This window comes from Lynx rufus, unplaced genomic scaffold, assembly GCF_022079265.1.
Source record: "Lynx rufus isolate CCGP_SWC_20201006 ecotype Redwood Valley unplaced genomic scaffold, mLynRuf1.p SCAF_4, whole genome shotgun sequence".
NCBI classification, from domain to species: Eukaryota; Metazoa; Chordata; class Mammalia; order Carnivora; family Felidae; genus Lynx; species Lynx rufus.
Window position 1 is genome coordinate 3,588,364 of NW_025814856.1, and position 124,391 is coordinate 3,712,754.

General features: G+C 56.3%; 11 protein-coding genes and 1 long non-coding RNA gene across 19 annotated transcripts; 5 read left to right on the forward strand and 7 right to left on the reverse strand.

Moving 5' to 3' along the window:
* The first annotated feature begins 3,282 nt into the window (after positions 1-3,282).
* Positions 3,283-8,693, forward strand: CLPP (caseinolytic mitochondrial matrix peptidase proteolytic subunit). The gene is made up of 6 exons (XM_047097261.1): positions 3,283-3,482; positions 3,564-3,635; positions 4,177-4,273; positions 5,259-5,446; positions 6,228-6,333; positions 8,327-8,693. The coding sequence occupies exons 1-6, from the start codon at positions 3,297-3,299 to the stop codon at positions 8,497-8,499; spliced, it is 822 nt and encodes a 273-aa protein (XP_046953217.1). The 5' UTR covers positions 3,283-3,296; the 3' UTR covers positions 8,500-8,693.
* Positions 8,694-10,962: 2,269 nt separating this feature from the next.
* Positions 10,963-12,662, forward strand: ALKBH7 (alkB homolog 7). Its single transcript, XM_047096238.1, has 4 exons — positions 10,963-11,185; positions 11,827-12,000; positions 12,089-12,213; positions 12,426-12,662. Exons 1-4 carry the CDS (start codon positions 10,982-10,984, stop codon positions 12,586-12,588), a joined length of 666 nt encoding a protein of 221 aa, XP_046952194.1. The 5' UTR covers positions 10,963-10,981; the 3' UTR covers positions 12,589-12,662.
* A 12-nt stretch (positions 12,663-12,674) lies between these two features.
* On the reverse strand, positions 12,675-15,946 carry PSPN (persephin). 2 transcript variants are annotated; one of them, XM_047096240.1, is made up of 3 exons: positions 14,719-15,946; positions 13,326-14,233; positions 12,675-13,238 (listed from the first exon to the last, which is right to left on the reverse strand). In XM_047096240.1, exons 2-3 carry the CDS (start codon positions 13,456-13,458, stop codon positions 12,931-12,933), a joined length of 441 nt encoding a protein of 146 aa, XP_046952196.1. In that variant the 5' UTR covers positions 13,459-14,233; positions 14,719-15,946; the 3' UTR covers positions 12,675-12,930. The 2 variants fall into 2 exon arrangements, with proteins under 2 accessions (XP_046952196.1, XP_046952195.1); XM_047096239.1 differs by having other exon boundaries at positions 12,675-14,233.
* Positions 15,947-16,022: 76 nt separating this feature from the next.
* Positions 16,023-26,843, reverse strand: GTF2F1 (general transcription factor IIF subunit 1). 2 transcript variants are annotated; one of them, XM_047096237.1, is made up of 12 exons: positions 26,515-26,843; positions 26,385-26,431; positions 25,747-25,819; positions 21,015-21,208; positions 20,038-20,208; positions 18,095-18,279; positions 17,382-17,535; positions 17,104-17,282; positions 16,924-16,997; positions 16,704-16,842; positions 16,376-16,493; positions 16,023-16,270 (listed from the first exon to the last, which is right to left on the reverse strand). In XM_047096237.1, the coding sequence occupies exons 1-12, from the start codon at positions 26,524-26,526 to the stop codon at positions 16,066-16,068; spliced, it is 1,551 nt and encodes a 516-aa protein (XP_046952193.1). In that variant the 5' UTR covers positions 26,527-26,843; the 3' UTR covers positions 16,023-16,065. The 2 variants fall into 2 exon arrangements, with proteins under 2 accessions (XP_046952193.1, XP_046952192.1); XM_047096236.1 differs by having other exon boundaries at positions 17,104-17,285; positions 26,515-26,842.
* A 17,404-nt stretch (positions 26,844-44,247) lies between these two features.
* On the reverse strand, positions 44,248-55,660 carry KHSRP (KH-type splicing regulatory protein). 2 transcript variants are annotated; one of them, XM_047095624.1, is made up of 20 exons: positions 55,296-55,660; positions 53,597-53,693; positions 52,939-52,977; positions 52,537-52,576; positions 51,573-51,622; positions 51,255-51,326; positions 50,319-50,376; positions 49,847-50,021; positions 49,562-49,660; positions 49,134-49,232; positions 48,918-49,020; positions 48,131-48,231; positions 47,859-48,003; positions 47,611-47,771; positions 47,405-47,514; positions 46,937-47,025; positions 46,632-46,829; positions 46,450-46,527; positions 46,198-46,358; positions 44,248-45,084 (listed from the first exon to the last, which is right to left on the reverse strand). In XM_047095624.1, exons 1-20 carry the CDS (start codon positions 55,551-55,553, stop codon positions 45,076-45,078), a joined length of 2,142 nt encoding a protein of 713 aa, XP_046951580.1. In that variant the 5' UTR covers positions 55,554-55,660; the 3' UTR covers positions 44,248-45,075. The 2 variants fall into 2 exon arrangements, with proteins under 2 accessions (XP_046951580.1, XP_046951579.1); XM_047095623.1 differs by having other exon boundaries at positions 44,248-46,358.
* A 1,652-nt stretch (positions 55,661-57,312) lies between these two features.
* SLC25A41 (solute carrier family 25 member 41) lies at positions 57,313-62,975 on the reverse strand. The gene is made up of 7 exons (XM_047095625.1): positions 62,775-62,975; positions 62,379-62,534; positions 61,749-61,901; positions 61,463-61,570; positions 58,539-58,706; positions 58,300-58,447; positions 57,313-57,485 (listed from the first exon to the last, which is right to left on the reverse strand). Exons 1-7 carry the CDS (start codon positions 62,973-62,975, stop codon positions 57,313-57,315), a joined length of 1,107 nt encoding a protein of 368 aa, XP_046951581.1.
* Positions 62,976-67,738: 4,763 nt separating this feature from the next.
* Positions 67,739-80,380, reverse strand: SLC25A23 (solute carrier family 25 member 23). Of its 3 annotated transcripts, none has more exons than XM_047096895.1 (11): positions 79,380-80,380; positions 78,135-78,261; positions 77,466-77,553; positions 77,060-77,171; positions 75,853-76,011; positions 75,610-75,762; positions 75,334-75,441; positions 74,169-74,336; positions 70,609-70,759; positions 69,438-69,618; positions 67,739-69,222 (listed from the first exon to the last, which is right to left on the reverse strand). In XM_047096895.1, the coding sequence occupies exons 1-11, from the start codon at positions 79,533-79,535 to the stop codon at positions 68,814-68,816; spliced, it is 1,812 nt and encodes a 603-aa protein (XP_046952851.1). In that variant the 5' UTR covers positions 79,536-80,380; the 3' UTR covers positions 67,739-68,813. The 3 variants fall into 3 exon arrangements, with proteins under 3 accessions (XP_046952851.1, XP_046952852.1, XP_046952853.1); XM_047096896.1 differs by having other exon boundaries at positions 68,832-69,076; XM_047096897.1 differs by having other exon boundaries at positions 69,069-69,175.
* A 1,128-nt stretch (positions 80,381-81,508) lies between these two features.
* On the forward strand, positions 81,509-82,256 carry LOC124524978 (uncharacterized). Its single transcript, XR_006965359.1, has 3 exons — positions 81,509-81,607; positions 81,761-81,986; positions 82,222-82,256. It is a non-coding gene; the product is annotated as an uncharacterized LOC124524978 (long non-coding RNA).
* Positions 82,257-82,296: 40 nt separating this feature from the next.
* CRB3 (crumbs cell polarity complex component 3) lies at positions 82,297-84,238 on the forward strand. The gene is made up of 4 exons (XM_047097432.1): positions 82,297-82,397; positions 83,138-83,211; positions 83,510-83,653; positions 84,003-84,238. The coding sequence occupies exons 1-4, from the start codon at positions 82,316-82,318 to the stop codon at positions 84,072-84,074; spliced, it is 372 nt and encodes a 123-aa protein (XP_046953388.1). The 5' UTR covers positions 82,297-82,315; the 3' UTR covers positions 84,075-84,238.
* A 357-nt stretch (positions 84,239-84,595) lies between these two features.
* On the reverse strand, positions 84,596-93,354 carry DENND1C (DENN domain containing 1C). Of its 3 annotated transcripts, XM_047095343.1 has the most exons (23): positions 93,246-93,354; positions 92,079-92,143; positions 91,954-91,997; positions 91,780-91,829; positions 91,432-91,551; positions 91,270-91,339; positions 91,016-91,090; positions 90,856-90,921; positions 90,708-90,761; positions 90,486-90,596; positions 89,631-89,731; positions 89,491-89,536; positions 89,262-89,363; positions 89,045-89,170; positions 88,110-88,214; positions 87,216-87,306; positions 87,084-87,124; positions 86,796-86,867; positions 86,132-86,176; positions 85,952-86,059; positions 85,699-85,766; positions 85,367-85,574; positions 84,596-85,256 (listed from the first exon to the last, which is right to left on the reverse strand). In XM_047095343.1, exons 1-23 carry the CDS (start codon positions 93,260-93,262, stop codon positions 84,651-84,653), a joined length of 2,391 nt encoding a protein of 796 aa, XP_046951299.1. In that variant the 5' UTR covers positions 93,263-93,354; the 3' UTR covers positions 84,596-84,650. The 3 variants fall into 3 exon arrangements, with proteins under 3 accessions (XP_046951299.1, XP_046951300.1, XP_046951301.1); XM_047095344.1 differs by lacking the exon at positions 93,246-93,354 and having other exon boundaries at positions 91,780-91,851; positions 92,079-92,098; XM_047095345.1 differs by lacking the exon at positions 84,596-85,256 and having other exon boundaries at positions 85,453-85,602.
* A 5,229-nt stretch (positions 93,355-98,583) lies between these two features.
* Positions 98,584-103,585, reverse strand: TUBB4A (tubulin beta 4A class IVa). Its single transcript, XM_047096899.1, has 4 exons — positions 103,494-103,585; positions 102,831-102,939; positions 102,596-102,706; positions 98,584-100,133 (listed from the first exon to the last, which is right to left on the reverse strand). The coding sequence occupies exons 1-4, from the start codon at positions 103,548-103,550 to the stop codon at positions 99,076-99,078; spliced, it is 1,335 nt and encodes a 444-aa protein (XP_046952855.1). The 5' UTR covers positions 103,551-103,585; the 3' UTR covers positions 98,584-99,075.
* Positions 103,586-119,592: 16,007 nt separating this feature from the next.
* TNFSF9 (TNF superfamily member 9) lies at positions 119,593-121,905 on the forward strand. The gene is made up of 3 exons (XM_047096029.1): positions 119,593-119,838; positions 120,318-120,348; positions 121,064-121,905. Exons 1-3 carry the CDS (start codon positions 119,593-119,595, stop codon positions 121,561-121,563), a joined length of 777 nt encoding a protein of 258 aa, XP_046951985.1. The 3' UTR covers positions 121,564-121,905.
* Positions 121,906-124,391: the final 2,486 nt, after the last annotated feature.

Below are 124,391 nucleotides of genomic sequence, written 5' to 3' on the forward strand. Positions count from 1 at the left end.
TGATGGGGCTCAACATCCCACAATACACAGGATGGCCTTCCCCAAACAAAGAATTATCCAATCTAGAATGTCACTAGTCCCAAGGCTGAGAAACTCCAATGTAAATGAAACAGACTAGAACAGGAAAAATTAGAAAATACCAGAAGGTGATTGCTCAAAATAAGGATAAATACCATTTCGTGAAACTTTTGTATTTTTGTGGGCTCAGACACTATATAAGATGCATCTCTCCTTGTGAGTCCTGATAAAAAGGTGTCATAGGGGCGCCTGGGTGGCTTGGTCGGTTAAGCGTCCGACTTCAGCTCAGGTCATGATCTCACGGTCCGTGAGTTCGAGCCCCACGTCGGGCTCTGTGCTGACTGCTCAGAGCCTGGAGCCTGTTTCCGATTCTGTGTCTCCCTCTCTCTCTGCCCCTCCCTGTTCATGCCCTGTCTCTCTCTGTCTCAAAAATAAATAAACGTTAAAAAAAATTAAAAAAAAAAAAGGTGTCATAAATACTGTCCCAAGGACCATAGAGCTGAAAAAGACCTTTGGCTTCAGAGGAGCTCAACTCCCACAGATGATAAACAGGAAAACAAAAGAACTGATGTAATTGTTTTTGGATAGCCATTTAAAGAAGCAAAGGTCGCAGAGTGTCTCTGGGATTAGCAAGGGGAATCAGGGAAGGCTTCCCTAAGGAGGTGACATCTGGGGGGAGATCCGTGGGTTGGAAAGGAGCTGGATTCAGGAAGAGGATGCCAGCAAAGCCCAGGTGCCTGGATGGGGCTTGGTGTGTTTGAGGAACAGAAAGCTGGCCAGTGTCACTGCTAGAGCGAAGTGGGTAAGGAGGCTGGAGGCAAGTGAGGGAAGAGGTCAGCGAGGGTGACGAGAGCCAAGGGAGGAATACGGTTCGGTGAGCTTTCTCAGGGTGCTGGATGAAGAAATAACCGCAGGACACAGGTTAAGCTGGAACACACATTACAGAGGGTGGAAACAAGGACAGAGGAGGTGAAAAGTGGTTGATCTGTGGACAGGTAGAGCCGGTGAAGCAAAGGGAGGCAGTGGGGGGGGGGAGTTTTGGGGGAGGGACTGCGGGGGCGGCAGCACCTGATGGCTCACCCTTCTCCCCAGGGTAGGGCAGGCGCTTGGGCCCTAGGGGAACTGGCTGGGCAGGGCCACCCACCTGACTCATAGCAGAAACTGGGACATTCCATGCTGCCCACTACCTCCACAGTCCCCACTGGGGAATGTCACTCCCAGTGCCTGGACACTGACCCCCGACCCCCAAGCCCTGTCAGTGAGGCCTAGATCTAAGCCTTCTTCCAGGGGTGCCTCCAAGGCCTCCTCTAAGCTTTTCCACTTTCCCATGTCCTGTTCTCTGTCCCCATGAGACCAGGATTTGTGTGAACACAGAGTGTACCCTTGTCTATGGCACCCAGCATCAATTTGAGGGTCCAGCATTTAGGCACTGTCTGCCTGGTGAACTCCTATCTATCTGTCAAAACCCACCTCAAAAGGCCCCTCCTAAGGGAGGACTTCTTGCACCCCTGTGGTTCCTGGCTAACACATCAATAATTAATACACATCAATAGTGAATACAGGGGCGCCTGGGTGGCTCAGTCGGTTAAGAGTCCGACTTTGGTACAGGTCATGATCACGTGGTTCATGAGTTCAAGCCCCGCATCGGGCTCTGTGCTGACAGCTCAGAGCCTGGAGCCTGCTTCGGATTCTGTGTCTCCCTCTCTCTCTCTCCCCTGCTCCCGCTCTGTCTCTCAAAAATGAATAAGTGTTAAAAAATATTTTTAAAAGATAGTGAATGCCCATTCTGAGGACCTTACAACAGCCTTAGGATGTTCGTTATTATCATTATCCCTATTTACAGATGGAAAACTGAGGCTCAGGGACACAGCTAGTAAGTAATGGAGCCAAGATCTGAAGTCAGGTGCCTTCAATATGCTGCATCGGCAGAAGGTATCCCTTTTTTTAATGTTTATTTATTTGTGATACAGAGGGGCAGAGACAGGGGGACAGAGGATCTAAAGCAGGCTCCGCACCAGCAGCAGAGAGCCGGACAGCAGCAGGTATCTTTAAATTCTTCCCTGAGAGGGGCGCCTGGGTGGCGCAGTCGGTTAAGCGTCCGACTTCAGCCAGGTCACGATCTCGCGGTCCGTGAGTTCGAGCCCCGCGTCAGGCTCTGGGCTGATGGCTCGGAGCCTGGAGCCTGTTTCCGATTCTGTGTCTCCCTCTCTCTCTGCCCCTCCCCCGTTCATGCTCTGCCTCTCTCTGTCCCAAAAATAAATAAAAACGTTGAAAAAAGAAAAAAAAAATTTAAATCCTTCCCTGAGATTGGTTCGATCACTGCCATTTTCCAGATGAGAAACTTCAGGCTCAAAGGTGTTAAGCAATGACCTAAGATCACACAGCACGTCAGGGGTTGAGCCAGCTTGGCGGGTGGGGCAGCTGCCTCTACAGCCCTCAGCTCTTAACCTTCCTCCCTTGTCACCTCTTGCTGCAAAGTGTAGTTAATAAGCACCTACTGTGTACCAGGCACAGTTCTAGACTCTGGGGACAATTCTAAGAAGGTGGCATTTGAGCCGAAAGATGAAAAACAATTCGCCTTGAGACGACTGACAGGTAAAGAGAGGTCCCAAACGTTACCGGGAACCTTCCTACTTCCATCTCTCTGCCCGTTCTCCTCCCTCTACCAGAAATGTCTTTTCCCACCTAACAAACTCCTATCCACCCTTCAAAACCCAGCTCCAGTACTCACTTCTCCTAGGAAACCTTTCCACAGGCATCTCCCAGGCAGAGTCTGCAACACCCTTCCTTGGGCTCCCAACAGCCTGAGTCCATAGATGAAAGAAAAGGTCTCAGTAAGGAGTCAGCTCCACCGAACTGGAAACTCGGCTAGGCCAGGGCTCAGTGGGCACAATGGCGCTGATTTTTATTTATAATATTATTTTTTTTTTAAGTAAGCTTTACGCCCAATGTGGGGTCTTAACTCACGACCCCGATATCAAGTGGGACGCTCCACCGATTGAGCAGCCAGGCACCCCAGGAGCTGATTTTTAAATTAAAAGAACGACAGGAAAAAACATAACTTGAATATGGAAAAAAAAAATTAAATAAGGAACGACAAATTCATCACGTAAGGTGACTAGACCTGCTCGCTTCAAACGTTCTCCGGCTCCGCCCCCTTCGTGCTCCGCCCCACCTCCCAGGATGTGGGCGACCTGGTGAGCATGCGCTCTAGGCGCAAAGCACGCCGGGAGTTGTAGTTCCGCCATCGGACGGAAGCCGAGAGGGACTGCAGCGGGATGTGGCCGGGAATATTGGTTGGGGGGGCCCGGGTGGCGGCAGGTGGTGGCCCCGCGCTGGGGCCTCGCCTCGCCGCCCGCTTCCCCCCGCATCGGACGCCCAAGACCGGCCTGGCCCTGCAGCGGAGCCTGCACGCGACGGCGGCCCGGGCTCTCCCGCTCATTCCCATCGTGGTGGAGCAGACGGTACAGCAGCCGCGGGAACTTGGCCTGGGGAGGGCGTCGGGGGTCACGGGGCTGGAGGTTCTTTCTGTCTCTCTCCCCCAGGGTCGCGGCGAGCGCGCCTATGACATCTACTCACGGCTGCTGCGGGAGCGCATCGTGTGTGTCATGGGTCCGGTGAGTTCCCCGCCGGGACCCTCCTCTGCGCTTGCCCAGACCCCACGCTCCCCTCCTCTTCGAACCCCCTTGACCTCCTGACCCCTCCTTTTACTTTCCTACCTGGGTTCTGCACTGGTACCAGTCCGACGCCCCACTTCCTGGGCCCATGGGCCTCCAGCCCCTTGTTCTGGCCCCTAATCCCCCATCTCACCCCTTCCTCAAACCCTCTGCTTTGCCCTTCTTGAACTCTGACTCCCTCCCTCACTAGTGATCCTCCTCCCTCATTCCTGGCTCTAATCCTTCTCCCCAACCCATGTGACCCCTTCCCTTCCTTGCCCTAAGCCCATGACTCCCGGCTTCCTGGGCCCCAACCCCCGTGGGTCCCTACCACCCTTCACCACCTCCCCTCCTTGGTCCTGAATTCTCCCCCACCGTCTCTCTTGGGCTCTGACATCCATCCCGGTTCCCCTGACTCGTCCCCAGCCACCCCATAATTGCTTCCATTAGCCCTCTCCTTACCCCCGATGTGGGCCACCCCACCCTGCCTGCTTCCTTGCAGATCGACGACAGCGTGGCCAGCCTGGTCATCGCACAGCTGCTGTTCCTGCAGTCCGAGAGCAACAAGAAGCCCATCCACATGTACATCAACAGCCCTGGTGAGCGGAGCCTTCCCTGGGTGGCAGGGGTGCTTCTGGGGACACTTGAGGTGACTCAGGGGATAGAGACCCCCTGATCAGGAACGCTGTCCCTGCGGAGGAAGAAAGGGTGCTGAGCCTCCTTCAGAATCCCAACACTGTCTCCAAACCTCCAAAAGCTGCCTGTTCCTTGCTTTTATGTCTGGGTTCACAAGCCGGCAGCTGAACCTGCCTCTTTGATCCCACACCTGACACTTTACTAACCTGACCCGGTGGTCAGCGTTTTCAAATCGGTAGCTGCCGCCACCAGCACCACTCCCTCCCCAAAGACAATAGCGCATCTTGATTGGACGCTTACTGGGCCCCACACCCAAGTACTTTATAGGCATTTAGTTCATCTTGTCCTCGTGGCGGCCTCACGAGGTAGGGACTGTTTAGTTATCCCCAATCTGCCAGGAGACCCTGTGGCTCTGAGAGGCTGGGTAACTCGCCAAGGTCACACAGATGAAACTGCGAGGGCAGGCCAGCTCCAGAGCTTCCCTCTCGGCCACGGCACGCTCCCCGATCTCCAGCTTCTCGTGAAAGCTTGACAGGTCTGGTCCCCCTGGGCCCATGTGCACAGGTGGTAACTGGACCAGTCGCTTAATTCGCATCACCTGTTTCCTCACCTCTCTACCCTTGGAAGTATTTGCGTTTGCCACGCCTGCTTTAAATTTTTTTTTTTCAACGTTTATTTATTTTTGGGACAGAGAGAGATGGAGCATGAGTGGGGGAGGGGCAGAGAGAGAGGGAGACACAGAATCGGAAACAGGCTCCAGGCTCTGAGCCATCAGCCCAGAGCCTGACACGGGGCTCGAACTCCCGGACGGCAAGATCGTGCCACGCCTGCTTTAAAGGGCTGCCTCTGCACAAGCTCTCCCCGAGACCAGGGGCGCAGCTGAGAAAGCACGCAGGCCAGGAGCCGGCACAGCCCCTCATTACCACACCCCTCCCCCACCCCCACCAGGTGGCATGGTGACCTCGGGCCTGGCCATCTACGACACGATGCAGTACATCCTGAACCCCATCTGCACATGGTGCGTGGGCCAGGCCGCCAGCATGGGCTCCCTGCTTCTGGCCGCTGGCACCCCGGGCATGCGCCACTCGCTTCCCAACTCCCGCATCATGATCCACCAGCCGTCTGGGGGCGCCCGGGTGAGTGCCAGGCCCTGCAGGCTGCTGCGGGATGGGGGGTGGTGTCTGGACAGAAGGAGCTACTGGGTGGACGCCGTGTGGGAGTGTCCGTGTTTTGAACCGTAGGTTTTATTTTGATTCACGTTTGGCGAGGCCAGCAGATCAGGAGAGGACCACCATTGGAAAGACAGTTTGTAATGCACAGTTCCCAGGGGGCAGGAGGGGGTGGGGGCATGCCAGGCCATGCAGGGCCACACGGGAAGCACCGGGGTCTGTCAGGAGGCCGGGCAGGAGTGGGGAGGGGCAGCGGACAAGGACTTTACTGTGGTTTCTGCAGGAAGGAACTGTGAGGCAGGGCAAGCAGGCTCAGGACTGGCTATAGTTGGAATATAGTTGGAATAATGTCAGGGGACTCTGAGGTGTGGGGGCCGGCCTAGTTCTCTGGCACTGGGCCCCGGGGTGATGGGGCACGGGATAGTGGCCCCAAACGTGACAGCCCCACGGAGGAGGTGGTGAGGGTGTGCCCTCTGGATCAGCCGGTTTGCACGTGAAACTCGTGGGCCAGCTGGCCGCTGTCTCCAGGAATCCCCTTGCCCTGGGAAGGGCGAGGCTCCACGCGCAGAACGGACGACAGTGTAATTCACACCGGAAGCCTTCCCGATGGTGGTTGGAGACGCAGCAGGATGTGGAAGGACTCAAGAAGCCCTGTCCCACCTGTCTGAACACCCTCTCCAGCCTCCCTGTGCGGGGCTGATGCTCATTCTAACCTTCTCCCTCTTAACCCCCTTGGGACGCCCCCCAGGGCCAAGCCACAGACATCGCCATCCAGGCGGAGGAGATCATGAAACTCAAGAAGCAGCTCTACAGTATCTATGCCAAGCACACCAAACAGAGCCTGCAGGTGATTGGTGAGTGTCCCCGCCCCAGGCAGACTGCCAGCAGCTCCTTACTTTAGCCAACACGAACATATGCGGCAGGCCTTGTGCTAGGCCAGGGCCTCTCGACCCTGGCCCTGCTGACACTCAGGGCTGGGTCATCTTCTGTTGTGGGGGCCGTCCTGGCCATTGAGGACATAGAGCAGCGTCCCTGGCCACTGCCCACTGGATGCCAGTAGCACCTTCCATGGGTGACGACCAAAACTGCCTCCACACATCACCCGGTGTCCCCCAGGGGTCAAAATCACCGTCACCTGAGAACCCCTGTTCGAAGCACTTTAAAAAGACCTCCTTGCAGAACCCTGGCAAAAACTTCACTGAAGTGGGTCAAAGGTTTGAACAGGGTCCTCAATAAAGAATATTCCAAATGGCCAAGAAATACAAGAAAAGATGCCCGTCATCTTTAGTGATGATATTTAAAAAGAACATCATTAGGGGTGCCTGCGTGGCCCAGTCGGTAGAGCATGCCACTCTTGATCTCAGGGTTGGGAGTTCAAGCCCCACGTTGGGCATGGAGCCTCCTTCAGAAATAAATAAATAAGATAAATAAATTAGCCAGTGTGTGTATGTGTGTATATATACGTATATATTTTTACACGTTATATATATATATATATATATATATATATATATATATATATATGTATGTATTATGTGTGTGTGTGTATATATATATATATATTTTTTTAATGTTTATTATTTTTGAGAGAGAGAGCAACCATAAGCAAGGGAGAGGCAGAGAGGGGGACAGGGAATCCAAAGCAGGCTCCGACACAAAGCCCAATGCAGGGCTCGAACTCACGAACCGTGAGATCACGACCTGAGCTGAAGTCGGATGCTCAACCGACTGAGCCACCCAGGCGCCCCAGCCCATATATATTTTTTTTTTAACTTTTTTTTTAATGTTTATTTATTTTTGAGAGAGACAGAGACAGAATGCGAGTGGGGTGGGGCAGAGAGAGAGGGAGACACAGAATCCCAAGCAGGCTCCAGGCTCCTAGCTGTCAGCACAGAGCCCGTCGCGGGGCTCGAGCTCACAGCGTCTGAGTCGGACGCTCAACCGACTGAGCCACCCAGGCGCCCCAATATTTTTTTTTTTAAAAACTGACATGACCAGCTTTTAGAGAAAGGCAAATTAAGGCCACAGCGAGACAGCATTTCAATCCACTAGAACCGCTAAAATACAAAACAGCACCAGATGCCCGTGGAGCAACCAGGACGCTTACCCGCTGCGGGTGGCAGTGAAAACGACACAGATGCGGTAGAAAGCCACCTGGCACTGCCAGCTCGGGCTAAAAATGCCCAAAATGCCATGGTTCCCCCCTGCTCAGCATGTAACCAGGAGAAGGGAGTGCTTCGGCGGTCCTGTGTATGCAAGCCCGCCCTGGAAAACACCCACGTGGCCAGCAGGACAAGTGCGTCAGGGCTTTGTTTACGCTGTGGAATCGCCATATGGCAGCGAGAGAGACCCGTCCACAGCGACACACGGCAGCCTGGCTGAACCTCGAAATCCTGTTGCTGAGTGGCGAAAGGGAGTAGATACTCTCTGATTCCATGCATTTACAAACAAAAAAGAAGCAGACTTATCTATGCTGTGAGCCCAGCGTGAGGCTGGTGGTTCCTCTTGGGCCAGAGGAGTCAGTGGCTCCAGCAGGGCTGCGGTGGTCAGGGGGGGTCTGGTGACATCCCATTTCTCGATCTGGGTGCTGGCCTTGTGGGCAAGGTCAGGCTGAAATTCACACTGTCCACTTACCATCTGTGCCCTTTGCTGGGTGTACATTATACATCAGTAACAAGTGAAAAAAAACGGCAAAATGGAGACGGGTATTTTACCGATGGGGAAACCGAGGCACCGGGAGGGGGAGGCCAAGGCCACGCAGCAAAGCAGCCGCAGGACGGGGACCCAAACCTGGCCCCAGGTGTCTGCCCTTAACCGCACACATCCTGCTTCTTGCTTTCCCTGCAGAGTCGGCCATGGAGCGGGACCGTTACATGAGCCCCATGGAGGCCCAGGAGTTTGGAATCTTAGACAAGGTTCTGGTCCACCCTCCCCAGGACGGTGAGGATGAGCCCGAGCTGGTGCAAAAGGAGCCTGTGGCGGCCGCGGCCACAGCAGAACCTGCCCCAGCAAGCGTCTGAGACCTGGCCCTCACCCTCCAGAGGAAAGCTGCGGGGGGGCCAGGCGCCGGTCAGACGCTGCAGCTGAAGCCCTGCCCACCCCTCGCTGCTGAGCTGGAAGGGCCCCAGGAGGAACTCGGATTTGGGGGTGCCGCTAAGGGCAGATATCTCGAATGAGACACTGTGATTTTCAATTAAATCTTTGTAGTCTTTGATCCCCATCTGTGTCGCCTTCCCTCCCCGCTCCACCGTGGCACGCACCCGTGTGCCCTTCACGAGGCCTCTTCTGCTTTCGCCCTGACCCTGAGACTCTGACCTTCAGTTCCCTAACTTCAGCAAACTCTACTGAGCAAACTCGACATTTCAGGCACCGTTCTAGAGACCACGGCGTATTGTGAAGAAAACAACAATCCCTGTCCTCAAAGAACTTATTCTTGTGGGAGTAGACAGTTTTTTTAAAAAGCAGGGAAAGAGACATGCAGTGTGAGTGCGTGACAGTTTTAGATGGGGTGGCCAGTGAAGGCCTTGCTGAGGTGAGGCTTGAACAAAGACATCTGAGGCGAGGGAGGAACACAGCAGTCTAGGCAGCGGGCATAGCAAGTGCAAAGGCCCTGTGGCAGGACTGTGGCTACCATTGTGGGAGGGGCCAGAAGGAGGCTCAGGTGGCCGAAGTGGAGTGGCAGGGGGACAGTGGAGATTTGAGAGCAGAAAGGAAGGAGGACAGATCTTCATGCCTGGTAGATGTGAGCAAGGAGGGAGATGAGCCCGGGAGGGTTCTGAGAAGAACAAAAAGCAGGACTACTAGGACTCCCACGGAGTGGTGGGCAAAGTGCAGCCGGCATGGAAGCCTGGAGACCCATTAGGAGAAGTGGACTAATCAGAATAATCAGAAGAAGGCTGGCAGCCCCAGCTAGGTGGTCAGAGGGGGTCAGATTCCAGCCAGGGCTTTGAGTTTTTTTGGGCCACTCAGGCGCCCCTAGCGTGTGTTTATTTTTGAGAGAGAGGCAGAGCGCGAACAGGGGAGGGGCGAGGGAGGGGCAGAGAGACAGTGAGACACAGAATCTGAAGCAGGTTCTGGGCTCCAAGCTCCGAGCTGTCAGTGCAGAGTCGGACGCCTGGCTTGAACCCATGAACTGGTTGGGGGACCGGGAATCAGAAGTTGAGTTTGGCCGTTACTGGTGTTGATGTGCCTTAGACATCCCAGGAGATGATGAATCTGCGGTCAGAGCTGGGGATAAAAATGTAAAATGAAATAAGAACGTATCTCTATAAATAAGCAGTCAGGCTAAGAACTGGCTGCTGGATTTGGCACAGTGGAAGTCACTGTGCCTCAAGTAGGAGCATTTCCCGTGCTGTGGGGGCCAAAGCCAGACTGGAGTGCATCCAGACAGCAGGGGCAGGAAGACAGGGGAGCTGGACGAGTTCTTCAAGGAACTTTGTTGTATAAGGAGAGCAGAGAACATGGGGCTGTCACTGGAGGGGTCAGGGAGTCAGTATTTCCACAGGTATTTCTAAAAGGATAAATCTTTTAAAAGACAACCACAATGCCATTTGAAACCTAAAAAAATAACAGTAACTTACTACGGTCAAATAGTCAACCAGTGTCCAAATTTCCCCAGTTGTCTCTATTTTTATTAATTTGTTCAAATCAACTTCCGAATAAGGCGCATACCTTGCAACTGGTGGAGATATCTCAAAGTCTCTTTAACTGTGGGTTTTGCCCTTAATCTCTGTCTCAATCTCTCCCTCTTTTTCTTGTCTTCCTTTGAAATTCCCTTGTTGGAGAAACAAGGTCCTTTGTCCTGTGGACTTTCCTCTGAATTTTGATGATTGGATTAGGACGGGTTGTGACATCTGTCCTTGATATTTCCCGTGACTTGAGGTATAAAGAGACACCATCCCACCACTCTAGGATCATGACCTGAGCTGACATCGAGAGTCAGATGATCAACAAATAGGGAGACACCCAGGCGGGTGGGAGCCAGTCTGTTTGTACAGGAGTGGGAATAACCCAGTCCCGAGGGGAAAAGGGTGATGCTTGGTTTTAACCTTTAACCTTTGACCCCAACCTCTAAGTTGGCCCCACCCCCTGTGCCTTTGACCTCTGGCCCTGACCTCTGTGCCTTTGACCCCTTCATCTCAACCTGACTGTGCTGTCCCCTTAATCTCTAGTCCTGGCCAACTCCACAACCTGGGCGTTGGCCTAAATCCTCCTGCAATTCCTGACCTCGAGTTCGAGGCCATAACTCGCCGCCGAGCCCCGACCCCCGGCCGCCACCGTGGACGACGCCCAATAGCGCGCGAAAGGAGGCGGGTGCTATGGGGAGCCAATAGCTTGAGACGCGAGCTGAGCAGCAACCAGTACTCTTGACGGGGCGGAGAGCAAGGCGGGACTCCGAGGAAGGCCAATCACTGAAGGGGCTCGGTGAAGCCACAGCCAATGGCTCCGGAGCGGGGGCGTTGCCCTGACTCCGACAGCTTCCAAGGCCCGGCTCTGGGGGCTATGGCCGCGAGTGGCCGCCTGGCGCTGGGGACCCTTCCCCGGTCCAGCTGGGTGCGGGGCTCGGGCCCAGCCGTACTAAGCCGCCTTCGGGACGCGGCCCTGGTGCGGCCCGGCTTCTTGAGCACGGCCGAGGAGGAGACGCTGAGCCGCGAGCTGGAGCCCGAGCTGCGCCGCCGCCGCTACGAATACGATCACTGGGACGCGGTGAGGCCGGCGGCCCTGGGGGGCGGGCCTCGGGGCGGGGCTACGGCGGAGGCGGGCCAGTGACGTTAGAGGTGAAGACTGGGGTGGAGCGCTGGGTCGCCGGGGGCTACGGCTGGGAACGGGGCTGGCGGCATGGGGCGGAGTTTGATGCCGAGGTGTTTTGCTGGCCGGAAAAGCACTTTGGAGATGAGGGCAGGGCCGTAACTGGAGGGCAGACTTGGAACTGTGGGGTGTTTGGGGGACAGGACCAAGGTTAGGGGCGGAAACAGGTGTGGAGCGAGATGAGGGAGGGTCACCAGTTGGGTGCGGAGACAGAGGACTGGAGTGGGATCAAGTTGTGGGCGGAGACAAAATTGAGTATTGCGGGGGGGCCACCGTTGGGGACTGGATCTGGGACTGAATTGGAGCTCAAGGGCGGATACAAAGGAGTAGGACTAGACCTAGATGGGGTAAGGGTTGGGGTTGGGGTTTGAGACCCAGGATTATAGGGTAGATAGGACCAAGGTGGTGAGTTGAAGGCGGGGTCAAGGGTCATGTTGGGAAAACCAGTCCTTTGCTCTGCACTCTGCCCCCCACCACCGTGCCTCAGTTTCCCTGTTCCCTCTGAGAGCTTCCTGGCCTGACCCAAATTCTCCGTGCAGGCCATCCACGGCTTCCGAGAGACAGAAAAGTCACGTTGGTCAGAGGCAAGCCGGGCCATCCTGCAGCGTGTGCAAGCGGCCGCCTTTAGCCCTGGCCAGACCCTGCTGTCCTCGGTGCATGTGCTGGACCTGGAACCTCGGGGCTACATCAAGCCACATGTGGACAGCATCAAGGTGGGCGGCGGCCAGAGCCTTGGAGCCCCCAGCTGGGGGTGGGCCGGCCAGGCCACAGACTGACTGGCCACCATGCCCTCTCTTCCAGTTCTGTGGAGCCACCATCGCTGGCCTATCCCTACTATCTCCCAGCGTCATGCGGCTGGTGCACACCCAGGAGCCGGGGGAGTGGCTGGAACTCTTGCTGGAGCCAGGCTCCCTCTACATCCTTAGGTACTGCTCAGCCGAGGAGCCCCCACCCCACCCGTAACTCATCAGATGCTCACCCACCTCACACGTTGCGCACCTTCTCTTATTCAGCCCTCCGGGCAGACGCGATCATCTCCTCCCCCCACCCCCCTCCCGCGCGCCCCACCCACCAGGCAGCCTGCCCCGCGCAGGGGCTGCCCTCACCCCACCCAGCCCGAGCCTGTTTTCTCTTGCAGGGGCTCGGCCCGTTATGACTTCTCCCATGAGATTCTTCGGGATGAAGAGTCCTTTTTTGGGGGGCGTCGGGTTCCCCGGGGCCGACGCATCTCTGTGATCTGCCGCTCCCTCCCTGAGGGGATGGGACCAGGTGAGCCTGGGCAGCCCCCCCCAGCCTGCTGAACGCCAGGCCCTTCCCTCAGGTTCTCCCCCCCACCAGACACACACCACGTTTGTGAATAAAGTTGGAAAATGGACAGACTGGCCTTCCTTGAGCTGGCTGCTTGCAGGCGCCGAGAGGTGCAGGGGAAGCCCAGGACCCGCCCTGTCCACGCACAGGGAGCTCGGTGGCAGGGTCAGGGCACACCCTGGCTGAACACAGTCATGCAGCAGCAGTTTCCTTTATTATGCTCCTTGCAGGCGGCCCCCAGCCCACCGCCCCTCTGATCTCATCGGCATCCAAGTCTCCGATAAATAGGTCAGCAGGGCTCCTCAAGCGGCTGCAGGGCCCCAGGCCTGGCGTCCTTAGCCGCCGCAGCTGCAGGCAGCCGCCGAGAGCTGGGGCAGCCGCTGCCAGCGGTGGCGGTCATCGAGAAAGGCCACGTCGGTATAGCGGGTGGGCTGGCAGCAGGGCCCGCCGTGGGCTCTGCCCTGGCCCCGCAGCCGGGCCAGCGTCAGGCCGTGCTGGGTGCGGGCACCGCGGGGGCAGCTGCCTGCACAGTAGCGGAAGATGACCGTCTCCTCGGAAGCGTAGCCCAGACCCAGCTCGGCCACAGGTAGGGGCAGGCTCCACAGCTGACACGGGCTGGCCAGGGCTCTGCGCAGGCGGGCACCTGCAGGGGACAAGGGGCAGCTGACAGCGAGCAGGGTCTGAGCAGGAAGGAGTGGGGGAGTCGTGCGGGGTCCGGGGGGGTTCTTACCCAGCTGCGGCCTCAGGGTCCCTCGTGGCTCTTTCTCCACCACCGGAGCCCCCCGAGCACCAGGGCCCCTGCCGAGGCCCGGCTGCAGCGACAGGAGCAGCAGAGAGCAGAGTAGGACTCTTCCTGTGGCCATCGTGACGGGCAGATCCCGAGGGTGGGGACGCCTCGCACCCTCAATTTATTCCCCAGCCTGGGCTGGGGAAATAACCTCTTCGTTGCCGCTGCTGTAGTAGCAGGAAGACCCCGCGTCCCGTACCGGCTGCTCTTCCGCATCCTCAGGGCCAGGCAAGCCAGTCCCTTGGCCCCACACCCTGTGCTTCTAAGAGTTAAGCACTCACCCCCTCCCTGCCCCATCCAGACATTCCGCAGACCCGTTTCCGACACCCCCTCTTCCCCTGATTTACAACTGTTGTGGCAGCCAGAGCCGAGCCCAGGGCGGGCAGCCCGGTCCCCCACCCCACCTGCTTTCTGGAAAGAGTTGGGGGGCATCGTGGGCCCGCCGGGGTGGCCCCTCCGCACTCAGGCAGGGCGCCAGGGCTCAGGGGTCCCCACGTCGGGCGCCGGGTGGGGCAGATAGGTGTGTGGGAAGAGAGGGGTCAGCAGGTGGCCAAGCCAGTGGAGAATCCATCATGGCTGCCACCTGGAGGATTAAGACATCATGCCCCTGTCTCCGGGCCTGGCTTAGCCAGCACCAAAACAGGAAAAGGGAGAGGCCTGGAGACAGCCAAGAACTGGGACTCAAGGGTCGGAAGCTCACCCTGCAGGAACTCCTGTCTCTAGAAGGCCCACCTGAGGCCCCTGGGACCTGGAACCTCAGCCCTGTCCTGGCATCAGGGCAGGAGGGGAGCTTAAGCCCGCTGGGTCTGAGAGGCACAGCAGCAGTTTCCAGTGGCTTCCATGCCTGGCCCCTGTAATATCAAGGAAATGAGACCATCCCTTACCTATGAGAGGGAGCTAATCAGGCTTTCCCACATGAGGTTCTGAGGACAGAGAGATGGCGCATTTAAGCGTGTGATCCGCCGCCTGACAGAAGCTCGCGAGAGTTTTCCAGGCGAAGAAGCACCAAATAACTTAGGGAGGTTTAAAGAGGTGCTGGATCACACACAGGTAAGACCAGGTAAAAACTCGGATAAGACCCTGCAGCCCAGACCGGCAAAACCCAGGAACTGTGGGCACACGTGGCTGCGGGGGAGGGGGGGGGGTGGCGTGCGATGCAGGGGTGCCCAGGCTGTGGGGAGGGGTGTAAGCCAGAGGCTGTTGAGCATTTGCTGCTGAAACCGCAAGTCACATCCCCGAGCCCCAGGAAGCCTGTGTCAGGCGGGCACAGACACAAACTCAGGAGCGGCCGCTGGCTCTTCGTACTAGCGAGGGCTGGACCGACCCAAACTCCCACCTGCTTTGCACTGCTTCCCTCGCTCGGCAGTGGTGGGTACTGGCTACCGCAGTGTCGTTGAGACCACCTTCGGACAAAAAAGAGTCACTGCTCCAAAGTCGCCCAGAATCCGACACGGCCAGGATTTGGAGCCAGACCCTGCTGAACACCAGGCCCTGGCTCCTAACCACTAGGGCGTGTGGGCTGGCCTGGTGGGGAGAGGCCTTAGGCCGCAGTCCTGTGGCAGGGAGGGCAGGGGTAAGAGCGTGGAGGGCCAGGGGTCAACGCTGCTTTCTTTCTGCCCCAGAAGGCCTGGCGGAAGGATGGGGAGGGGCGTTAGACAGACCCGAGACATTCCTGGGAATTAGCCTGCCATCTCCGGCATCCCTGCTCACGGAAGCCCCACACCCTGCCCCCAGCCAATCACTCGGGACGGGTTCTAGCCAGCGGCCAAATTCCATTTCTAGCGATGAAACTGGCCACGAACTCAAAAAGCCCTCCCACGGCACAACCCTAGCAATGCTGGATAAAATAAATGCGGAGCTAACTCGTCGGAATATAAGGGAAGCCCTGGAAACATCACTGGAAAGCTGAAAAATAGGGCCCAGGTGCCAACATGAGCAACAGAAGAGTGTGGGATTTTGTGGCCACGTTGGAACAGAGCCCGCCAGCCGAGAACCACTTCACGTGGGCTCAGTGCAGGGCTCCTGGGACACCTGGTGGGGAACAGAGGCTAAAAGCACCTGTAGGGTTTGCCTGCAAAGCCAGCTGCCCAGGAGGCCCACGCAGAGCCCCTCAGCCGGCCGTGAGTCCCCACCCAAAGTTAGGAAACACAAGAGTCAGTCGTGAAGAGAAGTCAGAAGAGAACACGGGATGGCCGTCAGCTTCGGGTATCAGATCTCTGGCAGAGATAGGATGCTCACAACAAAAACGTGGAGGAAAGGATCAAAGCCACTGGGGGCAGAACACTTAAAACAGACCAGCTGATGTGAAAAGGAAGCAAAGATCATTTGAGATTTGGAAAACTGAGTCAGGGAAGCCAAGCACTTCCTGGGTTCACGGGGGATAAACTACAGCCGAAGACAGAACCAGACGCCGGAGCTGGAGAGACCGCCAGCCTGCGACGGTGGATGCTCAGCGAGCACAGCTGGCCGAGGGCTAAGAGGAGCAAGCTCTAAGGGGCAGGGAAAGTTCCGGAAGGAAGGGCCCGAGGGACAGAGGGAGAGACAGGAGCTAAGAAAACGGCCAGCGTTGTTCTGGAATTGGCAACACGGGGCGCCGGGATTCAGGCAGCAGGTGACAGACAACGCGAGCACCAGAGAAGCTGGGAGGCAGCCGTTTATTGGGCAGGTGGGTGGGCGCCGGCCATCACTCCTTGAGGGAGAAGTGCATCTTGTCGCTGATCATCTTGCGCTCGGGGTTGAGCCGCTTGAGGATCTGGGCGAGCACGTTCACCGTCTGCTCGCTGCTCAGCCCCGTCTTCTTGGTCTGGAACTTCTTCAGCAGGTCCTTGGTGGTCATGGGCTTCCGAGTCAGATAGCGGCGCACCGCGTCCTCTGTCACCTGCACATCGCTGAGGAGCCGAGCGGAGGGCGGGGCGGGTGGGCGTCAGCGGGAGGCCTCCCCGCGCCCCTGCCCTGCTCCCCTGCCCCACCCCCCACCACCCTCGCCAACCTACCCGCTGCTGGGGGTCGACTTCCCGGACTGGGGCTGAGGGGTCGACTTCCCGGACAGGCTCTGGGGCCCGGCGTCCAGCCGCAACCGCTTGGCCACCGGCGTCTCATTCGTTCGCTTGCCTGGGGGAGCAGGGGAGGGGTTGAGCCCCGGGCCTGGGGGGCTGGACCCCCAGGGGCCCAGGAGGAGCGGGGCTGAGACCCCGTGTCCAGGGGGCCCCGGGGTGGACAGGCCTCTGCCCCAACTCTGGCCTCTGTTCCTGAGACAGGAGGGGAGACTGAGGGCAAAGGTCAAGAGGTCGCGGCGAGGGGTGGGGCGACGGCCCTGCTCACCCTGCTCCAGCTTGGTGGCAGCGGCCCGCAGGGTGGAAGAGGTGCTGCCGCTCTCCGCGCTGGGCGTGCCCGGCCGGCTGTTGCCCCGAGAGCTGCCTCCCGACGGCCTCCGCTCCCTCTTGGGGGGCGTCTTCTTCTTCTGCGGAAATGGGGTTGGGATGTGAGTCTGGAGACAGACGCCCCCCTCCCGCCTGCCCACCCGCCCCTGCCCGGGCCTCACCGCCATGAAGAGGGCCGAGGACGCCTCGCTGTCGATGTCGCTCTCCTCTGAGCTGTCCGACTCGTCGCTGCTGTCTGCGTGGGGCGGGAGGAGTGTCAGCGCCAGGGCGCCCCGCCCCGGCTCCACCCCAGATGAGGGGCTCTGGGAGCGGCCTCCCGGGGAAGCGGGGAGGGGACCCACCTTTCCTGCGCTTCTTCTCCTGAGGCGTGGGCGCCTTCTTCTCCTCCTCCTCCTCCTTGTCCTCCTCGGGCGGCTTCTCCTCCTCACTCTCCTCGCTGCTCTCACTCTGCTCATCTACGCCCTTGGGGCCCTCCTCCTGCTGGGTGACCTTGGGCTTGCCCTCCAGCTCATCCTGGGAGCTGCTGGAAGGCGGAGAACCAGCCGACCGTGAGGGAGCGCGTGGGCAGGGCTGGCGCAGGCCTCACGCCCACCTCACACCCGCCTCCCGCCTGCCTCACCTTGAGCCGTCGGACATGTAGTCCACTTCCTGGCCCTCAAAGTCCCCGTCATCACTGTCTTCGAAGGCCTCGTCGTCGGACCCCTTCTTCTTCTTCTTCTTCCTGCCTCCCTTGGCCGGCGGTGCCTTCTTCTTGGCCTTGGGAGCTCTGCCACCTAGGGAAGCAGAGCGGGACTCAGGCCGGGCACTCGTCCCGTTTGGGAAACCTGAGGATGTCTGGACATCTTGGGGGCCTCACTGAGCATGGAGAGACGCCCAGGACTGGCCTCTTACACGTAAACTGACCGGTCCAAGTCTATACCCCCAACTCGCTTTCTCTGACTCACACTCAGGGCCACCATCTCCGTCCCTGCATCCCCCAGAACCGTGTATCGGACAACTAGAACCCACCCCTGTAGCCCAAGGCCCACCAGCATCATTCAAACGGGCCGATCCAAAGCTGCTCACCCTGCCCTGCGCTGCCCATCCATGGACACCCCAATAGAGACTGCAGCTGAGACCTTCCCGTCGCTCTTCTCTGCCTCCTACCAACTCCCCGTGCTTCCCCAACGGCCGGTGCAGCAGACTGTGCCCTGTCCTCATTCCCAGGGGACTGTGAGTGACTCAGCTTTCCCTCAGTGGCATCAACCTTCCTGAGTCGTCACTCAGACACCTTGAGGGAGTACGACCCAGGCTGGTCCACACGGCCACCCAGGGGGGCTCCACCAGCCTCACCCTCCTCGCCGCTGGCCTCGCTGTCGTCAGACGACATCTCCAGGTCATCCTCCAGGTCGTGGATGCGCAGCTCACTGGCCTTCTTGCGGCTGCGTTTCTCCTTCTCCTCGTCTTCCTCATCCTGGTCCTGATCCTTGAGCCGCCGTTGCTGCATGATGCTGAAGTGGTTCAGGACTTTGTTTCTCCTGTGGGCAGGGGAAGGGTACAGTGGGGGCTGACAAGGGGCCTGGCTCCAAAACTGGGCCTCCTCCCTGCGTCTCCACCAGGCACTCCCCATAGGGGAATGACAGACACGACTTTGGTGACATGAGGGGACTCACACCTATGGCATGGAACACCCTGAAGTCACATGGGAGAGCTGGCCCTGCTTTGATCCCTTGTCTGTCCCATGTCCCTCAAAGGTAAGGTTTCATGTGGTGTTGGGAGAGAGCATCTCTCTCCAGCTCAGGTCCTTTCTCAGACAACAGAATCTGGACACAACATATTCATGTCCATCTGTTTTTATGGTAGTTTATGGATGCCTTTGTGTTTATGAGAAGAAATAACTTTTCATTTACTTTGATGATAAAAGTTTTAAAAAATATGACTGCATCTAAGGAGAGCTTAGGATTACATCTAACAGCATAAGCAAAGTTCATCAGTGCTGTGAAAAGGAGTAAAGCTCCTGCACAAGAATGTGAGTGTAATTAACACTACTGAACAGTACATTTAAGTATGATTAAGATGGCAAATTTTATGTTTTTTACAATTAAAAGCATTTAAAAAAAAATTTTTTTTTTAACGTTTATTTATTTATTTTTGAGACAGAGACAGAGCATGAACAGGGGAGGGGCAGAGAGAGAGGGAGACACAGAACCTGAAACAGGCTCCAGGCTCTGAGCTGTCAGCACAGAGCCCGACGCGGGGCTCGAACTCACGGACCGTGAGATCATGACCTGAGCCGAAGTCGGATGCTCATCCGACCAAGCCACCCAGGCGCCCCACAATTAAAAGTATTTTTAATTGAAAAGAATGATGGGGGGTGCCTGGGCGGCTCAGTTGGCTAAGCGTCCAACTTTGGCTCAGGTCACGATCTCGCCATTCCCGAGTTCGAGCCCCGCGTCGGGCTCTGTGCTGTCAGCACAGAACCCGCTTCAGATCCTCTGCCCCTCCCTGGTTTGTGTGCACACACACTCTCTCTCTCTCTAAAAAATAAACATCAAAAAATAAATAAATAAAAATTAAAAAAATTAAAAATTAAAAAGGAACAAAGCACTGATATGTGCCACAACGTGGATGAACTTGGAGGACATTATGGCGACTGAAATAAGCCAGAGGCAAACGGACAAATACTGCATGATCCGACTCACAGGAGATCCCTAGAGGGGTCGAACTCACAGAGACAGAAAGTAGAATGGTGGGAGCCAGGGGCTGGGGAAGAGGGAGAAAGAGTTACTGTTTAATGGGGACAGAGTTTCAGTTTGGGAAGACGAGAACGTTCTGGAGAGGGATGGCGGTGATGGTTGAACAATAATGCGAATGGGCTTACTGTCACCGAACTGGACACTTACAAACGGTTAAATGACAAACTATGTAGTGTGGATTTCACCCGTAGTTGGTCCAGCCATAGCCCTCCGGTCTGGGGGGGACGCCAAGTGGGCCCCGGGATCTCCCCCGCTCTGCCAATTCCTGCTCCAGGGCTCAGCTCAGCAGCTACTACCTCCCCAGCCCTCTCGGGCCCTGTGTGTCCCTGATGCCTTCACGTCCGTCTCCCCCACTGAACTGGGAGCTCCCTAAGGGCTTGGTGGAGTCGGACCTGGTCACCACCGAGTAACCAGCCCCCGGCCAGGCAGAAGTTATGGTGACACACTCCATTTCCAAGTGTGTCAGCCCCTTCTGGGGAAGCTGGGGAAGCAATGCCCGCACCCTGCCTCCCTCCAGGCCCAGCTGTGGCTCACACTCACCTTTCCCACTCCTCCTCGGCCTCCTCGGCAGTGAGCGTGCGATGCCGGGCCAGCGGCGTGAAGTTATACCAGTTGTGCACAGGGAAGGCCTCGAAGGCCCCATCGGGGCACTGGGTGAAGATATAGTAGGACGTGTTCTCTGTCACACCTCCCTTCTTGATGCCCTTGAACCTGCAGGGAGGCAACGTCACAGCCTGGCCCTCACGACCAGCCCCCTGGCCTGCCCTCTCTCCAGAACCACCTGGGTTCTCTGAGCAAACTCCAAGCCTGAGAGATCTTGGGCCGGCCCTTCAACTGTGTGAGCCTCGATTTCGGCACCTGGAAAGCCGGGCAGCACTCCCCACCTCACAGAGCGAGCTCGGGGCTCCCCTCGTGGTACATATCCCGGTCCTTTCTGGAAGGACCGTGTTAGGTGAGCTGTGAAGCAGGGGCGCCGCAGTCACACCCCTCCGGATTTGCCTCCAGGTTTCTCCTCATGCCCGAACCAGCGCCAGCCTCCTCCTGGCCTCTGCCCTCACCCTTCCCTGCCCTAAAAGTCTGGGAAGTCTTACAGAGTGCCTTTCCCTGCCCACGGCCTCCGAGGCTCCCCTGGGCGCCGGCCCACCCACGCTCCAGCTGCATCCTGGCATCCCCCATCCTGCGCTGTGCACCCGCCCTCTGTCACTGTCACGCCGTGGAGCTCTGCACACCATTCCCTGCTTTCGTGCACACTGTTCTTCCTGGAGCCCCCTCCATCCACCTGACCTCCCAACCCTCACGACCCCCGGTCCCCAGGCAGCTGCTCGCTGCGTGTGGTCAGGACAGGCTCTCGGGCTTCCTGTACGTACCCTGGTCCCTAAGGGCTCCCGCACCAGCACCAGCCTGGTTCATCTTCAGAAAGAAAACCCCACGAGGGACGCGGGAGTTCAGGGAGGGACGCCCAGCCGAGTCAGGACGCGAGGGGGTCGCGGGAGGCACTCGCCGCTGCCACCACTTACTTTCTGCCCGACTTGCCGTTGACGCGAAGCAGCCAGGGCTGGTCCTCGGGCCGGAACTCCTTGAGGACGATGCCGTACTTCTTCCTCCTCGCCTCCTCGCGAAGCTTGCGGTTGAACTCGCTGCCCGCACCCGACTCGGGCATCTCCTCCTCCTGGTAAATCTTCTTGTTGCTCAGGTCTCGCTCTAGCCGGGCCTGGAGTGACGGAGCAGGCGTGAGGGCAGGCAACATACCTTCCGTCAGGGCTGCCTGCCTTCGCTCGCACTGTGCCCGCCGCCCCCCACCCCGCAAGAACACCCGAATGCCCTCTTCACCCCACCTCCCAGGCTGAGCTGCGGACTTGCAAAGCCAACCTCCTGCTTAGAGAAACAAAAAAGGGGTAGAATGCTGGCCTTCGGTGGTGCATCTGGGTGAAGGCATGTGGGCAACCATCATTGTACCAGGTCTACTTGGCAGCTTTGGAAAGTTTGAAATTCTTTCTAAATCAACATTTAAAGAAATAAATCAATAAACAAACAAACAAACAGTGAGATCATTTTGGGGATAGGACAAAAACAAAAAACAAGGAACTGGCCCGCTCTCGGCATTCAGGCCGTTTTCCAAATTTTGATCTTTAATATGCACGTGCCGCTCACCCTAGAGGTCCCTCCTCCAGACAGCGGAGGTGAAATGACACGCGCAGTGCTGTTTAGCACACCAGTCTGTTGCAGCAGAAGACTGGAAGTCAACCTAATGCACATCAGCGGGGCACTGGCTTGATGCACGGGGCCTCCTCCACACACAATGGAAGACAGAGCGGCCAGAAAAGAAAAAGGGGGCGACTGTAGGGAACAGGTCCCAAGGCATAGTGACTGAAAAAGGCAAGATGACCCACACTGCTTCCTACTGACAAGAGATTTCAGACAGCTGGGAACAAAAAGATCCTAACAGCTCCCAGGAAGAAGGGGGAAAAGTCCCTGGCCCAGGGGCGGGCCACGTTTTTAGAAACAAAATCTTACTGGCATACAGCCACGCCCACTCGCATGTGCGGACACGCAGCGTTGAGGGGCTGCCGCACAGACACCAGCCAACCAAGTGCAACATAATTACTGGTCCTTTAAGAAAAAGCCTACTGACCCCTGATACAAAGGACAAGAGGGAGAATGGCAGAAGCTCTCCACAGCCAACACCAGAAGCCAGAAAACACTGGAACAAAACCCTCACAACTTGAGAGAAAATGGTTACCAGGCTAGCTTATGATACCCAGTCGAGCTACCCAGCCCGAGGCTGGAATCTGGACACTCACAGGGGTGCGAGGGAATTGGTGTGCACCCCACACCTTTTTGGGGAGCCGGCCCAGGATGTGCCTCACTACAAAAGGAAGGTAAACAGGCCTGATTCCCCGAACACGGTCACCCCAGAGGGCAGGGCCCCTGCCTGGCGTGTTCACCTTTAGCCCAGCGGAGGGTCTCCAGGGACAGTTGCTGAAAGAATGCATTTGGAGGGGGTTTCTGCCCACACGTTGCCCTGGGTGAGCAGCGGCTACCGGAGGAGGGGGATGTCCCCTGTGGTTTTAAGTGCTTAGATGGCTGTACCCGCCCCCTCCCTTGAGTGACTAGTGACAGAGGGGTGTCAACCCAGCAAATTAGTTTTCTCCAGGGAATGTAATCCCCCGTTGGTTTTTTAGGGAGTGTGCCATTTAGGCAATGAAAATTCAAGGGGCTGCATTTCCCTGTGACTAGGTTTTTAGGGAGTGTAACCTCCGTGTGGTAAAAGCAAGGAGTGATGAGTGACGTCCCCCCATGACGATCGGGGAACAGGGTATGTGTAACCCCCAAGTTACTAGCGGCTGGGAGATCACGTGTCTCAAGAGGTGATAACTACGCAGGCTCTGCATCTCAAGGCGGTGGGTGACGAGGGGCATGGAGCCTCCAAGGGGACGAGTGGCTGAGGTGCAGACTCCTCTCAGTTCTCATGGATGGCGGGACAGGGGATCTCCTATTGATGACGGATCAAGAGTGGTGGGTTCCCAAGGTATTTACCAAGTCCCTCCTCTTAGCGAGGAGTATTTGGGGGCAGGGTACCCGAAGGCGGCTTCTCTCTCCTGGATGGTAAATGATGAAGAATGTCTCCCCACTGAGTGATGAGGGCTTTGGAAACGCTGCACCCTCTCTGGATAACTTAGGCGAGGCCAGAGGTGGGGGGAACATGCTAGTCTGTATACAAACATGTGGGCAGCTGGCCATGCTGGCAGGCAGACACCCTACAAGGGAAGAGGGCGCCTGGAGCAAGTATCCACCTGCCCAATTTCCAGAGGAGCACGTTGTTATCATGTCTCTCTCAAATAGTCTCATTTGCTCAGCTGGGTGAAGTGAAGTTTAAAAATAGACAAAAGAGGGGCGCCTGGGTGGCGCAGTCGGTTAAGCGTCCGACTTCAGCTCAGGTCACGATCTCGCGGTCCGTGAGTTCGAGCCCCGCGTCGGGCTCTGGGCTGATGGCTCGGAGCCTGGAGCCCGTTTCCGATTCTGTGTCTCCCTCTCTCTCTCTGCCCCTCCCCCGTTCATGCTCTGTCTCTCTCTGTCCCAAAAATAAATAAACGTTAAAAAAAAAAAAATAGACAAAAGAGGGGCGCCTGGGTGGCTCAGTTGGTTGTGTCTGAGTCTCGATTTTGGCTCAGGTCATGGTCTTGCAGTTTGTGGGATCGAGCCCCATGTCAGGCTCCATGCCAGTAGCACACAGCCCACTTGGGATTCTCTCTCCTACTCCCCTGGCCCTCCCCCCCACCCCCCCACCAACCAGCTTGTGCATGCACACATGTGCGCTCTCTCTCAAAATAAATAAACTTAAAAAAAAAAAAAAAATAGTCCAGAGTGGCACCTGGGTGGCTCAATCAGTTAAGCATCCAACTCTTGATTTCAGCTCAGGTCATGATTTTACAGTCTGAGTTTGAGCCCTGCATCAGGCTGTCTGCTGTCAGCACAGAGCCCACTTCGGATCCTCTGTCTCCCTCTCTTCCTGCCCCTACTTGTGCTCTCTCCCAAAATAAATAAACATTAGGGGTGCCTGGGTGGCTCAGTTGGTTAAGCGTCCGACTTCAGCTCAGGTCATGATCTCACAGTCCGTGAGTTCGAGCCCCGCCTCGGGTTCTGTGCCTCCCTCCCTCTCTGCCCCTCCCCTGCTCATGCTCTGTCTCTATCTCTCAACAATAAGTAAATGTTAAAAATAATAATAATAATAATAAAATAAACAAATACACATAAAAAAAGAAAAAGATTCTCTCTCCCCCTCTCCTCCTTTGGCTCTCTCTCCCTAGAACAGATTTTAGCAAAAAGAAAAATAGTCCAAAGGCAGACCTGTGCTCGACAACCAGCTGAGCAGTTGGAGCTGCCCGACCGCGGGAAGGCCTGACCATGCTGACTTCAGACTTGGGGCCAAGTCCCCTGCTGGGCTGCTCCAGTCTCTGTGGCTTTAAACGCTGCTCCAAATGCCCAGACGTGCCCTCCCGCTCTCCCAACTCACACGTCCAACTGCTCACCTACCGTCTCCTCCGGGATGTCTAATATAAGACGTCCCAAACTGAACTCCCAAATACTCCATCCATCTGGCCCTGGCACCCCTCAACATCCAATCATTAACCGACCCTATGGGCTCCGCTCCAAACACACTAGAATCCACCCACGTCTCATAACGCTGTTTGCTCCATGCAATCATCACTCGCCTGGACCACAGCTGACGCCTCCACCCTGCACACCCTTCATCTGCCCTTGACCCCACAGTCTGTCTCCTGACAGTGCCTGGATCACTTTATAACTCCCCTGTTTAAAAAAATTTTTAATTTTTTAAATGTTTATTTATTTCTGAGAGAGAGAAAGGAGAGCGAGAGAGCGAGACAGAGCATGAGTGGGGGAGGGCGGAGAGAGAGAGAGAGAGGGAGACACAGAATCCAAAACAGGCTCCAGGCTCTGAGCTGTCGGCGCAGAGCCCAACTTGGGGCTCAAACTTGGGAACAGCGAGATCGTGACTTGAGCTAAAGTTGGACACTCAACCCACTGAGGCACGCAGGGCTCCCCACCGATTTAAAACTCTTTAATGGCTTCAATGTTTTGTGTTCCACCCCAAAATGCAGATGTTGAAACCTCACCCTCAGTGGGATGGTAGGGGGAGGTGGGGCCTCGGGGAGGGGATTAGGTCACGAGGGTGGAGCCCTTGTGAGTGAGATTAGTGCCCCTACAAGAGAGGCCCAGAGAGCTCCCTCACCCTTTCCGCCATGTGAGGGCAGTGAAAAGACAGCCATCTATGAAGCAGGAGGAAGGCCCGCACCGGACCAAAACTCTGCTGGCGCCTTGATCTTGGACTTCCCAGCCTTCAGAATTGTGAGAAATAAACCTGTGCCGCTTATACGCCGCCCAGGCTAGGGTGTTCTGTGACAGCAGCGCCTGTGGACAGAGGTGGCTTCCAAATACCATCTGTAGGAGACAGCCCCCTCCCTGGCCCAGATAACCCGAGGCCAAAAATGCCTGTCAGTGGGCACAACTTGTACATGTTCTCCTTTCACAAGGCCTGGGCAGGTGCAGTTAGGCATCCAAATCTGCCTCACAGGGACGCACCCAGCAGCTCAGCCTGGGCCTCAGCACATCATTGGATCTCCGCTCCAGGAGAGGTGAGGAAACCAAGCCTCAGTTACTACTATCACAAAGGGGAACTGTTACAACCCAGTGCAGGATCCCCTTGTCACACTCACAATGGAGACTTACCTGATTCCAGGTAGCGAAGTTGACTTTATCCGCTGCATTGAAGGCCATGATGTTGTATTTTTTAGTTGTGTTTCTGGAACGGGCAAGAAGGGGCAGTGCTCAGTTACTCGTTCATTTAGCAAACCCTCCCGGGCTCAGCAGCGCTGGGGGCCCACCAAAGACCCCAGGGGTTCCCAGTCTGTCAGGGAACAGATCCATGCCCTCCCAACCCCGTGCGGAAGAAAAGCAGAAGGAGGCACAGAGATCTGGAGGAACCAACATGTGGGAATAATGAGGAAGTCTGCCCTGGGGATGGGGGAGGGCAGACAGGGAATGCTTCCTGGGGGAGGAAAGTCCTGGAACTGGGTTTTACGGAACCAACCAGAATCCACCCCACAGAGTCACAAGCGGGGAAGAGGCATTCCAGAGGGAATGCTAGGCCAGAAGGCTGCATCCTGCCGCCTATTGAAGCACTCATTCATTCGTTCTGCTCCAAACACAGTGATGCCCCCAGAGAGGCCTCGGCTGAACTCCAGCCCCGTCCTCAGGTCCCCCTGCTCGTCAGAGCGAGAAGCACAGGCGGTGCCAGCCATGTCTACGAGCTCAGGGAGGTACAGAACCCCTTTCGGAGGAAGTGGGAAGAGGGGTCAGGGACTTACTTGGGAACGCGAACGACATACTCGGTGACGTTCTGGCTGCCGGGGCCCTGCGGGCAGAGAAGGCGGGACGGTGAGTGCGGGGCTGCGGAGGCCGCCGCAGGGACCCCCCCCAACTCCGCCGCATACTCACGAGGGCCGCCATGGGCGACGACGTTCGGTGGTTCGGGTCCGGTCCGGTCCGCGTCCCTCAGTCGCGGGGAAGCCGCTCTCGCGGTGCCGGGTCTCTGGCCCCGACCGAGGACCCCAAGGCCGAGGTGCCACCGATCCTGGGAGCAACTACCGGGAAGCCGTGCTCGCTCGGCCGACTCGGCGACCACTCCGGTCACGTTTGCGCCTGCGCCTAACCTGGAAGAGAAACTCGGGGTGCGTCGCGATGGCAACCTCCTCCGCGTCACGTATTTCCCCTCGACTCTTTCTAGAGGGAGGAGCCACGACCGACCCGCAGCTGGAGGAAGCGCCGTCTACCGCCCGGACCCGCGCTCGCGGCTCTATATAGCGCTGTTAATTTAATCAGCCCGGTGGACACGCCTCCCCGTGACGACACACTCCGCGGGGCATCCTGGGAGGGGAGGGAGGAACTGGCCTTCCTCGCGAGCTCTCGCGCGCCTCGCGCATGCGCCACTCCGCTCCGGAAGTGCGCCCAAGGAGGCCGCGTCACCATAGCGACCGAGGTCTCTTTTGCGGCTAGCTGCCACGGCTCCACCTGAGCCTCTTTGGGGTCATTTCCTCCTTCTGCCCCTGGGAGACCTCATCATCTCTCCAAACGATCGGGCCCTTGTGACGCTGAGCCGAGCCAGGAGGCGTCAGAGCCTGGGTGGGGGTGGGGCGCGACCACTCCACGGGCCGCTGGCGGGATGGGTCTGTGCAAGTCCAAGCTGCCCCACAAGGGCAGGGCCTTGAGATCCAGGAGAAGGGTAACATCGCGGGGGGCGGGGAGGGGCTGGATCACTGGGGGGAAGTAAGGAGGCTATGAAGGGCATGAGGGAGGTACATACAGGTGCCCCACACCCCAAGTTCAGGTGTGCGCACGACCCCCACCCACCCGTGGTGGTAACACAACTGCACATGCTCAAGGATCAGCCCTTCTTTGATCCACTTGAGCACCTGCTGTGCCAGGTTCTGGGCACTCCACGGTGAACGTGTCAAACTAGCTCCCTGGCCTCCTGGAGATTACAGCGTAGTGAAGGAGGCGGTCTCAGAAAATGGGATCTACGAGCAGGAGGGGACAGGGCTGCCACAGGGAAAGAGGCGTCCGCTCTGAGGGCTCCGGGGAGAGGGGAGGTTTATGCTCCGCCCCGTGGAATGCCTAGGAATTCACTAAGCAAAGGCGGAAGGAAGCAAGACAGCAAAATTGCGCTATAAACTACCACACTCCACAGACATGCCTGGTAGCCATGGGCGTGCATTTACTCATCGCCCACTACTGTATGTCAGGAAGCGTGCCAACTATTAGAAATATTGGGACCAGCAAGACAGAAACAGACCTTGCCCTCATGGAGTAGAGTCTGGCTGGGGAGAGAAGCAAGAGCAAGTAAACAGGCGAAATCGTTACTAATCGTGGCTGTTGCTGTGGAAGAAATGGGGCTCTGAGATGGAACGATGGGGTGGGAGGCTCTTAGAGAGAGTCTGACAGGTTGGCTGTGACCTGAAGGAAGAGGAGCAGGGACTTACTGCAGCAGGGAGGAGGCGGGGCACAGGGCAGCAGGAGAAGGATAAGTTTGGCAAGTTCAAGGGACAGAAGAGGCCCCTGGGGCTGGACCAGCGTGAAGGAAGAGGAGGGTGGTGTGGGATAAGTCTGGGGGATGGGCGAGTCCCCGCCCCACTCTGAGCCTGTTTCCTCAAGTGTAAAATGGGATAGTAGAGTCACTGGGATTCTTCAAGGAGATGCTGTGTGCAGAAGGCCTGGCCTGCTCAAGTTCACATCCTCCCGGCTACCTGTAACAGAACTAACGATGCCATGCCTGAGTGTACCATTGGGCATGGATGTGCACCCCCAGATGCCACCCTAGGGCATAGCAAAGTGGGTATTCCAGGAGACCTGTGTCCAGTGTCACTCACCCAAGGACACACACTAAGCTGTGGACACAGTCACCTCAGCGTGTGTTGGCTCCTGCAGGCATCAGACCCTCTCCCCACCTCTTCCCTGGGCCCCCCAGACATCCTCAAGTCCGCTCTGACCGTCTTCGTGATGGGTGGCCCAGGTTGTGGCAAAGGGACACAGTGCAAGAACGTGGCGACCAAATACGGCCTTTGCCACGTTGGACTGGGCCAGCCGCTGCCGCAAGAGGGCCAATGCAGTACCCAGCGGGGCGGGGAGACCCGTGACGTCATGCTGCAGGGGCTCCTGCTGCACAGGGGCAGAGGGAAGGAGGAGGTACCTTCCCTGGAAACCCTGTGGAAGCAGATAGGCCCAGAAGGTTCTGGCTCCCGGCCTGGCCACAGCTTTGCTGCACTGAGCCTCTGTGTCCTCACCTGTAAGACGGGAGACCGGCTGGCATCTGTAGGGACAGTTGGCTGACCTCATTCTCATAAAGCACTTGGCGGAGTGCCTGACATTTAACAAACAGTAAAGTTAGCTCGTATTTATTCCTTTTGTGACCTTGGGCATGTATATCAACTGGCCCCTCCTGTGCCCGTTCCCTCACCTGGAAAATGAAGGTCACCCCTGTATCTACCCGTAAGAAGGTAGTGATAAATGAATGAGACCTCGCGAGCCTGGCACACGGCAGCCACCAGCCCCTGTAGATGGCCTCAGTGCATCAGAGTGGCCCTGGGGCACCAGGGCAGACCTAGAACCCCAGGCACTGGCCAGGGCAAGGGCTCTTCTGAATTCGCCAGAAGTCCAGGCCAAGGGAGAAAACTTGACAAAGTGGCCACGTGGGGGTGGGGGGTGGGGGAGCCTGGGGCACCAAACCCAACACCCCTTTCCTTCCCAGGGCATCATCACAGACCTGATGAGCAACACCATGCTGTCGTGCCAGGAGAGCTGGCCCTTCCTCACCGACGGCTTCCCTTGGAAACTGAAGCAGGCCAAGGAGTTGGAGCGCATTGTGAGTGACCCCAGGGTGTGTGAGAATGTGGTGAAGTGTGGAGCTACTCTCCCTCCCCACCTTGGGTGGAGATCGGAAGGGATAAGACTGGGGAGAGCAGATGGCGGCGGCGGGAGGGGGGGTGTGGACTGGAGTTTTAGATTTTCAAGGGACAGTCAGAAGACTGTTGGAAGCTTCTAGCCACTGTTGGTGGCTAGCTGCCGAGCTCTCTGAGGGCAGGGACAGAGTCATACTAATCTTTTCCGGCACACAGATCCTTTGCCCCCTGAGTAGCACATGGGTTTCGCATCATCCCTGGGCCATAAAGATGGAGTGTAGTTATTTGCTCATGTATTTATTCAGCCACCTGTCCCCAAATGGTTTGAGAACAGACCCCGTCCTTAGGCGTTCACGAGACAGACTCAGGCCCTGCCGGTAGACAGACACTGACCAATACGTGACTTGCCGAATGAAGCTGAGACGTTTCTGGCAGCAGGGAAGGCAGCAAAGAGCAGAAGACAGAATGACGTCCCGGAGGGGCACAAGCGGGCTGTTTGAGTTGGGTGGCCCTGGTGGCCTCCTCAAAGCGAGGACGTGGGACAACTGAGCAGCGAGAAGAGGAGCCAGCCCGCGTCGGCAAGTCACACTCGGTCTTCAGGTTACTTCTGCCGGCAGCGCTGACTTCCTGGAAAGGCCCACCCAGGCACCTGAACAGCCGTGGCTGGAGAGTCCGGAAATGGCCGAGCAGGACAAGAGGAACTGTGGTGGGTTGTCGGGCCCCGGGCTTTTCTGGAACTTGCCAGATGCAGTTGAAATGCCTTCAGAGAAGCGCAGGCGGGAACCAAACCGACGTCACCACCGAGGGCTGGGGCCGCTATCCTCGTGGGCAGGTGGGGCCCTGCCCTCTGTTAGCACCTGCACGGGAGCAATCCTGTCGGGCTCCTGGCAGTGACTTCCAGGGCAATGGAATGGGTTCCCTCTCCTGGTCTGGGAGCTCTGAGGGCAAAAGCCGAGCTAATGAATTTCTCTGTCCTCAGCAGCCCCGGGCCAGCGGTTTGGACCCTATGGCATCAAAAAAAAAATTTTTTTTTTAAGCTTATTTTTTTGAGAGAGTGACCAAGCCGGGAGGGGCAGAGAAAGAGCGAGAGAGAATCTCAAGCAGGCTCTGAGCTGCCAAGCACAGAGCCCAAGTGGGGCTCGAACCCACGAACTGTGAAATCCTGACCTGAGCTGAAATCAAGAGGCGGGGGCTTGGCCGGCTGAGCCACCCCCGCGCCCCGTCCCTACAGCATTTTTAAGAGTTTTTTTCTGCAGCAGTGGCCACCCTTCAAATATCGAGAGAGGCCACGTCAAAACTCCCGGCTTCCCTTGAAAAGGGCCTGACTTGGCAACGTGGGGCCTGCATGTCCCCATGGCAACAGCAGCATGAATGCATCTCGAGCTTTTTCCTGAGCTCAGGGCTGTTCTTGACACTACACGGATGAGCTCTGAGCTTTCGGAACATTCCAGAAAAGCGTTTCTTGCACCGTAAGCATCCTGCTTTTTTACAGAGGGATCGGGCAACTTGCCTGGGTCACACAGTTGGTCTCGAGGCCTAGATGTTAACCATGTCAGCAGGGGTTCCCTCTCTGCTTCCCCACCACCACCAGGGTCCCCCCTACTCCCACGGAGGGTTGCCCCTCCATCATGGAGGCCGAGCGCCACCTGCCATTAGGATCCTGCTCGCGTTGTGGTTTTATGCTAAGAGGAACAGAACACATGCCTTCTTCGTACCCACGTGGCTGCGAGAAGTGAGGAAACAAACAGGCCTGGGTTATGAGAGTGGATTTTCACAGCGGAGAATTTTCTAGATCTCTGTGAGCTGCCGGCCCCACGTTGGCCTTTGAGGACCCTGTAGGCCCCTGCCTTGGGTCTGTCCAGGTATCCCTGGAGGCCACCAACTTGGCCCTTCAACCTGGACCCTGCCAGGCCTGAGTGTTTTAGCTCCACCTGTGGTGGGAGTCAGTGCAGTGGGTCTGGCTTGAAGCCAGCACTCCAGAAGTCTGAGGATCCTTGTCTTTGCCATTCCTGTCCTCCCTCTCTGGACATTCAAAACACCGCTGGGGGGTTTTTCAGGGCCAAGGTGGTGAAATTCACAGGAAGCCAAGGTGAAATGACATCTTCTAGGGAGATCAATGCCCCCATTTTACAGACAGGGAAATCGAGGCCCATGGAGGGCAGGTTACTTGAGGTTGGCTCCTGCCCCTTAGGAGGCTGGCCAGCCTAGTTCAGACACTGGCTTTGGAGCCAAGGAGACTGGCACTCAGGTCACGCTCGGTCACTTTCTCCACCTGTCTGTAATCCGCACAAGACCTGGCTTCCCGAGCCTCAGGTCCATCATCTGTGAATGTGGACAGAAATGCTACAAGCCTCTTTTCCATGTGGGGAAGGTGGGGAAGGCTTCCTCCTGGGACGGTTTCCCGTCTGTTTCCAAGATTGCTTCAGTCACCTGTGCCCCTGTCCGAGAACACAAGCCGCGGGGAGCCGAGGCCCGTGGTGGGTGGCCTGTGGCCTGTGAACACATGGCGACTCCCTGCCAGGCCGCACTGTGCACAAGGGGCAGTGAGGAGGACCAGAGAACACATGTGCAGCCTAGATTATCATAATCCGGTTGGATTTCGTTAGAGCATCCGTGAACCGTCTCCCTCAAACGCCCAGACACGGAGGTCATTTCTCTGAGCCGATGTTCCCCCCAAAGTGTTAACCTGCAAGGAAGCTCCCCTGTTCACAAGATTTTTTAAAAAAAATTTTTTTTGATGTTTATTTATTTATTTATTTTTAATTTTTTTTTTCAACGTTTATTTATTTTTGGGACAGAGAGAGACAGAGCATGAACGGCGGAGGGGCAGAGAGAGAGGGAGACACAGAATCGGAAACAGGCTCCAGGCTCTGAGCCATCAGCCCAGAGCCCGAAGCGGGGCTCGAACTCACGGACCGCGAGATCGTGACCTGGCTGAAGTCGGATGCTTAACCGACTGCGCCACCCAGGCGCCCCTGTTTATTTATTTTTAAGAGAGGAAGAGAGACAGAGCGTGAGCAGGGGAGGGGCAGAGAGAGGGGGAGACACAGAATCCAAAACAGGCTCCAGGCTCCCAGCTGTCAGCACAGAGCCCAACGTGGGGCTCGAACTCATGAACCGTGAGACCACGACCTGAGCCGAAGTCAGACGCTTAATCGACTGAGCCACCCAGGCTCCCCATAAGACATTTTTAAATAATGATGTATTTCTTTTAAATGTGTTGATAAATTATAGGCTCACAGGAAATTGCCCTGTACCCTTCACCCAGGTCCCCCTAGTGGTAACATCTTCTTCTATGGGCGTCTGGTATCACAACCGGGCTCTTTGCGTCGCTAAGTATTCGATTTTACACTTACCTCCAGAGCAAGTGATGCTCCCTTTCTATTTGCCAAAGTACTCGTTGCCCTCCTCCCCGCCCCCCCTCACAAAAACCCTTCCCCCTCTCCCGACCCCACACAAAAAAAGTAGAAAAAGGCAGCTGGCGGGATGCGGTGTGAAATAACAGGGCTGACAGTGAAGTCCAGGCCAGTCAGTCTGTGAAAGTTGACCCCGTGAAGCCTCGCACTCCGTCCTCACCAGGAAGAGAGGTCTTTGTGGCATTTGGGGGTGCGCGTGCCCCCCGAGTGGAAAAGCCAGCAAGGAAGTCCTTGGTATTTTTGTGGTGCCAGATTTCAAACACCTACATAGTTGGAACCGTCTAAGGGATCTCCACGTCGCCGGATCGAACCATCATCGAGGTCCGGTCACGCTTGCTGTATCTATGCCAAAACGTCTTCTCGCGATTGCTGACTGTGCGCTTTTTTTTTTTTTCTTCAAAAATTTTTTTTTTCAACGTTTATTTATTTTTGGGACAGAGAGAGACAGAGCATGAACGGGGGAGGGGCAGAGAGAGGGAGATACAGAATCGGAAACAGGCTCCAGGCTCCGAGCCATCAGCCCAGAGCCTGACGCGGGGCTCGAACTCACGGACCGCGAGATCGTGACCTGGCTGAAGTCGGACGCTTAACCGACTGCGCCACCCAGGCGCCCCATGACTGTGCGCTTTGAAGCAGATTCCCAGGGGCACCTGGGTGGCTCAGTGGGTTAAGCATCCAACTTCAGCTCAGGTCACAATCTCATAGTTCGTGGGTTTGAGCCCCGCGTCGGGCTCTGTGCTGACAGCTCAGAGCCTAGAGCCTGGAGCCTGCTTCGGACTCTGTGTCTCCTGCTTTCTCTGCCCCTCCCCCACTTGCACTTTCTCTCTCTCTTTCTCTCTCTCTCTCTCTCAAAAATAAGTAAACAGTAAAAAAAAAAAATTGAAACAGATTCCAGATCCCATTATGGGCGCTCCGTCACCCAGCCGCTCCTGAGATGATTAACATTCATGCCTTGAGACCATTTGATGTCCAGGCCACCTCTGAGTTTCCCCGGTGTCTGAAGAATGTCTCTTTGATCTCTGGTGAGATTTGCGAGTAGGACAAGGCCCACACCATGCTAGGTGTCTCCTAATCTGAGGAGGGAAGGCCACCTGGCTTGCTTAGTCCTTCTGGCCTTTGACTGGTCTGGGTCAGTTATCCCGTAGAGCGGCTCACGTTCGGGATTTTTCCAGGGGCTTCCTGCCTCGTGGTATTATCTAACTCATCTCTCTGTCTCTCATTTGTGCTGCACATGCAAAGTTAACTCCCAGCGCACTCAGATTCAGGTTCAATACACCTTGTGCTTTTTAAAAAAAAAAATCTGTAAATATGTATATATATATATATGTATATATATATACGTATATATATATGTATGTATATATATATATATATAAAATGTTTATTTCTGAGAGAGAGGGGGGTGGGTGGTAGTGGGAGAGAGAGAGAGGGAGACACAGAATGCCAAGCAGGCTCCAGGCTCTGAGCTGTCAGCACAGAGCCTGACGCGGGGCTCGAACTCATCAACCGTGAGATCATGACCTGAGCCGAAGTTGGATGCTTAATCGACTTAGCCACCCGGGCGCCCCACTTTGAGTATATATTTTCCATTTCTTTCTTTCTTTCTTCCTTTCCTTCCTTTCCTTCTTTCTTTCTTTCCTTCTTTCCTTCTTTCCTTCTTTCTTTCTTTCTGAAAGACAGAGCATGAGCAGGGGAGGGGCAGAGAGAGAGGGAGACACAGGACCAAAGCAGGCTCCAGGCTCTGAGCTGTCAGCACAGAGCTCGACGCGGGGCTCGAACTCACAAACCGCGAGATCATGACCTGAGCCGAAGTCGGATGCCCAACCGACTGAGCCCCCCCCGGCTCCCCACTTTCAGTATATATTTTCTAAAAGATGAAGGTGTCTGTAAAATCAGAATGCTTCCATGATCTTAACATCTTTCATATCATCAAATAGCTGATCACTATTCAAATTTCCGGTGAACAACCTCAAAATCTTGTTCTTCTTACCCCTGGTTTTAATGAGGATTCACGTAAAGCTGACACTGCAGCTGGTCACTCTGTGTCACATTCCTGGTCATCTGTAGGTGCTCGTTCCGTCCCTGCTGCTTTGGTTTCCTTGCGATTGTTTACTGAAGAAGGCACGTGTTCGGGTCTCCTTATGTCGCACGGCCTGGATTTTGTTGATTGCAACGCATTTTTTACCACGTTCCTCTCCTCCTCTAGATTTCCTGTAAATCGGTGGTGGGTCTAGAGTCTTGTTTGGGACTCAGATGTCATTTCTTCACGCTTCACAGGCATTGACGTGAACTTCTGTCCGGTGGCACAGAGTGCTTAGGCGTCTCTTCGACGTGGCTGGTTTATCTTTTAAATACATTCAAGCGTGGGGGCGCCTGGGTGGCTCAGTCGGTTAAGCGTCCGACTTCGGCTCAGGTCATGATCTCACAGTTCGTGGGTTCGAGCCCCACGTCGGGCTCTGTGCTGACAGCTCAGAGCCTGGAACCTGCTTTGGATTCTGTGTCTCCCTCGCTCTCTGACCCTCCCCCACTCAAGCTCTGCCTCTCTGTCTCAAAAATAAATAAACATTTTTTTAAAAAGTTTAAATATGTTCAAGTGTGTTATTTCAGAGGAATCGGGCCCCTGCACATTCCCTGGGATACAGGTGGCAGACTTGACAAAGTGAGGAAAACAGAGCATGCCTTGTGCTTGCAGAGGGCTTTTGCCGTGCAAATTTTTTTTTTTTAAGTTTATTTATTTATCTTGAGGGAGAGAGAGCACGCGCTCGGGCACATGCTCAGGGAAGGGGCAGAGAGAGAGAGGGAGAGAAAGAATCCCAAGCAGGGGATTTGGGTTCACGAACCAGGAGATCATGACCTGAGCTGAAATCAAGAGTCGGGAGGCCTCACGGGCTGAGCCAAGCAGGTGTCCCCTTGTGTGCGATTCTGACGACGGTGGGACTGTGACACTCTGTGCTCCCCAGGGTTTGATTCTTCCCCTGCATGGCGGTAGATGAATCCGGGCAAATTCGGCGTAGAGCACTGTGGTTCAATCGATACTTTTTGGATCGCATAACTCCCAGGAGGCTCCCACATGCCAGATTGCCACTCTCTAGCGAGGGGTCTGTGATGGGCGGAACCGTGACCCCCAAATCTCTATGTGGAAGCCCTAACCTCCAGGACCTCAGAATGTGACTGTAGGTGGAGAGAGGGTCTTTAAAGAGGTGATTATGGGGCGCCTGGGTGGCTCGATCGGTTGAGCGTCTGACTTCGCTCAGGTCATGATCTCGAGGTCCCTGAGTTCGAACCCGGTGTCGGGCTCTGTGCTGACAGCTCAGAGCCTGGAGCCTGTTTCAGATTCTGTGTCTCCCTCTCTCTCTCTGACCCTCCCCCGTTCATGCTCTGTCTCTCTTTGTCTCAAAAATAAATAAAAACGTTAAAAAAATTAAAGCAAAAATAAAGAAGTGATTATGTTAAAAGAGACCATTAGGGTGGGTCCCGATCCCGTCTGACCGGTGTCCTTCCGAGAAGAGATTAGGACACAGACGCACCCAGAGGGAAGATACAGGGGAAACACGGTGTTTCTTGAGCCAAGTGGAGAAGCCTCAGGAGGAACAGAAGGAACGCTGACACCTTGATTTTGGACTTCCAGCCTCCAGGACTGTGAGAAAGTAGAATTCCTGTTGTCTGAGCCACACAACATGTGGCATTTCGTGGTGGCAGCCCCCGGGGACACACCCACACGTGGTCAGACAGCCCCAGCTGTCAAAACCCCTGGGCATCTTCACATCGTGGCTTCCATTCGCCCGCTGACCTGAATCCCTTATCTCATTAGATATTGCCAATTTGGGATTTTTCTCTTCCGGTCATTTTTTTCCCACACTGATTAGAGGGCATTCTCGCTGAAGGAGAAATGTCCTTCCTCACCCTGGGCTGTTTGGTTATCCTGAAATACCGTTGCTACCCCACAGGTGGGACAGATGCCCAACTCCTTCCTCGGACGGCCATTTTTCAGACTCAGGCCTTGGCGTCCTAGTGACTTCCAAGGGCAACCATGAGGCTGGTTATTTCTGTCTGCCTTTGTCTTGTTCTCTCTCATCACTAGGAACTCATGGGTCAGCTGTCGCGTCTTTGGTCAGGGGGAGCCCTTTCTCGCTGACATGTGTGTCTTCCGATCTCCAGCACGACTTTTCACATTTCCTGACGGGTCCTAGAACTGGCCATGCCTCGAAGGAACTCCTTTTATTGGGGTTGGGGGTGGGGGTCCAGTCTGGGTGTGAGGGGTACTCATCGCCACTGAGTTGTCATCATTTTCCAGGCCCTCCCTACCAGTGAACGGAGCTGGAAAACACAAACTTGCGACGGGGGGAGGGGGAATCACAAGTTCATACTGATGTTTCCAGTTTACAATGAACATGACCATGATTTTTTCTCTTTTCCTAAAATGTTTGACTCCTAAAGCCGTTAACACAGTCCTTCGCATTATTCCATTAGCTGCAAAATAGCTTGCCAGGAATACACCAATCTGAACCACTAAGAATAAAACGACTCAAGGAAGTTTAAGATTTCTCTGCAGCTCTGATTTTCCTTATAATATTCCTCACTGCGGATGTGTAATAAAAACACCAAGTTGCCTGGAGTAATTATTTTTTTCTGTGTAGTTATGCATGAAAGTGACATTCGGTGGGGGGACATTTGTTTCAATTTGGTTTGGGATATTAGGGAGTGCTTTCATTTTTTTTTTTAACATCTATTTTTGAGAGACAGAGCATGAGTGGGGGAGGAGCAGAGAGAGAGAGGGAAACAGAGAATTGGAGGCAGTCTCCAGGCTCTGAGCTGTCAGCACAGAGCCTGACTCAGGGCTTGAACCCACAAACCGGGAGGTGAGATCATGACCTGAGCAGAAGTCGGATCAAAGTCAGAGCCACATAAAAAGGTATGCTCGGAGAGAGCTTGTTTCCAAACTTTCCTGTCCACTCTCCACCCCAGATTGTGCCCTCCTTTCCGCCATGGGGAACCATTCTCATTAGTTTTTTGTTTTTTTGGTTTTTTTTTTTTTTAAGTTTGTTCACTTATTTTGAGAGAGTGGGAGAGTGCAAGGGAGGGGCAGGGAGAGAGGGAGGGGGGAGAATCCCAAGCAGGCTCCACACATCAGCGCAGAGCCCAGCTTGGGGCCCGAACTCACATACTGTGAGATCATGACCCGAGCCAAAATCAAGAGTCGGACACTTAAGCGACTGAACCACCCAGGCACCCCTCTCATTAGTTTTTGGTTTGTCCCTTTGCTGGTGCTTATTTTGCAAATATAAAGCAGATGTGTGTGTGTGTGTGTGTGTGTGTGTGTGACACAGATATCCTCCCCACACGAAAATTGGCGTTCTGTACATACTAATCTTCATTTTTAAAAACTTTACAATGTATCTCGAAGATCTTCTATCCGCGTGGACGACTTCCTTGTCTCCTTCTATAACTAGTATCCGTTGTGTGGCACATCCATTGTTTATTTAGCTGAGTTAGTACTTGTAGGACCACAGACCATAACTCGTGGGACAATTTATTGACAGACAAGAAGCTGTTTGCAGTCTTGTGCCACTACAATGTCGCACGAAATGACCTTGGTGTGTCATTTCGTATTTTTTGCTAGGATCTTTTCACAGGTTCTTCAGGGTGGGTTTGCTAAAGAGAAATGTGTCCACCATTTTGCGAGCTGTCACCACACTCTTTTGCATTGCCACCAGCGATAGAGGAAAAGGTCCTTTCCTCACACCTACAACCAACAGAGGATACTGCCAAACTTCTGGGTGTTCTTCTGACTTGTTAGGTGTGAAACGGCATTTGGGGGTAGTCTGAAATGGGCATTTCTCTTACTATGAGTGAGATCACACATCTTCCCCAAAGTTTAAGGACCATTTTAATTTCTTCGGGGTGCTCTTTATCAATCTTTAGCTATCTTTGTTTTAAAAAGACAGATTGTTGGTCTTTTCTCCTTGATTTCTAGGAACTCTTTATATATTAGGGCTATTGGCCCCCCACTTTGTCAATTATCTTTTGACCTCACTTTATGGTATCTGTTTGCCATGTAAAAGTTATTTAAATTTTTTTTTAACATTTATGTATCTTTGAGAGACAGAGAGAGATGGAGCATGAGTGGGGGAGGGGCAGAGAGAGAGGGAGACACAGAATCGGAAGCAGGCTCCTGGCTCCGAGCCGTCAGCATAGAGCCCGAGGCAGGGCTTGAACTCACAAACCACGAGATTATGACCTGAGCCGAAGTCAGACGCTCAACCAACTGAGCCACCCAGGCGCCCCTATTTAAAAATTTTAAAATCATATTTATCAATATTTTGTTATTTCTTCTTAGACTTTAAGACTCCCCCCGCCCCCAATCCTAGCTTATAAGGGGATCCATTCATGGCTTATTTAGTACTTGTATTACCTTATTTATTTTCTTTATTTTTATTTTGTTTTATTTTATTTTATTTTTTTAATATTAATTTTTGAGAGAGAGAGAGAGTGACAGAAACAGGGCACGAGCAGGGGAGGGGCAGAGAGAGAGGAAACTCGAAGCAGGTTCCATGCTCTGAGCTGTCAGCACAGAGCCCAATGCAGGGCTCAAACCCACGGACCATGAGATCATGACCTGAGCCAAAGTCGGATGCTTAACCGACCGAGCCACCCAGGGACCCCTGTAATACCTTATTTCTTACATTTCTATCTCTGATCCATTTGGGACTCATCTTAGTTTTGGGGATGCGGTAAGGGTTCAATTTGATCTTTTTCCAAATTGTGATCTAGTTGTCCCAGGGTCATCCAGTTGAAAGCCTGTCCTTTCTCCATTTTGGGGGGATGCCACTCTCACCATACAACATTCCATATTATCCTTGGGTTAATTTCTGGATTCCGTTTTGTTCCAGGGGTCTGTTTGTGCCCCTGCGCACTGCTGTTTCAGGTATGGTGGCTTTAATAGGTTTCAGTAGCTGGGGGGGCTGAGTAGTTCCCGTCTCACGCCCACCATCTTGCTTCGCTTTGCCTATGTTCTTCTGGCCATTTTCTGCTTGTTTTTGTATTTGAATGTTAGAATGAACCAATTAGACTAAAAACTATCTTATCATGTTGAAATTATAAACTAATTTGAGGGGCGCCTGGGTGGCTCAGTCGGTTAAGCATCCGACTTCGGCTCAGGTCATGATCTCACAGTTCATGGGTTCCAGCCCTGTGTCGGGCTCCGTGCTGACAGCTCAGAGCCTGGAGCCTGCTTCAGATTCTGTGTCTCCCTCTCTCTCTGCCCCTCCCCCACTCGTGCTCTGTCTCTCTCTGTCTCAAAAATAAATAAACATTAAAAAAAAAAGCAATTATAAACTAATTTGAGAACGCTCACCTCCTTTATGATGTGGTCTTCCTACACCTTTTACATCTTCCTCTTGTTCAAGTCTCCTTTGAATCATTTAGGAGTATTTTGTCCAACTTTTCCTTAGAGGTTGTCCTTAAGACTTTGCACATTTCTGGAAAAGTTTTGTCTGAGCACTTTTTAAAGTTAATGTTTATTTATTTTTGAGGGAGAGAGAGAGAGAAACGGAGTGTGAGTGGCAGACAGAGAGGGAGACACAGAATCTGAAGCAGGCTCCAGGCTCAGAGCTGTCAGCACAGAGCCCGACACGGGGCTCAAACTCACAAACTGTGAGATCATGACCTGAGCTGAAGTCAGATGCTTAACTGACTGAACCCCCCGGGCGCCCCTTGCCTGAGCATTTTATATTTCATCTTGTTGCTGTTGCAAATGGGGCCTTCTTTTCTAACTGGTGATTTTTGTATACACGTAGGCTACAGACTTCTGTGTTAATGCTATATTTTGTCAAATTCTCTGAAGTCTATACTAGTTTGTTGATTTTCTTGAGTTTTCCGAAAACATAATCACATCATCTGCCAACAGACATTGTTTTACCCCCTTCTTTCAAATTCAGGTCTCTCAAATTGATTTCCGTAATCTCATTGCTTTAGCGAACCTTCTTATACCTTACTAGGTCACAGGAGCAAGAGTGGGCAATTTTATTTTGTTCCCAATTCAGTGCGGAAGCAAGTTTCCATTAAGATCCTGGCTGAAGATATTTATCAATTCCTACCCTCTTAAAGAATCTGGAATGCATGCTGAACTTTGTTAATTGCCCTTTCTGTGTTTATGAGGATGATCATATGACTTTTCCCTCCGATGTGAATACAATAAATTGTATTGAACCATCCTTGCTTTCCTGGAATGAGTCCCACCTGGTTTTTGTTTTGTTTTTAATGCACCAGTGGAGTCTATTTTACAAGGAAATTCTGGAGGAACTAGTAGGAGGTAGAGCTCACAGTGGGCAGCCATGGAGATCTAGGAAGGTCTTCCTGAGACCAGTCAGGGAGGGGAGGGCAGTGGTATGGGCAGTGGTGAGCTGGGGACTCTGCCTTGCCCAGCGAAGTATCTGGGCAAAAGGAAGGCAATTGAAGACTGCTTAAATCCATCTTGGAAGGAATATTTCAATTCAAATATCCACCAACCTAGAACTAAGAAACGGTACATCCATAGAGCAGAATTCTGTAACAATCAGGAACTTCCTTAACGTGCCGACACGGAGTCATCTTGTGATACGGAGCGAACAGGATTGAAGGCAAATCAGTATCTTCACCACTTGTACAAAAAAGGAGGAAAAAGGACATCAGAACCAATTTGCTTGTATGGTATATGCCTAAAATAACTCCAGACTGAGACACAAGAAACAACTCCTGGGAGGCTGAAACTGGGTGGCTGGGGATGGTGAGGAAGCAAGTCTTCACTCTTCCCTGTTAGCGTTGTTTACTGATGAGCTCTGCCAATGTCCTACCCATCCAAAAAAATGAACACGTAAAACACATACTTGGAGCTAAAAAACCCAAGATGCACCCAGGGGGGGCCCGCACAATCCTAGACTCCTGATCTCGGGGTCGGTGGGGTGGGGAGGTGGTCAGGGAGCCACTGCACCTTTGCCTTTTCCTCATCCAGCCCCTTTGTGGGTGCCTAGGTGGGCCGGGCCCCAGACCTCATCATGTTTGATTGCTCCATGGATGCGATGGTCTGCAGAGTGTGGCATCGGGGCCAGAAGGAGCACCGGGTTCGTGACTGTGAGTCGGCCCTCCGCGAGGGCCTAGAGACATACGACACCCTGTGCGAGCCAGTCTTGACCTCCTACCAGCAGAACAACCTGCTCCGAAACGTGGGTACTCCCTGCTTGCCACTCACCCCCAACCCCCCAGGGGAACAATGCAGGGGTCATGCCATGGCCCCACATCCTGGACCTCCCTGGGCCTGTTTCCCCAGCGTGTACACTGGGACTTTCATTTCTTCCACTGGGCAGTAATAAGCACAAGCCTTGGCCTTCCAGCTATGACGTTTCGGTCTAAACAGAGTGACTGTCTCCAGAACTGCGACATTAAATACATTTTAGAATGTATCTACAACCCGTTAACCACATTAACCATGGCTCAACTCCTATCCAGCCATATATATTCTTGGGGCAGGGGGGTGGGGGTGGGGAGCAGGGATATTTTAATTCTTTTTTTAATGTTTATTTATCTTAGAGAAAGAGAGCACGAGCAGGGGAGGGGCAGAGAGAAAGGGAGACACAGAACCCGAAGCAGGCTCCAGCCTCTGAACTGTCAGCACAGAGCCGGACGCAGGGCTTGAACTCACAGACTGTGAGATGGTGACCTGAGCTGAGGCCAGAAGCTCAACCGACAGAGCCACCCAGGCACCCCAGGGACATTTTAATTATTAAAGTGACCCACCCAGTTTCTCTGCTTTTCTCTCCGGTGGAAGGTAGGAGTGCTGCAGAGGCTAAAATGAAGTGCCCTGTGCAACCGGCTCTCACCGCCGAGGGTGGGATGCGAGGGCAGCAGCCTGGAGGAGGCAGTTCCCCACACCATCCTCCCTCCCGAGGCCTGCTCCAGGGGACAGGGTCTCCACCGGGCTCGGGTGGCCGAGTGGCCAGCTGTGATACGGAACGCTGTGTTGCAGCCTTCCTGACTGACCCATTTCCCTCTTCTCTCACTCGCATGGCTCTGGCATCACACCTCCCGATCCTTTGTGGGCTCTTAGTGAACAGGCCTGCTAACCTGCTTCCGCCTCAGTGGAGGGCTGGAGGACAGGGTCCCTGTTGCTACTCAGAACTGACCTCTTGCTCCCCCTCTTCTAGATCTTGGCAGAAGCAGCTCCAGAAGACATTTTGCCCAGTGCTGCTCTGTCACTGAAAGGCTGCAGTGACGGGAGGGGCTGGGGGCTCTGCTTCTCCCCTCATCCCAGAGGCCACACAGGGCTCAGAAGGGGTGCAGGGCCTGTGAGGTAAGAGACCTGGTGACAGGAGGCCAGGCTTTAACCCAAGCTGACTCCCCAGGAGACCCCAGACTGACAGCCCCTTTCTGGGCCAAGGCAGCACAAGGGTGGGCTGACTGGGGGCCACCACCCACAGGGGTAGGTTCCTAACAAATCTGGATGAGGCCTTGGGGGGGCTGCGAGCTGTTGAGGGCTCCAGTGGTGCTGCCCTTGGGGCCTGTGGGCCCAGGCCTCTGGATCCTGAATGGGAAACCGGATCTGTGTTAGCATCCAACTACACACCCAAAAGGAACCCTACAGCCATCTAGTATGTCTCGAGATGGTTACCCCTGGGCCAGACAGCTCAGATGGCCCCTCAGCTCACTCTCCCATCTCCCGTCCTCATCCTTGGGAGGCCACGGCCGCACACCAAGCACTAGAACTTGTGCCATTTCCCTTCACAGGCCAGGTTTCCGCCTGGGGGGACGCCGACAGACTAGGACCCAGCCAGGTGCGCATCAAGGCGGGGGGGGGGGACTCCCGAGAGGCACAGCCATGGGTTTGCCGTGCTGGCGGGCTGCATCCATGGAAACACCTGTCCCCAGGGACCCTCCCGGGTGCCTTGCTCCCCATGTTCCCAGAGGGAACCGGGCTCAACCTGCTATTGCCCTTTCTGCAAGGCAACCCAAGAAGGGCAGTCTTCGGGGGGCCCACACCCCACTCTTAGAGGCCAACCCCTGTTCCTCTTCAACTTGTTACCTCTACAAACACAACTGCGGCCAGCACGCAGTTTTTAGACAAAAAGCACTTTATTTAACCAAAAAAAGGGGAGGGGGTTAGGAAAGCACAATGCGCCTGCAGAAAACTATTTTTTCTTATAATTCTTTTTCTTAAAAAAAAAAAAAAAAAGAAAGAAAGAAAGAAAGAAAAAACACAACACAAAGCTTGTAATTTCCAATCACCATTATCAGGCTTTTACAACATCTATAAAGAACGAACAAACATCTGCTTCAAAACTCTACAGGGGGAGAGAGGAGAGAAAGAGACGGCACCCAGCAGACACGGGGAGGTTTTGTTATCATTTATTTGTGAAGTTAAAAACGAGCGATAAAAAGTAAAAACTGCCATACAATTTTTTGTTTTGTTCTCAATTTGTTTTCAGTTTCAATGTCCTCTTGAACAGTTGAAACACAAGACCAGTCCCGGGAGGGGGGGGGGAGGTGGGAGGGGGGCGGCGGGAGGGGCTGCAGGGGAGCCGAGCGAGGCGGGAGGAAAGAGGAGGAGCAGAGGCCGAGGGGCTCGACTGAGGGGAGAGAAGGGGGGGGGTCCTGAAATAGCAACACCTGGTCCAAGGAATGTTCCAACTCTAACTAAAAAAAAGAAATAGCAAGAGTGACTTTTTTTCCTTTTTAAAAGTTTATTTTAAAAACACGAAGAGGGCCAAGGGTGGTAGGAAGAAAATGAATTGCTTTCCCCTGAAAGAGGCAGTTTCAGGAAGGGATAGAGATTTTTATATATATATATATAATTTTATAGGTTTTGTTTGCTTTTTGTGTTTTTTATATTTAAATTTTTTTTTTTTTTTTTTGGCAGAGATTTAATTCTATCTTCTATGGCTGGCTCAACATGAAAGATCCCAATTTTGAAAGAAAAAAAGCATGAGACACACAGAATGAGCGAGAGAGTGAGAGCCCAGCATCGCCCAGGGCATGACCTCCAAGCCACTCACAGCGAGGGCGCCCCCAGCACCCCCCACGGCAGCCATCGCTCTCTCGCCAAACAAACGAGGGAAAAAAAAAAAAAAAAAAGAACACAAAAAAGCCCCCAAACAGAACAAAATGGAAAAAAAATAATAAAAGATTTTCACAGATGAAGAAGTTCACATTCATTCGATTCATTGAGCCTGCGGAGAGGGAAAAGATAGGAATCGGTCACTACGGGGAGGGGAGGAAGGGGCGGGAGACTGGGGGGGACGGTGGCGAGGAGGGGGCCAGGAAGCCCCTCCCCTGAACCTGTGGCGAGCTGTAACTGTCTAGGCAAGTGCTCCGGGGAACTCGGCCGAAGTCAGACTGGCTCCTTGATGGAGGAGGAGGAGGAGAAAGAGTGACGTAAAGACCAGGAGGAGAGAAGCGGGGTGGGGGGGGCCGCAGAGACAGAGCGGGGGTGGGGGGGGGAGAAGGAGAGAAGCGCGCTTGGGGTTTGGGAGGGAGGAGGGGTGCCCTCTGTCCTCAGGAAGGCAGGTGCTCCGGCGCATCACAACATGACAATGTCAGAGATCACGGTGTCCCCACAACACCCCTGTGAGGTAGGTTGGAAGGTGGCGGCGATCGTCATGCCCACTTCACAGACAAAACCGGGACACAGAGGCAGGCGCGAGAGCGGAGGAGGCAGAGCCCGGGGAGGGGGGCGGAGAAGGGGGTGCAGGGGGGGGGCGCCCTGGGGCCGGCCCCCTTGGCAAGCTCCCCGAGTCCCAGCAGAGCCAGGGCTGACCCGCGTGGGGGCCGCCTGCAACACACAGTCACTTGGACACGGGGGAAAGACCGTGGGGTTAAAAATAAAAGAATGCCAGGAACAAAACCCAAAAAAGTAACGCGGAGAGGGGAAAACACATCCGTTTTCTTCCCGAGTGGCCAGATTTTGAGTGAGCGAGCGAGCAGCCAGGATGGCGACCGACGTCTGTGCCGCTGGCCTGCCCCCCCACCCCCAGGACTACCCACCAGTTCAACAGTTCCACCTTGTATTGGTTTCGCGCTCTCCCCCAGCATCGCGACAGCGTGACACAGGAACAAGCGGGCCGGCGCAGGGAGGCCTCTTCGTTTAACCTCTGGACCCAGCGCACACTTCCCCAGCTCGTGGGGACTCCCGGAGACCTCTGGCCACACGGCCCCCGCTGCAGGCATCAAGGACACACCCCGCAGGGGAAGGGATTTCCGGCGCTACCCACTAAGGCAGGATGGACGGTGGCCGGGGGTTGGAAGGAAAAAGGAGGAGGAGGAGGGTGGCAATTCCCACTTGCCTGCTGCTGTCCCTGCTGTGTGGGTGGAGGCTGGGGGCCGCCGGGACCTGGAGTCTGTCCGTAGTAAGCGGCCTGCTGTCTGTAATATTCAGCCCAGGCGGCACTGTAGTCTGGCTGGGAGCCTGGGGGCGCTCCCGGACCCCCTCCGGTGGCCACTTGAGCTGCGGGCAAGCAGAGGGTGAGCGAGTGAGGCCGGGAGCTGGGGGACCTGGACCCAGCGCTGCCCTGCCCCCAGAGCCCCCAGCAGCTCACCCTGCTTCTTGTAGTACTCCTCCCAGGCCTTCGTGTAGTCCTGTTGTGGCGGTGCTCCGGGCTGCTGGGGCTGCTGGCCTGCAGGAGGGAGGCGGCGGGAGATCAGAGGACGGACGACACCGGGACCTGGCTGCCTCTCACCAGCCTCCGGCCTGAGCCCCCGAGGTCGCCCGCACACTCACCAATCTTCTTGTAATACTCTTCCCAGGCCTTAGTGTAGTCCGACTGGCCGGCGGGTGGGGGCTGAGGGGGCTCCCCCTGGGCAGGTGGGGCCGCGGGGGCTGGCGCAGGGCCGGGCACGGGGCCTGGGGGCTGCTGGTAGTAGTGTGAGTAGTAGGCGGCCCAGGCGGCATTGGGGTCTGCGGCGGCTGCAGCTTTATCTGTGGGAGGGTGGCGTGGGCTGAGGGGCGGTGCGGGAGGCCAGCCCTGCCCTCCCCACCGGGGCAGCCACGCCCTGCCCTGCCCCTCATCTGGGCAGCCTACTTACTCGGGTCGTGAGGAGCAGGTGGCTGCCACTGGGGGTAGGTATTGCCCCAGCCCTGGGGTGGGTACTGGTGAGGAGGCGGCCCCCCCGCACTGCAGGACAGAGAAGGGGCGACGGGTGAGCCGGGACTGTCGCTCCACAGGGGCAGGCCCGGCTGGCAGGAAAGGGGCCCAGGCCCGGCCACAGGCTCCTCGCCCAGGAAAAGGCGAGACGATCAACGCCAAAAGAGACACACTGTGCCGCTCTGGGATGTGAAAGTCCCCCAAATACAACGTCCATGAGTTTGCCCGTTAGGTGGGAGACTACGGTCAACATCTGTGCTGTCTATGGAACAGGAGGCTGGGCTGGGCCGTGCCTCGGGCCGAGACCATTAGCACATCTCGACGTGAGTGAAAACGGGGCCCGTGGCTCTTCCTGCCAGCACAGCAGCCCCTGAGCCCCAAATCCCAGGAGGCGGAGACCAATACTCACTGCGGGGGAGCCCCAGGTGGCCCCTGGTTGAAAGGCCCGGGGTTGAAGGGCCCCATGGGGCCGGCAGGGCCTGGTCCCCCTGGGCCTGGTCCAACTGGGCAGAGGGGGCCCTGGAGGAAGGAGAAGCAGATGGTCAGTGGAAGGAAGGGGGGGCGGTTGAGAAACAGGAGCCGGGTCCAGGCTCTAAGAAGCCCTCCCGAGCCCACCTCAATCTTTTCCTCAATGAGCTGTTTGGCGTGGTCAATCTGTTGGGGTGAGCCCCGGATGATGAACAATTTGAAATTGGGGTCCCCGTTGGGCGGCAGCTGCCGGGAGATCTCCACAAAGGCGCCTGTCTGCTGGTTTATGGCTTTCACATTTTCGCCACCTGTGGGAGGCACAGGCAGTGAAGGGCGGGCAGGAGAGGGCAGGAGAGGAGTGGAGTGCATGTGGGGCGCAGGGGGGGCCTACTCACCTCGGCCGATGACCAGCCCACACTTGTGAGTGGGGATGGAGAAGGTCATCTCTCCACCAGGGGGGCCCCAGTTGCCTTGGCCCCTTCCTCGCCCCCGGCCCCCCGGGGGCATGCCAGGACCCCCTGGAGGGCCTGGGGGTCCACTCTGCAAGACAGGGAGGAGAGGGAGTGAACACAGAAAGCCAGCCTGGCCCCTGGACTCCTCTGGTGGGGCCGGGCCAGCCCCCCTCTGCACCCACCAGCTGCTGGCCGCACACCCCAGTGTCACCTACCCTGAGGCTCTGGAGGAGATCATTGATGATCCGTGCTGCGTGCTCACACCGGTCTGGGGGCCCCATTATGTGAGCTATCTTCTCGGGACCTGTCCCATCATCTGAAGCCGGCACCCACAGAACAGAGATGGATTTTAAGGAAAAGCACAACACCAAGCCCCCATAACACCGCCTCTGCGAGGTAGACATCATGCCAAGCCAGGTGTCAGAAATATCTCGGGCTCAAACTGCCGCTCACCACACTCCCAAGTATTGAGGAGCGGGCGGGAAATGCCGGTGGGCCCACATTTCCAGATGAGAAAACCGACCACTTAGGACAGGGTGGCAGCCGAGGCTTCTTCCTGTTTGGGGCACCCCAGGACTAATAGGTGCCTTTTACTGAGCTAAAAAGGACAATAGACCTCTGAAAGGCAACAGAGCAATCCTTCCTCCCCACAGGCCTGCCACTTGGGAGACTGAGCTGGGGCAGTGATCTGATCTGGTCCAGGCTGCCCCCAGTCAGGATGGGCTACGTGGTAGGGAAGGGGAAAAGGGACAGATCGGGTGACAGAAGACATCGCCTTTGGACTTAGGAAATGTGTTGGGAAGTGTGCCCCTCAGCAACTCTCTCACATGGCTGTGCCCTCTTCCACTGTGGCGAAGGAGGCACCACAAGGAGGTCCCAAACTCAACAAGGTTCACACCGCAGCACCAAGGCATCTCAGCGGACTCTCGGAAGAATCCCTAGGACACAGCTGGTGGCACAGTCACCCTCCAGCCAACTCATCTGTTCGGCGAAGCCCCTGACCTTGCTTAAACTGTATCCGCACGCCAGCATCATTCTGGATCTTCTTGATCATCTCTCCGCTCCGGCCAATAACTACCCCGACAGAATGCCTGGGCACCGGCACCTGAGGGAGGGGTGGGGGAGGGTCCAGCTGGGTCCTGTCCCCGCAGCTGTGGCGCCCTCCACCCACCGCACCCAGCCCATGGCCCTCCGTTATCGGGGGAGGCCTGCACTCACGTCAATGCCCCCACCAATCCGGGATCCGTACTCGTTCCGGTCCCCAAAGCCACCCTGGTCACGCTCCCGGAGGATGTCCATCACCATCTCGCAGGCTTGCTGCAAACACACAGGGCACGCTCTACTCCAACACACTGTTCCCCCGGCATCCCACCACCCAAGGGCCCACGGGCCGAGGCTGAGCCCATCAGTGCCCCGCTGAGCTCCTGCCCTGCTGTCCCGAGAGGAAGGAGGAAGGATGGCCAGCAACCCCCATTTTCCAGATAGGAAAATGAAAGATCAGAGTTTAGGCCTCTTACTTGTGTCCAGCACCGGGAGGGACAGCTCAGCATGAGAGTGCTCTCGAATACTGCTTCCCCTTTCAATCAAATCCCGAGCCCCATCTGTCGCTCACTTCTCCAGGTGCCCCAACGCCCCGGGGTTCTCACCTGCACTTTGTAAGGATCCCCAATGATGCGAAGAGGCTTGTCCACGTTCGTGTTCTGGGAGCCATCTTGAATTAAAATCATCTTCACTCCAGCTCGTTCCTTCACAACCAATGTGGATAGTCAGTGCTGGGCTTTCAAAGGACTTTCTGGGGCTAGTGCACGTGGGTGGGGCAGATATGACCACAAGGGTAAGAGGCTCTGGCAAAGCAGCCGGCGGGGTATGCACACGCAGATGCAGGAAGGAGACTTTCCTGGGACAGGAGGAGCTTCCGTCCCAGCCCTCACCTGCAGCTGCTTAATGGTCTCGCCACCTTTGCCGATGACCAGGCCAGCCTTCCCTGCGGGGATCATGATCTCCTGTACAGTGCCGTTCTGGCCCCCGTTGGCATTGTCGTGGAACTGTCCTGGGGGGCCCCCACGACCCCGAGAGACGATGTCATCCAGCATCATCTTTGCTTTCCTGGGAAGGAGAAGACTGGGACTGAGACACCTGAGAGAGTACTGGCCTGACAGCCCTGTCCAGCTCAAAGGGAAGAAGGTGAGTCCGACACGCGTGTGTCTGGCAAATGACGACGAGGAAGAGGGTCCATCCCCGGGGCTAGGGCTGGGGCCATTCGGGTTGTTTTCCCAGATCTTCGGAGTCAGGGGAATCGAAAATCAGTACAGTCCCCGGCGAGGGCGACGCCCCCAACTTTCCAAAGGATGGAGAGACCTTCTGCTTGCTCCCCTCATCACAAGGGCCCAGCAAGGGACTTACTGGACAGACTCCGGGGCTCCTGTCAAGGATACGCTGCGCTCTGGTAGGCCACCGCTGTCTGGAGAAAAGAGACAGGGTCAATGCCTTTCTGAGTCTGTGGACACCGGAGAAAGGCTTTCTATGGAGATGACGAAAGTTGCACTACCAGTGGCCACTTCTGCCACCATTCAGTGGCCTGACAAACCACTACCTTGCCAAACACCCGGGAGGCTACTCTATGCAAGACCAAGGTCAGGAAGCTCACAGTCCAGGAAAGGCAACAGATCTTTCAGGGACAAAGACGAGATAGAAGGAGATGTCCTGAACCTAGGCCACTTCTGCCACCGTTGAGGACCACACATGCACTCTCCACGGCCTATGAAGCCCACTACGTCAGAGCAAGTCCTCAGGCACCCCTGCACAGCAGTCCTTGCCTGGCCTTCAAATCTAGGCCTGGCCTCAAAGTCGTTCCCTTGAAGGCACCTCCCTGCTTCACACGTTCTCACTGATTTTCCACCAGGTGCTTGGTTCAGATGGTGACTTAACTAATCGCTTAGAGCGGGATCTAAAACAAGACTTTTTTTTTTTTTTTTTAAAGTAGGCTCCAAACCCAGCATGGAGCCCAATGCGGGGCTTGTACTCCTGACCCTGAGATCAAGACCTGAGCTAAGATCAAGAGTCAGACGCTTTATCAACGGAGCCACCCAGGCGCCCCTAGAACAAGACTTCCTATATTCAATTTTCGACTCTCCACCTCAGCCCTCCCCCTGCAAGCGTACAATGGAAGAAACCAAAGTTGCAGCCACACCGCAGGGCTCTGTGCTGTACGAGTGGAGACCCTGCCCTGAGCCCGGCACACAGAAAGCACTCAGTGAACACCAACCCATCTCACTTCTGTCCTGTCGGAGTCCAGCCCAACCCCCCACGCCCGTCGTGACACAAGTCTGGCTCTCCTACCTGGAGAGATCTGGACTTTGCAGCCTGAATCCTGCTGGATTTTGTTAATCTGTTCACCTCCTCTGCCAATGACTAGGTGGAGAAAAAGGAAAAAATAGAAAGGATTGGTGAGGGTACCCTAGCGCTGAGAAGACTGTGGCAGGGGTTCCTGGCCTCCCCTCCCCAGAGAGCTCCACCATCCTCCCTGCCCAGAGTGGACAGGTGAGAGCGGAGCGGACTACAGGAGGCCTGCTCAGACCAAAGGCTCTGGGCCAACAGGGGCTCCCAGGGAGCGGTCCCTGACAGGGCATGATGGGCATCCCACAGTGACCCACTCACTTAGTCCCACCATGCCATCTGGGACCCTGTACTCTTCTGTCATTGAAGTCCTGCAAAGACAGATGGTAACAATCAGTCTCAAGTGGGAAAGAAGACAGGGGGAGGGGAATGGAAGAGACGGGAGAGTCTCCAGGAGAAAAGGCCACTGGAAGCCAGAGCTCCTAACCTGTTCCTAGGCCACAGCTCCTAACCTGCAGGGTCCTTGGTGCTTCCAGCCTCTGGCCCTGCTTCCCACCAAGGGCGGGCCTAAGCAGAATCCTAAGAGATTACAGGACCCCCTCTCCCCACAGCAAGCCACTCAACCTCTCGAGGACTCATCTTCCCCATTCGGGCCATGAGAGGCTTGGTTGAGGTCAGCGTGGCCCCTGAACTAGTGCTGTTCCACTGATTCAGGACAAGAGCGAACACTCAGACACGTTTACAGAATTCCAATAGTCATTTCAGGTCTCTAGACTCAAAAAAGATTTGTATCTTTTTCATGTCCTTTCTCTAGTAAGCCCTTACTATATTTTATGTAATTAAAAAGTGAAACAACGTGGTCCTTCACAAACAATTCTATGTCAGATCCACTGGACTCGTCCTGGGGGGCAAAAAAGTTAAGAACCCCAAGCCCCATCAGCTCTCAGGGCTCAAACATTTGCAGAAAGCGGACAAGAAACCCACGGCCAGCCCCCTGCCCTTCTGGGAAGATGGCTGTCTGCTGAGGGTCTCACCACAGTGCACAGAGACCACCCCCTCCTTCATCGTGGCCACGCGCTCCCCTCCCCTCCCTAGGCCCTACACACAGACCAACATAGGAGCAAATGCTGCTCCTCTGCCTCCTGGGCCTCTCTCTGGCCAAGTAGCAGTGGGGACGAGGCCGTAGAACGGTGTACCCCCAGACACAGCTCTCCCCACATCAGCAAGGAAGGCCAGAAGACAGCTGACAGACAAGGAAACAAGCGTTCTCCAAATCGCGACTTACCTGGGGGGAGGATGGATGGGTCCAAGTTGAGAACTGATGGCTGCAGAGAGAAAACCCAAAGCAAAGATTGGCCTGGCTCCTCCTTGGGACCCTGAACACTGCTGGCCCCCCGGCACTCCTGCCTGCGTGAGGAGTGGCTGGAACTTACTAGAGTGCTTCTGAGCCTTCCTGAGCGCTCAAGTGTGTGTGATAAGCCCACCTCACATCAGCACACCCACTGACTGTCCCTGCCTCAATCTCTGGGGGCTCTGGGATCCCTAGAGCTCACGGACCCCAGATGATGAATACCTAGAGCCTCCACAAAGGACAGATGCCCTCTGCCTAGAGCTTCCAGCTCCCGACTCCTAAAAATCTCTTAAGACCCTGACACTGCCCTCTGCCTGCATCATCCAATGGACTTACAGTCTCCCTGGGAAGCCAGTTTCTTGCTCTCCGGTTGGTCTGTGAAAGAGAGAGGATGTCAGATGCTGCACCCACCCACCCACAGCTGCCTCAAATCTGATGCTGGTGCCACACGGCCTGGCAAACAACCCCCCCTCCCCCACCCCCACCCCCATCCCCAGAGCCCAGACAGGAGAGTAGCAGGGACCAACCCCAGAAGAGGGACAGACTTCCAGCAGTCCCACCACCAGCACTAAGGGTGAAACAGTCCTTCCGAATGGGAACAAGGATGGCAACACTCGAGTCCAGGGGCAAGGAGGGCCTGGGTGAAAGTCCGGTTTGGGCTGATCCCCACACTGATCACTTTGGCTGCCGTGGGCAGTGCTGCATGCCCTAGGGCCAGCCACACTGCACTTCTGTGGGGCCTCGATAAAACCGTGAGCATTTCCCAAGCCTACCAGAAGGGGAGGAACAATCTTGAGAACTTACAACTTGGACCTAGTCACAATCTGCTCCTCTCAGCCACCTGATACCCCAGAAAGGCAGCCCGAACAAAAAGAATGAACAAAGCTGGGATTGCTGAGGTTTTAAAAGACCAAATGGCAGTGGGCTTCCCCCTGACTCTGAGCCAAACAAAGGCTACCCCCAGGCCTTCCTCCCAGCAGGTAGTTACAGTTACCTCCATCTTCTAACTGCCTCTTTTGGCCCCCAAAACCAAAATCAGGAGTGCTGTTATTCACTGTGGTAGCAGCGTCGCCTCCAATTTTGGCTGCGATCTAGAAACAAAATTGTAAGCACACGAGATTACCACCAAAACCCAACCTTCCCTGGTGCTCGGCTCAACTTCTCGGAACCTACCCAAGGACTCAGCGTTCAAGAGTCATCCAGGAATTTCAAAACTCCCTTTCTGGATGAGATTTGTACCTACGCTGCTCGTGATCCGACGGGCAAGCCACACTGATCTGCTCTCGAGAGGGTCCCCAGGTTGCCTCCACGAGGGAACCAGGGAACCAGAACGTGTGACTGTAGCCCCACTCTTCTGAGATGTTAAAGAGCACAACTTTCCTTTATCTCCCTCACCCTCAAAATCTTTGTATCTGTTGAACAAACTGTAGGGACGTTTTTGCTTAAAGGCATCTGAAACCTTCGTCCCACCAAAACAAAAGACCCCCTTGGGGGCACACACGTTACATTTTAGACACGTGAAGAACAACTTCAAACAAGCCTGATACAACAAATTTAAAACCAGAGTCCGTTTGTGGGATTATCACAAGTTTTCCAAAGAAACACAAACCAGGAGCTAAGCTGAGGATCTATCTTCCACCTCTCCCCATTTTTTTTTTTTTTAACACTTGGGAGCCAAAGCTCTTATCTTAGGATGAAGACTTTTTCCTATTAACTCGCCCCGTTGTAACTGCTTCTCAGTTAAAGCACTTGGGTGGGCGTCCAGATTAAGTGCACATTAGAACCCTACCTGTCCCATCTCATAGGTGAGAAAGCCACAGACCACACTGGGCGGGGAACAGGGCGTTCACCTAACGGGACCTCCCACTCTGCCCTGGAGGCACTGAACAACCCAGGGAAAGCACTCTTGCGGGAATGCACTCAGTCGGCCCCCAGCTGGTCGGCTTCCCGGGAGGGCGGCAAAGTTCTCCCATTCTACAGGCCTCCTTCCCTCCAGGACGTGGGGAGGCCGCAAATGGAGCCGGGGAGGTCAGTCACACCAGCATGTGACACCTCCACGTTACCATCACGCCTCAAAACACAGTGGTGGGACCCTCCCCCCTTTCCGAAAGAGGCAGACCACGCTTTCAAGGCACCGGAAGCATCAAAAAGAGCCAGCCCCTATGCCTACCCTCCCCATTTCGCCCAAGTGCTCGGCCGCTCTGATAGCAGAAGGGTCCCTCTTCCACTTTCCAGGCTGAAGAGGAAGAGGTGTTTTCCTCTCGAAGTCCCTTCTTCCCGGGGAGCAGACAAAAATGCGACTGGGCTGGGGGCAAACAGAGCCCTCTACCCTGATGGGGAGATGAGGGCAACGCAAGACCGTCCCCCGGGGAAGGTGGACACTTTGCTTCCAGGAGAGGGGAGCACGCCCTCGGGTGTCCTAAGAGGAGGGCTCCCTAAGTGAGTCCCCGCTTTCCGGAGCCCCTTGAACATCCAGGGGCCACTCCTGGCGACCCCCCGGACGCCCCATGCCCCTGCAGGGGGTCACCCGCTGGGGGCCACGGGAGACACCCCGAGCGGCCCTGGCCCCCGCCTACCGCCCCACGTGACCCCGCGGCGGCCTCGCCCCCCCCCACCCGCGACCCCGCGCGCGCGCGCGTGACCCCGCCCCCTCCCCCGCCCGCGCGCGCCCCTCAGGCCCGCGGCCTCCTCACCTGGCGGGCCCGCTGCACGGCGTCGGCGAAGGCGTCCTTGCGGATCCCCGGGCCTCCCCCGCCGGGCGGCTGGGAGGGACCCCCGGCCGACCCCCCGCCCGGACCGCCGCCGCCGGGGCCGCCGCCGCCCCGGTCCCCCGCGCCCGGCGGGCCCGGCGGAGGGCCTCCCCCGGCGCCTCCCGCTCCCCCGGCTCCCCCGCCGCCGCCGGCGGGCGGCGGCGGCCCGGGCGGGGGTCCTCCTGTGCTGTAGTCCGACATGGCGCGGCGGGGCCGGGCCTGGCGCGGAGGCTGAAGCTGAGGAGGAGGCGGCGGCGGCGGCGGCTCAACGCGGGAACAAGGCCTCGCTCCACACGGCCGCGGAGCACTCTGGGAACCCAGCGGCTGGGAAGACGACGAGGGGGGAGAGGGACGCCCCCTCCCGCCGCCGGCGTGACGGACGGCGCAGCCAGGCCAATGGGAGGCGCCCGCCGCTCCTGGGACACCAATCGCGGGCTCCGGAGGCGAGCGGCCAATCGGAGTGCCGCGAGAGGCAGTGGGCGGGAGGCGCCGCGTGACCGACAGCTCTCGTAGGCAGTGGGCTGCCGGCTGCCGGTCCTGGGCGGGCAAATCGAGGAGACCCGAAAGGGCAGGAGGCCCAATGAAGCGGGAGTTCCAGAACTACGGGGCGACTTCAGAGCCGGATTGACGGCTCCAGAGAGTCAAGTGGACGGGAAGGAGGGGACTGACGAAAGGCCCCTTTCAACAGGCTGGGCGGGCGCCAGGTGAGATAATCGTGCACGCAAGCCAATGAGTACACGCGGGAGGCGGTTCTTGTCAAGATTGGCAGTCGATTTAACCCAATTCCTGACGAGTTCTGGGTGACGAGCTTAGGTTTGGACTGGATTGCTTTCCCCGTTAACCAGAATCCTTTTCTAGCCTTGATTTCTAAGCCAATGGCTGGGTGGCGGGGGCGGTGCAAGGTGACAGACACCGCTGCAGACAAATGGCAGTGAAGGCAGTAAAGGTGCCCAGTTTTGGTGGGAGCCAGTGGAAGCGCAGCTGCATTGGGGCGGAGCCGGCCACCCAGACGACGAGAGGCGATTGGCGGTAGCGGGAGTGAATGGCAGTCGACGTGGGCAGTGCCGACCGGCTGCGGGAATTCGGGCCTGACGTCTGAGTTAGCGCCCCTGGAGCCTGACTGGGTAGGCCGAACACATGGCCTGCTCGAGGTCTTGGAGATCGGTGCTTCCGGGGGTGGGGTGGCCCGAGAGTAGGAGGGAACCCAGGGATCCCCTGTATCCCTTCACTTCAACACCCAGGATTCTAGAGCCCCCACTTCTCTTCCAGGATTCAATGAAACCAGTTCCCCTCCAGAATGCAAGGGTCTAGAGCCGTTGGTTCTCTCCTAGGACCCTAATGCCACACCCCACACCCGCTTCACATAAGGTCTGGGATCTGAGCTACAAGCTCCCGTCCTAGGTACTCAATTTCTCTCCTGAACCCAGGTATCAGGTAGCTTTACAATTCCTATTCAGGTGCAAGGGGTCCAAGATATCCAGCCCCCACTCCGGGCCCCCGGGATCCCAGGTACCTGGCTTCCACTTTTGGACCTAGATATCTGAAGCGACCAGCTCCCTCTTAGACCTAGGGTATTCCAGGTCCCCAACTCATCTCCTGGTACCAAGGATTCCTAGTCCCCTCCTAGACCCAGAGATTCCAGACACCCAGCTCCTCTCTTGGACCCAGGTATCCCAGACCCATCCAGCAGGAACTGTCTCTTTATTTCAGATAGTCTCCTTGTCCACCATGTCACCCTGAAGCCAGGACAAGCCATAATGGGCCAAATTGGAGTCCAGACTAGTCCCAGCCTGCACCCTGGGGAGGGGTCCCCAAGAATCTTCTGACCCAGGCCCCCAGACTGCTTCTCCTGACAAAACTGCCCCACCCGCCTCGGGCCTCAGCCTGGAGGGCTCTTTGGGCCAGGGGACACTGGACCCTCCTGTCCATTTCTGCCCAGGGTGTGTCGACCAGACAGTGTCTATACGCCCAGGGTTTTCTTCATGGCCTCATACACCACATAGCTGATGCCACCTGCTGGCAACACCTTCAGTAAGGTGGGAGTCATGCCTCGGTACAGCCCAGGCCAACCCTGCTGGGCCAGGATCCGCCGGAAGATTCCACACATGGTGGGGTTTGATCCCTTCACGGTGTCTGTGGAAACAGGGGAAAGCTTAGAGTTGATCCAGTCTCCTGGGGGGCTAGAATGTTGCGGGGTGGGTGAAGCCAGGGGCAGAGGTGTGGGGGTCAGTTGGGAAGGAGTCTGGAAGGCTTTTAGAGGAAATTGGTCACTTTGGGGAGAGTGAGGAGATCAACTCAGGCAGTTTTAAGGATTTGTTTTTAGGAGCATCCTAAAAAACATTCAGGCTTATTTGGGAGGGAGCTTCTGAGATCTCCCAGAGACTTGGCAAGCGTGCTAAGGGGTAGTTTGGGGATATTTTTAAGATTAGAGTAGTGAACCGAGGACCTGTTTGGATGTTTGTGGATTGGTTCAGGGGCTGAGAGTCCATTTGGGGAAGCCACATTTGGGGAGTATCCAGGTTAGTGGGGGCAGTGGTTATGACATCTTCCTATGACATCGGGACATCTAAGAGTCCGATTTAGCAAATTTAGGAACTTCAGGAATTTTGACTTTTGGAGCCAATAAGAGCTGGGTCTGTTTTGAAGAAGTTGGGGGACATTTTGGGGGAAACTATGACTGGAGGCCATTATGGGGGCCTGGGTCATGTTTGGGGACATTTGTGGGGGTCAGTTGAACTAAGTGAACTAAAATGTTCGTTTTAGTGGTTTGTAGGTTAATTTCAGGGCTGGGATCAGATTTGGGGGTGAGTCTTGGTGGGTTCAGAGGTCAGCAAAGTTGGCCAGGATCAGATGTGGAGAGTTTGGGAGTCAGTTTCAGGGGATGAGAAAGTTCAGAGTCAAGGCCGAGGGGAGGGGCATGTCCAGTGGCTAGTGGCGCTAGTCTGACCTTGGGCCTGCATCCTGGTGCGCACCAGAGTCAGCGGGTAACTGGCCATCTGGCCACAGGTCGTGGACAGCGTCACAGATGACAGACTGACCAGGCCACTAGGATTCTCCATGTCCCTGCCTGACTTCAGCCAGAAACACCTGAGCGTCTGCGAAAGAAAGGAGTCAGGAGGACGTTCACGACGGGCCTGGGTTCATACCACTCCTGGCCCTCCCCGCCCCGGGGTGGGGGACCCACACCTCGTAGACGGCCAGGTCGGTGCAGGCATAGGGGATGATCCCAAGCATGTTGGGCAGGTAGCCGCGGTATAGGGCACGGGTGCCCTCCCGCTCCAGGATCTGCCTTGCACAGTCCAGCAGCCCCTTGTACTGGCCGGTCCGGCGCAGGGTCAGCCGCGTCTTCAGCACCTGGGGAGCGGGAGGAGGGAGGTGGCTCACCTGAATGTGCCCATTGACCCTCAGCAGCGGCCGTTGTCTCCATCCTACAGCTGAAGGAGCTGAAGCTCAAAAGTGCACAGAGCTGAGTTTCAAACCCAGAGCCATCCGACCCCTTGGCCCGTGTGTGATCTTGAGCCAGGGTTCAGAAGCTCAAGTGCTGACGGAGGTCGGGCGGCTAACGGAAGCGATGTGGACCGAGTGGAGGCTGTGGCCGCTCACCCCTAGCGGCAGCCAGACATGATGTCGTGGGAATGCAGAGCCCAGGTGGCCAGATTTGCCAGTTTTCCAAGAGAAGCCAGACGTGGGGATTTGTATGAGATGCCCCGACATCAAAATATTGGCCACTCCACAATTGCACACCAAGTGCAGTAGGTAGGATTCTAAGGTGGTCCTCAAGCGGTTCCCACCCCCTGATGTGTATGCCCCCCCACCCCCCCCCCCGGACCTTGATAATGTGCTAGACTTGTAAATAGGATTGGGTATCACTCCCCTTGACAAGTTACATGACATGATGAGAGTGAAGGGATTTTGCAGATGTAATGGAGGTCCTTAAGCAGTTGGCTTTAAGTGAAACGGCACAAATTGTGCTGGGTGGGCCTGACAAAATCAGGTGAGCCTTTTATTTTATTTTATTTAAAAAAATTTTTTTAATGTTTATTTATTTTTGAGACAGAGGGAGACAGAGCATGAACGGGGGAGGGGCAGAGAGAGAGGGAGACACAGAATCTGAAATGGGCTCCAGGCTCTGAGCTATCAGCACAGAGCCCAACGCGGGGCTTGAACTCACGGACTGTGAGATCATGACCTGAGCCGAAGTCGGACGCTTGACTGACTGAGCCACCCAGGCGCCCCAGGTGAGCCTTTTAAAGGAGTCTGCTGCCAGAGACAGAAGAAATCAGAGAGATTTGGGAGCATCCCAGACACTCTTCAGTTCGTCTTAAACAAGCAGGCTGTTGTGGAGAGGACCACATGGCAGGGAACAGTGGGTGGCCTCTAGGAGCTGAGGACCTCAGTCCTACAACCATAAGAAACTGAATCCTGCCGGGGTGCTGGTACCTCAGTTGGTTAAGCCTCTGACTTTGGTTCAGTTTACAATCTCACAGTTCATGAGTTCGAGCCCCATGTCAGGCTCTGTGCTGAGAGCTCGGAGCTTGGAGCCTGCTTCAGATTCTAGGTCTCTCTCTCTCTCTGCCCCTCCCCCACTTGTGCACTTGCGAGCTCTCTCTCTAAAAAAAAAAAGAAGGAAAGAAAGAAAGAAAAGAAAAAGGAAAGGAAAGAAAAAACTGAGTCCTGCCAATGACCAGGAATCTTGTCCGAAGACCCAGGCCTCTCATGGGTTCATTGTTGCCCAACCAGCACCTTGATTTCAGCCTGATGGGACCCTGAACAGAAAACCTGACTAGCTGGGCGCCTGGGTGGCTCTGTCTCTGCCCCTCCCCCACTTGTGCTGTGTGTGTCTTTCAAAAATAAAAATAAAAACATTAAAAAAAAAAAGAAGACCCGAATAGCCAGTGCCCAGGTATGACCCACAGAGAAACATAATAAATCTGTATCATTTGAGGCCACTGAGTCTGTGGCAGTTTGTTAGGTAGCAACAGCACACAAATATCCTGGAGGAAATTTAACTAGTCAAGGGCAAGAATTATATGGAAAAAAAAAATTTTTTTTAAAGACCGTTAAAGCACATAAAAGGAGACGTGAACAAATGGAAATGTTTTCCATTGCTAAAAAATACCAATAGGTGACTTTGTTTTCTGAACTAGACAAGTTACTCCTAAAGTTTATATGGGAGACCCAACGGGAATGACCTGATAAAGAAGAGAAAGGATGGGGCGGTGGTGAGAAAGCATAAGATCAAGCCTCAAAAATTAAAGACAGTAGATAAAACTACAGGGGTGCCTGGCTGGCTCAGTTGGGGGGAGCACACAACTCTTGAGCTCAGGGTCGTGAGTTTAAGACCCACGTTGGGTGTAGAGATCACTTAAGTTAATAAAATAAAGAAATGGAGGCAAAACTATATCGACAGTAAAATGATTGGTGGTTTCCAGGGATTCAGGAGGGAAGCAGGAAGGGGTGAGTCAGTGGAACACAGAGGATCTTTCGGGCAGTGGAACGACTCTATATGACCCTGTAGTGGCAGATACATGTCATTATACATTTGTACAAACTCATAGAACATACAACACAAGGAGCAAACCTAATGGCAACTACGGGCTTTAGTAACAATGTATCTATATTAGCTCATCGATTGCAACAAATGTACCACCCCCCTGCGCGCGATGTTAATAGCAGACACTTTGTACCTGTGGAGAGAGGTATAAGGGACCTCTATACTTCCTGCTCAATTTTTCTGTAAATCTAAAACTGCTGTACAAAAATAAAATCTTAATTGTCACCCCCCACCCACCCACCCACCCAAAGAAAGAAAAAAGACATGAGTGTGTGGACAGACCCTCCTGAGCAAGGAGACGAAAGCCAAAATTACACCCAAACACACACAGTTTAGTAAATTACACAGGTGGCATCTTGGGTCATTGAAGAGAAAAGGAGGGGACCCATCCAGTAAATAGACGTGGGGAGCATCTGGAATAAAGGTTTGACACACACCTCCTAGGAAGGAGAAGATGAGGAGGAGGAGGGGAAGAGGGAGATAAGAAGGAGGAAAAGTAGTAGCCACTGGCAGCTGGTTTTCACCTTGTTTCTTCTTCCACGAGGTATGCTCTTACCTCCATGGGGTTGATGAGCGTCTGGGAGGTGGCCACAGCTAGGGAGCCGGCAAGGAGCCGTTCCTGAATGGGTGGGGACCCGTGCACGCCGCAGAAGTAATTCTTACACTGGGGGAGGAGAGAGGAGCAGGAGAGAACCGCTCACCAGCTTCCTAGCTGGAACCCACCCTGGGTCTGGGGCCAGAGGGTGCAGGTGTGTCTTGGGTAGGGATCTGGGCTTGTGAGGGGTGTCAGACAGGTGTGGGTCGAAGGGTGGGGCTGGAGAACGCAGGCCGTCCCCGCCCACCTGTTCAAAGACCGAGAACTTGATGGCATACTCGGGGGCAATCTTGAGGACGTTGATGCCATTGCCCCGCCACAAGGAGCGGAAGCCCCCCTCCTGGACCATGCTTCGGAGCCCCTCCAGCAGGTTCATGAAGTTAGTCTTGGAGGAGTAGACCTGTGGGGAGGGAGGCCCCGGCCCTGTGAGGAGCACCCCCCCCCGCCCTGATCTCCCCCTCCATCCCAGCTTGGAGCTCAACCCCATCCTGTCCCCACTCTGTCCCTGGCCAGCCCCACAGTTCTGTGACGCAGCACACACACCCGGAGGCCCATCTCCTCATCTTCCTCTCCTCGCCAGGCCCAGTTTGCCTTCAAGGCCATCCGAAGACCCTATCCCCAATTCCCTTACCCCCAGTTCAACCTGTCCATGGCACTGCTCTCTCAGTTCCTCCAGCCCCAGTTCGTGCCACCTCCACATTGGCTCCCGTTCTACCCTCGCTCTTCTCTCCATTCAGCCTTCTCCTGACTCCAACCCTCGTCCCGGCCCCACCCTCACCCCCAACCTGACCTCCATCATCTCTCTCCCTCTGGCTCTCTCCTCTCCACCTCCGTCCAACCCCACCCCAAGGGCTCCCGCGCCGCACTCTACGCGCACCTGCATATACACCTTGGCTCGGTCCAGAGGGGCCGTGCCAGTGCGGGATACCGCGCCTGCCATGGCTCCCGAGAGCAGAAACTTCCAGAGGGCCCCCTCGCTATCCACTTCGAGGACATCCACGGGGACCATCAGCTGCTCTCCTGTGTCCAGCACCTGCAGGGCAGACCCAGCTCCTACCCACACTATGAGCCAGGTTGGAGCTCTTTCCTCGAATCTCCAGAAAGCCCTCCAGGTGAAAGGCCCACCCCGGTCCCCACTGCTTCAAGGTGGGGCTGCAGGTCCGCTCGGAGGGGAGTGGGTCATGCAGAGGGGGCAGGCAGCCTGGCCTTCTAGCCCAGCGGCCAGGCTGGGGGGGGGGGTGGGTGCTGGTAGACCTACAGTTCCCAAACTCACCTGCTGTGATGGGAGATGCTCCAGGTCATTTTCACGGACATGTCCAAACACATACCCATACACGTGTGTACAGCCCGGGTTCCGGGAGGGGGGCGGGGGTGGGCTTGGAGGTGGGGCTTTGGTGAGTAAGGCCTTGACCCTCTTAAACAGGGTCTGGACCCTCAAGCAAGGCTTCTGAGCCCCCTCGGGTCGGGCTCCCATGCAGCTGGAGGGTTAGGACGCCCAGATTCAAAACCCAGCAACCATGTGGGAGAGCCACCTTGTCAATTTGGGTACCAGAGCATGATGAGGTCACAGAGGCCCTTGTGACCTCACTGGATATGGTGGGTAGAATGAGGGTGTCCCCCCCAAAATGCCCACATCCAAATCCCTCTAAACCCATGAACTTGTCACGTTACACGGCAAAGGGGAAAGTAAATTTGCCGGAGGAATTAGGGTCGCTAACCAACCAGCTGATGAGACGGAGAGATTATTCTGGATCGACTGCGTGGGTCCAGTCTGACCTCCTGAGTCCTTAAACAGTGAAGAGGGAAGTACAGCATTCGGTGTTCAAAGGATTCAGTGTAAGAAGGACTCGACCGAGCTTTGCTGGCGTTGCAGCTGGGGGGAGGCATCCGCCAGCCCCCGAGTGCGGGCAGACCCTCCTCGAAGCTGGAAAAGGCCAGGAAGCAGATTCTCCCCTGGAGTCTCCAGAAGGAGCTTGACTTTGGCCCCGTGAGATTCATGTCAGACCTCTGACCTCTAGAACAATAGACTTGTGTTGCTTGAAGCCACCAAGTTTGTGGTCATTTGTTAGAGCAGCCGTAGGAAACTAACACACTGGGTTTCGTTGTCATGGCAATGGGAGACAGGAGTGAGGGAGAATGGGAAGGTTCTGGAGTTCTGGGAGGGAGAGACACAGTTGGTCCCCAAAATAAGACAGGCCGTAGGGTTGGAGGCAGCCCGGGTTTGAATCCCATCTAGGACAACTCTTGCTGTGTGACCTTGGGATACTCGCTTTACTTCTCTCGAGTTTCAGTTTCTGCATTTGTAAATCGGAAGTAATGCTAAGCCCTACCGCATGGAGTCAATGGGCTCTAAGGAGTTTTCAGGGAGAGAACACCCATCCTCCAAGTGGTTTGGTTCAAAAATCTTGATGTCATCCGTGATTCCTCCCTCTCTCTCATGCGCACGCTGTCAGCAAATCCTGGCTTAACCTTTAACATACACCCAGAATCTGAATGCTTCTAACCACGTCTCGGGCCTCCACACTGGTCCAGCCCCGTGATGGGTCCCCCGGACAGGTGCCGTCATGGCCACTCTGATCCCTCCCACTCTCACCCTCCGGTCTGTCCTCCCCACAGTGGCCACCAGAGGACACCAGTGAGCACCTGAGTCCCGTCCTGCCCTCTGCCCACAGCCCTCCAGGGCTCCCACCACCCCAGGTAGAAGCCCAAGTCCTCCCTGAGGCCCACCACACCCTGCACAACCTGTCCCGCCCCCTCTGCCCTCCCTCCCTCCCTCCCTCTTTCCCCCTTGCCCACTCTGCTTCAGCCCCACGGGCCTCCTTCCTCTTCCTCCAACACGCCAGGCATGGTGCTGCCCCAGGGCCCTTGCACTGGCTCTCTTCTTTGCCTAGAATGCTGTTTTCCTAGACATCGCCATGCTGCCTCCCTCGCTGTCTTTAAATCCTTATGCAAACATCTCCTTCTCCCTGATGCTGCCTCTGACCACCCTATTTAAAATTTAAACTCTGCCCTGTAGGATTTCATATCCCCCTTCCCTCCTTTGTTGGTATCTGTAGCACCTTTGTTTCCCACATGGCTACATATTCACTCACGTGTGTTATCATTGTTTGTCGCTCCCCACTGGAATGTGGGGTCTACGAGAGCAATGGTGGTTGTCTGTTTCACTCACTTCCGTGTCCCATGTCCAAAACTGGGTCTGGCACCAAGTAAGGGTCCGGCAAGTAGATGGTGAATAGGTGAAGAAGATAACACATCCAAGAGCTTAGCACACTTGCTCAATAAATGTAAGTTCTTTTCCCTCTAAAGATGTTAGTTGAAGCATCTCTTATTTTGGGGAGACATAGAAAGAGAAAAAGCAGTCTTTCTGGTGTCACACTGCATATCAGCAGGGCCTCCTAAGTCCCAACCAGCGTAATGGGATGCAAGAACGTGAACAAGAAAACAGACGTTAACGGACCCGATTCAATCAAATCAAAGTGGTAATACTCGATGCTGGTGTGACTGAAGTAAAACTAGTAATGCTCATTCCTTGTTGGTGGCTGCGTCTATCGCATACGAGTTTTCTGGTGGCATGATCCTGAAATAGTCCTAGCCTTTGGCCCAGCGATCCTGCTTCTGGGCATTGATCCTCAGGACATAATTTAAAGGAAGTAAAAGTGGGGCGCCTGGGTGGCGCAGTCGGTTAAGCGTCCGACTTCAGCCAGGTCACGATCTCGCGGTCCGGGAGTTCGAGCCCCGCGTCAGGCTCTGGGCTGATGGCTCGGAGCCTGGAGCCTGTTTCCGATTCTGTGTCTCCCTCTCTCTCTGCCCCTCCCCTGTTCATGCTCTGTCTCTCTCTGTCCCAAAAATAAATAAAAACGTTAAAAAAAAAAAATTAAAGGAAGTAAAAGTACAACATAGCCAGGTTTCATTTCTTAGTTGAGTGTGTGGAAAATCATGTCTATGTATGTGTACGTGTATCGGTTAGCTACAGCTGCATGACAAAGTACCCCAACTGTAGCAGCTTAAAACACAGAGAAGATGGTTATATGCAGTGCCTTTTATAATCTCTTCTTGGTAGTAACATACTATCACTGCTGTTGGATCCTCTTGGTCATACAGACTCTCCCTGGTTCACTGAGAGGGGACTAGCCAAGAATGTGAGTTCTAGGAGGAAGAGATCCTTGGGGAACATCTTGGGTTTTTTTGGTTTGCTTGTTTTTTGTTTTTCCTTTTTTTTTTTTTTTAACGTATATTCATTTTTGAGAGACAAAGACAGAGCGTGAGCGGGGGAGGGGCAGAGAGAGAGGGAGACACAGAATCCGAAGCAGGCTCCAGGCTCTGGGCTGTCAGCACAGAGCCCGACGTGGGGCTCAAACTCATGGACTGCGAGATCATGACCTGAGCTGAAGTTGGATGCTTAAATGACTGAGCCACCCAGGCACCCTGGGATCATCTTGGAGGGTGACTATCATGGTCCACATAGGAAAAAGGTTGGTAATTAAAAAAATTTTTTTAATGTTTATTTTTGAGAGACAGAGACAGAGTGCAAGTGGGGGAGGGCCAGAGAGAGAGGGAGACACAGAATCCCAGTCAGGCTCCAGGCCGTGAGCTGTCAGCACAGAGCCTGACGCGGGGCTCGAACTCACGATCCGAGTCGAAGTTGGACTCTTAACCGATTGAGCCCCATGTTTGGTCACTTAAAGACAGGCAGAAATTGGACTGAGTCTACAGGCTGAGGAGCAGTGCCAGCGACTGCCACAAGCTGGAAGAGGCAAGAAGGATCCTCCCCTAAAGTCTCTTCAGAGGGATCATGGCCCTCCTGACCCTCTGATTTCAGACTTCTAGACTTCAGAACGGGGCAGACAATAAATTCCTGTTGTTTCTTATTCACGATATAGCCCAAAGTGGAAGCAACCCAGTGTCTCTTGTTGGATGAAGGGTAAACAGGATGTGGTCCATCCATACAACGAAATAGTGTTCAGCCTTAAAAAGGAAGGACATCCTGGCACCTGTTACATCATGGATGGACCCTGAGGACATTGTGCTCAGTGAGAAAAGCCAGTCACAAAAGGACTTCATGACCTCCCTCACAGGAGGTCCTTAGAGGAGCCCTGTCCACAGAAACAGAGAGGGGATGGTGGGAGTCAGGGGTGGGGAGTCAGTGCTTCATGGGGACGGGGCCTCAGTCTGGGGAGATGGAACGTTCTGGAGATGGGTTGTGGGGGTGGCTGCACAACCATGTAATGTGCTTGACTGAGCTGTATACTTCAAACTGGTTAGGATGAGGGGCACCAACTCAGTCAGTTGAGCCTCTAACTCGATTTCGGCTCAGGTCATGATCTTGGGGTTTGTGAGTTCGAGCCGTGCGTCCAGTTCTCCACTGACAGCACTGAGCCAGCTTGGGATTCTCTCTCTCTCTCTCAGAACAAACACATATCTAAAAAAAATGGTTAATGGGGCGCCTGGGTGGCGCAGTCGGTTAAGCGTCCGACTTCAGCCAGGTCACGATCTCGCGGTCCGTGAGTTCGAGCCCCACGTCAGGCTCTGGGCTGATGGCTCAGAGCCTGGAGCCTGTTTCCGATTCTGTGTCTCCCTCTCTCTCTGCCCCTCCCCCATTCATGCTCTGTCTCTCTCTGTCCCAAAAATAAATAAACGTTGAAAAAAAATTTAAAAAAAATGGTTAAGATGGTAAATTTTACGTGTATTTTACCACAATAAAAAAATATTTCAGGGGCGCCTGGGTGGCGCAGTCGGTTAAGCGTCCGGCTTCAGCCAGGTCACGATCTCGCCGTCCGTGAGTTGGAGCCCCGCGTCGGGCTCTGGGCTGATGGCTCAGAGCCTGGAGCCTGTTTCCGATTCTGTGTCTCCCTCTCTCTCTGCCCCTCCCCCGTTCATGCTCTGTCTCTCTCTGTCCCAAAAATAAATAAACGTTGAAAAAAAAAATTTAAAAAAAAAAATATTTCAATCTAAAGCATTTGCCATTTTAAGGCCCCAGTTGGTGGTAATTTACAGCCCTGGGCAGACAAATACCCTTGTGTAATTAGAGTACTGGAAAAATCCAAAGTGCTCATGAATGTGGATTTCTCACTGCCCCCACTTTACAGCTATGGAAACTGAGGCTTAAAGAGGGAGTCACTTCCTGGTTTCCCGGAACTGCGTGCGACGGAGGACGGCCCATGTCCCTCCCCTGCTGGGTAGTTTGAGGCGGTCCCCCACCCACCCACCCCTTTTCAGCAAAAACCACAACTAAAGAGCTTAGAAAGTGTATCCTTTTGCTCTTTCCTTGGAAATAACACACACAGGCGGGGAGGTGAGACTCGGTGTAGGTGGGAAGGGGAGGTGGGGGGGGTCCTCCAGCCCCCTGAAACAACACAGCTCCTCTTTTGCAGTCCTCTAATGGGGTTCCCCAAAGACTTGGGAGGAGTGAAGGGAGGGGGTCCCCAGTTATGCTAAGCTCAGAATCCAACTATAAAGTGCAAAATGTACAGGGTAGTGGGGGGTGCTGGGGGGGGTTGGGTTATTTGAGGGGGAAGGAATGTCTGCTCCTCTCTGGTAGAAAAATAGACGTAGACTGAGTTTGGGGATTTGGCCTGTTCGTTTTGCAAAAGCAGATGCTGGGCTCCAGGGAAGGCTAGTCCGGGTAGACTTCCTCCTGGCTCCCAACCCCGAAGCCTGGGGAGAGGCTGGCAGTGCTAGGGTGGGTTTGGGGGGGGGTCCCCTTAATGTGTCCCCAGCCTCAGACTGCCCCCTTGCCAGCCCCCAAGAAAGAGCGACTGGGGGTTATCGTTAGCCTAAAGGTGGGCAGGGGACGGAGGACATTGCAGAGCATTTCGGGGGAGCAGTTTCCCCAGGGGCCGGAGGCGTAGCCATGCTGGGTAGGTGGTGGGGGTGTCCAGCCTCTGTCTAGGGTGTGGGAGGGACCTCTCCTTCCTGTGCTGCCAGCTTTTAGATGGGTCAGGACCTTGGACAAGTCCCAAGAAGGAGGCCAGGACCCGGGCTTCCCGCAGGCTCCTTAGACCATGGGCTTGGTGTCACGGAGAGTGGGGAGGGCCCTGGGCTCTGGGGGGTGTCTGGGACGGGGGCGTGTGGGGTCCAGGATGCTGTGATTGGCCTATTGGGATCTCTCTAGGCTTAGAGTCTGAGCACTCAGGATCCAGTGCCTTGGGAGGATTCCGGTCAGAATCCAGGGGTTAAGGGGCTGGGATCGAGTGCTTGGAAGGGTCGGGGTCTCCTTCCTATGGGTGAGGTTTCAGCATCCAGTGCCTGTGGTGAAGGGGTTGGGGCCCAACAGCTGCAGTCGCCGGGACCCACGCGCTCTGCCGTTGCGCTCTCACATTGTGGATTTAGAAGCCAGGATCCAGCCGGTCGGGGCTTGGGAATCCGAGATCCGGTGGTTGGGGGTTGAGGGTGTAGTGGTTGAAATGCATGGAATCCAGTAGTCAAAGCGGAGGGATCCGGGACTCAGTGTCAAGGCAAAGGAATTCAGGAATCCAGTAGCTGGGGTGAGGGGATCTGGGATCCGGCGGCTGAGGCTTCTCGATATCCAGAATCCAGTGGCCGAGCTTGGAGATCCAGGGCTGGAAGCATGGGGATCTGGGATCCGCCAGCGGGTTTGGGGATCTAGGACCCGGTGCTGGATCTGGGGCCTGAGGGAGCTGGGGTCTGGGTGCTTAGATATGGCGGGATGTGGTCCTGTGGTTGGGTCACCAGGATCCATTAGTTGGGTTGTAGGGGATCCCCTGGTTAAGACATGGAGGGCCAGGACCCAGCGTGTGTGCGGGGGTGGGGAGGGGGCGGAAGCTGAGACGTGAGGAGCAGGACCCAGTGGATTAGGTGTCGGGATCCTGTGATTTGGTGCGGGGGCCCTGGGGTCCATTGGCTGGGCCACCAGTCTCCGGTGGCTGAGGTGGGGGGGGGTTCATGATTGGGGTGGGGCAGGCTCTGGGTCCCTCACCTGGACGTGACCCCCAGGGCCTGCTTCATGTTCTCGTAGACCACATAGGAGATGCTCACAGCCGGGATAACCTTCATGAAGTTGGGGGCAATGCCCCGGTAGAGGCCCCACACGCCATCTTGGGACAGGATGTGACGGAACAGACCCAGCATGGAGAGCTGGGGGGCGCCCTCGATGGAGGCTGGGAGGGGTGGGGAGGCCAGGTAAGGCCAAAGGGCCCCTCTCACTGCCCCCTCCTACTCCCAGGACTGGGCTTTTGTCCACTGCAGCAGGAGGGAGGGGGTTAGATTAGCAGTGGGACCTACCACTCTAGAGATGGCTGTTCACCTTTCCACCCGGATCTCGAGGGCCCAAGTTGGGGGATGATTAGAAACAGAGAAGGGGTATGTGTGTGTGTGTGGTGGGAGAGGGCACAGGCGTTTTCCCCTTCCTGGAACTCATCTCCCTGCCTCTTCTCCCAGCTGACTCCCACTCTGCCTTCCAGCCTCCATTCCAAAGCAGGCTCTTTAGGGGAGCCCTCCTGGGTACCCCAGTCTAAGTGTGGCTCTTTCCCTTCTCCTTTGCTCAACCCTAAGTCCATACTGAAGTGTGAAACGATTTATTCAGCCTCTTGCTTCCCTTCCAGCCTGGGAGCTCTCAGAGGGTGAGAACCCAGGCTTATGCACTGATACACCCCCAGAGAAAAATCACAAAATACAAAAACTAAAATTCCCAAGGAAACTCCCCAAACAGATCCAGGAATGTGTGTGTGTGTGTGTGTGTGTGTGTGTGTGTGTGTGTGTGTTGGGGGGAGAAACTCCTAAAAGAAAACTACAGAGGAAAACAAAACACCCATAACCAGCCTGGCCCCACCCCTCCTTGACCTGAGCTTCCCCCCTGCCCGTAATCCAGCCTTGCAAATTGGAGCTCAAACGAGCAGCCCTCCCCGCTAAGATCGCTAGGGCACTCTTCCAGGAACCGCTGCACCTGCTCTCCTCCTTCGGCTAAAGGGCCCCTGTTCCGCTGTCACAAATGGGTACACTGAGGCCCAGAGAAAGGTAGGGACTTTAGTGAAGGCCATCCAAGTCCAGGAAGATCCCTCCGCCTACCCGGGACCGCAGGAGCTGGGGATGAGGGGGAGGGGCCCAAGTTGTGAGGCTCTCCCCGCCCTATCCTCCCACCCAGGCCTCACCTTGGGCCTGCATGCGGGTCCGGACCAGGGCCAGGGGGTAACTGGCTATCTGGCCACAGGTGCTGGAGACGGTGCCACAGGCCAGGAGCACGAGGATGCCTGGGTCGGCCGAGTCGTGGCTATACTGCTGGAGCCATCGGTTCTTCAGCGTCTGGCAGGGGCAGAGAAGGGAGCGGGATTGGATTGGAACTGGTAACACCGCAGACCCCCTGCTGGCTGGCTTCCGCAGCCCCCCCCCACCCCCATGGCAGCGGGTACTAGCCTAGCGGTGGTCCTAGGTGCCCCACAGCACTGTACCTGCACGCTGCCACTCAGTCCTCAGCTTCTATGGTATGTGGAAGGATGGCCCCTGCCCCTACTGGCCATGCCCTTGTCCCTGGAACCTGGGAATATGGTACCTCCCGTGGCAGGAGGGACTTTGCAGATGTGATTAGGTTAAGGGGGGCACGATGCTAGAATATCCAGGTAGGTCCAGTGTCATCATGAGGCTCCTTATAAGAGAGCAGGGGCACCTGGGTGGCTCAGTCGGCTGAGCGTCCGACTTCGGCTCAGGTCATGATCTCACCGTTTGTGAGTTCGAGCCCCGCGTCGGGCTCTGTGCTGACGGCTCATAGCCTGCTTGTGTTCTCTCTTTGTCTCTCTCAAAATAAATAAGTAAACTTAAAACATGTTTTTTAATTAAAAAAAAAGCACGGTCATAAATGTGCACTGTTTTAAACCACTAAGTCTGTGGTCATTTGATTCAGCAGCCATAGAAAACTAACACCCTCGCCAAGGTGGACACCTCGTTCTTATCCCTTACCATTTCGACCCAAATCTGTTGACTCCCAGCTGCCAGTATCCACGGTTCTGCCCGAGGACTCTCACCGGACCCGGGCAAGGCTGTGCTGAGCACCCAGGAATAGGCGGGAAGTGCTGGGGAACCAGCACCTCCAGAAGCGAGCTTCAGACAACTGACTGGGTGTATCAATACCCCAACTCCCTTGCGTCTCTGCTGGGGCGTGTTCTATGCAGGTGCCTGCAGAGCCCCCCCGCCAGGATTGAGCTCCACCTGCCCGCCACGATAGCTTGCTTGCTAACAGGCTCAATTATGTCCTCCCAAAAGATATGTTGGAGTCCTAACCCCCAGGATCTCAGATTGTGACCTTGTTTGCAAAGAGAGTCTTTGCAGGTGTGATGGGTTGGGGTGAGGCCATCCTGGAGTAGGGTGGCCCCATAGTCAAAATGACCGATGTCCCTATAAGAAGAGGAGACACAGAGATGGAGACGCGTAGCAGGGGGGAAGACAGCCACACGGTGACAGAGGCCGAGATCGGATGGATGGGTCTACAAGCAGAGAAGCAGCAAGGATTGCCGGCCACCACCGGAAGCTGGAAGAAGCAAATGGCCCTGCTGAGTCGAGGCTAGACTCCGACCTCCAGAGCTGTGACGATAAATGTCTGTTGCCTCCCAGTTTGAGGTTAGGCAGCCCTAGGGAGCTAATGCTCCTTGTTTTGGTCGCCTTACCTTCCCGCCAAACTACTTGCTCTCACATCCCTGCTTCTGGAAGACCTCAAACTAAGACAAATACCACTGTCGTCTCCATTTAATCGATGCAAAACTGAGGATCCAGGGAAGCTGCTTACCCAGAGCCACAAAAGACAGGTGGGAATCAACATTCAGAGGCACACCTGAGTCCAGAGTGGGGCGCTCTGTCTTTAGGGGCAGCCAATCCCTTATTGGAGCCTCTGCGAGAACCTTCTTTCATACTCTGGGACTGGGATGGCTCCTCAGTTTCATTTCCTATGTCAATTCTAACCCCTTGGGAATGGCTGCCCGGAAGTGTGTTGAGAGGGCCTCCGGGCTGTGATAGATAGATTCGTGATGTCTGGCCGCGGGGCTGTGATAGATAGATTAGTGATGTCTGGCCGGAGCATGGAGTGAGCACATTGGAAGCAACTGTTCACCATTATTGCCTTTGCAATTCTGGAGCAGCATTTGCCAAATTGGTGTTTAATGAGTGTTTTAAGAGCTGTTCTGTTGAAAACAAGTTCTGATGACTGCATAGGCATGGCCCGCACTGGGCTAAAGAACAAAACAAAACAAACAAAAAAAACCCCAAACAGTGAAATCACTGCTCTGTAGACTTGTCAGAGCCTTTAAAGGACTAATAAAGAGTTTGAAACTCCAAGAGGGCACAACGCTTCTCAAACTCCTTAGACCTCCCAGCTCCCTTTTTCTGGCGAAGAATGGATCAAATAAAGTTAGGTCTCATTTCTGCACACAGCCCTCAGTGGCTTTGTCTTGCACTTAGGAAAAACCAGCCATGTCATTGAGCTCTTGCTGAATCTCTGGTTCCTTCAAGCCACTCAAGACTTCCATTCCTCCCACAGGCCTGCCTCTGGACCTACACTCTCTGCCTTGTTCACACTCCCTCCCACATCACCTCTCAGAGGCGAGCCTAGACCCCTCCACCCCCTGCCCACTGTTACTTTCAATTACACATCCTGTTTTATCATCTTCTGAGAACTTAGCGGGATCTGAAACTGCTTGTTCGCTGGTTGGCTGACTTCCTTGTTCGCTGGAGTGGGTGCCCCAGGAGCTTTCCTGGGGTGTTTCCTGGGGTGCAAAGATGGTGTTATTTAATGCTGTATCTGCATCAATCAGCACAATGCCCAGTGCTTTTGGATGTTTAGTAAGTAGTTGCTGAGTGAACCAGTGAATAAATGAATGGATGAATGAATCAACAAACAGGTGAGTGAATGGGTGATGGCCTTGTCTCATTTGGCTGCATAGATGCTGGGTGCCGGGGACATCGGGTATGGATGGCAGGTGTGGAGTGTTGTAGGTCAGGACCAACCACATAATTCGCAAGGTCCAAAGCATATTAAAAATATGTGAGGTCCCTTGTCCAAAGCTGATTAGGAATTTCAAGACAGCAACAGCAGAGCATTAAACCAAGGGGAGGGCCCTCTGAACATGGGGCCCTTGGCAACCGCCCTGGTCACCTGCCTGTGAGGCTGGCCTTGTCCCGAATACAAAGACTTTGGGGGATGCCTGGGGACAACTGGGGGCTGTGCTACCGAGGAACCTGGTGATCCCACCAGAAGAAGGTAAAAAGTAATGAACAAGGTCTCTGGAAGAGAAAACGCAAAAACCAAAAACTCCCTGTTCCTGCCTCTCTTGATAAAGGTGCTGAGATGTGTGGTTTTTACGATGACAGCTGATGCCGAAACGGGCAGGCCCTGAAGAAGGCATCGGCGGGGTCCGATACGTGCTTTGGGGAGGTGGGCATCTTTCAAGCTCATCTTCACCTGCTCCCGTGAGTCTATGAGCTACCGTGGTCCCTGAACATCCCATGTCCCGAGACCCAGGAAGGCTGAACTGCAAAGGGAAGTGATGAGAATTCTCACGGTGGTAAATGCAAGAGTTGGGAGTCCGATGGCTGAAGGGGTTCCCCGGGGCCCATGGCGCTTCTCCCTAGTTTTGGAGTCGACTGAGTCGGCCCATGGGAAGACGGTGTCCCCTGGGCAAATCTCAGAGGGGAGAAAAAAGGAGGGAGGGGCGGGCTACCCACAGACCTCATAGACGGCCAGGTCGATGCCTGCGTAGGGGATGATGCCCAGCACGTTGGGCAGGTAGCCTCGGTAGAAGGCTCGGGGCCCCTCTTGTTCCAGGATCTGCCACGCACAGTCCAGCAGCCCCTTGTACTGGCCCGTCCGGCGCAAGGTCAGCCGCGTCTTCAGCACCTGGAGAGAACCCGGTTATCCCTGGAAAAACTGCCTCCAGACACACCACATCCAGGAACGAAGACACGTAGAAATAGCTACTTCTGGAAGGATGTACCCTGGCAATACTGGAATTTAACAAACCGCTTACTCTAGAATCTTCCGTCATCCCCAAATCCCTATACCTAAAAATGTTGACACCTCTCAGAGTTACATATGATGGCCAGTTCTGTCTCCCAATATCTTGTTCCCTTTCCCCCTTAATAATAGAAGCTATAATTTTCAGCAAGCACAGAGCCACTAGAAATACAGACTACATTTCTCATCTTCCCTAGATGTATGGCCATGTGACTAAGTCCTAGCTAACGAAACAGCAGGAAAACAGGTATGTGTGACTCTCAGAAAGTATCCTTAAAGGCAGGGAGGTGTTCTTTCCTTTGTCTATTCTTCCTTCTTGACTGCAATATGGATGTAATGACTGGAGCACAAGCAGTCACTTTGGTCCATGAAGTGGGTGCTACCTTCTGAAGTGCTGGAAGAAGATAGAGGGAAGGAACTTGGGTCTCTAACACTTTGAACTCACCATACCTGCCCTGAACTGCTTACCTCAGACTTCATTTATGTGATTTGAGTTTTCCATGATACACTGCAATCCTGATACACTGCACAACCTGAAACCTGAAACGATTTCTCTGAAAACGGTTTCATCTAGAAATGATTCCCCTGGGAACAAACATCCTGGAAATCAGTATCCTTAGAAGAGGCGTAACTGTGAGCGGCTGGAACCCACGGCTGCTGCCTAAACAGTTATGACCAACGCAACCATCCCCAGGAGACACATCTCAGTTGCTGATGCCCACACAGACTACCCATGAAACAGCATTTCTCTAATGAGCTACAGTCCGAATCCGGGAGAGGCAAAGCTATACTTCCAGCGTCTACCACACCGCAGAGTGACGTGGTTATTGCGAGCCTCCCACCCTGCCACGGGGCCTCTCCCATGGTCCCTCCTTCTCACCTCCATGGGGTAAATGATGGTTTGGGCTGTGGCGCCAGCGAGGGAGCCGGCCACAAAGCGCTCTTGCACGTGCAGTGACTCCTGCTGCCCTCGAATGGCCCGCTTGATCTGGAGGTGGGAGAGGTGGGCAGGATGTCAGGTCCTCCTGCTGTGGGCACCACACAGGGAAGCCGATGCCCACTCCCGGGGTCCTGCGGACACCCCTCCCCACCCCCACCCCCAGGCCAATCCCACTAGCCCTCGCGTCTGGCTGAGGTCTCTCACGCCTGCCCCCACCTGCTCATAGGCCATGAACTTGATAGCCGACTCTGGCGCGATCTTAAGCACGTTAATCCCATTCCCGCGCCACAGGGAGCGCATGCCCCCCTCTCGGATCATGTTCTTTAGGCCCCCCAGGATGTTCAGCTTGTTGGTCTTGGAGGCGTGGACCTACGTGGGGAGACAAGGTGGCTTTGCGGTCCCCTTCTGGGGGCCCCAGGCCTGGGACGGGGGAGAGGGGCTCTTTCCAGGGCCCCTCACCTGCATGAAGACCTTGAGGCGGTCCAGAGGGGCTGTGCCCGTCCGCGACACAGCGCCTGCCACCGCACCCGCCACCAGCTGCTTCCACCACATGCCGCTCAGCTTCTCCTGCTCTGAAAACTCATCAGGAACAGTCAGGCACTCGCCGATGTCCAAGACCTAAGGACGCAGGGACTGGGCTGTCACGCCAGGGGGCAGGGAGATGCGACTCAGCCCTAAACGGTAACTCCCTCACGAATCCCAGGACACCCAGAGAGTCTGCGAGTGCATCGCACTTGGAGAGCCCAGGCGATCCCTCTTGGACCCCTACCAGATCCTACCAAAACATCCAGCCTGATCCCACACAGGATCCTAACACCCCTCCTGGACACCTCCACCAGATCCCAGCAAAGGAATCCACTCAAGCATCTACACATAAAGATTCCTCCCAGAGCCAATCAGACCCCTTTGAGGGATCCCACCCAAGGATCTCCCACACAAGGATTCCACAAGATCCCTCCAGGGCCACATGAGATCCCATCAGGGACCTGCCACATAAGGAGACTAGTGGATCCCTCCCAGGGCCTCAAGAGATCCCACAGAGAATCTGTCCCCCAGGGATCACCCCTCCCCTAGAATCCACTTATAGACATCCCAACCAAGCCCCCTCATGGATCCCCAGGATGGGAATCTCTGGATCTCCCAAGAGGATCTCCCCGGATCTCACGTGTGGATTCCCCTCCAGATGCCATCAGATCCTACTGGAAGCATCACTCAGAGATTCCCAACTAGAAGCTGGCAATCTAGAGCACTTCCTCTCCCACCTTCCAGTGGATCTCAGTGAACCCTCCAAAGAAGGTGGCTTTCTTGGGAGTCCCTTCGGCAATAGAACCATTTACTGAGGCAAACAGAAACCAGTAGGAGGAGAGCTGTGGGTGGAAGCTGGGGGCTGGGTAACCCACCTGGTGAGCTCTTCCTCCCCTGTGCTCCCACCTCCCACAGTCTGCCCCCATTGCCCCAAAGTCAGGTCTGAAGGGCTCCAGACCTCCCCGCAGTGGGTCCCTAGTCCCCTGAGCACTGATCGGAGGAAGAGAGGACTGGAGTTTCTCATCCCTTGACCTTTCCCAGCAGCTCCTCCTTCTCAAGGCTCCTGACCCAGCCCCTCCATGCCCTGGGGAAACCAGAGTAAGGCCCGGCCACCAAGCTGGGAAAGCTGCCCCCACCTCACCGTCGAATGTTTCCAGAAATAGACCACATCCTCCACATTCTCCAGCGAATGCAACAGGAAGTGGTCGCGCCACTCCTGCCAGTCGATGGTCATTGTGCCGTCACGGTCCATGCTGGGGATGTGGGGCAAGGTGGGACAGAATCAATGCTGGGGCTGGAGGGGGTCGGATGGGGTTCGGTTGGTTTGGGGGTAGACTGACTCCCTGTGCACCGAGAGCTGGCCATTTTGCAAAGGGGAAAACTGAGGCTCAGAGAAGTGAAGAGAGTGGCTCAGGATTTGCCTGACTCCCAAGCCCGCCTCTCAGCTCCACCTGCCCTGGGATTGGGCCTGGGGCCTAGAGGTTCAAGGTGGCCAAGGGGTCCCGGGGACCTGAGTTATCTGTGATTCTGGAACCCCAGCTACTCACCTGTGCAGAATTTTCTCTGCTTGCTCCAGAGAGATGGAAATACCCAGAGCTCGGAAACTTTGCTGGATCTCAGACACATCAATATGACCTGGGAGGGGGCCAGAGGTAGAAAAGGGTGTGTGGGGGGGGTGGGGGGGGGAAACCCTGGAGCCCAGGTGCAGTACAGCTCAGAATGGGATGGTCTAGCAAGACCAGAGGATCCAGGAACCCAGGGTGAGATTTGCAGCAGGGTGGGGTGGGGTGTCACTGACCCATTGGGATCAGAGAGGTAGAACTGAGAAATGTTGGGGGGCGGGTTCCTCTGTTCCATGAATGAATGAAAGAATGAATCCAGGATAACTATGGGGGTCCTTATGCCATAGGAGATTGAGAGGCAATATTAGGGATCCAGAAGGATGGGGGGTGCCTACGCCTCCTAGGGAATCCAGAAGCAATATGGGGCATCTTTGTCCCTTAGAAACATAAGGGTAATAATAGGGGTCGCATCCCAGAAGGGAAAGGAGGTAGGATGGGCCCATGGGCCCAACCACCTAGCTGGGGGGTGAGGAGAGCTCCCAAAATAGCCCGTGAGTCATCAGGGAGAAGTGGCCCTCCCCCCTCCTCCTAGCACTGCCAGTTCTAACCCCACTGGTGTCTCCAGGGCCCCTGCAGCCCATCCCTGGGCCTTACCATCCTGATTCCGGTCCAGGCTGTGGAACAGAAGCAGCAGGCGTCGTTCTCGCTCCTGCAGGTAGCGGCTAAACTCCTCCAGGTCCAGCCCACCGTGTGGGTCAGTGTCACCCTCAGGGGAACTGCCCTGGCAGGGGGGAGGGATGAGGGAGCTCCAGATGGCTGCTCCCCATCTGCAGGGGGCACGGCAAGCTCATGGCCAGGGAACTCAGAGCCCCCCCAGAACCTAAAGCAGGGGAAGGCGCCGGCTCACTTCTCAGCAACATGCCCAAGCCACAGTTGAGCGGTGGGGTGGAAAGCAGTTGTCCAGTTTTCCTGGCAAACAAACTGAGGCTCTCCAAGGTCGAGTAACTTTTTCAAGGTTACAGAGCTGGGAAGTGGTAGGTAGCCTTGGGCTCTTGTCTCTGAAAGCCTGTCCTCCCAGCTGTCTCTTAAAAAAACAACAACAACCCAAAAACCTGTCCATATGGCTGTTCCGGGAGCTCCCGTTAGAGACAGCTCTGGGCAATGTGGGGTAGATCCAAGCTGAGAGCCCACCGGGCCTCTGTCCTCCCACCTGGGAAGTGGAGGCTTGTACTGGAGGCCTCAAGATGCTGTGGAGACACTCCAGTGGCAGCTGGGGCTACAGGTGTCAGGGACACCTGCATAGGTCTGGGGGCAGGTTCCTGCTTTCCTACACCCCCAGCTAAGGGTGTGGGCGGGCAGGATCCCCGGCTGGGATAGCCTGGGGCATTAAGCCAGGCTTATGGGAATGGGCAGGTCGGGAGATGTAAACATTGAGAGGCTGGGCGGCTTGCTGGGGGTGGGGTGGGGGGCAGTGGGTGCCCAGAGGAGGGGAGGGCGGACGGGAAGGGTGTGTCTCCTGAGGCGGGAGCAGGGTAGGTCTTGGGACGGGTGGAGAGTTCAGAGGAGGGTGTGTCCAAGGCAGTGGGCAGGAAAGCGGACGGGCTCCATTCGCTGGCAGCCATCCCCCCACCCGCGAAGCACCGGCGACGGGGGTGGGGACCGGGTGCTGGCAGCCGAACTGCAGGCCTGGGGCCTCCTTGGCTCGGTCTGGGGCGAACCCGTTAGGCCCAGACACGGTGGGCAGGGGTAGGGGGGCAGAGACGCTCAGGCTGGGCACCGGCCCTGGAGTGCAGCCACAGGCACTCCCAGGCAGCGGCGGCGCTCCATTCAGGGGCTCGGGTTACCGGGCGCCGGCCGGGCCCGAGAGCCGCGCGCCAGGCTGGGGTCCCGCGGGGGTACCTGTTGGGTGTCGCGGTTCGGGTCGCCCCCGCCCAGCCGAGCCAGTCCCTGGCGCAACTCGTGCACGTCCACGCGGCCGTCCTTGTTACTATCCAGCTCCTCGAAGAGGCGACCCCAGCGCTGTCGCCGCTCCGCATCGCCCGGGCCCCCCCGCATGGCGCCCGGGGGGGAGGGGAGGCCCGGCAGCGGCGGCCTCAGCGGGGGCTTCGCGGCTCCCCCTCCCCCCCGGGGCCCCGCAGGGCCAGCTCCGCGGCCACGGCCACCGCAGCCTCCGCGCTGCCCGCCTGGCTCTGGCACTTGCAGGAGCCGGTGACTGCTAACCGTCGCCGCCCGCGCCGGAATTGGCGTCTCCTCCCCCGACCCGCATGGGGGGGAGGGGGCCGGAGGCGGAGCTGCGGGTGTGGAGCGGTGTGTCGGGGATGCTCGGATATTGCACAGCCTAGTAAGCGCCAGGGTTCATTCTGGGGAGGGGGGCTGGAGAGATCAATGGTCTCAATTCTGCTTTCAGAGTTCTGCCTTGCGTGCCTCAGTTTACCCTCTGCCCCAAGGGGCGAAGTAGAGAGATATCAGGGATTTGGTTTCGTAATCCCTTTCCACTTGACCTCCCTCCCCTACTAATCCTCTTTAGGCACCAAAGTACTCGTTTTCAACCCAGACGTGCTCAAGAACCAATCCGAGGCGATCCAGCCCTCCATCTGCCCGCCCGCTCATTTCACATCCCCCACTCGGCCGCAGAAACAGAAAATCAAGAGGCGGTGCTTTCTCCCGCAAGCTTTACATCCCTCCCGCGAGCCTCCTTTCTTTGTCCCACTTAGACTGGGAAACGGAAGATCAACTGGCTGCGCGGCTGCAGAGTCGGTTTCCTATTGGCCAGAACTGCTGGAGCTGCGCCCGCCCGCCCCACCTGGGCGGGGCTTCCGCGCTGACCTGGTGCTGTCTTGGGCCCCCGCGACTTCTGGCTGGCCTGGCCGTCTTAAAGGGGCCGCGGCAGGATCCGGTCGCTTGGCTGACTGCTCTCTCCAGACCATCCTGGGCCTCTCAGTATCCCAGGCTCGAGTGCCGATGGAGACCGGGAAGCCGAACGCTGGAGGCGCGGCATCAGCCTGTCGCGCTCGCTGCACCTGCCGAAAGTCCCTCCCACTACTTTTGGGCGCAGTTTCTCGAGTCACCATTAGGGGGAGGGGCGGCCAGAAACACATTGGCGAAAAATAATAATAGCTAACATTGACTCACGGCGTTGCACAAACCCAAGGCCTTTTTACTCACCTCTCGCGTCGTCCTCGCCAAAACTCTATAAGGTAGGTGGGTGGGACTGACTTTCCCACTTCACAGATGAGGAAACAGAGGTTAAACTGCTCTCCCCAGTCCACATGCCCACTACAGGGCAAAGCAGGGATTTAACTAGACCTGGAATTCTTACCCATCGCTCTATACTCTAAAAGTGATTAATTTCCCCTTAGCCGCTACTCTTCACCCTAGAGTTCCCAGGAGGTGGTGGTCTTATCATCATCGTCCTTTATCCAAAAATACAGCCATGAGGACCCATTTAGTCCTGCCCAGACAGTGCTCAAATAGGTGCGTCCCAGACAAAGGAGCCTCTTCTTGAAGGTCCCCTCACAGATATTTTCTTCCTAGGTGGTCCTTGCAGGTGCCCTTCAACATGGGGAATACAGATGTTTTCCCACAGAAATGCCCCCAACAGGTGTTTTCTCACGGAAACATCCCTAGCAGGTGGGCCTCAATACACAGAAGCCTTTGTCCCGCCGCGCCCCCCCCCTGCCCCGCGCGCCCCGCCATCTGCTTTAATATGACTTGTCTCATGCAGATGTTCTCAGGTCTTTTTCTCACTCGATCTCAATTCTATGCAGATACTCCCCATACAGCCTATACCCTTCATTTCACAGGTATGTTTCTCAACAGAAATCCACTCAAGAATGCATCATACAGCTCCCCTCCCCCCGCCTCCCCCCAAAGGCATGTTGCAGTTAAGTATACACCCATATGGGCACGTTTCCGTGTCACTGGGTCCTATAAGGTGTACTTAAACGCGGACGTGTCTCGTGCAGCTCTTTCCGATTCATTTCTACGCAGGAATTTTTCATACAAACGTTGTTCATTTCATAGGGGAGCCATGCAGACGCGTTTCCAAAACAAACGTACCCTAACCCAGACGGCCGCGGTCAGGTGTTACAACGCAGGCGTGTTCTACACAGCCGTTTCCCACACAGGTATGCTTCCGTTCGTCTATACTCCAGAGATGTGGCTCAACGCACACGTCTCCCACAGGTGTGCCCGCAACATAGGTGGGAGGTCCCTCTTACCCTAGCTCGCTTCCGCCCCTACTTACTCCTCGCTGTTGTAGAATTGGGTTCCCGTTACAGGTGCGTCCCTGGCGCGGCCCCACCCCCGTTTGGCTCCGCCCTCCCATCTGGGCTCAGGTGCACTAGCCGGAAGTGCGCTCCTCTCCCAGGTGAGTGACTAAACTTTCCGGGTCACGTGAACGGGAGGAGCTGGAGGAGTCCGACCGAGCTACCGACCGACGCACCGAGGGTTCGAGCCAGGTACTCGGACCGGGCACCGGAGCAAGGTCGAAGACGCCTGGGCCAGGTAGGGAGGTAGGACGCTCGCCTTGGCCTGCCGCCCCTTCCCCCCACTTTCCTCTTCCCTTTCCCCGGCCCGGGAACGCGCCGCTCCGAGTTAATCTTTAATCTCTGACCTCTGGCGGCGGGGGCGGGGCAGGACTCCGGGGTGCCCTGGGCGGGTCACCCCTCCCCTGGGCCTGCGCCCGAGCCCAGCCCCCTCCCCCACCCCACCCCCGGCCTTTCTCTTTCTCCCGCCCCAGGTGTCGGGTCGCAGGTACCCCCGGCCCGAGATGCGGTAGAAGCAGCGCGCAGGAGACGCCCGGTTCCCGGTGCCACCAGCCCGTCGCCCGGCCCATGGCGAGCCCCGGCCTGGGGCTGCTTCTGGCGCTCGGCCTGCAGCTGCTGCCCGCCCGCTGGGGCCGGGCCTGGGGGCAAAGTAGGTACCGGCCCGGGGCGCGCACGGGGCGGGGCTTAGAAGCGCGGGTTACCTGGGACCCGGAGAGGTCAGGAACTGGGGAGCGGGCATGGGATACCTTGAGAGGCGATCAGTGCTAGGGGTTTCCTTGGGGCGATCACTGCTAGGGGTTTCCTTGGGCTGTCGCCGTCGGTGTAGAATTCCTGAGTTCCTGAGGAAGGGGGAATTGTGATCTGGGGGACAGGGGCCTCTATACCTGAGTCTCAGTATGGCTGAGGTGTGTTGGGCAGACTGGGAGCCAGGAGGAGGCCTGCCTGGAGCTCTGATCCCGGGTTCACCAGGCTGGCCAGAGGTGTGGACTCAGCCATTCAGTCCTTCTATTTCAGTTTCGAGAGCCTGGGGGGAGGTGTGAGTCAGACACTCCAGGGAAACGCAGATCCACCCAGATCCTTAAGGGCCAGGGAGGGCCGGAGAGGTTGGGGGTGGGGGGGCGGGTGGAGGGCAGGGTCAGGCTCCAGACACCATCCATTATAGCAGACCCCAACTCAGCACAAACTGCAAACTGCTGTAGGCTGCTTACTCGCTGCGGGGCTCTGCTGGGTTCGGGGCAACATCAACCCGGCGGGCCCTTGCAGGCAGGGCACCCACAGTCTCTACCAGAATGAAGACACAGCAGAGTTCTAACCGAGGGATGCCCGAGGGAGGTGCAGTTGTGCTACGATGGGAAGGATAGATGAGGAATAATTTGTCCCTCCCCGCAGCGCTGGACCCCCCCGTAAATGACAACAGCACCATCACACCCTCTGACCCGGGCTCCGGCTCCCATGGGGCGCTGGTGAGTTACATGTGGGAGGAGGGCAGCGGGGTGTTATTCAGGAGTCCCACATGTAGCAGGTGGAGGGACCCAGAGGTGGCGGGTGCTTGGGAGGGGGGGATCCCAAACATGGCAGGTGGGAGCCCGGGAGCCCCAGATGGGACAGATGGGACGTGGGGATCCTGGGTGGAGGAACCACACCACCAGAAGTGACAGGCTTGGGGGGGAGGGGGGGGCTTTGGGAGCCCTGGATGTTTCTCAGGTGAGGGTGGACAGGGTCCCCTGGCTCAGGTGAGCACACCTGTCCCCCCTCCTGCAGTCTCAGGAGGCCATCACCGCCATCATTGTGGTCTTCTCCCTCCTGGCCGCCTCGCTCCTGGCCGTGGGGCTGGTGCTGCTGGTTCGAAAACTTCGGGAGAAGCGGCAGACACAGGGCACCTACCGGCCCAGCAGCGAGGAGCAGGTGGGTGCCCGCGTGCCGCCGCCCCCCAACCTCAAGCTGCCGCCGGAGGAGCGGCTCATCTGAATGCCGGGGCCCCGTTGCCGCCTCCACCGCTGCCCAGGACTGCCCGGCGCTCGCTCACACACAGCAGCCGCCACCGAGAAAACAGCCTCTGATGGTTCAGGAGGACTTGGGGGGCCACGGGGCACCTGCCTGGTGGGCTCGGTGAAGCGTGCCACCTTTGCTTGACTGCCTGCAACTGGGGGGTGCCGGGGCTGGGGGCCCGCCTCCCCGCTTGCTGTACCATTTCGCTCGGCTGTCTAGCCCGCTGCCACACAGGCCCAACAAATCCCCTCTCCTTTCCTTCCAGTTCTCCCACGCAGCCGAGGCCCGGGCTCCCCAGGACTCCAAGGAGACAGTGCGGGGCTGCCTGCCCATCTAGGTCCCTTTTCCATCTCTCTCTCTCTCTCTCTCTCTCTCTCTCTCTCTCTCTCTCTCGCTGTGTGACCTTGGGGGAAGGCAGAGCCCTCTCTGGGCAATCAAACCTACCTAGTGCTTAAGAATAGAAGGGAGGAAGGTGCTTCAAAGACTCTGCCCCTGAGGGGAAGGGAGGGTGGTGCTGCTTACATTTTATATATATATATTTTATATATATATATATATATATATATATATATATATATATATACATAAATCCCATAGTGAGATATAATAAAACCTTTTTTTTTTTTTAAGCCGGTGGGGCAGGAGTCAGGCTAGATGGAGAGGACAAACTCAGGGCTCATAGGCTGTTGAGAGATGAATTGTAAGGGTGCAAGAATCCGGGGGGGGGGCTTCCTGGAAGGGAGGGGCTTCCTGCTGCACCTGGGAGCCAGCTGGAGGAGGAGGAGGAGGGAGGTGGCGGATGGGGTACGTTTCTGAGCACAGAGAGGGCCCCCAGATAAACTCACCAGGAAAACCAGCTTTGGGCTCATGTGGCTTTATTGAAGGACCAGGGTCTCCTCTGGGACCCTGATTCTTAACCTTCAAAACACTTTTTAAGCTCAGCGACTCTGGGCCGGCTCCTAGCCTGGGACTCCTGCCAGTCACTGTCGGGTGCAGCAGGGGGTCTGAGGGCTCCTGGCCCCTTGGGGCACCGGAAATGAGCATGTTCTGCCAGCATGACCTCAGATGGCTGGGGCCTGGGGTTCTCTGGGGAACCAGGATCTGAGGAAGAATCAAGGGGCTCAAGGGGTTGGGATGTCCAGGTAATATCCAAGTTGGGCTTTGTGGGGACCAGAAGTTGGGGGCTTTCTGGAGGGCTGGACTGGGTGGGTGCTGTGGACAGCTGAGAGCAGGGGCTCGCCGGGGCTCTGGGGTCTTCAGCTGCCTTGAGGGGAGGGGAGAGATGTAGGATGAGAAGACTGGACTCGGGGTCCCCTGGGCTGCTGGGGTCCGCAGAAGCTGGTGAAGGCAGCGAAGGAAGGATGGTTTCTGGCTGGGAAACGGGGTCCTTTGAGGAGGTCGCGGCATCCGAAGACTGGAGGGTTTGCTGAGATGGCAGGTCAGCAGGCAGGGCCGGGGGCTGGGGCTCTGGAAGTTTCTCATCTTCTGGTTGCCATCTTGGTCCTTCTGCTATGTCAGGCTGGGTGGGGGTGGGGGAACGGGCAAGTTGCTGGCCTTCAGATGCTGGAGAAGGCTGAGAAGTCTGATGGACTTTTGGCAGGGGGGTTGGACGGGGGCTGGGGCTCTCACCAAGCTGAAGCAGCTGTCTGTGTCCTCTCTGTGACAGCAGTCCAAGCTCTGGCTGGGCCGCAGGCTACCTGTCCTGCTGGCTCCCAGGCTCAGACTGTCCAGAATCTCGCCCAGCAAATCCAGTTCTTCTCCAGACCCCAGGAAGCTGCTGTCCAGAGCTTCCTCTGCCCATGGGTCCTGGGCCTCCTCAGGGCTCAGAGCAGGTGTCCTGGGTAAGGATGGGCAGCCCCAGATGTCTGCCCAAGACCCCTAGTCCTAATGGGACTGCTCTGGAGGTTCTGGAGTTTAGGGACCTGGCCTCCCTGCCCCCTCTCCCTGCCTTTGAGTCTCACCCTTGCTCCAGGGACTCAGAAGGTCTCTCTTCTAGTCGCCGTCTCCTGCTGGGGCGAAGGGGCCGGTTCTGCGAAGGACAGATTTGGAGGGTGGGGCCTCAGGAACTTACAGGTTTCTGGAGGAGGGTGTGTGGTAAGTGGGCACCAAACACTGGGGTAGGTGAGCATGTGAGCAAGAAGTCTGGGTGTAGACAGAATGGGAGAAGGACAAGGTGGCGTTAGTGTCGCAGGGTGCCGGGGGAGACGCACTTACCTTTCCAAAGTGCTGGGTGATAGGCAGGCGCTGTTGCAGGCGATCTGAGCGGCTGGTGAGGGACGGGGCTCTCAGGGAGCCCCCCCTTTGCCGGCTAGAGTCCCCATCCTAGGAAGAGGGTGGGTGAGCCGGGTGGGTGAGCCCTTCTCCACTGCCCCGGCCGTTGGCCACCGGCCTTACCTTGTACATCAGAAGGCTGTGCACACCCTTCAAGCCGCTCTTGGCCTACGGAGGAGCCACAAAGAGAATTAGACTCCGCAGTGCTTTGAACCTGGGCAGTCAAGAGCTCGGCTCTCCGTCCCCTAGGATCACTGTCCTGCCATCTGTTCACGTTTGTGCTACACGGACCACCTGAGAAGTCAACACAGACTCACCCCTTGCCTAATAGAAAAGAATTCCTAGAGGACATAACCACTGAACGAAACGGAGAGTGGCAAACACAGAACACTGTAAGTGGTGTCAGCATTCAAAAGACAAGCAACAGATAAGACCCAAGGGACAATTTGGTGCGGCAGAGGTTGGCCACAGGAAACTTCGGGGCTCGGGAGAAAAAGAAACACAAGGGCAAAGGCTGGGACCGTAGTGTCTGAGGACAAAAGATGTTTGCCGATGAATCTTGGTTGTCAGTTTTAAGTGGGGAAGAAATGATCCTGGCAGAAATGAGCAGGTAACTGGAAAATAAAAGCGCGAAGACTTATTTAACTGCCGGCTTGCTTCTGATAAAAAGACATGTTTGCACTTTACATGTGAGGTTAAAATGTCCTGTCCCCACGAGGGGTTGACATGTGCCTTGTCCCCTGGTCTTCGTGACCCCCGGTCGGTGGCCTGTGTCGTGTAGCCTCACCGAGCGGTACATGTTTTTGACAGCTGGTTGAGTCTTGGCCTTGACCGAATGCAGGAGAGCACCGCCACCTTTCTGGGGAGACAGAATGGCAAGAGAGAGAGACTTGGGCCTCTGGGGTTACCCCAGACTCCACCTCGTCACCCCAGCTGTGTGAGGCTGGACGAGCCCCTCTCCCTAGCTGAGTCTCCATTTCTTCTGTCTATAAATGAGCATAACGGTGACCCTCCCTGGGGACTGTTACGGGGCTAAGTTAATCCCATAATAAACACTAAGAGTGCGGTGTTCTACCTTTAGGTTGTCTGCCCAGAGCTGGTAGGAGTAAAGAGCGCCTGCAGTGAGGAGAGGGGTGGTCACGGCTGGCTGGCGGGCTCAGGCGGGGGTGCTGGTGGGGTGGGGCTCTGGGCTAGACACAGGGCTCACCTGAGGAGGCCCCATTGCAGGTGATCTCCTGCTCAAAGAGATCTGAGAAGCCCTCTCCTGTGTTCAGCTTCTCCAGTCGGCCTTCGATGAACTGGGGGTGGGGGAAGGGTCAGAAAAGGGCTGCCTCCGCCACTTTTGAATTGGAGGACCCAGGATTCTGCTGGCCCTGCATCCCTGGCCTCCGGGCCATCCCTGGCCCCTCCAAGGGACTCGCCTCCGGGACCCAGGAGTCTGGAGGCGCCTCAGGAAGCCAGGAAACCTCCCCCCACCCCGCACCAAGTCAGGACCAGTCTGGGACCAGACCCCGCCCCTCATAAGGATCCGGAAGTGGGACTCTGACACTCCCGACAGGCCCTCCTTCCAAGTCGACTCCACCTTCAGGGACCCGAGAACCCATCCCTACACTGATGGACCCTGGAGTCCAGCCCACCTCCCAAGAACCCCAGAAATCCGGCTCCGCTTCTCCTCCACGTCCCGATAACCCAGGAGTCCCCGCCCACCTCCTCTCCGGCAAGGGGAGGGCGCACTCAGGACACGCCTCCTGCAGAGTCCCGCACTTACACCCACCCACCCCTGACCCTGGATGCTGCATCCTCAGGGACCCAGGAATTTAGTCCCACCCCAATCTCCCCAGGAACCTGGGAGTAGATCTCATCCCTCGGGAGCCCAGGAGTCAGGGGCTCCCATCTTTAGCGACACAGTTCAGTCATGCCTCCCCCACCCGGGGACCCTGAGGGCGGGACCCCCCGCTGGACCGACTCTAGTCTCGCCCGTGGAACCCAGGCATCCGCCCCTCGGGGGTCCGGCTCGCTCCCAGGGACGCAGGGTTGTCCTCCCCAGCCCCTACTTAGCCCCGCCCCCGGCCCCAGCCCCGCCCTCAGGGTTCTGGCGCACCTGTTTGAACAGCTGCAGGTGCACAGCTCTCCGATGGAAGGCCTGCAGGGGCGCCCCCGGCTTCTGGGCCAAGAAGGCCTCTTCACTGAAGGTCACAGGCTGACCCTAGAAAAAAAAAGACCCGTGACCTGATCTTCCCGTGGCTCTCCTGGACCCCAACTGTCTCCCTTATTGGCTCACATATCTATGTAGCAAGGTTAAGCGCCTACTGTGTGCTTGATCTTGCGCAGGGTCTCGTGGGCCGCAGGGAGGTGGGAGCCTTTGAGGAGGAGGAGGGCGGGACCTGACTCAGGTGCTCACCATGGGGGAGGACACACAGTAGGGGGCGAGGGTGGGAGCCCCTTGAGAGAGAACTCGAGGGAGATGAAAGTCCTAATCCAGGCGAGCAATCATGGGGGCCAGAGCAGGGTGGAGACAGAGGAGGGGAGAAATGGGCAGATTTGGGATGTGTTGTAAAGGCAGAGCCAACAGGAATGTCAGATGCTCACAAGATAGACCCCCCCCCCAATTTTTAGAATAGTTGTGAAAACGGGGGTGGGGAAGTTTGAGAGTCAGCAGATCCTGAAGTCCTGGCTTCAACACCTACCTGCTGTGGGACTTCTCCAAGCCTTGGTTTCCTCATAAGTAAAATGGGACCATAATGGTATCTAGCTTATCACACTGTTGTGAGCATTAAGTGAGATCATAGTAACAGAAAAACCTAGCATTTATTGAGTGCTCACGATGTGCTAGGCACTACCCAAACATTTTGCATATGCCCATTCACTGACTCACCTGACCCTTTCGTGTGGGTGCTAGTGGGATCCCATTTTACAGATGGGCAAACAGAGGCACAGAGTAAGTGCTCCATAAAGGCTAGGCATTTATTATTATTATTATTATTATTAATCCTTCAGGACCCACGAGGCCTCTCCCTCGGCCTACCCGCTGCTCACCGGGCTGCAGACGAGCGCATCGCGGTATCCCCCGAAGAGCAGGGCCTGGGCTTTGAGGAAGAGACGGGACACCCCTTCCCCGGGCGCCAGGGCAACCTTCCTTAGCCGCAGCCTCAGCAGGGACACCTGGAGGACAAGGGGGCAGCTGTGAGCCGGCGGGTGTGGGGCCTCCCCTCCACCACGGGGGGGGGGGAGCAGAGAAGGGGGTAACACTGACCACGTCTGGGGGCAACGCTTGCACGTCGTCGAAGGGCGTCTCTAAGGTATTGGAGTCCACGTTCATCATCACGACTTCCTCCAGGGCTTTCTCCCGCACTCTCTGCATTGGGGAGTGAGGGTGGGGACGGCCGCTCAGGGCCCGAGGATCTCTGGCGGGGGCAGTTATTTGGGGGTGCAAAAGAGGGGAATCCCGCAGGCCGCTGCGGTCCAGGTCCGCTCTCACTCACCTCGGCGAGACTGGAGTGCACTCCGATGAGGTAGGGCATGGGCGCACTGCAGACGACCGAGGGGACAGGGTCATGCAGGCGCCGCCCAGGGGTCCCCAGGACCCCAGGCCTCTGCCCCAAGCCCGGCCCCCGCCCCTCACCAGCAGTAGTCCAGCAGATGCGGCGGCAGCGTGGGGATCAGCACGTGCTCCCAGTGCATGGGGTACAGGAGGGCGCAGGACGCGTGGACGCACGAAGTCAGCTGGGGACAGGTGGGGGGCCGTGGAGTCAGGGCCTGGACCCCCAGCTTCAAGGAACCTCTTCGGGACGGTGGCTCTCCCGGCTCCATTCCCCACGTCCCCAGTCTCCGGTCCCTCTCTCCCCCTCCTCGCCCCTTGCCCACCCCCTACTGCGTGAGAGGTGAAAACTCAAATCCCTTTAGGAATCCTGTGACGGCCAAGAATTCGGCAAATTACAGGGCTTGGAGCGGGTGGAGCCAGGACTCGGCGGGTCTCAGGCGCTCCCTTGAGGGGGCGGGGCTAATATACAACCCTCGGGGAGCTTTCTCCGCAGTGGTAGAACAGCCCACTAACTCCACCCACAAAGAGGCGGGGCTAGAATTCAGCTTCCTTCGTCCCGCCCCTAGGGGAGGAGCCGGCGTTCCTCACCGCCCCCCTTCCCCCACCCGGGTCCTCCTCCTAGAGACCCAACTACAATTTAGAGCTCCCCCCCACCTCCCCGACGGCACCCTCCAGAGGGGCGGAGCCAGCCTTGTTCTGGCCCATAGTGGGTGGGGTCTGGACCAAGCGCTCCCAAAGAGGGGGCGCTACAGCTCAGCCCACGCCGATTCCCCCCGCTAAGGGCGGAGCCAGGATTCCACTCCTTCCTGAGGCTCAGAGGGGCAGAGCCAGGCCTTCGCCTCAGGTCTCGCCCAGAGGAATTAGACTGGGAATCCGTCCCGTGGTCACGGCCCCAGGGGCGAAGCCCCACCCCCGGCCCGGCTGGCCCCGCCTCACGGTGCTCAGCTTGCTGGCGGTGAGAAGGACCCTTCTCTCCGCCAGGAGCGCGGCGAACAGCCCCACGATGTTCTCGTCTGTCACCGCCACCACCAGCTCCGTTAGGTTCCTCTGAGGATCAGAGAGAAGCGCTGGTCGCGAGGGACCACAAGATGTGACAGCCCCCTCCGGGTTTCGGGACTTCTCCCCGCCCCCAGAACTCCCTCCCAGGTGTCCACTCACGTTCTCAGGAATGGATGGCAGGCGGCCAGAGTCGGGGGCTACGAAGCAGGAGAGCTGGTGGGGGGGGGGGGATGAGCGGGGACACCGATCAGTCAGGGGTTGGCCTTGCCTGGGGGCCCAACCCAACGGGGTCCCCAGTTCTGCTCACCGGCCTGCTGTTCCCAGGGGCAGGGGGCGGGATGCTTTGTGCACTGGAGATTGTCACTCCGCTGCCCTGGGAGAGAGGTGTAGCTGCGTGGTCCTCCGGGCTGGGGTACAGCCTCCCCACCCACCTAAGGTCGGACGCCCAGGGATTGGGGGCTGCTCACCAGCTCCACGGAGGCCTGGGTCCCAGGCAGGGGCTGGTGCAGCAGATTTAGAAGAAGTTCCTCGACCTCAGAGACCTGGGTGGGGGTGGAGTGTCTGAGCTGGGGGGTGGGGGTGGGTTGAGGATTGACTGGGGCTAGGTGGTCTGGGAGGAGCTGAGGGGCTCAGGTCAGGCCTGGGAATTCTGAGCCTGGTGGAGGGCTTGGGAGGGTAGAGGCTGGGACTCCCACGGGAAGAAGAGGGAGGCTGGTCTCACTTGGTCCTGGGCCAGGAGGTCGCCCACTGTGTTCAGTAGCTTGTAAAACACCTCAAACCAAGGCAGATGGCTGTGGAGAGGGCGCGTACGTTCCACGAAGTGCCCCCAGGCCAAGGCCCTTCCCACCCGCCCCCCCTCCCCCCAGAGCCCCAAATCTCACACCTGAGGATGCACAGGCAACTGTGGGCACCAGCCCGTAGGTGGCAGAAACCAAATCTGCGGGTGCCGCTCAGGTCGGTGAGGGCAAAGGTGAAATGTTGTACAGCTGGGCTGGGGGGCTCCCTGGAGGTGGGAAGGGCTCTCAGAGACCCAAGGGTCCCAGGTCCCTGAACCACGCCCCCACTCCAGCACCAACAACACTCCTGCTGTGTTCACCAGTCTGGGGCTCTGGGTGTATAGATCCTTAGTTACCAGGGTCCCTGAGTCCCTGGGTCCCCGGGTGTTTGAATCCTGGGGGGTCCCTGAGAAGTCTGAGTCCTTGGGTTCCTGCAAGTCGGCTTCCTTCCATACCTTTCCACATCAAAAGGAAAGCAGAATTTAGGCACCATCTGCATAGCTTCCTGGGGATGGAGAGAGGGCACACTGCTTGGCCATTCGGGTTAGGCCCCACCCCTGGCCAAGAGAATCTCTTCCCCTGGGGGGACTGGCCCTGGGCCCAGGGGAGCCAAGAACCAGCCAGCATACCTGGTCCCTGAAGTCTGGGGGAAACTGTCGCAGGATGGGGGGATCTGTGGGAGAGCGGGCTTCTAAGTTCAGGGCCCCAGGTCTGCCTTCCACGTCCCCACCCCCACCTGATGCCCCCAACTCACCTTCTTGCAGGGAGGCAGGGCGGGCTGCTTCGAAGAACCAATCAAACACGGCAGGTGGACCCCCTCTGTGGGGCAGGAATGGGCTTTAGTGGGTCCAGGGGCTTCCTTCTGTGTCTGTGGTTGTGTCTGCAACTCTGTACCTGTGTGTGTGACCTCAATGGTTTGTGACAGTGAGTAGGTTGTGGGATGCTGTGCGAACAATAGTATTGATGGTGTGTGCGTGACGGAGAAGTGTGAAGCACCGAGTGTGACTTGTGTGCATGTGTGGACATGACGTGTGTGAGCCTGTGACTTGGGTTTATGTGCTGTGTGACTTGGGTGAGCACACAGGTGTGTGTGCGCATGACTTGGGTGAACATGCAGGGGTGTGTGTGTTTGTGATTCTCTCCTGTGTTTTCCTGGAAGGATGAGACTGACCAGTGTCGGTGTCCGGTCGATGAGTGTGTGTGACCAAGCCAGCGTGGGGACAAATAGCATCCACAACTTCTTGTGTGGCTGTGAGTGTGGCTGGGTAAATGTGTGAGCATCTCTGTGGTCTGGAGACCAAGAGACCCTGCCCGTGTGTCTCTGGCTGGGAGACTTCATGGTGGCCCAAGGGCTGACCCCAGATTTGTCATCAGAGGAAGGAGGGCAGCATGCCCTTGTGCCCCTGGGGGCCCCGCACTCTTTACTGCCTTCGCTTGCCCCCCACCCCCCACCCCACAGAGGATGCTGGGTCCTGGGCTCAGGGACAGGGACAGGGAGACCAGAAGGGAGACAGCACAGGGATGGGGAGTGACTATAGACACACAGAGCCCCGGACACGGGAACCCCCCAGCACTTCACTCTCATGCTGGCACGGTCCCACACGAGCACCCAGGCACATGGACCCCACACAGTCTTCCCTCACCCCCAACCCCCGCTCCCTGCTGCCCCCCGGAAGCCATGTTCCTCATCACTCTGATACACCATGAGGTGCCTGCTCAGAGTTGCAAACTTAGTCACCCAGGGCCGGAAGGAGAAAGAAAGAGAGGGAAGAGGGGCTGAGAGACATGCCCCAGTCCCAGCCACCTGCCCCTGTGGCTCACAACCCCTCCCGGGCCTGCCCCACCCCGGCTCCCCTTGGCCCCAGCCCGGGCCTGCTCTGGGAATCTTGGTCCAGAGAGTGGGGGAGGGCGTAGCTCTTACTCAGCTCTGGATCCCATGGTCCCTGCGGGGCCGCCGGTGGGGCCCTTGCCCTAGGGGTCCTGGGGGGCCTGTGCTTGCGTAGGGCTGGGCCCTGAGCCGGCTCAGCTTCCTGTGTGGCCGGGAGAGGAAGTTTAACGGGTGACGTCCCCGGAGGGAGGCCCCCGCCCCCACCCACTGTGAGAGACCCAGGCATCCTGTCTCCTAGCCCTCCCAGGGATGGGTGGACATGGGTGGTGGGCTCGGCGGCCAGACCCCCAGCACTGTCCTGCCAGGCCAGGGCACCTCTGACCCCTGACATCATACCCAGGCCTCCCTCTGTCTGTGGCAGCCAAAGATTCACAATTTGCCTGCAATGCTTCCTCTTCGCTCTACTCTACTTTCCTTTGGTCTTTCTGCATCAGCCATTCCCTTTAGGACCACCAGAGGGAGCCAGGCTGGAGAGTGAACAGTAGGGGAGCCAGGGAGGTGGAGAGACAGCACTCAGGACACAGGTAGAGGCAGGCCACACACACACACACACACACACACACACACACACACACCTCTAAGGTCTCCAGCCAAGACACAAGTGGAGATGAGACTGAACAGAGAGCTTCATGCCCCCCTTTCTCTCCAGGGAGGCTGGACCACAACCAGGACTGCAGATGGACATTGCTAGAGACTGAATGTTTGTGTCCACCCAAAATTTACATATTAAATCCTACCCCCGCCACCAGGGTGATGGTATTAGGAGGTGGGACCGATGGGAGACGATTGAGCTGTGGGGGCAGAGCCCTCATGAGTGGGATCAATGACCTTATGAGACCCCAGAGAGCCCCCTCCCCCCTTCTGCCACGGGAGGACACGGTGAAGAGACAGCGGTCTCTAGGAGCCAGGGAGTGGGTCCTCAACTGGACACGAAGTCTGCCGGTGCCTTGATGTTGGACTTCCAGTCCTGAAAATTGCAAGAAGCAAATGTGCATTGTTTATAAGCCACCCAGTTTATGGCATCCTGTTAGAGAAGCCCTAGTGATCTAAGGCCTGGAGTCTGGGAGGAAGTTCAGCTGCGCGTTGACCTCTCTGTATTAATTATCTATTGCCGTGCAACAAGTCACCCTAAAGCGAACGGCATAAAAGCACACCCGTTTGTCGTCTGGCAGTTTCTGTGGGGGCCCGGACTCTGGGCACAGCTCAGCTGGGTCCTCTACTGCAGGATCTCTCGGCTGTAGCAACGTGTCCCCTGGGCTGTGGTCTCATCCGAAGGACCAGGCGGCAAATGGTCTGCGTGGAAGCTCACTTGGTGGCTGTTGGCAGGATTCAGTTCACTGTGGATTGTGGGACTGAGGGTCTCAGGTCCTCGCTGGCTGCTGGCTGGAGGCTGCCCTCGGTTCTTTGCCACACGGGCCTTCCCAACATGCTGCTTCCCTCACCACAGCAAGCAGGCTGAGAAGACCACAGAACGTATCAAGGCAGAAGTCAGTCTTTTGTAACTTAGTCTTGGAAGTGACATCCCATCATCTTTGACGTATCACAGATGATACGTCAAGAAGCCATCACCAGCTCCAGCCCACCCTCAGTGGGAGGGGATCGCACGGGGGCATGAATAGGTGAGAGGGGCCTCACTGGGGGCAGTCTGAGAAGGCCCCTTCTCTATTCTCTGGGCCTTCATTTCCCCACTCTAAAATGAGGAAATCACGGGGCGCCTGGGTGACTCAGTCAGTCAAGTGTCCAACTTCGGCTCAGGTCACGATCTCACGGTTTGTGGGTTTGAGCCCTGTGTCTGGATCTGTGCTGACAGCTCAGAGCCTGCAGCCGGCTTTGAATTCTGTGTCTCCCTCTCTCTCTGCCCCTCCCCTGCTCATGCTCTGTCTCCCTCAAAAATAAATAAACGTTAAAAAGATTTATTAAAATGGAGAAATCAGGACATGTACAGTGGAGTTGCTCATTCATTCAACAAAGAATTACTTGAGGGTCTGTGTTGTATCAGGCTCTTCTGGGCATGTGGTGACCAAGGTAGACAAGATTCCTGTCTTCATGAAGTTTACATTCCAGTAGGCAAGGAAGAGGACAGACAAGAAACAAGACGAGATCATTGGAGTTAGCAATAGGCATGAGGAGTAAATGAAACAAGATAGTTGATGGAGAGTGACTGGGTGCTAATTTTAGATTCGCCAGGGAAGGCCGCTCCGAGAAGTGACATTTGAACTGAAGCCTGCAGACCAAAGTAGCAGAATAGCATGTGCAAAGGCCCTGAGGTTGAATCGAGCTTGATTTGATTGACCACAAAAAGAAGGTCACTGCAGTTTCAACTTCGTTGAGTGAGGGGGAGGATGATGGAGAGGTAGTCAGCAGGGGGGCGGTGGAGGGCAAGGTGAGAGTTTGAGTTTCAGTCTGAGCGTGAGGAGAGTCGTGGCAAGGTTTTGAACAAGGGAGGGGCAGGCTTCACACGTGCTATTTGCGTATAAAGGCTCCTCTCTGGCTGCTGTGGATGAAGAACACACTTTAAGGGGACAGGGGTGGCAGCAGGGGGGTCCAGGGAAGCGATCGGGAGGGGGGTTGTCTGGATGCGCAATAATGGAGGCTGAGACCAGGGTCCAGCCAAGTGGAGAGAAGGGGTCACATCTGGGGTGTCTTTCGGAGACAGAGACAACCAGACTCAGCAAGAGATAGGAAGAGCGTGTTGGGCACAGGAAACGGGGACTCAAGGCTGATTCAGACCTGGGGTCTGAGCAACTGCACGGTGCCATTTGTCAGAGAAGGGGATGCTTTGGGAGTAGAACGGGGAGTTCTTTTGTGGCCACATTAGGTTTGAGAGGGTAAAGAGAGCCACGTTCACTGCCTGGTCGGTCCATTTTCTTTCTGCTCTACCAGCCAGCTCTGTGCTGTGCTTGCTGAAATGCGGGTTGCTGGGGACTGGCATCCAGGCTGTGTTCCCCACACTTCTTCCTCGAGGCTGCAGGGGGACCCGGTTAGTCAGGGGTCTGGAACCCCAGTCCGGGCCAGGTGGCCTAGCACAGAGTGGGGTGGACGTAGCTGCTTGGCTCTCAGCAACTCTCCTCCTTCTTTCTCTTCCTCCTGGTTTGCCTCCCTCGGTATTGCAGAAGGCAGAAAATTAAAAAACAAAAAGACACAAAAACACAAAACCCCACAACAAGCCAAAGCATTTCCTAGACTTCTTTGCCGCTCTGGTTCTGGAAGCTCATGAGGTTCTGCTAACCAGAAATGCTCACGAGAGATTTGCAAGGCAGAAGTGAAAGAACTCTGTGCGTTTGTACCTATTTCCAGCGTCGTGCGGCGTTGGGAGGTGTGCTTGGATTCTGTAATTCTGGTGGCGGTGCCTTTCCCACCGAGCAGAGGAAGCAGTTCCCCAGTGGCTCAGCTCTGTGGTGTTCTGACCTGTTCCAGGGCTACTCAGAACGTGGCCTCAGAGGCAGTAGCCTCACCCAGCATCACCTGGGAGCTTGTTAGAAATGCAAGGTCTGGGGGCGCCTGAGTGGCTCAGTCGGTTAGACACTCTCGATTTCAGTTCTGGTCATGATCTCGTGGTTCATGAGTTCAAACCCCACAGCGGGCTCTGAGATGATAGTGCGGAGCCTGCTTGGGATTCTCTCTCTCTCTCTCTCTCTCTCTCTCTCTCTCTCCCACTCTCTCTGCCCCTCCCATGATCTCTCTCTCTCTCTCCTTGAAATAACTAAACTAAACTTTAAAAATGTTTTTTAAAAATGCAAGGGCTGAGGCACCTGGCTGGCTTAGTTGGTGGAGCGTGCAACTCTTGGTTGTGGGTTTGAGCCCCATGTTGGGTGTAGAGATTATTTAAAAATAAAATCTTAAAAAATGTAAAGTCTTGGGCCCTACTCCCCAAAACCTATTAAACCAGGAAGTCTAGGGTGGGACCCAGGAAGCTGTGCTCTGGCCAAGTTTTCCTGGTGATTCATTGATTTTCTTTCTTTCTTTCTTTCTTTCTTTCTTTCTTTCTTTCTTTTCTTTCTTTCTTTTCCTTCCTTCCTTCCTTCCTTCCTTCCTTCTTCTTTTACTTTTCATTATTTTTTTTTTAATTTTTTTTTCAACGTTTATTTATTTTTGGGACAGAGAGAGACAGAGCATGAACGGGGGAGGGGCAGAGAGAGAGAGGGAGACACAGAATCGGAAACAGGCTCCAGGCTCTGAGCCATCAGCCCAGAGCCTGACGCGGGGCTCGAACTCATGGACCGCGAGATCGTGACCTGGCTGAAGTCGGACGCTTAACCGACTGCGCCACCCAGGCGCCCCTACTTTTCATTATTTTTTAAAAATTTATTTTGAGAGAGAGAGTGTGAAAGCAGGGAAGGGGCAGAGAGAGAGGGAGAGAGAGAATATCCCAAGAAGTCTCCATACAGTCAGCCCAGAGCCCGAAGTGGGGCTTGAACTCATGAACCGCGAGACTATGACCGGAGCTGAAATCAAGATTTGGACGCCTAACTGAGCCACCCAGGCGCCCCCCCCCCATTATTTTTTTTAATGTAAGCTTTCCACCCAACTTCGGGCTTGAACTGACAAGCCTGAGGCCAAGGGTGGTATGCTGTCCCGACTGAGCCAGTCTGACACCCCTTGCCGGTGATTCTTCGGCACACTGACGTTTAAGAAATACTGGCCTGTGGTCCGCTCTCTTAGTCCCTCTAACAATGCCGGAAGCCCCCAAATCCTTGTATTAAATCCCTTTCTGCTTAATACGCCTATGATGGTCCTTGTCTTGAGCTCTGGCTGCCAAAGGGGAATCAGAGTTCTAGACTTAATGTGTCGTGAACCCCAACCTCACTGCTTGATGGCCATGGGACGTTGGGCAAGACTGTGTGCAGCAAATCACAATTTCCAAAGATGGTCACAGAGATGTCTCCCATCCCACATGCCCTTCTGGAATCTTTCTTCTCTACCCTCAAGGGGGTGGAGTCTACATCCTACCCCCTTGAACCTGGGTGGGCCTTTGTGACCCCATCGATCAGGAGTCCAGAGGACGCTATGTGACTTCTGCAGCTGGGTCAGAAAAAGGCAACGTAGTCTGCCCTGCTCTCCTGGGATGTCTGCTCACCGGGAACCTGCCACCATGCTGTGAGGATGCCCCAGCTGACTATGGAAGGGTACTGATGCCCTCCGTCTACCCACCCCATCTGAACAAATGGAGGCTGAGACCACAAGCGGCTTACTCAACACCACACAGTTAGTTAGCGATACAGCCTGCTCTGTCCCTCTCTGAAATCTCTGCCGCCCTCCCCAGCACCCCCAGATCAGATGTCCCTTCAGCACCCAGGTCCATCCCATAAAGCTCCCTTGCTGACCCTCCCGCAGGGAGATGATACAACGCACGGGGCACACACCTGGCAGGCCACCAGTTTATTTATTGCGGGTGAAGCAGAGGGGAGGAGGCCGGGGAGGCTTGAGGGCGCAACGCCTTTTGCTCACATGCTCCAGGGCTTCTTCCTCGGGCGGCGGCAGCCAGCCCCCCACCACCCTGGCAAACCAAGGTTGGCTAGGGCCGAGGGGAGGGAGGGGCGGGGAGAGAGGGGAGGGGCGGGAGCCAGAGGGAGACGAGGCAGTCCTAGGGGAGGCGGGGCAAGGCCAGAGGGGTGGAAAGTAAACTGGGAGCACAGTGGGGTCCGTGGGGGAGGTCAAAGGTGAAGGAGAGGTCCGCGCGAAGGGAGGCTCCCGGAGAGTTAACGGTGGGGCTCACGAGGGGGTGCGTGCGTCCACGTTAGAAGAGCTACGGGGAGGGCGCCCGCGGGTCAAAGGTCACCCGGGAAGCGCGAGGCTCGGAGGGGCGGGCCCAGAGGCGGGGCGAGGCCGGGTTGCAGCGCGGGGCGGGGGGCGGGGGCGGGGCCTAGGCCACCTCCTCCTCCGCCTCCTCCTCGAACTCGCCCTCCTCGGCCGTGGCGTCCTGGTACTGCTGGTACTCGGACACCAGGTCGTTCATGTTGCTCTCGGCCTCGGTGAACTCCATCTCGTCCATGCCCTCGCCCGTGTACCAGTGCAGGAAGGCCTTGCGCCGGAACATGGCCGTGAACTGCTCCGAGATGCGCTTGAACAGCTCCTGGATGGCCGTGCTGTTGCCGATGAAGGTGGCGGCCATCTTGAGGCCGCGCGGCGGGATGTCGCACACGGCGGTCTTGACGTTGTTGGGGATCCACTCGACGAAGTAGCTGCTGTTCTTGCTCTGCACGCTCAGCATCTGCTCGTCCACCTCCTTCATGGACATGCGGCCGCGGAACACGGCGGCCACCGTCAGGTAGCGGCCGTGGCGCGGGTCGCACGCGGCCATCATGTTCTTGGCGTCGAACATCTGCTGGGTCAGCTCGGGCACCGTGAGCGCGCGGTACTGCTGGCTGCCGCGGCTGGTGAGCGGCGCGAAGCCCGGCATGAAGAAGTGCAGGCGCGGGAAGGGCACCATGTTCACGGCCAGCTTGCGCAGGTCGGCGTTCAGCTGGCCCGGGAAGCGCAGGCAGGTGGTGACGCCGCTCATGGTGGCCGACACCAGGTGGTTGAGGTCGCCGTAGGTGGGCGTGGTCAGCTTCAGGGTGCGGAAGCAGATGTCGTACAGGGCCTCGTTGTCGATGCAGTACGTCTCGTCCGTGTTCTCCACCAGCTGGTGCACCGACAGCGTGGCGTTGTAGGGCTCCACCACCGTGTCCGACACCTTGGGCGACGGCACCACGCTGAAGGTGTTCATGATCCGGTCGGGGAACTCCTCGCGGATCTTGCTGATGAGGAGGGTGCCCATCCCGGACCCCGTGCCCCCGCCCAGCGAGTGGGTCAGCTGGAAGCCCTGCAGGCAGTCACAACTCTCGGCCTCCTTGCGCACCACGTCCAGGACGGCGTCCACCAGCTCGGCGCCCTCCGTGTAATGGCCCTTGGCCCAGTTGTTGCCGGCTCCCGACTGGCCTGCAGAGGGAAGGGGACGGGACGGGACGGGGTGGGGGTGGGGGTGGAGAGCGCGCAGGGGCGTTACGGGGAGAGCTCCCCCTCACCCCGGCAATCCTAGGAGTGGAATAACAGCAATGAAATTATTACTGTGTTAGCGTTACTGTGGGTCGTTCTTGCGGTCTGCCTCTATCCTTGCTGGCTTCTCATCCAGCAGCCAGAGGGGATCCTGGGAAAGCCGGAAGCCATTCATGTCCCGCTTTGGCCCAGAAGCCTCCTGCTTTAAGCTCAAAAACCAGCTGGGTCTTTGAATAAAAGCCCAAGCCTCTCCGCCCCCACTCGGCCCACAGGGCCCTGCAGGACCTGCGAGCCCCTCTCCCTGCTCTCACCTCCTCTCTCTTTTCTGGCTCACTCTTCTCCAACCAGAGGGTCCTCCTTGCTGTTCCTCCAACACACCAGGCCCAGTCCTGCCCCGGGGCCTTTGCACATGCATTCCCTCTGCTCGAAATGGTCTTCCCGCGGATACCCACATGGCTCTCTCACCTCCTTCAGGGCTTTGTCACTCTCACTGAGGCTTTCCTCCCATTTCTTATTCCTCTTCCTTGCCTTTTTTTTTTTTTTTCCCCTGAAGCACTGACAAACTTACGTGTTCTTGTTACTCATGTTCATTGTCTGTAATCTCACCTGGAAATGTGACCTCCAGGAGGGCAAGGGTTAGTATTAGTGGATGGGCCTGTATTTTTGTGAAAAGGTTAACATTGCTTCTCATTCCCTCCTTTGACTCCACCCTAGTCTGACCTCATCAACCCTGTTCTGGACTGGTTCCCACCCGCCTCCCCACCCTCTACAGAACAGTCTGTTCTCCTGCCAGCAGCCAGAGGGCGTCTGTGAGCACCTGAATCATGTCCCACCCTCCCCTACCCACAACCCTCCGGGGCTCCCACTTCCCCGGGGGTACAAGCCCAGGTCTTCCCTGCAGCCCACAGAGCCCTGAACAACCTGCCCCTACCCTGTCTCGTGCCTGCACTCACCTCCTCCCTCTCTCTCCCTCGTCCACTCTGCTCTAACCACATCGGGCTCCTTGCAGTTCCTCCAGCACACCAGGCCTGGTGCTGCCCCAGGACCTTTGCGCCTGCTGTTCATTCTGCCTGGGATGCCCTTACCCCCAGGTACTCACATAGCTGACTTTTCTTTCAGGTCTTTGTGCCATGTCACCTCCTCAGAGAGAAACGGGATTGCCAGGCAGTCTGTCTCCTGACTCCACACTTTTACCACCGCCTCCCCACCCAGGCTCCCAGAAGCCTTCAAATCTATTGGTCCCGATGGAGCCACCCATAGTTATCCTAGACTCCCTCACACCCTTTGGTCAACATTATTTAGTCCTTCCACAGCCATATCCCGAGGACGTATTGTATGCCATACCCACACGGGAGCATCGGAATCTTGCTGAATCATCACACAGACCAGAGAGGGGAAGTTGTTTGTCCAAGGTCACACAGCCTGTCCTGTCAACGCGTAGACTTCAGACTCTATAAACCACCCTGCTCTGAGGAAGAGAGGTTCCCCGGGGTGCTGGGGGAGAGGGTGGAGCCCCGGGGTCTGAGGCCAGGTGGGTGGGTGTGTGCAGCCAGCCTGACCTGGGAGGCACTAGGAACAGTGTCACTGAAGGATGTTCACAGAGCGTGTGTGCCCCAGGAACCTGAGCGCCACAAATGTGTCTGCTCTCTTCACATGTGCTGTTCCCTCGGTCTTGCACATCTTTCCTCCCTTCAATGCCTCTTGGTCAGTCTGGGTCTACTCATATTTTAGGCTGCAGGTATTAACAGTGATTGTGATAATGAAAAGTACAAACGCTTGTGTGCTTTTTCCTCTGTTGGATATGGTTCTGAGTGCTCTCTGCATATTCACGGCTTTAAGCCTCACGATCGTGACGAGTAGGTCTTTTTTATAATCTCTGCTTTACAGATGTGGAGACTGAGGCACAGAGAGCTGAAGGAGCCTGTCTACAGTCACCCAGCTGACTTTCAATCAGTGGCTGAGTTGTACTTATTTAGCTTCTCTGTTGCACATCCCTCCCCGGGGAGGTCGGCTCCGATAGGGTAGAGAATCTTGTCTGCTTTGTTCTTCTGGGGTGACGGCAGGGCCCGGTATGCCGTAGGTGCTCAATAAGTTATTTGTTGAATGCGTGAAATGGCAGGGCTGGCATTTTCACCCAGGCAGTCTGGCTCCAGTCCATGCTGTTAAATTAAAGTGCCACCTCCTCCAGGAAGCCTTCTCTGCACCCTCCTCCCTATCAGATGCCCGTCCTGGGCTCTCACGGTGGCCTGTGTGTCCTCCATCACAACCCTGACTGCCCTGTTCACCTCCTCCGCGGGGCCGTGGGACCCCGTGGCCACCAGAGTCTCCCGAGCTACGTGGGGGGATTTTTCACCAAGCATTTGGAAGCCAAAGGAGCAAGGGGGCTTCCTGTGCCTGGAACTCACCAAAAACAAAGTTGTCGGGCCGGAAGATCTGGCCGAAGGGGCCAGAGCGGACAGAGTCCATGGTGCCCGGCTCTAGGTCCACCAGCACGGCTCTGGGAACATAATTTCCTCCTGCAGGGAAGCAGATGGAGGGCGGCTGGGGGTTGCGGGAGTGCCAGGAACCAGCATCCTGCCCCCTCCCAGCCTCCCCACCCCCACTTCTGCAGGTGCCCCCCCCCCCCCCCGGGGCCCCTACCTGTGGCCTCATTGTAGTACACGTTGATTCTCTCCAGCTGCAGGTCACTGTCTCCGTGGTATGTGCCGGTGGGGTCGATGCCGTGCTCATCACTGATCACCTCCCAAAACTAGAGGGATGGCGGGGGTGGAGGGAGGGGGGGACGGGTAAGGGCAGAGGGCGGGGGAAGCGGGCGGCCAGACCTGTCCCTGCCTCCCCGGGCCCACGACCTCGAACCGCCTTCCTAGCTGCCACCTGTCCCCCAGCAAGGCGAAGGGGGGACCTAGAGGCATGGTGGGGAGGGCAGGCATGAGGCAGCAAGAAGGGAGAGGTGGGGGCGGGGGTGGAGCCGAGTCACCACCTCGGCGGAGCCTGCCGGTGTCAGCTCGCCCAGGCTGCAGCGTGCGGGGAGGGGCAGGGTCCCTTTGTGCGCGTGGAGAGGACAGTGGGCCAGCTGTGCAGCCAGCTGTGGTCAGCGGACGGAAGGCTGGGCCCCACCCCCACAGGCCTCTTTGTTCCCAGCCTGGCCCTGCCCCCGCCCCCCCCCCTCCCCTAACCGTCCCCGGGGTCCTGGCCTCCCGGGGACCCCATCCCTCCGAGAGGCCCCAGGTGGGGGAGCTCTGCGGAGCCCGTGGACCTGCTCGGCTCCTCTCGGCCGCCTCCGGGGCCCCAGCCCCCGCGCACCTTGGCTCCGATCTGGTTGCCGCACTGGCCGGCCTGCAGGTGCACGATTTCCCGCATGGCGCTGGTGCTGATGGTGGACGCGGCGGCGGCGCTGGCGCTGGGAGCTGCGGCGGCGGGACGGGAGGTGGACGCGGCGGCGGCGGCGAAGCAAGGTCCCTGCGCCCCCGGGGCGCCTCTATATGAGCGGGCGGGGCCCGCGTCACGGCCGGTCACCGGCCCGCCCCGCCCCCTGGTCCCGCCCCGGGACGGAGGGTGCCGGGGTGGAGGGATCTCCCTCCCCAGCGGCTGGGAGACCTCCGGGGGCCCAGGCTGGGGCACGCCGGGGCCCCGTGCGCCCCTGCCGCGGGCCGTGGGGTGAGGCCCCTCGAGCTCCACCTAAACGTTTCCTCCCCCACCCGCTCCACCCGGCTCCCAGCCGGGCCTGGCGACCGGGGTCTTGCGGGGATGGGGCGGGGAAGGGAGAGCGCCGAGTAAACGAGCTGCGGATCGATCCCGTCTCTCCCCCATCCTCCACCCCCCGCCCCCGCCCCGGGCGGCCCTGCCTCAGTTTCTCATCCGTAGCCTGCCTCCTCCTTCCGTGTAGGTCTCCTTTGCCAGAACCCTTGCGACAACCGAGAGGACCCCTAGTGGGGCGAGCTGGGGGCTCCGGAGCTGCGGTCTGTTTTGGGGGGCGGGGGGCGGGCGGTTCCTGGAGGACTTGTCCTGGAGCCGCATAGTAAGTGACACCACGATTTTTCTTCCATGTTTGGCTGGGGATGCTTGTGGACGCTGGTGGAGGTTGTGGGGGACAGTGCGCTCCCCCTGGACACCTCTGTTGGGCTTTGGGTCCTTGGCAGGTGCGGCCAACTCCAGCCTTGCCTGGGGTTGAACCTCAAGGAGTAAGATTTACAGCTGGATTATACATGGGATGGATAGATAGCCCCTGGGACTGCCGTGCCGCCCTCCCCCCCCCCCCCCCCATAGGCACCTCTCTTCGCCTTACCTTGGCATTTCTTGTTAGCTGAATGACCTTGCAAGGTCACTTTGCTTGTCTTTGGCTGAATTTCCTTATCTGCAACATGGGGCGGTCAATGCCTGCCCTCTAGGGCCATGGGGAGGGTCTGATGAGATGGCCCAGTTAACAAGCCAGGCCCGACTTTCTCTGCACAGAGTAAACAATACATTGTAGCTGTTGGTATTACAATTATTATCAGGGGCTGGACAAGACTTTCTGTGCTGAGCCTCCAGTGGAGGCCAGACCCCTTGGGGCCACCTTCTGCTGACCTCTAGTTGTGCCATGGGCAGAAGCCTCCTCCTCACCTCCTCTGCATCCCCCGTGGCCTCCAGCTATTGGGGGGGGGGGAGGTTAGTCAGGTTGGCTACGTGGCTGGGACCTCACATTTGCCGTGGCTTCTGGTTTTGACCCGTGGTTCTCAACAGGGGGACACTTGGCCATGTCATGTCCAGACAGGGGGTGTGTGTGGTCCTGCCATCTAGTGGTGAATGTTGCCAAACATTCTACAACGCACAGTTTAATCCCTCCCCCCTCCCCCCCAGCCTCAAGAATGATCTGGCACCAAATGGCAATAGGCCTGCGAAACCTTGTGTTATTAATTGGGGGAAAAAATGGAGACCCCCGAGCTCTCATTAGACACAATAGGTTTCTGATGGGTTAGACAGCTGTTTTATGGTTTAAACCAGGGTGACCCCCACCCCCGTATCTGTGGGTCACTTCCTCTTGCCTACCCCCCCCACCCCCACCAAGTTTTGTATTTAAATGTGTGCAGGGCTCACAGTAGGTCAGATGATTATGAAGGCAGAATTTCTTAGGGGCGGTGTCAGCGAGATCCTGTAACCTAGGGGGTCTCAGCTGCGGTGCTGTGCTCCCCCAGGGGACGCTTCCCAATGTCTGGAGACATTTTTGCTTATTACGACCTGGAGGGGCTACTGGCCTCCAGTGGGTGGAGCCCAGGGATGCCACCCAACGCTCTACAAGGCAAAGAATTATCCAAACTCCAAATGTCAATAACGCCAAAGTGGAGAAACCCTGATTCAGACTTTTGAGGTTCTGACCAGTGTGTCATCACGGACCCCTGAGACATGGATTTCCACTGACCCATGTTAACATGTCTCGAAAATCCCGCGTTGGCATTTTGTAATTTTTTCATATAGCAAGAGTCATAAAAAATATAAAAATGGAAGTGGCCCTGCTGGGAGGGGCTGACTTGGGGCTCAGCCCCAGAAAAATGGATGCCCTGGGTCACTCCGCCAGGGCAGGGCTGATCTGGGTCATGGATTGAGCCCCAGAGAGCAGGGCGTCCTGCTGGGAAGTGTACCTGGGAAGGGACGGTCTCTAGAGAGTATGGGCTCTATGGTGTCGTCTATGTCTGTCTGCATCAGGGCCTCCCTGGTGGTCCTCAGGAGAGCAGAGGGAGGGCAAGGGGGAAGAGAATGGAGAGACAGGGTGGTCTTCCAGCCCCTGGGGTTGCTGGGACCTGGCTGGCAATGCCTGAGATGTGAAGAAGCCAGAGACGAAGAAAACCTGTAGGCATGAAGGCAGAGGGGGTTGGGGTGGGCTGATGTCACTTGTATCCCATGGCTGCCCCACCCTGGGAGGTAAAACGTGCCAGGCCCCCAGGCAAGCCGACCCTCCCTGGTAGCATGCTTTCGCCTACCACCCAGAAAGCCGTCGAGGCTCTCCCTCCGGGAATCCGAAGACCAGATTTATACTGGTGGTGCTGAGAGTCCAAGATCCGGATGTGGCCAGTGAATAGAGCCAGGGACCAGAAAAGGAGCTGGATGACGGGCTGTTAAGAGCCTGTGTGTGGTTTTGTTTTTTGTTTTTTGTTTTTTTTTGGCTTCAGGAGCGGGTCTGCCCACAGAGCTGGGGGCAGCTGCGCAGGGTCTCAAGCCCCAGGAGCGGGTATGCAGAAGGACTCCCCACTGCAGTTTTGCACCCATCTGCCTGCCCGGCCCTGGGCAGCCATAGTGTGAGGCAGGACATTCTATCTTGCCAGTTTTGTATGGAAATGGATTTCAGCCTCTAAAGAGGCTATTGGCTCTGCACCCCCACCCCCCCACCCCCCGAAACCAGCACTGTAAGCGAGCTAGCTCTATGCTGTGAGCCACACGCCAGTGTTGGGAGACATGTAGGATGCCAAAGAGAGGGTTTCCCATGCAGTCTGGTGAGACCCTGTGGGGAAGCTCACAGTACCCCCACCTCTTGCCGGGGGTCACAGCCCCGATCGAACCCGGTTGGCCTCATCGGGGAGCCCCGAAAGAGCAGAGGATGGGCTCCTGATTTTGCAACGGAACACAGGACGCAAAATCCCGTTTTAAAACACCAGGTTAAATTTCAGGAGAAATCAGGCATCAGCACCTGGGGAATACTCGTGAGGAGGGGGGGATGCCCAGAGACCCAGAACATTCCGCTCACTAAACGGACCACCCTTTCTGAGGTCTGCAAAACCCAGGAAAGGCCTGCCTTCTAATTGTGTGTGATCTGTCCACCGTGGGGGGGCCACACTGCCACCCCATCTGTGAGTCTCAAGGCATTGACATGCACCCCAACTCCCAGTCCACCTCGGGGCGGGGGTGGAGTCTGTTTTGCCTATTATTAATGATAATGGTGATATTTTAGCCAGATCCTGTTCTAAGTGCTTTGAGTGCGTCAGCTCATTTGTGCTTTAGCTCGTGAAACCACAACCCTAGGAGGCAGAGGCTGTTTATATGCCCATTTCACAGGTGGGGAAATGGAGGCCCTGGGAGCTTGAGGATTTCACACACAGTTGAGGCTGGGAATAAAGTCCATACGTTCCAGGTCCCAAGGCCCTGATCTTTTATCACTGTGGGAGGTGGTAGTTATTTTGTTACTTGGTCTTTAAAAAAAAGGGGGGAGGGGAAGGCTGTCAGTCGAATGGGCGTCTTTCAGGAGGAAAATGTTGCCGGTGCGACCAGTAGCTGGTGTGAGCCGTGTGACTGTCACGTGCTCCCTGGCCTGGCCTCTGTCTGTGCCATTGTGTCTGCCCACCATGCTCCCTGAGTGCTGTGGGCTGGCTCCGCTGTGTGAGATCTCATGCCACCACCCAAGTCTGTGCTCTCTTTGTCCCCTGGGTCATTGACTCCTTTCCGGAGGTTTCCCTTCTCCCCAGCTCCTCCTGTCACCTCTCCGCCCAGACCTCAGACCTCCACCTCCACTGGGCCCGAATTCCCTTCCCCCTGCCCCTGGCGGAGTCCAGCCCTGGCCATGAACCCAGCCTGGCACGGGCCCTCTCCAGCTGCAGAGAGGGGGAGACGGAGAGTTCTGGAAATTGCTGTTGCAGGACAGGGAGGCTGAATGAGCCTTAAGAGGAGATAGGCCCTCCCCATTCTAGCCCTCCCAAGTCCAGGGGCATACACCAGCTCTGTGGAAGCCGTGCCTGGCGCTGGTGGGGGTGGGGGACAACGGAGCATTCTCTGGCCTTGCCCGGTGGATGGCCCGCCTCCCACTAACACTCGCCGCCAGATACGCCTTGGAGTACATCCCCGAGGAGGCGTGCTCAGAATAGAAGGATTTTCTGGGAGACCGGTGGGGGAGGGGCGGAGGGGGGCTGACACCTGCTGACCTCAAATGGGGCTGGGGTGTGGCAGGGGCTGCTTCCTGGGTTCCCCTCAATGCCGGCCCGCTCGCCTGGCATCGAGGACATTCTCGGGGTGCCTGGTGCAGGTGTCGGCGATGTAGCTGCTCTCATAGTTGAAGGAAGCTGGCTTGGGCAGGATCGTGCCAGGAAGCGGGGCCTTAAGAGACTTGTGGTCATCTTATGCCACCAAACAGGAAGGTGCCCAGATGCTTGGAGACCACGGCCACGTGGGGGCTCTTCGTGAGGGTTGGCAAGCTTACCTGCAGGCCCTGGACCCGGACCACCTCTCCCAGGCTGGTCTGCGGGCCACACTGGAGTGGGGAGGGGTCACCACCCGGGGCAGGGGTGCAGCACGAGTGGGAGCTCCCCAAGCCTGTGTCTCAGACAATCTGCATTTCTCCCTGTCGTGGGGACAGGAGGGGCTGGGTTCCCACCAAGCCAGGCAGAAGGGCATCGCTTCCCGTGTCACCAAGAAGGAGGGTGGGCATCCCCCTATTTTATGTCAGAGCTGGGCGGGAGTCCCACATCCGGAAGGGGCGGGACTTCCTGCTACACCAGGAGAAACGTGTGGGCTTCCTCCCAAATGTCAGAAAATGGGGGTGGGGGGGAACGACTTTCCTTTTCACCAGGATAAAGAGGCAGGATGTCCCCTCTATGTTTGAAAGAGGTTTCCCAGCTCCCCAGAAGAGGGGCAGCACCGCATCCTGCTTTATCAATATGAGCGGTGGGCTTCCCTGTGTGTTGGGGGGACCGGGGCTGTGCTTCCTCTGTGCCTAAGGCACCGAGGCAGACGTTTCCTCTGTGTTAACAAAGGGTGAGCCTTACCATGTGGTTCCTCAAGGAGAGGGGTTCTGTGCCGTCGAGCAGCGCGATTTCCCATCTCGTTGGGAGCAGAGTTGGTACCTGCCCCTGCCTTCGGCTTACGCTTTGCCAGAAAAAAGGGGGGAAGCTGGCCTGTGGCGTGCACAGGCGGAAAGTGGCCAGCCCCTCACCCTGAGGGGGCAGAGTCAGAAGCCCACGAATGGTGAATGCTGAGTCCTCGATGGTGTAATGGGCCCCCTGGGGGTATTTGGTGGTAGTGTCATCGCAGGAGAGGCCCTGCATGTAGGGTAAGAACAAACCCCTCTCGCTCGGCTCACTGGGGATGCTGACTGCCTGGGGCGGACAGTTGGCCTGACGCTGACTCTCCTTAGGCCTTCTGGCCAGTCTATCCTGCCTGCATCTCCACAGCCTGGACGTGGTGGCAGGGTGGGGAAGGCTGTGTAGGGAAGATGGTCTGGACAGAAGGCCAGAGGAGGACAGAGCTCCAGGGACCCATGCGTGGGTGGGGTCCTGTGCACAAAGTGGGTAAGGGGTTAGAATAATGAGGGGGCAAGGGTAAGGGGGTTCCTTTCTTTTCTTTTCTTAAAATGTTTTACTCATTCTTGAGAGAGAGAGAGAGAGAGTGCAAGCGGGGAAGGGGGGGAACAGAGGATCCAAGGCAGGCTCTGCAGTGACAGCAGAGAGCCCAATCCAGGGCTCGAACTCACAAACCATGAGATGGTGACCTGAGCTGAAGTCGGACGCTTAACCTACTGAACCACCCAGGCGCTCCTGGCTGTGAATCTCCTTCTGTTTCTTTCTTGGTGAGCGTGAATCTCTCTGTCTTTGTAGGTATGGAACCATGTGTTTTTGGAAGTGTGTTTGTGTGTACGTGGGTGTTTTGGTATGTGCACCCGTGTGCTTGGGGATGTCAATGAAGGCAGACGTGTGCATCTTGGTGCGTGCACGTATGCACCATGCATGTGTTGTGTGAATAGTGGTTGTGCGCGTGTGTGTGCATGTGTGTGATTATGCATGTGTGTTCATGGACGTGTGGTATGTGTGTGTGTTCGTGCCTATATCTATGGCTCTGTGTCTGAGCTGGGTGATAATGGTGTGAATACTGTGTGTGAGCAGGGTCTGGGGCCCCTCACCTGACACCCCATCCTGAAGCCAGGCAGGGCAGGGGGGTCTCGTCTCAGGCTGTCAGGCCCACCCACCCTAAAGGCTTACTCCCAGGCCTGCCACCCTCTCGTCCTGTTGCCCACTGAAGTCTGGTGAAGCTAGGTAGTTGGAACCTAGCCTCCTACAGCCCCCAGCTCCCTTCCTGGGCTAAGAGGGCAAAGCTAGTGTCCCAACCTGCCCTCCTCTTCCCAGCAAAGGGGCTTTGGTCACCAGCTCTACCCACTGGGGAATTGGGGGGGGGGGCTGGCATATGTCAGCCACACATCTAGACTCCAGGCAAGCTCAGGCCATAGACATACATCCACACACAGAGTCCGACATACACAATTACACAATACAACCACACAGTCTGACCCAGACACACACACACAGAAACACTGTGCGACAATATACCCGCAACACATATAGGCCCATCTAGACCCAGACACACACCAGGCTGTGCAAATACCATCAGATCCATCCCAACCCAGATTCATAGTCCCAGGCTCAATCATAGAAGTCACGCACAATAAACACACCTCTCTAAGCCAATACAACACGACAACACAATAACATATGACACAGAGACCCGGAGACACGCATACATATCACAGAGTCAGATGCACCCAGATAAGCTCTACACTCACACCTCAGCACAGATGTAGCCAGATGTAGAAACAGACTGACGTACACATGTATGTGACATGCACGCGTGAACAAATATACCTGGAATCGTACGTTCACATGGATATAAGTACCTCACGGACCAATCTCAGATACACGGATAGGCTCAGAGACTCACTTACAAATACACACAGCCAAACATACACAGAGATACACAGTACAGACTCTCTCCCTGCCATAGACACACAGATACACAACTCAAAAAGACACACAGTGAATAAAATCATACGAGAGACTGAAAAAAAAATTGTTGAAGGGGGAAAATAAAGTCATATGCAAGACTGACAAAAAAGAAAAAAAAATGCACAGCCGGATGCTGTTCTGGGCACACAGACCCAGGATGACAGGTCATACTTGTAGAGAGTCCCTTTCTCCTCCATGCACACAGACACACATTGACCCAGTCACCCCAGAAATACACTGATGAAGACATGTGACCCAAGTACACGCCGAACGGCAGCCAGCCAGCCAACAGTCCAAGGACCCTTGGATAAAGACAGGTAGATAGACCCCTCCACAGATCTTTGGGTGTCGTGATTGGGGGGTGCTCAAGGCTGGTGGGGAGGGGGCTCACCCAGCAGCAGACAGAATATGTCCAAAGCCACCAACATCCTGGAGGTCCAGATGTGCAGCAGGAGGTGGGGCAAGAGTGTCCTGCATGGGTCCCCAGACCAGGCACTGGTACCAGATCACGAGGTGGGGCAAGGCCAAAATGGTATGTGGTAAATTCATCAACTGCGGGCGACAGGGTGGGCACACCCGTCTGGACTGGAATTAGTGTCCTGTGAGCTGGACGGGGCCACAGAGGGGAGAGACGGGCCTGGACAGTGAATAGCACTCTGGCAGGGGTGGGATCCCACTGCAGGCAGGTACTTAGATGGCCAAAGGGTTAGGGCCTTCCAGAGGAAGGGCAGGGCTGGGGAAACTGAGACCTCCCTAGCTCCAGTAGCGAGGAGCCCCTCCACCCCCATCCCACACCAGTAACTTGGTGGCTTTGGGGTAGGACCTTGATAGTGTGTGTGTGTGTGGGGGGGGGGGGGGCCTGGAAGAAGGAAGGGTGGAACAAAAGGGGCGGGGCCTACAGGAATTAGACAAAGTGACCAGAGGCCCCGCAGGCCACAGAGCGCCCGAGGAAGTCAGACTAGGGATGGGGATGGTTTGAAGGCTTGGCCTGAGAAGGGGACGCAGAGTTCCTGAAAGGTGGAACCAGGAAAGGGGAGAGGAGTTTAGATAGGAAACAGAAGGACGGGGCCTGGGAAGAGGGTGGTTCTGGACTAAGAGAGGTACCAAAGTAAGTCGGGGAGGCGAGTGGGCAGAGGGCCTGGAGGCTGATGGCTGGGAAGTGGGCAGAATCTGGTGAGAATGACCCGAGGTGGACGAGACCGAGGGGGGGTGTGGGGGGGTAAGCAGGGCCTGGAAGTCAAGAGCTGGGGGAAGTGGGCGAGCCTGGGGAGAATGACAGAGAAGTGGGCGGGATGGGGAGGCTGACGGCTGGGCAACTGGGCGGAGCCCAGGGAGAATGACGGAGTAGTAGGCGGGACTTGGGGCGAGGGTTGGGGAGATGTCTGGGAAGTGGGTGGGACTGGGGAGTGGGACCAGGCCTGGGAGGGGGATGGGAGGATGTGGGCGGGACTCGGAGTGGGAATAGGCGGGGCCCGGGTGGCTGACGGCAGGGGGAAGTGGGCGGGGCCTGGGGAATATGACAAATAAGTGGGCGGGGCTGGAGAATGGTCAGGGCTTGGGAGAAGGGTCAGACCTGGAAGGGGCCGACCCACCTTTCTTAGGGTCAAAGTCACGTCGGCGATGGCTGGTAATTCTCTCGCACCAGCGGCCTCTGCCCTGGACATTCCAGAACTTGGACGAGTCTTTGGTGGTCATTTTCTGGCCGAGAGCCAGGCGGGGCGGGCGAGCACCCCTCCCTCTGCACTACCGATCGCCCCGCCCTGCCGAGCACCCTAGACGCGTCTCATTGGTCGGCCGCGGACCAATGGGAATCCGCCTCCCGGCTCACTGGGTCTTCCGAGGTACCGCGGGCAGCGCCGGGCAGGGGCGCGGGGCTAGGTCGTTGGAGCCGGGCGGTTGAGGGTCTTCCGTCCCCCTGCAGCTTCCCGGCTCTGTTTCCGGGCTCAAGGCCTGACTGATCGGGCTCCGGCCGCCCGTCTCCCCGCTGCCCCGTCGCCACGCCCCTTCCTCACCCGCCTTTGCATTGAGACCAAAGACTTAGAAGCACCTTCTCTCTACCCTCAAGTAGACCGCCCCCCTACGCCCACTCGCTTTGCAGCCGGGGTTGAGCCTCCTGATCCACCAGGGGTCGCCCGCGGCCTACATTGGGTGCCGCTGCCAAGGAAAGGGACCTACAGATTCCTCAAAAAAGTGAAAGACAGGTCCCCGGAAGAGCCTGGGTTCCCACTTAGGAGGGGAGTGGATCTTGGACGATTTGAAGGATGGCCTGGGTTCCTTTGGGTTCGTTCCCTTGTACTTTGCGTCTTTGTTCCAAGCGTCTTGCGTGTCTCTCTAGGTCAACTTGCGCCATTGTGTTACTTATGTGCCTCCGGTGGTCTCTGGGTGTCTGATACTGTGTGTCTCTGATTGCATATCCCAGGAGGTTTGAGTCTCTTTGACGCTGTTTATGTGTTAGTGGGTATGTGTATAGATTTGATGGCTGCTCTTGTGTATCTACGAGTATGTGTCCAGGTATGTGTCTCAGTGTGTGTGTGTGTGTGTGTGTGTGTGTGTGTGTGTGTGTGTGTCTTGTTTTGTGTGATTGTGTATGACTTGAATGGAGGTGTCTGTGGTACCCCTTTGTCTATCTGCTTTGTGGCTGCCTCCCTGAGCAAGTTGGAGAGTCCCTTCCAGGTGGTGGCCCTCCTGGGACTTCCTTCCTGGGGCACTTGGGTTTGCTTCCCAGCAGAATGATCTGGCTTCTCATGCCAGGCCCCTCTGAGGGGTCCTGGGGGCTGGCCCTGGTCTGCCTGGGCCTTCCCCATCCCTGTGTCCTTCTACTGCCCTTAGCAGGGAAACACCATTTCCTGCCCTTGATGTCATTGGTGCTAAATTTTCCCTTCTTCAGCTCGGGCTACTGGTTTCTTTCTACGTGTGTGCACACCTGACCACAATTCCGTGCTTAACATGAAAACAAAACAAAACAAAACAAAGCAAAACAGTAGCACATGGAAAATGCAGGTGGGCGAAAGCATATACAGTGAAAGAGCCACATTTGCTCACCGCAGATTCCTCTGTTGTTTTTTTTTTATATATATATATATATACCTTCTAGAAATGTGCTGTGCAAATATATCTCCGCTCTAAAGCAAAACACGTATTTCAGTACGAGGCATCCTGCAGCTTACTTAGTTTTCCTAGCCCCTAGAGATCTCTCTCGAGCCCCAAGGAGGTGACTCAACCTCGTGCACAGCTTCATTACCAAATTGATTCTATGAAGAGTAATCTGTCCATTTCTTTTTCAACAGCTGCTTTGGCCGTTTGCAATCCCAACACTTTTGCAACAGACATTCCTGGTTTCTCAAGCAGGGACATAGCTGTGCATATACGGGACCCCCTTCCCCCCCATACCCTTTCCTCATTCCTAAGTGTGCAACGTCACATTGGAAACACATGATTTCATGGGCAGAAAACATGAATAGACACTTCTCTAAAGAAGACATCCAGATGGCCAACAGGCACATGAAAAGATGTTCAGCGTCGCTCCTTATCAGGGAAATACAAATCAAAACCACACTCAGGTATCACCTCACGCCAGTCAGAGTGGCCAAAATGAACAAATCAGGAGACTATAGATGCTGGAGAGGATGTGGAGAAACGGGAACCCTCTTGCACTGTTGGTGGGAATGCAAATTGGTGCAGCCGCTCTGGAAGGCAGTGTGGAGGTTCCTCAGAAAATTAAAAATAGACCTACCCTATGACCCAGCAATAGCACTGCTAGGAATTTATCCAAGGGATACAGGAGTGCTGATGCATAGGGGCACTTGTACCCCCAATGTTCATAGAAGCACTCTCAACAATAGCCAAATTACGGAAAGAGCCTAAATGTCCATCAACTGATGAATGGATAAAGAAATTGTGGTTCATATACACAATGGAGTACTACATGGCAATGAGAAAGAATGAAATATGGCCCTTTGTAGCAACGTGGATGGAACTGGAGAGTGTGATGCTAAGTGAAATAAGCCATACAGAGAAAGACAGATACCATATGTTTTCACTCTTATGTGGATCCTGAGAAACTTAACAGGAACCCATGGGGGAGGGGAAGGTAAAAAAAAAAAAAAAAAGGACGTTAGAGTGGGAGAGAGCCAAAGCATAAGAGACTGTTAAAAACTGAGAACAAACTGAGGGTTGATGGGGGGTGGGAGGGAGGGGCGGGTGGGTGATGGGTATTGAGGAGGGCACCTTTTGGGATGGGCACTGGGTGTTGTATGGAAACCAATTTGTCAATAAATTTCATATATATATATATAAAAAAAAAAAGGAAACACATGATTTCAGAGTAGCTGGTCATGCACTCCAACTCCACAGAGCTGAATTGCTTTGCACGACCATGCCTTGTAGTGCTGACACAACACCACAGGTACACACGCTCACGTGTGGGGCCCTATGTTTTTCCGTCCTATCTAGGGCTACGGAGACCCGAACCTAGCTTTTCCAGAGACTTGGCTAACTTGTATAACACGAGTCCCCCTTCTGTGTCTCTTTCCTCCTTCCACATATGTTAACATTGCCATGGCTCAAGACCAACCCTCTTTGATTTGATTCTTCCCTTTTTTCTCCTTCTTGTTTACCACACCCCTCCCCCCCCCATTTGCTTGCTCTCTCCCTCGTGTACTTGCTCAGCAGACATCACTAACAGTCTCTGTTACGCTTTGCCTCTGCCCTAGGGGAGACAGACGATCCAGGCCAGCTAGAAGTTGACACAGGCTGGGGGGAGGGCCACCTGAAGGGGCTGGGGAGCAGTGTAGAACCCAGAGATCAGGAACTGAATTTTGCTAAGAAAAATCAAGGCATACCTCCTGGGGAGGTACCTGTTCACTGGGCTTCCTAGGGGGAAGGCATGGTACTCCTCCCTCCAACTACTTCCTGCCCAGCGCCCCCCCCCCCTTAAACGCTGTGATGATAAGGGTGAGGAGTCAGGTCCTACCCCTAAAGGCAAGGAAAACCGGGCCCACGCTCGCCTTGGGGAGACAGCTGAACGCAGAGGTGCTACTCCAGTGAACGTGGGACGCCAGCAAGGTGATGGTGAGAGCCTCACGGTGGGCAGGGCTGCCTGGCTCAGATGTCCCGACCACAGCAGCGCGTCATGGCACTCCCTGACTGTGGCCTGATCCTTCCCCGGTCTGCTGGGCTTTGTTTCCTCTCCTTGGGGGGTAATGTATAGGACTCTTCCAAGTCCCTTGGTGCAGGGAGGAGTTCAGAACAGTCATCGTGAGTCACTGAGGCTCATCGACTTCAGTGTTTTGTTGGAGTCTTGGTTTCTGCATCTACATATCGGGGCTGACGTTGTACTGGGGCTGTAAGAGATTCAGTGATCATATATGCCAGCCCGCCTTTACTGAGCATTTACTCTGTGCCTGGCACTGCTCACGGCAAGCTCTCAACCAGCCTTTGAGACGTACTTTTATTCCCTTCAACATATAGGAAAAATGAGGCTCAGGGAGGTGAAGCAGGCTGCCTGAGATCACACAGCAAGAACTTTGAGAGCTGAAATTCCAAACTCAAGAGCAGAGATGGCAACTTTTTTTTTTTTTTTTTTCCTGAAATGGACAAGAGAGAGTAAATACCTTGGGCTTTGTGGGCCGGTCTCTGTCGCAACTGCTCAGCTCTGCTGTAGTATTGAAAACACGGTCATAGGCAACCCTCAAATGAATGGGCGTGGCCACGTGCCAACAGAACTTTATTTGCGGACACTCACATTTGACTTTCATGTAATTTGCACAGATGCCATGAAATAATTCTTCTTTTGACTTTCCCCGGCCACTCAAAACCGGAAAAAAATGGAACGAAAATTTTGTAGCTCGTGGACTGTGGTTTCTTGACCTCTAGAGCCTGTGTGGGTAACTGTCATGCTAGACTTCACTCGTTCATTCATTCATTCATTCATTCAATGAATATTACGGAGGCTTGCCACTTTCTGGGCACTGGAGGGAGAAGGGTCACAAAGCAGATGAAATGCTTCTCTTCAGGAGATAACAATTTTGTAGGCAAAACCAGCAAGGAAATAAAGAAATAAGAATATTTCAGATGGTGGAAATGCTCTCAAGGAAACTCAGCAGGGGCAGTGTCACCCGGGACCCCAGGGGGGGACACTTTCATGCAGGTCATCGGAGAAGGTGATGCTTGTGGTCCCCCAAATACCATTGTTGTCAGCGGAGGCAATCCTTGGCTGTGGGCCTACTGTGGGGGTAGGACTTAATAATAAACAGACTGGCCCAAGGGGCCCCCGGTGGCTCAGTTGGTTGAGCTTCTGACTGTTGATTTCGGCCCAGGTCTTGTTCTCACTACATGGGGCTCTGTGCTGACGATGTGGAACCTGCTTGGGATTCTCTCTCTCCCTCCCCCACTCGTGTGCCCTCTCTCAAAATAAATAAAAAACATAAAAAAAAATCTTTTGGTTTTTATTTATTTTGAGAGAGAGAGAGAGAGAGAGAGAGAGAGAGAGAGAGAGAGAGAGGCTGTGAATGGGGAAGGGGCAGAGAGAGAGAGAGGGACACAGAATCCGGAGCAGGCTCCAGGCTCTGAGCTGTCAGCACAGAGCCCGATGCAGGGCTTGAACCCAGGAGCCGTGAGATCATGACCTGAGCCGAAGACGGATGCTCAACCGACGGAGCCACCCAGGCGCCCCAACATTTAAAAAAGAAACCTTAAAAAACGAAACAAAACCAGACTGGCCCGTGGCCTGTGAGCTTCTTGGCTGAGTGATGCCATCAGAAGAGGGCCCTTTGGCCTCGGTATCTGTGTATCTTCCTTCCTGGTTGGTCAGGTTCCTAGGAGATGGGCCTTTTACTGTCGCATCTTCCCAGTCCTGGGTGCTGAGTGGGGGTGGTGAGGGCTGCAGTGGGGACATTTCAGCTCCTGCATTCAGGGGCACCGGTGTACTTAACGCTCTGATGTCCAGGGTGACTCTTGGACCTTAGCTGCCACCGCACTCTCTTTCGGAGCCCTGGGGGGTGGGGTGGCCACCAACCACCGTGCCTTGGGGGATGGTGATGGCGGCATTGTGCCAGAGAGATCATTTTGGCTCCCCAGCCTGCTGGCTGACAATTTTGGCTTAGTTTTCAAAAACAACTGCTCTAGCTGTGACCGCGCTGGGGTTTCGGGAAAAAGCACAGTGTACCCGGTGCTGGGCTCATCATCTCTGCCCAGAGTGACGCTGGAACGGAAAGTGAGCGTCAAGAAGGTGTCCCCTGCCTGCCGGTCTGGGGAAAGAACATTCCGGCGGCAAGTGCCCGGTACAATGCAGTGGCCTGGAGGGCTCATCCCCACCGAGACTCCTCAGAGACTCCAGAGTTTACGCTCCCAGAGCGTCAGCAGGTCTAGCTTGTGGTGCTATAATTTGCATAACTAACAAATCCCCAGGTGCTGCTGCTGCTGCTGGTTCGGGTATCACACCTTATAAACCACTCACACCGGAAGCACTTAGCACCTGTGCACCAACAACGGCCAGTGTCATCATTGTTTTCTTCCCCTAATTCCCCAGGGAGGCCCAATACAACAGGATAGAACGCAGGGGCAGTGCCAGCCTATACTTAACTCAGTTGAACCAACATAACCCTTCCCACCCCCTGCATTTCCTGGCTGCCCAAGCAGGGCCGAGATCAGGTGTCCTGCGGGCCCTCCCAGTTTCCACAGGGAAAGTGAGGCCTGCAGAGGGTCAGAGGATTGGCATGGCCACCCGGCCGGGCCGGTCAGGGCAGAGCAGGGCTTTTGTAGGAGCTCAGGACTTTTCCAGGGCCGCCGGTCTCTTAATGAACGGTGGCTTCCTCTTTTGGGGCCGAGTTTTGGCCCCTGCTCCGCTCCTCCTCCCGCCTCCGCCTCTACCAGGGACAGCGAATGGGAAATTTGAGTTTCCTCTGCTTTAGCCAGGGCTGGCTCTTCCCTACAAGGGGGATTTCTCTACCTGGACTCTCCAGCCTTCTGCCTGTGGGGTCCAGAGGGGGCCCCTGCCGGGAAGCGCCCAGGTGGGTGGGTGGGGGCAAGATGGGGAAGGCCCAAGGCTCCCCGGGAAGGTGAGGGAGGGTTGGGGGGCGGGGAGGGCTGAAGGGGGCTGAGGCCTGGCTGTCCTCTGACCCCTCCGCAGCTATGCTGGATTTAGGGGAGCGCTGCGGGGCGGGGGGCTAGGGAGTGGCAAGAAGGAAGGGAAAGAGTCAGAGACTGAGAAACAGAAAATCAGAGAGGCAGAGGCCTAGAGAGACAGGGGGAGTCACGGGGAGACAGAAGCAGACGCACGGAAATAATGAGGCCGAGAGACGGAAAGATCCCGCGCGACCTCCTACGGAGACAGTGGTCAGATAAAGAGCGAGCGAGCGAGGCACAGGGAAAAGAGGCGGTGCAGAGGTACAAAGAGACACCCAGAGAGACAGAGAGGCGGAGAGAGATCGCCGGGAGGCACGGGAGACAAGTAGGGACGAAGGGGAAACGGTGGGCTGGCCCTCGGAGGGCGAGAAAGGAGAAGGAGAGTGGAGATTCAGAGAAGAGAAAGTTAGGGAAACTTCGCACGGAAGGCCGAGCGGGGCGGGACGCCGGGATCCCCGCCCGCCCCGCCCCGGAAAACGCGGCTTCCGGAGGGTCGCTATAAAGCGCGGCGCCCCGGGCCCGGCTGCAGCCGCTCGCCGCCGGCCATGTGCCCCCGCGCCGACGCCGTCCCGGACCCCGAGGCCCAGCGGCCGCCCGCGCCCCCCGGCCCCGCCTGCCGCCCGCTGCCCTGGGCCCTCAGCGTCGCGCTGCTGCTGCTCGCCGGCACCTGCGCCGCCTGCTGGCTCAGCGCCTGGGTCGCGCCCGCGGCCTCCGCGGCGCCCGGCCCCAGCCTCCCCCGCGTCCCCGAGCAGCCGCCCGACGCCCGCGCCCGCCTCCCCGACTCTCCGCAGGTGAGATGCGCCCCAGCCCCGGGGGCCCCGAGCGCACCCCTTGCCTACGCAGGACTTCGCGGGGGCCCCTCCCGGCGGCACCCCGTCTGCATCCCGGGCCCCGGACCCCGAGGGCTAGTCATCTCGAACCGCTGAGGGGACTCGAGGTGCTTTCTCAGCTCCCGGAGGACCTCGGTTTTTCTCCCGCACCCTTGGGGTATCCCCCTGTCCCTCCCCAGGGGGCCCCCGGAGGGCACCTCTCCTCTTTACTGAGCCACGAGGTTCTGCCCTGGCAGACCCCAGGGCTTGGGGCCAGCTTGAGCCACCAGCCTGGGGTGTGCGTGTGCGCTCCCGCTGAACGTTTGGAGCCCGCGGCGGGGCGGGGGCGGGGGGTCAAGGCCTGCGCCGACCCCGGGGACCCCCCCCTTCCCCGCTCTCCCGGGACTGCGGCAGCGGGAGGCGGGGGCCTGCATCCCACTTTCCGCCTTTCCTCTTCGCAGGCCGTGTTCGCGCAGCTGGTGGCCCAAGATGGTGAGTGTCCTGCGTCATTCCCTTGGGGGGGGGGCGTGGGGGCCGGGGGTGGCCACGAGGCCGAGGAACCCTCGGGAGAGGGAGGCCTCCACTCCCCCCATCTGGCCCTCTTCCCCCCACTCTCTAAGAGCTGTCCCCTCACCGCTTTGAACCTTCTCTGGCTTTCTGACCTTCCCATGACCCTCTCTGGGTGCCGCTTTTCTTCCTCTGACCTCCAAATGTGCCTACGTCAGACGCCCCCACCCCCACCCCTGCCGTGGCACCTGTGGCTGGATCCCACAGACCCCAGCCTGCTCTTGTCTCTCCCACTGGGTTCCCCGAGGTCCAGACTTTCCTCTCCTTCTCCCCCGGTTCCCTTTGCTGCTTCTGGAGACCTCCTTCTAACCTCTTTCCCCTTCCAGAGCTTCCTCCCTATTCTCCCCTCCCTCCCCCTTTCAGACTCTCCTCCCCACCCTTCCCTTCTGTCTTCTCCCCCTTCCTGAGACCCTCCCCCCACCACCTCTCCCTCCACCTCCTCCCTCTCTGAGGCGCCTCCCCCTGCCCCTCAGATCCCCCCCCTGCCCTCCCTGGCCAAACCCCTTCCTTCCCTTACCAGCCTCACCTCCCTCTGGGAACCTCTTCCTTCCAAGACCTCCCCAGCGCCCCTCCCCAGGCCTGCACCTCTGCCCCCCAGCAGTGCTCAGCCAACCTCCCCTCTTCTTCCTCCCTCCTTCAGTACAGCTGACTGAAGGGCCCCTGCGCTGGTACAGCGACCCAGGCCTGGCAGGGGTGTTCCTGGGGCCCGGCCTGAGCTACGACCAGCACTCGCGGGAGCTGATGGTGGCAGAGCCTGGCGTCTACTATGTTTTCTTGCACCTGAAGCTGCAGCGGGTGGTATCCAGCTTCGGCTCGGGCTCTGTCTCCGTTGCCCTGCACCTGCGGCCCCTGGACGCTGGGGCTGCGGCCCTGGCCCTGACCTTGGACCTGCCGCCTCCATCCCCCAAAGCCCCGGACTCAGCCTCTGGTTTCCGAAGCAGCCTGCTGCACCTGGGCGCGGGCCAGCGCCTGGGCGTTCACCTGCGCGCAGAGGCGGGGGCACACCTTGCCTGGCAGCTTGCGCAGGGCGCCACGATCTTGGGCCTCTTCCGAGTGGCCACCAAAGTCCCTGCTGGACTCTCCCTGCCGCCATGGCCCATTGACACTGGGCCCGGGTACCCCCCGCCGGACAGAGAATGAATGCTGCCTTCTTTCCCCGGGGCTCTTGGTGATGCCCGGCCACTCTACCTCACCCGGCTTGGCAGGGGTCCCCGCTGCTGACCCCCTCCTCGAGGACTCTCCAATGGGACTCTCTCCCACTCCTGCCTCAAGTCGAACTTTTGGTATTTATTCTGAGCCTGAGCTCAACGGTGTACTTTATATTAGTCCATTGTATTAATCCATTCAATGTATATTTATTGAACATCTTCTATATGCCAGGCCCTGTGCAGGGCTGGAGACAGAGCAGCAAACAACGGGAAAAAACAAAACAAAACAAAAAACTATTTATGTCAATATGTGAGAAATAAAGACTCATCCACAGCCCTGCTGCGGCTTTCGAGGGGCTAGTCTTTGGGGGGTCCGTGTGACTACGCTGTGTGACCTTCACGCATGGAGTTTGTTTTGAGCATCTCCTGTGTCAGTCAGGCACTGTTTGAGATGTTGGGGACACAGCCCTGAGCAGGCCAGATAGCCCAGCTTTTGCCAAGCTGGCCGTCAGGTATGCCCGCTTGACCCTGTTAACCATGACTGCGTGCGACCCTGTATGACCAGACCACGTGGGGGGCGTGAGGTGGGGCGTGGCACGGGGTTAAACAATACTTACAAACTTAATGACTATGAAATATTGAGGCTTTGTTGCATGCCAGGCAGCGTGAGTTACCTTCTATGAGACCTAACTATCCTATACTTTAGGGATTTCTTTCCCATCTTATTATTATTTGGGCTCCTGAAGTCACCTACTTCTCGTATCTGTGGCCGAGGTGTCGTGGAACGCCATTCTGCAGGGCCTGGCTTGCCGACTGTGTTCCGTGACCTCACGCTGGTAACTTAAAATCAGCCAAGAGGCATCTGCCTGCAAATGCTTCAGGTCGGCTTCATGTACTGTGTGTGGATCATCTGTTTAAGACAGCGATGGAGAAAATGATGTTAAACATGTAGATGATGCTTAAAAGTGTGTCTTGTCTTGGGCTGTTGCGTTGTGAATAGCACACGGAAAATTGAGGAAGTCTTGTGTTTTCGGACCATTTATCGGATTTAGCGAAGATGTTGCTCAACATGACTGGCAAGCCAGTGAGCGTGGACATCTTTGTCATCCCAGGCCATCTGCGTCTTTAAAGGAACAGGATCAACCAATATTCAGTTGTCACTTGGAATCCCGGGTGGCTCTGGGGACAGGAGTGGGAAAAATCAAGGGAGGTAATCTGTCAGAATTGACTATGGAATTTGCAATGAGAAGTATTTTATATATGTATTTCGCAGATTCTGTGCTGCACATTTTTGCCAACAAAATTGATAATAAATGCACATAGTCATTTTCCCCCCTCTGGAGAGCTGGTTGTTAGGCATTTGCTAGCACACCAGTGTCTCCGGGCCAGGCCGGCTCCCCCAGCCCCATAACGTCCCCACCATGTAGGTCTGCCTGCTGGTCAACACAAACCAGCGGGATCTCGGCTTGTTTTTTATTTTTTTTTAATTTCTTATTTATTTTTTTAATGTCTATTTATTTTTGAGAGAGAGAGAGAGCAAGCTGGGGAAGGGCAGAGAGGGAGACACAATCCGAAGCAGGCTCCTGGCTCTGAGCTGTCAGCACAGAGTCCCATGCGGGGCTTGAACCCACCAACTGTGAGATCACGACCTGAGCTGAAGTCCGATGCTTAACTGACGGAGCCACCCAGGCACTCCTGAATCTTGGCTTCTTATTCAGGACGAAAGGGGCTGGGGTGGGCAGAGAAGTCCCCACAGAGCAGATGACCTGGAGGGGCCTTAGGAGGAGGTAAGGGAATGAGGGAGGCAGAGTTGGGAGAGTGGCCTGCACTGGCCAGACGGGGGTTGTGGGATGGGCTGCGGATGTGGAGGCGAATGCCGTTTGCCTGACTCACTTCTACCCGTTCTCAAAGAGTCCCTCCTGAGTGGGCAGAACTGGCATTGAGCTGACACCTGTGAATGTCCCCCCCTCCCCCCATATTGGCAATGAAATTATCAAGCGAATCGGTTGTTCTGTGAAAAGGAAGCAAGTGCAAAATGACCTCTACAGGCCCAAGGAGCTGTTAAGACGGGAGAAAAAGGTCTGCCAGTCCAGCTCCATGAGAAACGGTTTATTAAGGGGGCTTACAGGCAGAAGGCCGTTTGGAGTGGCTCTGGAAACCCCCACCTCCTGTCAGACCTGCTGGAGGCTGGGAGTCCACAGTGGGGGGGGGGGGGGCACTCAGGAGGAGCGTGTTTGAGTCATGCACCAGAGCCGATCAAGGACCTCCCATACTCAAGGGTGTGGTTAAGTAAAAGGGAAAGAATGTGTGTGTGTGTGTGTGTGTGTGTGGTGCCGCACTTCAGAGTGATCATTGTGGCCGTTTGTCCGAGATAGCTTTAGTCTGGGTCACACGCTGGCAAATGCCTGTTACCGCCTGCCCCCATTGCTAGATGCTTCCTCTGGACTTCCGCCCTTACCGTCCAAAACCTTGCCCTTGGTACACCTCCAGGGTTGTTGGGGGAAGGGCGCTTCCCAGAACCCTTGGTCCAGGGGCCAGCCTCTCGCTACCCTGGAAGCCCGGTTGTTGCCTATTTTGAGTAGCACCCGGTGACGCAAGTCCTCTGGGGCAGCTGATTGGGCCAGAGTGGACACATGACTCGAGCTGGGCCAATCACGTCCCCTTGCACAGGAACAGGGGCAGGCCTGGCTCTACCGAGGGTATTGATCAGGAATCGGAAGCTGTACGTGAGACAGAAGCATGGAGGGAGCCACGTGCAGACACAGAAAGGGGGAAGGAAGATGTATGGGGATTCGCAGATGAGACCAAAGAGCCCTAGAG

Excerpts from the sequence above, each read along its gene's own strand:
- SLC25A23 (XM_047096895.1), bottom strand. The coding sequence starts at position 79,535 with ATGCGGGGGGGCCCGGGCGATGCGGAGCGGCGACAGCGCTGGGGTCGC. Across the intron at positions 75,442-75,609 it reads AGTTCATGGCCTATGAGCAG|ATCAAGCGGGCCATTCGAGG; the intron begins GTGGGGGCAGGC and ends TCCCACCTCCAG. Across the intron at positions 69,619-70,608 it reads GACCCGCATGCAGGCCCAAG|CCTCCATCGAGGGCGCCCCC; the intron begins GTGAGGCCTGGG and ends CACCCCTCCCAG.
- KHSRP (XM_047095623.1), bottom strand. The coding sequence starts at position 55,553 with ATGTCGGACTACAGCACAGGAGGACCCCCGCCCGGGCCGCCGCCGCCC. Across the intron at positions 50,022-50,318 it reads GGAGCCCCGGAGTCTGTCCA|GAAAGCAAAGATGATGCTGG; the intron begins GTAAGTCCCTTG and ends TCTCCTTCCCAG. Across the intron at positions 46,359-46,449 it reads GGAGTACTACAAGAAGCAGG|CTCAAGTGGCCACCGGAGGG; the intron begins GTGAGCTGCTGG and ends GCTTGCCCGCAG.
- TUBB4A (XM_047096899.1), bottom strand. The coding sequence starts at position 103,550 with ATGCGGGAAATCGTGCACCTGCAGGCCGGCCAGTGCGGCAACCAGATC. Across the intron at positions 102,940-103,493 it reads GCAACCAGATCGGAGCCAAG|TTTTGGGAGGTGATCAGTGA; the intron begins GTGCGCGGGGGC and ends CCATCCCTCTAG. Across the intron at positions 100,134-102,595 it reads GCCCGACAACTTTGTTTTTG|GCCAGTCGGGAGCCGGCAAC; the intron begins GTGAGTTCCAGG and ends TTCCCTCTGCAG.
- TNFSF9 (XM_047096029.1), top strand. The coding sequence starts at position 119,593 with ATGTGCCCCCGCGCCGACGCCGTCCCGGACCCCGAGGCCCAGCGGCCG. Across the intron at positions 119,839-120,317 it reads GCCTCCCCGACTCTCCGCAG|GCCGTGTTCGCGCAGCTGGT; the intron begins GTGAGATGCGCC and ends TCCTCTTCGCAG. Across the intron at positions 120,349-121,063 it reads GCAGCTGGTGGCCCAAGATG|TACAGCTGACTGAAGGGCCC; the intron begins GTGAGTGTCCTG and ends TCCCTCCTTCAG.
- SLC25A41 (XM_047095625.1), bottom strand. The coding sequence starts at position 62,975 with ATGGGAGCCCGACCCGAGGGGGCTCAGAAGCCTTGCTTGAGGGTCCAG. Across the intron at positions 61,902-62,378 it reads GAGCCAAGGTGTATATGCAG|GTCTACTCCTCCAAGACTAA; the intron begins GTGCGCGTAGAG and ends CCCTCCCCACAG. Across the intron at positions 58,448-58,538 it reads CCGACCTGGCCGTCTACGAG|ACGCTCAGGTGTTTCTGGCT; the intron begins GTGTGGGTCCCC and ends TTTCTTTCGCAG.
- DENND1C (XM_047095343.1), bottom strand. Across the intron at positions 91,552-91,779 it reads TTTCCTTTTGATGTGGAAAG|GGAGCCCCCCAGCCCAGCTG; the intron begins GTATGGAAGGAA and ends TCCCACCTCCAG. Across the intron at positions 85,257-85,366 it reads CAGACAGCTGCTTCAGCTTG|CCTGACATAGCAGAAGGACC; the intron begins GTGAGAGCCCCA and ends ACCCCCACCCAG.
- PSPN (XM_047096239.1), bottom strand. The coding sequence starts at position 13,458 with ATGGCCACAGGAAGAGTCCTACTCTGCTCTCTGCTGCTCCTGTCGCTG.
- GTF2F1 (XM_047096236.1), bottom strand. Across the intron at positions 16,843-16,923 it reads CCTCGGCCCTCTTCATGGCG|AAGAAGAAGACGCCCCCCAA; the intron begins GTGAGGCCCGGG and ends CCATTTCCGCAG. Across the intron at positions 16,271-16,375 it reads AAGTCGACCCCCAGCAGCGG|CGATGTGCAGGTGACAGAGG; the intron begins GTAGGTTGGCGA and ends TCGGCTCCTCAG.
- CLPP (XM_047097261.1), top strand. The coding sequence starts at position 3,297 with ATGTGGCCGGGAATATTGGTTGGGGGGGCCCGGGTGGCGGCAGGTGGT. Across the intron at positions 3,483-3,563 it reads CCATCGTGGTGGAGCAGACG|GGTCGCGGCGAGCGCGCCTA; the intron begins GTACAGCAGCCG and ends TCTCTCCCCCAG. Across the intron at positions 6,334-8,326 it reads ACAGAGCCTGCAGGTGATTG|AGTCGGCCATGGAGCGGGAC; the intron begins GTGAGTGTCCCC and ends CTTTCCCTGCAG.
- CRB3 (XM_047097432.1), top strand. The coding sequence starts at position 82,316 with ATGGCGAGCCCCGGCCTGGGGCTGCTTCTGGCGCTCGGCCTGCAGCTG. Across the intron at positions 82,398-83,137 it reads GGGCCGGGCCTGGGGGCAAA|CGCTGGACCCCCCCGTAAAT; the intron begins GTAGGTACCGGC and ends CCCTCCCCGCAG. Across the intron at positions 83,654-84,002 it reads GGCCCAGCAGCGAGGAGCAG|TTCTCCCACGCAGCCGAGGC; the intron begins GTGGGTGCCCGC and ends CTTTCCTTCCAG.
- ALKBH7 (XM_047096238.1), top strand. The coding sequence starts at position 10,982 with ATGGCCGCGAGTGGCCGCCTGGCGCTGGGGACCCTTCCCCGGTCCAGC. Across the intron at positions 12,001-12,088 it reads CACATGTGGACAGCATCAAG|TTCTGTGGAGCCACCATCGC; the intron begins GTGGGCGGCGGC and ends CCTCTCTTCCAG. Across the intron at positions 12,214-12,425 it reads GGCTCCCTCTACATCCTTAG|GGGCTCGGCCCGTTATGACT; the intron begins GTACTGCTCAGC and ends TTTCTCTTGCAG.